General features: G+C 42.4%; 10 protein-coding genes and 1 non-coding gene across 17 annotated transcripts in view; 5 read left to right on the top strand and 6 right to left on the bottom strand.

Moving 5' to 3' along the window:
* Window positions 1-9,454: 9,454 nt before the first annotated feature.
* On the top strand, window positions 9,455-18,593 carry LOC139388631 (serine/arginine repetitive matrix protein 1-like). Of its 4 annotated transcripts, none has more exons than XM_071135406.1 (10): window positions 9,521-9,749; window positions 10,600-10,661; window positions 10,839-11,576; window positions 11,907-12,545; window positions 14,837-14,967; window positions 15,118-15,223; window positions 15,439-15,502; window positions 15,711-15,870; window positions 15,919-15,956; window positions 16,147-18,593. In XM_071135406.1, exons 2-10 carry the CDS (start codon window positions 10,621-10,623, stop codon window positions 16,282-16,284), a joined length of 2,055 nt encoding a protein of 684 aa, XP_070991507.1. In that variant the 5' UTR covers window positions 9,521-9,749; window positions 10,600-10,620; the 3' UTR covers window positions 16,285-18,593. The 4 variants fall into 4 exon arrangements, with proteins under 4 accessions (XP_070991505.1, XP_070991507.1, XP_070991503.1 ...); XM_071135405.1 differs by having other exon boundaries at window positions 9,692-9,926; XM_071135404.1 differs by having other exon boundaries at window positions 9,455-9,749; window positions 15,711-15,956.
* Window positions 17,964-21,611, top strand: LOC139388634 (SH3 domain-containing kinase-binding protein 1-like). Of its 2 annotated transcripts, XM_071135412.1 has the most exons (6): window positions 19,132-19,368; window positions 19,742-19,764; window positions 19,808-19,891; window positions 20,061-20,326; window positions 20,594-20,657; window positions 21,264-21,451. In XM_071135412.1, the coding sequence occupies exons 4-6, from the start codon at window positions 20,100-20,102 to the stop codon at window positions 21,300-21,302; spliced, it is 330 nt and encodes a 109-aa protein (XP_070991513.1). In that variant the 5' UTR covers window positions 19,132-19,368; window positions 19,742-19,764; window positions 19,808-19,891; window positions 20,061-20,099; the 3' UTR covers window positions 21,303-21,451. The 2 variants fall into 2 exon arrangements, with proteins under 2 accessions (XP_070991514.1, XP_070991513.1); XM_071135413.1 differs by lacking the exon at window positions 19,742-19,764 and having other exon boundaries at window positions 17,964-19,380; window positions 19,805-19,891; window positions 21,264-21,611.
* Window positions 21,552-47,827, bottom strand: LOC139388633 (lipase member H-like). 3 transcript variants are annotated; one of them, XM_071135409.1, is made up of 12 exons: window positions 47,812-47,827; window positions 38,030-38,107; window positions 36,127-36,190; window positions 35,529-35,899; window positions 35,309-35,417; window positions 35,063-35,164; window positions 34,874-34,963; window positions 34,559-34,726; window positions 32,647-32,736; window positions 32,229-32,337; window positions 31,942-32,115; window positions 22,574-22,869 (listed from the first exon to the last, which is right to left on the bottom strand). In XM_071135409.1, exons 3-12 carry the CDS (start codon window positions 36,182-36,184, stop codon window positions 22,785-22,787), a joined length of 1,356 nt encoding a protein of 451 aa, XP_070991510.1. In that variant the 5' UTR covers window positions 36,185-36,190; window positions 38,030-38,107; window positions 47,812-47,827; the 3' UTR covers window positions 22,574-22,784. The 3 variants fall into 3 exon arrangements, with proteins under 3 accessions (XP_070991512.1, XP_070991510.1, XP_070991511.1); XM_071135410.1 differs by lacking the exon at window positions 47,812-47,827 and adding an exon at window positions 45,457-45,474; XM_071135411.1 differs by lacking the exon at window positions 47,812-47,827 and having other exon boundaries at window positions 21,552-22,869; window positions 38,030-38,127.
* Window positions 47,225-54,228, top strand: LOC139388632 (protein O-glucosyltransferase 3-like). The gene is made up of 8 exons (XM_071135407.1): window positions 47,225-47,784; window positions 49,026-49,223; window positions 49,602-49,885; window positions 50,092-50,308; window positions 50,406-50,602; window positions 50,771-50,965; window positions 52,781-52,885; window positions 53,012-54,228. Exons 1-8 carry the CDS (start codon window positions 47,550-47,552, stop codon window positions 53,153-53,155), a joined length of 1,575 nt encoding a protein of 524 aa, XP_070991508.1. The 5' UTR covers window positions 47,225-47,549; the 3' UTR covers window positions 53,156-54,228.
* Window positions 54,229-54,273: 45 nt separating this feature from the next.
* trnac-gca (transfer RNA cysteine (anticodon GCA)) lies at window positions 54,274-54,345 on the bottom strand. The gene has a single exon. It is a non-coding gene; the product is annotated as a tRNA-Cys (tRNA).
* A 2,123-nt stretch (window positions 54,346-56,468) lies between these two features.
* On the bottom strand, window positions 56,469-59,854 carry LOC139388794 (coiled-coil domain-containing protein 82-like). Its single transcript, XM_071135715.1, has 7 exons — window positions 58,997-59,854; window positions 58,607-58,829; window positions 58,420-58,512; window positions 58,194-58,318; window positions 57,861-58,031; window positions 57,414-57,602; window positions 56,469-57,143 (listed from the first exon to the last, which is right to left on the bottom strand). Exons 1-7 carry the CDS (start codon window positions 59,516-59,518, stop codon window positions 57,078-57,080), a joined length of 1,389 nt encoding a protein of 462 aa, XP_070991816.1. The 5' UTR covers window positions 59,519-59,854; the 3' UTR covers window positions 56,469-57,077.
* A 359-nt stretch (window positions 59,855-60,213) lies between these two features.
* On the bottom strand, window positions 60,214-62,112 carry LOC139388642 (sperm-associated antigen 16 protein). Its single transcript, XM_071135424.1, has one exon. It carries the CDS (start codon window positions 62,110-62,112, stop codon window positions 60,214-60,216), a length of 1,899 nt encoding a protein of 632 aa, XP_070991525.1.
* A 3,471-nt stretch (window positions 62,113-65,583) lies between these two features.
* Window positions 65,584-74,906, top strand: LOC139388793 (aristaless-related homeobox protein-like). Its single transcript, XM_071135714.1, has 5 exons — window positions 65,584-66,236; window positions 66,789-67,323; window positions 68,313-68,358; window positions 69,094-69,398; window positions 69,557-74,906. Exons 1-5 carry the CDS (start codon window positions 66,056-66,058, stop codon window positions 69,789-69,791), a joined length of 1,302 nt encoding a protein of 433 aa, XP_070991815.1. The 5' UTR covers window positions 65,584-66,055; the 3' UTR covers window positions 69,792-74,906.
* Window positions 74,907-95,687: 20,781 nt separating this feature from the next.
* Window positions 95,688-99,691, top strand: LOC139388205 (choline-phosphate cytidylyltransferase B-like). Its single transcript, XM_071134763.1, has 8 exons — window positions 95,688-95,792; window positions 96,572-96,671; window positions 97,129-97,245; window positions 97,365-97,516; window positions 98,470-98,548; window positions 98,698-98,840; window positions 99,019-99,207; window positions 99,443-99,691. Exons 1-8 carry the CDS (start codon window positions 95,688-95,690, stop codon window positions 99,689-99,691), a joined length of 1,134 nt encoding a protein of 377 aa, XP_070990864.1.
* Window positions 99,692-105,540: 5,849 nt separating this feature from the next.
* LOC139388204 (pyruvate dehydrogenase (acetyl-transferring) kinase isozyme 3, mitochondrial-like) lies at window positions 105,541-111,597 on the bottom strand. Its single transcript, XM_071134762.1, has 5 exons — window positions 111,520-111,597; window positions 111,295-111,450; window positions 111,117-111,183; window positions 110,622-110,711; window positions 105,541-105,581 (listed from the first exon to the last, which is right to left on the bottom strand). Exons 1-5 carry the CDS (start codon window positions 111,595-111,597, stop codon window positions 105,541-105,543), a joined length of 432 nt encoding a protein of 143 aa, XP_070990863.1.
* A 4,376-nt stretch (window positions 111,598-115,973) lies between these two features.
* The window catches only part of LOC139388598 (organic solute transporter subunit alpha-like), a 4,791-nt gene continuing 2,524 nt past the window's right edge, over window positions 115,974-118,240 (bottom strand). The window contains exons 4-8 of the mRNA XM_071135353.1: window positions 117,423-117,581; window positions 116,932-117,043; window positions 116,632-116,778; window positions 116,312-116,417; window positions 115,974-116,140 (exon numbers count right to left, since the gene is read on the bottom strand). Coding sequence (XP_070991454.1) covers window positions 115,974-116,140; window positions 116,312-116,417; window positions 116,632-116,778; window positions 116,932-117,043; window positions 117,423-117,581 — 691 coding nt within the window. The remainder of the gene's footprint in view (window positions 116,141-116,311; window positions 116,418-116,631; window positions 116,779-116,931; window positions 117,044-117,422; window positions 117,582-118,240) is intronic.

Here is a 118,240-nt window from a genome sequence, read left to right as displayed (position 1 = left end):
ACCATTTGAAAGGAAACACTGGCGTTTGTGGAAATGTGAAATTAATGTAGGAGAATATAACACATTGGATCTGGTAAAATAAAATACAAAGAAAAATATCAATTGTTTCTTTGTATTTTTTTTATACCATCTTTGAAATGCAAGATAAAGGCCTTAATGTATTATTCCAGCCCTGGCGCAATTTAGATTTTGGCCACTAGATGGCAGCAGTGTAGCTGAAACATTTTAGACTGATCCAATGAACCATTGTATTTCTGTTAAAATTTTTGTTTCAATTTTCATGTGAAATAGGCTGGCAATTCAGGGTACAACGGTGGTTAATAACAACAACATTGGACACATTATCCTTTGCATACAATGGCCATCATAGGATTGTACTGCGACAAGAGAAATTAACCCAAAATACATACAAATGTGGTTTGTATTGTTATTGGTTATTATTGGTTATTGGTTTATGAATAACTTTTCAAGTTCATAACTGTGCACTGTCCTCAAACAATAGCACAGTATTATTTCCCTGTAATAGTTACTGTAAATTGGACAGTGCAGTTAGATTAACAAGAATGTAAGCTTTCTGCCAATGTCAGATATGTCTATGTCCTGGGAAATGTTCTTGTTACTTACAACCTCATGCTAATCGCATTAGCCTATGTTAGCTCAACCATCCTGTGGGGGACCCACCAATCCTGAAGAAGTTTAAAGCTTTTGAGCCAATCAGTTGTGTTGTGACAAGGTAGGGGTAGTATACAGAAGATAGCCCTATTTGGTAAAAGACCAAGTCCATATTATGGAAAGAACAGCTCAAATAAGGAAAGAGAAACGACAGTCCATCATTACTTTAAGACATGAAGGTCAGTGAATACGGAAAATTTCAAGAACTTTGAAAGTTTCTTCAAGTGTAGTCGTAAAAAACATCAAGCGCAATGATGAAACTGTCTCTCATGAGGACCACCACAGGAATGGAAGACTCAGAGTTGCCTCTGCTGCAGAGGATAAGTTAGAGTTACCAGCCTCAGAAATTGCAGCCCAAATAAATGCTTCACAGAGTTCAAGTAACAGACACATCTCAACATCAACTGTTCAGAGGAGACTGTGTTAATCAGGCCTTCGTGATTGACTTGCTGCAAAGAAACCACTACTAAAAGGACATCAATAAGAAGAAGAGACTTGCTTGGGCCAAGAAACACGAGCAACGGACATTAGACCGGTGGAAATTTGTCCTTTGGTCTGGAGTCCAAATTGGACATTTTTGGTTCTGTTACTGTAATTTAATTATGCCAATGTGTTTTCATTAATTGATTAATTAATTAATTAATTCTTGTTTGCATAAAATAGACAGACACCAGCCATTTCAATAATAGGTAACATAATTTATTCTCGGAGCGCGCTGCCACGTTACCACGAGCAACAGGACATTGACCCAGCACAACTTCAGGCTATTTGACCAAGAAGGAGAGTGATGGAGTGCTGCATCAAATGACCTGGCCTGCACAATCACCTGACATCAACCAAATCGAGATGGTTTAGGATGAGTTGGACAACAGAGTGAAGGAAAAGCAGCCAACAAGTGCTCAGCATATGTGGGAACTCCTTCAAGACTGTTGAAAAGCATTCCAGTTGAAGCTGGTTAAGAGAATGCCAAGAGTGCGCAAAGCTCTCATTGAGGCAAAGGGTGACTATTTGAAGAATCTCAAATATAACATATATTTTAATTTGTTTAACACTTTTTTGGTTACTACATGATTCCATATGTGTTATTTCATAGTTTTGATGTCTCAATATGATTATACAATGTAGAACATAGTACAAATAAAGAAAACCCCTTGAACAAGTAGGTGTTCTAAAACGTTTGACTGGTAGTGTATATATATATATTTTAATTAATTATCACATTTACATAAGTATTCAAACCATTTACTCAGTACTCTGTTGAAGCACCTTTGTCAGAGATTACAGCCTTGAGTCTTCTTAGGTATTATCTCAGGTAACTGAGCTAAACAACTACCGCCCCGTAGCACTCACTTCCGTCATCATGAAGTGCTTTGAGAGACTAGTCAAGGACCATATCACCTCCACCCTACCTGACACCCAAGACCCACTCCAATTTGCTTACCGCCCCAATAGGTCCACAGACGACGCAATCGCAACTGCACACTGCCCTAACCCATCTGGACAAGAGGAATACCTATGTGAGAATGCTGATCATCGACTACAGCTCAGCATTTAACACCATAGTACCCTCCAAACTCATCATCAAGACCCTGGGTCTCGACCCCGCCCTGTGCAACTGGGTACTGGACTTCCTGACTGGCTGCCCCCAGGTGGTGAGGGTAGGTAACAACATATCCACCCCGCTGATCCTCAACACTGGGGCCCCACAAGGGTGCATTCTGAACCCTCTCCTGTACTCCCTGTTCACCCACGACTGCGTGGCCATGCACGCCTCCAACTCAATCATCAAGTTGGCGGACGACACTACAGTGGTAGGCTTGATTACCAACAACGGCGAGACGGCCTACAGGGAGGAGGTGAGGGCCCTCAGAGTGTGGTGTCAGGAAAATAACCTCACACTCAACGTCAACAAAACAAAGGAGATGATTGTGGACTTCAGGAAACAGCAGAGGGAGCACCCCCCCTATCCACATCGACGGGACAGTAGTGGAGAGGGTAGTAAGTTTTAAGTTCCTCGGCGTACACATCACGGACAAACTGAATTGGTCCACCCACAGACAGCGTTGTGAAGAAGGTGCAGCGCGGCCTCTTCAACCTCAGGAGGCTGAAGAAATTCGGCTTGTCACCAAAAGCACTCACAAACTTCTACAGATGCACAATCGAGAGCATCCTGTCGGGCTGTATCACCGCCTGGTACGGCAACTGCTCCACCCACAACCGTAAGGATCTCCAGAGGGTAGTGAGGTCTGCACAACGCATCACCGGGGGCAAACTACCTGCCCTCCAGGAAACCTACACCACCCGATGTCACAGGAAGGCCATAAAGATCATCAAGGACAACAACCACCCGAGCCACTGCCTGTTCACCCCGCTATCATCCAGAAGGCGCGGTCAGTACAGGTGCATCAAAGCAGGGACCGAGAGACTGAAAAACAGCTTCTATCTCAAGGCCATCAGATTGTTAAACAGCCACCACTAACATTGAGTGGCTGCTGCCAACATACTGACTCAACTCCAGCCACTTTAATAATGGAAATTGATGGAAAAAATGTTTCACTAGTCACTTTAAACAATGCCACTTAATATAATGTTTACATACCCTACATTACTCATCTCATATGTACGTATATGTATATACTGTACTCTATATCATCTACTGTATCTTTATGTAATACATGTATTACTAGCCACTTTAAACTATGCCACTTTGTTTACATACCCTACATTACTCATCTCATATGTATATATTGTACTCGATACCATCTACTGCATCTTGCCTATGCCGTTCTGTACCATCACTCATTCATATATCTTTATGTACATATTCTTTATCCCTTTACACTTGTGTAAAAGCATTTAGAAATAAGCATTTCGCTACACTTGCATTAACATCTGCTAACCATGTGTATGTGACAAATAACATTTGATTTGTATGACGCTACAAGCTTGGCACCCCTGTATTTGGGGAGTTTCTCCCATTCTTCTCTGCAGATCCTCTCAAGCTCTGTCAGGTTGGATGAGGAGCGTTGCTGCACAGCTATTTTCAGGCCTCTCCAGAGATGTTTGATCGGGTTCAAGTTTAGCTCTGGCTGGACCACCCAACTAAATTCTGAGACCAGTCCAGAAGCCACTCCTGCGTTGTCTTGGCTGTGTGCTTAAGGTCGTTGTCCTGTTGGAAGGTGAACCTTTGCCACAGTCTAAGGTCCTGAGCACTCTGCAGCAGGTTTTCATTAAGGATCTCTCTGTACTTTGCTCCGTTCATCTTTTCCCTCAATCCTGACTAGTCTCCCAGTCCTGCCTCTGAAAAACATCCACACAGCATGATGCTGCCACCAACATGCTTCACCGTAGGGATGGTGCCAGATTTCCTCCAGACGTGACACTTGGCATTCAGTCTAAAGAGTTCAATCTTGGTTTCATCAGATCAGAGCATCTTGTTTCTCATGGTCTGAGGGTCCTTTAGGTGCCTTTTGGCAAACTCCAAGCGGGCTGTCATGTGTCTTCTACTGAGGTGTGGCTTCCATCTGGCCACTACCAGAAAGGCCTGATTGGTGGAAGTGCTGCAGAGACGGTTGTAGTTCTGGAAGTGTTAAGGGATTTTTATGAATAATGACTAAATTATGTATGCATTTAAATCAGATCTATAACTAAACAGAATACTACTATGTTACTGTAGGGATGTATAAATCTTATTATAATCATAATACTGAATGTAATGTGTGTAGTTTTCATCAAAAATTAGAACAAGGACTTTCTGTTCCTTGTTAGAAACGAATGGAGCTATCGTCAGACCGGCTGGAATACTGTGTTCCTTACAGGACATTCTGTCTCTACCCAGGGAGGGGAGAGACCTTGGGCTAGTAGTAGATTATTTAACAGGTGGCAGACAATGTGGGAAGGCTTGTGAACTATATTGCCATTGTATCTGAGAGGAGGAGAGACGAAATGTGAGGCATATAAACCAATGTACATTGTATTATGAAGAGAGCTCTCGAAAATAAACGCTACTGATTAATTATGAGACTGGTCTCTGTCCATTTTATGCAAATAAGTATCTTACAAATTCTTAGAAACGGACAGTGTTTTAATTGAACATATAGGAAATAAATTCCTCTAACAGGAAGGTTATCTCATCCCCACAGAGGAACTCTGGAGCTCTGTCAGAGTGAACATTGGGTTCTTTGTCATCTCCCTGACCAAGGCCCTTCTCCCCCTGATTGCTCAGTTTGGCCGGGCAGCCAACTCTTGTCTTGGTGGTTCAAAACATCTTCCATTTAAGAATGATGGAGGCCACTGTATTCTTGGGGACCTTTAATGCTGCAGAAATGTTTTGGTACCCTTCCCCAGATCTGTGCCTCGACAAAATCCTGTCTCAAAGCTCTATGGACAATTCCTTCAATCTCATGGCTTGGTTTTTGCTCTGACATGTACTGTCAAATGTGGGAGCTTATATAGACAGGTATGTGCTTTTCCAAATCATGTCCAATCAATTGAATTTACCGAAAGGTAGACTCCAATCAAGTTGTAGAAACATCATAATGATGATCAATGGAAACAGGATGCAACTGAGCTCAATTTCAAGTCTCAGCAGTCTGAACACTTAAAGTTGAAGTCGGAAGTTTACCTACACTTAGGTTGGAGTCATTAAAACAAATTTTTCAACCACTCCACTAATTTCTTGTTAACAAACTATAGTTTGGGCAAGTCAGTTAGGATATTTACTTTGTGCATGACACAAGAGGGTCAAAAGTTTACATACACTAAGTTGACTGTGCCTTTAAACAGCTTGGAAAATTCCAGAAAATTATGTCATGGCATTAGAAGCTTCTGATAGGCTAATTGACATAATTTGTGTCAATTGGAGGTTTACCTGTGGATGTATTTCAAGGCCTACCTTCAAACTCAGTGCCACTTTGCTTGACATCATGGGAAAATCAAAAGAAAAAATCAAAGAAATCAGCCAAGACCTCAGAAAAGAAATTGTCGACCTCCACAAGTCTGGTTCATCCTTGGGAGCAATTTCCAAATGCCTGAAGGTACCAAGTTCATCTGTACAAACAATAAGTATAAACACCATGGGACCACGCAGCCATCATACTGCTCAGGAAGGAGATGCTTTCTGTCTCCTAGAGATGAACATATTTTGGTGCGAAAAGTGAAAATCAATCCCAGAACAACAGCAAAGGCCCTTGTGAAGATGCTGGAGGAAACAGGTACAAAGTATCTATATCCACAGTAAAACAAGCCGTATATCGACATAACCTGAAAGGCCGCTCAGCAAGGAAGAAGCCACTGCTCCAAAACCGCCATAAAAAAGCCAGACTACGGTTTGCAACTGCACATGGGGACAAAGATTGTACTTTTTGGAGAAATGCCCTGTATGGTGGATGGTATAAGAAAACCCACTTTGTCTATATTATTGTTTTTTGCTGAGTCTCTCCCTTCTCATGTAAAGCTATGCTTTTGTGCACAAGCCCCTCCAGTGTTATAAACTGAAATTATTTGGGCATGTATCAAGTGTATGCAGACGGGAATAATATTGTATGCCAGCTGAGGTTACATGTTGCAACTGTGGTGGTGAACGTGAGCCTGAGTCCCCGGACTTCCCTGTTAGGGTGAAGGAGACAGAGGTGGCGAGAATAAGGGCTGTCCAGCATGTCTCCTATCTGGAGGCAGTGAGAAGAGTGGAAGGAGCGAGTGGAGTTGAAGACTCAATGGTAATTGGAACTGCACCAGTAAATGTTTCTCGGCAACCAAGGGATCCTGATATATTACATGAAAAGGGTGGACTTTGTAGAATTTATTGCAATGGTCATAAACTGCATAGCACAAACAATGAAGAAATCAGAGAAAATTGTAATTATTGTGAGTGCAGCAGATAACTTTTTGGGGCTCAGCGAGTTTAGAGTTGAGGCATTGCAAAAATTGTGAAATAATCTTCGCTCCTCACAAATAATCCTGATAGGTATCAGTCTGGTATTTTCTGTAATGACCTTAGTGGTCACTATTTTACAGCCTGTGTTCGTAATGCTTGTTCAGTGAAACGACCTGTCCTGATTTGTAATAGTGCTTGCTAAAAAACTTTCATGAGCAATCCTTCCTTCATGACCTGACCTCCTTTTAATTGGTATAGAATCAGCTTGATCCCCTCTGTCGAAGACGCTTAGGACCTTATTTTTTAATATTTTCAGTGGTATTGTTAAACGCCCCACATAAAGAAAATGAGAATTAATAACAGGTTCAGCCCCTGATTCGACCGTGATCTGGAGTTACTTAACCTCAAGAATTACATTTGGTGAAAAGCTCGGCACACGCATACTCAGGCTGACTGGCTCTCGTTAAGGCAAATAAGATATAAGTGCACTCATGCTATCTGGAAGGCCAAAGTTAGTTACTTTAAGGAGAAGTTCTGCCCATGTCCCTTAATGTTGATGATGTGGTTGTTACTGACAAGGAGCACATGACTGAGCTGTAATCACCACTTCATTAAGCCAGGATTCCTATTTGACTCAGCCATGCCTCCTTGCCCGTCCAACATTTCCTCATATCCTACCTTTCTAATGCGACTAGCCCAGATGCTCCTCCCTCTTTTTCCCCTGCCCCACTACAAAGTTTCTCCCTGCAGGTGGTCACTGAGTCCGAGGTGCTAAAGGAGCTCCTTAAACTTGACCCCAAAAAAACATCTGGGTCAGATGGTTTAGACCCTTTATTCTTTATAGTTGCTTCCCCTATCATCACCAAGCCTATATCTGACCTTTTTAACCCGTCTCTCCTCTCTGGAGAGGTTCCCATTGCTTGGAAGGCAGCCACGGCGCGTCCTTTATTTAAAGGGGGAGATCAAGCTGATACTAACTGTTATTGGCCAATTTTTATTTTACCCTGTTTATCAAAAGTGTTAGAAAAACTTGTCAATAATCAACTGACTGGCTTTCTTATTGTCTATAGTATTCTCTCTGGTATGAAATCAAGTTTCCTCTTAGGTTATGGATGTGTCACTGCAACCTTAAAAGGTCCTAAATTATGTCACCATTGCACTTGATTCTAAGCAATGGTGTGCTGCCATTTTTATTGACTTGGACAAAGCTTTTGATACTGTAGACCATTCCATTCATGTGGGCCTGCTAAGGAGTTTTGGTATCTCTGAGGGGTCTTTGGCCTGGTTTGCTAACTACCTCTCTCAAAGAGTGCAGTGTATAAAGTCCGAACATCTGCTGTCTCAGCCACTGCCTGTCACCAAGGGAGTACGCCAAGGCTAAATCCTAGGCCCCATGCTCTTCTCAATTTACATCAACAACATAGCTCAGGCAGTAGGAAGCTCTCTCATCCATTTATATGCAGATGATGCAGTCTTATACTCAGCTGGCCCCTCCCCAGATGTTGTGTTAAACACTATACAACAAAGCTTTCTTAGTGTCCAACCAGCTTTCTCTTCCCTTAACCTTCCCTTAACCTTCAAAACAAGGGCCATGTGGTTTGGTAAGAAGAATGCCCCTCTCCCCACCTGTGTGATTACGACCTCTGAGGGTTTAGAGCAAGTACTTGGGAGTATGGCTAGACTGTCCTTCTCTCAGCACATATCATAGCTGCAGGCTATGGTTAAATCTACACTTCCTCTATCGTAATCGCTCCTCTTTCACTCCAGCTGCCAAACTAACCCTGATTCAGATGACCATCCTACCCATGCTAGATTTTGGAGACGTAATTTATAGATCGGCAGGTAAGGGTGCTCTCGAGCGGCTAGATGTTCTTTACCATTTGGCCATCAGATCTGTCACCACTGCTCCTTTTAGGACACATCACTACACTCTATACTCCTCTGCAAACATCTCTGTATACCTGTTGCAAGACCCACTGAATGATGCTTATTTATAAAACCCTCTTAGGCCTCACTACTCTGTATCTGAGAAACCTACTGCAGCCATCATCCTCCACATACAACACCCATTCTGCCAGTCACATTCTGTTAAAGGTCCCCAAAGCACAAACATCCTTGGGTCGCTCCTCTTTACAGTTCGCTGCAGCTAGCAACTGGAATGAGCTGCAAAAAACACTCAAACTGGACAGTTTTATTTCCATCTCTTTGTTCAAAGACTCAATCATGGACACTCTTACTCACAGTTGTGGCTGCTTCATGTGATGTATTGTTGTCTCTACCTTCTTGTGGCTGTTGTCTGTGCCAAATAATGTTTATACCATGTTGTGGTGCTGCCATGTTGTGTTGCTACCATGTTGTTGTCATATTGTGTTGCTATCATGCTGTCTTGTCATGTGTTGCTGTCATGCTATGTTGTTATCATAGGTCTCTCTTTATGTACTGTTGTGGTGTCTCTTTTGTCGTGATGTGTGTTTTGTCCTATCTTTTTTTAAATTTATCCCACCCCCTGCAGGAGGCCTTTTGGTAGGCCATCATAAATAAGAATTTGCTCTGAACTGACTTGCCTAGGTAAATAAAGGTTAACTAAAATAAAATAAAAGTGACTTGAAGGTGACAGAAGGTATGGAATGGATTTTTTTTAATGTGTGTATTTTGTATGATGTCAGCTTTTCCACTTTTTTACTACAATGGATATTTTTTCTATAGGACCGCCATAACACCATAGAAGAAGAAAGTTTCTGAGTGACCGTTTACGCAAAGATGTTAATAACTAAACCAAGATAAACCACAACCCATCGTTTCAAATGGGAACAAGTGAGTAAGAGTGGGCGGAACAAGCAAGGAGGTTGGCAGTGCTAATCACAATTTAGCGAGATTCTATTGGAGTATTTCCGTTAGGGGACGCCTACTCTGAAGTGCGCGTGTGCAATAACTCAATTCGCCTATGCACTCCTATACAACGCAATTCGTTTTTTTCCTTTGGCAAAGGGTACATTTGACAAAAATTAGTCCACTCTGTTTTGGGAACTGAAAACTGTATTGAGATCAGATGTTTAATCGATGAGATGATTAGCAGGACGTCGGCCAAAATTAATCTCGTTCCATCTTCTGTAGTGAGTGTAAACGCCAAGCGGATTGCTTCACATCTGGTGAAATATGTGTCATTGTTCCAACTGTGCCTCAAGCGTTTGCAGCACTGAGGGTTAGTTATACAAATATTTGACTGGGTATAATAAGATTTGCAGCGGCACACCCTCCACCATATCTTTTTTTGTTGTTGCACATTTCTATGTCATTTAACTTTAGTACAGTATTTTCGTTTCGACGGATCTGACTGTAGAAGAACGAAGGCGTTTAGTGTCGGTTACAAAATTGAAAGGTAAATTACTATTAAAATGTCCCATTACAAACAACTAGTTTTACGTGGTGGTATGCAAATCAACTTTATAGAGACGTCGCTAGCTGGTAGCTAGTTAACGTTAGCCAACACAGGCTTTGGAAGTTTAGCTAGCGAGAACGTACAGTGTAACACTGGCCTCTTAAATTATATTCAATAACAGATGGTTATTTAATCATGTAAACCGCAACGTTTGTTTATTAACGCGAGCCAACTAATGTTAGTTGACTTAGTTAGCTAGGTGGACTTGTTTTGCGAGACGATATCAAAATATAACGTTACTGATATAACATGGCCTACTATAGTCGAAGTTGTTTAGTCATAACATCATCCCACATTTCCCTCCACTCGTAGATCTCAATTTTTATCAGATGACGAACTACTTTTTATAGCAACTGTTACAGCTGTAACTAGCTAATTAGATACATTCGCACAGTTCTGACAACCCGGGGTAGCTAACGTTAGCTAGCTAACAAGCTACCGGCTAACATGTGCCCTTTTAAAATGGCCGCAAGGGTCGTTAAGGTTCAGCTAGGTACTTATCACGTCAGTAGCTAACTAGCTATAGTTTCGCAAAATCGTCTTGCTAGTTAGGCATATTTTTACCACTAACTGGCACCTCTGTCAATGCAAAAACGTTATTTCTTGTCTGCAGATTATTCAGTGTATCCCAAAGATGGTCAGACCTTACTCCGGACCTCCTCGGTTCAAACCCAGGTATGTGCAGAGTTACAACAAAAGGGGCAGTGTATACTAATTAATAATTGGTGATGTCAATTAATTTGGATTTTAGTCTATTTTACTTGTGTAGACTATATATGAATAATGATATAAATAACATGAATTGTGTGGGTGTTTCAAGTTTCTTCAAGACTTTGTTTTGTTATTCAACAGGCCCTACTCTGATGGCTACAACATGCCATATGAAGAGAATTACAGCCCCCACCCCAGGAGTCAGAGAGGATTCCGGGGCCACTCAGGAAAGGTCCCTCCAAGCTGGAGAGATTCCAGAGGCAGAGGACGTGCTCACTTTGCTAAAAGGCCCCCACTGATGGGAGAACGGAGGCCCCCACTGATGGGAGAACGGAGGCCCCCACTGATGGGAGAACGGAGGGAGCGACCTTTCAATCAGTGGAGGTCCCAAAACCAGGATTCCTTCAACACATACCCCTCCCAAACGGAGCCCCATCATGGCCACAGGAGGCCTTCCCCTTCCGGGCCAAACCGTCCCCCCCCAGCTCAGCATAGGTCCTCCCCGCATACTCCTGGACAAGGGCCCCAGGGCCAGAGGGGTGCACTTATCCATGGAAACCACTCAGGTTACAGATCCCCCTCACCACGCCATTATCATAACCAACCTCCTGACAGGAGGCCACAACCCTCACAGTCCCCCCACAGTTCCTTCAGGAGCCCTCACAAGCGCCCAAGTCCGTCTCACGAAGAGGACAGGAGCTGGGGTGTCCGGCCGCCTTATAGTCCCAGGGAGAGGCAGTTTGAGCGCCCAGGTCGCGGGGGGATGCGCTGGAATGGGCCAGGGCCCATTCCCCGACCACACAATGGTGAACGTGGGCCCTCTGGCTCCCCCCAGAGAAAGCCACGGGATTTTCATGGCAGAGGTCCTTATCCAGAGAGGTACAGGAGTGAAGATACAGTATGGGCTGGGTAATATAAATGGAGGGGGAAAAGTGTAAACTCACGTAGTCCTCTGCGTCAGAGGTCAAAATTATCGTTCAGTATTACAATGCTGATAAACAGTAAAATGCAGTGATCTGATGTTATTACACTACTAGTCACCTGCCACTGGAAAGTATATGCTCTCTGAAGGTTTTACTCTCCTACCTGTATCATGGCATAATGGTGAAGGGGCAGCATAAAGGAAAGCTAAACCTCCGTTTCCCACTTCACACGATAATGGATCTTCCAATGTAATCATTTTTTGTATTGTTTGTGATGGATGTGCAGGTGGTCTGCTGAGCGAGATCCCAGGCAGCAGCATGGAGTGGTGGGAAGGGAGCGGGAGGGCAGCGGACGCCGCAGCGCTGAGTGGGCACAGGAAGGCAGCCCTCCCCACAGATCCCCCACATGGAAAGGAGGTTGGTCGTCGTCCTCTTTCCACGAGAACAGCCCTCAGGCAAGGCCAAGTGGACCACCACACAAGAGGAAGTTCCAGGAGCGCGGGATCCCTCCTGCAGGCCCTGATGTGGAGCATGGTCACCCAAAGCGCCCTCGCAGAGAGATTCCACATTACTTCAACACCCCTAGGGGATTTGGCGGCCGTCCCTTGTCATTCAGGGGCAAGAGTCGTTTGCTGAAGGGGCGTAAAATGAGAGCGGAGTCGGTGATGAGGCTCAAAGTACCTCCACTTCAGCCCCAAGGAGCAGAGATCCATGAAGAGGAAGGGCCTCAAACGTCCAGGGGAAATGCGCCATCCAAGTTTGCTCTTCGGAGGGAGCGTTTCCAAGCAAACGCTGGCCCACTGAGGAAGAGGCCGATGCCCCATCAATCACCCCCCAACCCAGAAGCCAATTCAACCAAGTCTTCCAGGGACTCAGAGTCACAGAAGGAACAAGTGGACTCTCAGCGAGCCTTGAGCACACACAGGTACGGTATCTTCCTTCTCACTCTGGGAGCAGGGGCGTGATGATGTTTAGAAGGTCAATCTTCAAAGATATCTGAATATGAAGGGAATGCCAACTTACAGCCATTTTCCTGTGATGGAGGAAATGGAGTTACAGTGATGTCCTGTATCAGTTAAGTTTTGAAATCAAATATCCAAAGACCTCTGGGGTTGCACTTTCAAGTGTGCTGGCAGTGTCCAAAATAATTCACAAGGGATTGTTCTGGGCGCCAGTCATTCAAAGTTGAATTAATATCTGCCTATTCGATACAATGTCAATGAAAGATACTAGAAAATCTCTGTGTTTTGCGAGGCCTGTCCCTCTGTGGTGCTATTGGGGTCTGAAGCTAGAGGTGCTCTGAGGAGCTTCTAGAGGTGCTCTTCTCTGACCAAGTGGAAAAGTTGAAGAAACATTCTCACGATGCCAGACACAACATAACCCCCTGACATAACAGAAGTTCAAAAGAGCAGTTCATACATGAAGAGGACTGCTAATAAGAGAACTGAGGACATTCCCTTTAAATCAGCTGAAATGCCACAGTCATTGCACACCAACATGCATGACTCATAGGAAAGGAGGAGATTGATGTTGATCACCATCTAGAAGGCTCTGAAACTGGAAGCGGTCATACTGGTTCAGGTTACACAATCTGTCAGTTTGAGCAATAACATTCAAATGGCAGATGAATATGCACCAGCTTCCATGAAGATGATGTCTTGAGGAACTTTGGGGAAAATGCATGATACTACCACTGGCAACAACGGGACAAGCGGCAAGAGGAGAGGACGATGCCATTAATTATTTATTTTTTAAACAACAAAAAAACATTTGAATAATTTGGCAGACCCCTATCCAGTGATTTACAGTAGTGAGTGCATCAATTCTCATACTTTTTCATACTGGTCCCCCATGGGAACTAAACCCACAACCCTGGCCAAGTGCCACACGCTACCAACTGAGACAATTGGGACCTTACGCTGTGATAATACATAGATCATACAATACTACTTTTAATTCTTAGACACAGAATGCAGACGTGCAGTTGACTCTATCTAAAAAAATATATGAATTACTCCCCAAATGAACAATTTGACCTTCAAGAAGCAAACTGACGACTGAAGAGATAATGGACCACACCTCTGTACATTAACAGCACACTGAACTTCATCTGGCTAGGCCAGTGAACAGTGGACTTTTTCTGCATGCAAGAATACATGAAATCTGTGTCTATACAGAACATATGCAGTGGACTACAGTTCTCTACACTACACAGTGGATCTAATCTATACACAGCAAGTTTTGCAGAGGATGGCAGCCTTACAAGTACAACAATTGGAATGTTTACAAGCAAACAATGAATTCCATTCATACAAAGTGCAAGCTGCTTTACAACAATTGCTCTGTATGGCTTGTTTATTCAAGCGTACTAAGTTTTGACTGAAGATGTACAAGTGGAACACTGACCGTACACTGACCACCTCGAGCTGAATTCCTCACACTACTTTCACCAGACAGGATGCAAGATTACAAGATAATCCCCCTTTGAAATTGAATGCCCAGGGTTTGAAGAGGAGTTTAGATTTGGAAGCTGAGACTGACCTTAACGAAGACTAGTAAGGATGAACTAAAGATCAACAGGGAAATCATGGATAGATGGACCATTTGGCTGAACAGATTAGACGCTCATCTCCCTTTTTCATCATTATTTCAATAGTAAGTGGAGAGAATTGACAGCCTTTCGAGTCCAGCTTCAAGTGAAAATCTGGACAGCAAGAGACCAGTTCCTCAGAGCTTTCGGCAACACTTTTCCATTCATGCGTGTGAATTTTCATTCTGAATTTGTGAGCAGCGCTACTGGGATGTCAGGTGGATTCGGGGTTCAGTGACAATACAGCGTTACGAGAACATGGACATTACGTGCTCTTTGTAAGTACCTGAGTGATGATCATTTTTTTTATTCCACATGTAGACCAATGGTCTTTCCTGAGTAATTATGTGAATGTAGCTTTTCCAACAGAACTCTCTCCTTTCTCTTTGTCTTTCCATGTCGGTCCATTTTTTGAGATGACATGTTTTTGTTCTACGGAATAAAATAATTTACATTTTCCAGGGCATTATTTAGACTGATGGAATTTTCACTTACAGGGCAACATCTAAAGATGATGCTAGTAGTAGTAATGTTCTGCTCCGCTGCTTACCTAACCTGGCCTCACAGGCTCCACTGATGGGATGCTCATCACTTGTAATTCTCTGTCTTGGCTGGTCCCGCTCCAGCCCTTCCTCTATAGACAAACGGCTGGCTCGTGACCTAGTCGTTGTGTCCCAGTGGCAGGCACCTGGGACTAACTCAAGCTCAAAGGACAGCCCCCCAAGGGATAGAAGTAGGACACCAAAAAACAAAACTGGCAAGTGGCCCCTGATTTGGTTTGGTCTCATTTTGTCTGTTGGCTAACAGTTTGTTTGATGCTCCTCAATGGGAATGCAATGTCTCTTGGTGAATTTAATATTATTCATTATGAGAATACCTCTTACTCACTCAACTCCTGACTTTTCAGAGCGCTATTACAATTCAGATGAACAACTTACGCTGAATGAACGCTTCTCTAAAATTCATGACTCCAGTCCTTCCCCTTCACCAAGAGACCGGAGATATGCGGAAAGGTAATCCACCAATATGAGAATCAATATAAAATATTTGATGTGAAGTGACTTATGATTGTATTGCATGGAATATAACCATTTGATTTGTTTAAATCTTGGTGCCTAGTGGTTATGGGTATTTGGTAATGATGTGTCACACGATGGGTGTGGCATCACACCAATAACTAGTTTCATTCAAGGTTATTTAGTCAGATAATTCACTTTTTACTTGTTAGGCCAACGAATGTGCCACAGGAGAACCACAGACCTGAAAGACCCTTCAGGAAACCAGGACCACAGGTGAGAACTTCCTGGGTTCTTTGAAAGCTGAGTGTTCATAGCTTTAGTCTTGGGAGTGGGAACGTGTTTACTGTAATGAGTAGGCCGCCCAGGGATACAATATGTCAAATGTTGCCTCCCATACATTTTGGCAACCCCTGCGCAATTATATTTCTCGATAAACTCCATTCCACCATGTATGCACATCCTTTACTCGTTTGTGCCACAGAGATCGAGCTTCCGTCCCACTAGCCCAAATCGCAAACCAGGTCCTCCCCCTCAGAGAAGACCAGGTCCTCCTCCTCAGAGAAGACCAGGTCCTCCTCCTCAGAGAAGACCAGGTCCTCCTCCGCAGAGAAGACCAGGTCCTCCTCCGCAGAGAAGACCAGGTCCTCCTCCGCAGAGAAGACCAGGCCCCCCTCCGCAGAGAAGACCAGGCCCTGAACCGCCTGGTCCCTTTAGGAAGCCACTCATGGTATGTTGCATTTGTGAGCAGCTCCTATTATAACTTGTGGCCAGTAGGACTTGTCTTAGCCCACTGACTGCATTCATGTGCCTCTTGGCCTTTTGAAAATGGAGGTAGTAATATCACGGGGATGAAGCTGTAGGTCACTGAAGCTGCATTTCTGACCGTTTTTTGTTGAATTTCTTTCCCCCCTCTGTAGGGAGGCTTTGTGCCACGTCCTTTCTCTCAAAGGCCAGTGTTCAGGAAGAGCCAGAGCATCCTGTCCAAATACCGTAACATGCCGACAATGCGTCAACATGTACCCCCCAACAGAGGGTCTAATTATCGCCGCTGGTGATCAAACTAGAGGGACCAAGGGCACAGTTCAGGGTTACACACCCTTTCCCCCTTGGCCTTGGGTTGCGTCTTTGTCCTGGAGATGGTCCCCCAATGGAACTCTCCCTGTCGTCAGGAGTACGTCAGAAAATGACAGTTGCACTGTTTATTTTTTGACTCTGTTTGCATAAGATGTGTTTAAATATACAGAATAGGCTATCAGTTTCTAGTCTTCCAGACTGGTTATTATGGACATTGTTTTTTTGATTTCACAACTGTTACACTTCTCGTATCGTGTAAATGAAATTATGAAGATTTTACCTTTTTATAGTTCCCAGTACCAATTTTTTGTTTTTCCCCAGTGCTTAGAGAAACACTTTTTGCTGTAAAGTAGAAGCAGTCTTCAAGACGATTCCCCAAGGGCTGTTGAATATGATGCTCAGTCTAATTCTCAACCTGTAAAAACTACTGATGCCATCTTCAAGTCCTGTTCATTTCAACCTATGTACATTGTTTTGTTTAAGATATTGCAAATAAATGGCTCAACATGCCTTTTGTGAAATTGTCTGTTGTGCCGTAGGATACACAATAGAATTGGATCTATTGGATGTGTTTTCATAAGGACTGGGGAGATCTATTTTGCATTTCACATTGCGTGTCACCAATTTCATCATGTCAAGGTTAATGTAAAATAGATGCTTTATTACTGGTCTCCCTTTACTCCAATAGAAGCTTAATGGAAAAAGCAGTGCTCAGAATATAGCTGGGAAATTCAATAGACTGATTCTCATTTATGAATACAATGATGTAGATGCTTTATGTAAATCAAGTCTTCACATCAGATCTCTTTCAGAGCCTAGTGGTTAGAGCGTTGGGCCAGTAACCGAAAGGTTGCTGGATCGAGTCCCCGAGCTGACAAGGTCAAAATCTGTCGTTCTGCACCTGAACAAGGCAGTTAACCTACTGTTCCCCGGTATGCTGTTATTGTAAATAAGAATTTGTTCTTAACTGACTTGCCTAGTAAAATTAAAATCGGGCTGCCTGTCTAAATGCAGGTAAGGCAAAACCTTGACATATGTTAAAGACAAAAATTTACAGAGAAAGAATCAAATAGAAAAACGTGTGATAGAAGGAAATGCGCTGAAGTGAGAGGTGTGGAGACAACTGTTCTCGGGTGTGCCGTAAATGCATTCCTTGGGGATCACCAGTCTGACGAGCCGTTGGCGCTGTAGTGTAGGCTAGCCGTGTCCTTTCTTGTGATTGGTTGTACAATGTCACCATAAAAGGAGAGGACTGCAGGGGACCATTTGTTTTTATGGACAGAAAAGAGCAGAAGCTCAGCTATCCGATCAGGCCCATTGTCTATGTTGGACCGGTTGCATCCCAGAAGTGTCAAAGGTTTGACAGCAGAAGGAAGCTTGTGGGAATAACGGGTATAGAAAGTAAGAATTGAAATAAAGGAGACAAAGGTACAAATACACTTCTTTACAGGTTTGCTACAAAGGTAACATTAGGTAGCAGGAGGGTTACCAGACCACCATCCACTTTTACTCTACGAAAAAAGACTGCTTTCAGAGTGCAGTATAACTGCAGAATGCTGAAAATACGGTGTCCAAAATATATATATATTTTTTTACTGCAGCTATTTTGTAGTGTAACTGCAACTGTTACAGTGCAGTATTACTGTGCCACATTTGACTGCAGTGACTACTTTTACTGCTGTTTAAAAAATCATTTTTTTTGGTAAGGGTGGAGTTAGTTCCACTTGGAGTGAGAATGGTATAACAAAGGACAGGTTATGGTTAAATATCATTAATTAAAATCCGACTCATGTTGGTAGACTGAGAGTCACATATCTCATCTCTGCATAATATACAAAAACGAATGATAAACTGGTTGCGCTTCATATTCCAATTCAACATCCAATCCAGCTTCCTCTTGACTTTTTCCATTCAAACTCAAATTATGGAACTGACTTTGTGTTTTCATGGCACGCTGTATAGATCTCAGCACCCTGCTCTCCCCTCGGAGGATATTGGATAAATGTGTGTGTTCGATGCCCTGTAGTCTGTCCCTTTAAGTACTCCCAAGTCTGTGTCCCTGCAAACTAGTTGTATCAGGGACTGCCCCAGTGGTATTGGTGGTAAGCATGTCTGTGTGCTAAACTTAGCCCAAGACCACCTCTCATCACACTAGCACAATTCATGTTGGGTTACAATGGAACCAGGAGTGAATGGTGTAGAGTTACCATCAATGGAGCTGTATTGCGATAGAAACACTGGCCAAACAAGGTGTGTACAGCAGAACTCCTAACAACACCAGCTAAGATTGCTGTTTTGTCAATCAGTCGCTGTCTATTTTCTTGGCTGTAACAAATGGTAACTGCTGACGCTTGGCATTTCTTCTACTGTGCACAGCACTCTGGTTATAGTGTATGCAATCATGTTATATTTCAAACAACAGTTGAACCTAGTTTATTTTCTTGATAAAGAATGATTCATTAATTATCCTCTTGGCTGTTGATATCTGATACGTTTGACGCTTTTCAAAATAGGCTTGAACACGTGCATGTCTATGTTCTGATTGACTAATGTGCTTAGTTGGAGAAATCCCAAAGACGATCTACTGACTTAACTCACTCCACTCTGTCATCATTTTTTGATAAAAATTCTAAGCTTCTCGAGCTCTTTTCTCACTTTCATTTTGTCGCTCGACATATCACGTTGGCGTTCTTCTGTGTCACCATGGGCAACTATAGCTCTGGCCTTACCGTGGGTAAGCCATGTCATCATTCTCAAATCCTTTCTTATGTTCCTTTGAACTCACCTATGACGCTTTAGATTCTCCAAACTGTCATCAATGGCAAAACAATGTAATACTGCATGACACTCTGTTTTTGACAGCCTGTTGTTTTGCTTCAATGACCCCACCATTAATTATGCCTTCAAATCAAGTCAACAATTTATCTAATGCGTCATGTTGGTTTGTTTTATTTCTCCAAGACATTGAAGATTTTGAGTCACACAGTGTTTCAGTCACAGAGACCCTGAACCAATTGGCACCACGTGTGGCGGATGAAAGATTTCAGTCACAGATTTTTTCACTGGTATGTATATTTGTACACTGATGTCAGTGGCTATCTGGTTGTTATTGTGGAGTAGTGAAGCATGCGAGAGGGGTTGTTTATTGTCTCTGAGGAAACTTTTCAACTACTCACTGTGTTCTGTTTGTGTCCCATTTGTCCTTGAGTTAAATTTACCTAATTTGAGCTGGCAAGATGGCAGACAACAGAAACGTACATTTGGCGTGTGTTAAATTGAAGTATTCCATATACTATAGTCATTAAGGACTACAGATCAAACGACCACAATATTACCATAACTACATGTACATGTAACAGGATATATGTCAATCAAAATAACAAAATCCTTCTTTCAATCCTCATGTTTCTCTGTCTGTGTTTGCTTGTGTCCTCTCAGGCTCCTCAGTCTAACCTTGACATACAGGAAGACGTACAGGTAGCCCCTACACAGGTGGGTGAGACGCAAGAGAATGAGAAAGAGGACCTCTCCTCTGTCATATCACTCATCAGCAGCCTGGCAGCACCTACAAATACCCCAGTGTTACCTGTAATTCAATTTTCACCTTACTATGCATGCTGCCCAATGTCAATGTGGTCTATAGAGTTGCTTATTCAATCAATATTGTTCCATCAAAACATTTACACCCAAAAGGATCTTCTGCATGCCTCTTGAATTTGTTTGACCAGTTGTGCTGTTGTGATGTGTCGTTGGACAGGTGGTTGAAAAGAAGCTTCACCGGCCTTCAAGGCCCACAATGCTCTCCTCCTCATTATCCACTGGTACCAGTGCGCCACACCCCTTCTCCACACTCATCCCTGGGGCTCTCTCAGCTATCCTGCGTGCTACCCTGCCCCCTCACCTTACCTCTGACCCCAAGCCCAGGAGAGAGCCAGGTGCCCAGTGCCAACTGACCCTCGAGCAGCTGCGGACAGAGCTCCGGGACCTAAGGGATGAGGTCGAACTGATGAAGAGCCAGCACAAGTAAGTCTTTTGTTATCTCAGTGTGTGCAACTACAGTAATGTCTTCTATTGTTAAAGTATCTCTATGTATGCAACTACAGTAATGTCTTCTATTGTTAAAGTATCTCTGTGTATGCAACTACAGTAATGTCTTCTATTGTTAAAGTATCTCTGTTTGTGCAACTATTGTTTTGTATTGTTATTTCTGTGTGTGCAACTACAGTAATGTATTGTATTGCGTTTTCTAAGTGTGCCACTGATTTGAGATTTCTCTACTCTTTGTGTTAGCAAAGAGATTCAACTGCTGATGAATGAGCTGGATGAGGAGAAAAGGATTCGCTTGTCATTACAGGTACTGCAGGTTTGTCGGTAGACGTCTGCATATGATCCACTCTATCAAATATGTACCTAACAGAGATTAGGGGTGTACCTCCACATTGTATTAGTGATCAATTTTATGACATGAACTTTTCCTGACTTACAGGCCCAATGCAGTTGTTTTTATATCAATATGAAATCATTTCTGGGTAACAATTAAGTACCTTACTATAATAGTTTTCCATTACATTTACAAAAATAGCAATAATTTAGCTAGGAATGTATGGGAGTGGTCTGAGTGGGGAGGGGGGAATCTGAACTCTCATTGTTATTAGTTTATTAATCAATTTACCACCTGGTGATGTCACCAGGTAAGTTGAAACTCCCGCCCATGCAAACCTGCTGATTAGAAGGTCCTCTGTAGATTGTATTTTCAACCAGCAACTATCAGGGAATAACACTAATCACCTGTTGTGCAATATGATACAAAACTGAATTTTGACTGTACTGGGCCTTTAAGACAAATGTCAGTTTATTACAAGTCAGATTGATTTCTTATCATGGTGCAGTGCTAGCTTGCTCTTGTGTCTACTTGATGTTACCTCTGGGTCTCATGTCTGTGTGTTGTCTTGTGTCCCAGATGGACGTGGCACAGATGAAGAAGCACAAGTCTAAATGAGCAGGCAGGCTCAAACAGCATGGCATCACCAACAATGCCAGAACAAGTGGTAATCTGTCTCTTAGAATGTTCTCTCAAAATTAAGTATCAATGAAATCCAGACAGGAATTTGCTGTATAGTAGCAATCATTTATGAAACAACAGAAAAACTATAGTGAATATTTTTTAAATATAATGAACAATCTTTGTTGTCTATTTGAGAAAAGTTGATGTAACGTATGTAACGAAATAAAACTAATGAGCATCTTCTACAAAAACATTTTATATCAGCTTATTATGTGACATTTTTTATAAAATAAAAACAAAAAACAAGCATGTTCTTTAAGTCAAGTGGTTTAAAGTGTTCAATTGTATTGGGGTCATTCAACCAATTTGATGTAACTTGCTCCAAAAAACTTTTGATTTCACCTAACTTTAAGTGCCAAATTAAGTAACAGGGTTGGCCATAACAGGGTTGACCGTAACAGGGTTGACCATAACAGGGTTGGGGCTTTACAATGAGGGTGGAAACTTGGAGAAATGTTGGGGTCAAGTCAGTTAAAATCTTCCTGGAAGTCACAGAGGAGGCACAGAGGGACACAGAGGTGCATGGAAGGATACAGAGGAGGCACAGAGGGACACAGAGGTGCATGGAGGGACACAGAGGAGGCACAGAGGGACACAGAGGTGCATGGAGGGACACAGAGGAGGGACATGTCAAAATGCTTAATATTGGCACTTTAGCAAGTCTTTATTCATATAAAGAAATCTGTATTGAATTCTCCACGTGATGTTTAAAAAATATATGTACTATATATATATATATACAATAAACCCCCCAAAAAATAATCTAAAGGAAGTTAGTTCTTAAGTGTCTGTCGTATATCTGAGAGATATAAGAAAGAGCAGGGAACGTATTTAACCCTTCATTTTGGCACTAAACAGTCTCCATATATACTTCCAATCTTTTTTTAAAATGGGTACCGTGGGACTTTCAGACAAGTCTTGTGAGGTCCTAGAGCAAAACAACTGATATTTACTGACAGACGAGTCCCAAGACACTTGTGGGGGTCGTAGAGAAAAACGGAGAACACAATCGTGTTTGAGAGAGTCTCATCTTTCCATAGAGGGGTTAATTAAGATATAAAAGGGATACAAAATGCACTCTTTTCGTGTAATGACCCATTGACGTGGCTCTCGTTAATAAAATATGTATTTAGTAGTGGTTTCCCACAGATATTATACCACACAGTGGTCTCAGTGATACAGACACAATCATCATAGTACTTTTTAAGAATTAATAAATGAATACAATATATCATTCATTAAAATCATCACACTTGCACGCATTTACAATGCTCTGTACTTAAGCCACTGAATACACGGACCAGAGGGTGAGTAGCATGTAGGCTACCTGGGTCAACTGCCTCACTCCATTTACCCAGAGAGGCATCAAATGGCCACTGCTGACTCTCTACATCATACTGTGTATCTGTTATTGTCTCAGAAGTTGGACTCCTCACAGGGGATGGATCTGAAGGTCACCTCTCTGTTGTCCTCCAGGAGAATGTCATAGCGGCAGAGAGGCCTGTGTGTGAGAGAGGGTGACATGGATGATTTAGTAAAAGGGTACAAGAAGTGAGATGAGAGGTGAAAATGTTATGCAAAATGCACAGAGGAAACAGTGACTTCACATATTGTTAAAGCTACTATATCTCTCCTCTCGCGAATCGGTCTCAACCCGGACCTGCCTATCTCACAGCAGTCAGTTATTCCTTGTCCCTGATCCCAAGCGGCCCGTAAAAGGCTTCTTTGCCTTGACAACAGACTGGTCACAGCTTGGGTCTGGACTAAGCCTCGGTGCCAAGGGCCTTATCGAATAGCGAGCGATCCTCAGAGTCTAATACCCATGCTACCCTCTTGTGAGCAGGGCTTCTACCGTAAACATTAAGTACCAACCTCTCCTTGCCTGGCTAGGACTAGATTGAGATACTATACAGACTCCTACTAATGCCTTACTTTTGACAGCTGGGTGTGGAACCATTTCTAGAAACCAGGACTCTTAATGCCTCCGGCCAGAACTGTCAATAGGCTAACTGAAATGTTTTGTTTTGTTGTTTTAAGAGGGTCTTTGAGATTCTTGCTGTAATTAAAAGCGCTATACAAATTAAATCTTATTATTTATTATTATTATAAAATCCTCAATCAACTAACTAGAACAAAAGTCCTGAGTAAAATACATGCACTTGTCTGACTCTTTAATTTAATGGAAACAGGTTTGGAAATAATAAAACAAGTTTATTAAAAGTTTCACAACAGGTTTAAGAAGTCCATGTGGTTACATTTAAATCACATGTACATGACAAATGCAATATTTATTTCACAATACATAATGCTTTTGGCGCCTTTAACTACATCCATTTAAGCATTGTTTTATTGTATTGACTGTGTTTCTGAATGTGTAATACACCACATGACCAGAAGTATGTGGACACTTGCTCGTCGAACATCTCATTCCAAAATCATGGGCATTAATATGGAGTTGTATTTATTATGGATCCCCTGCCAAAGCAGCAGCTACTCTTCCTGGTGTCCAGCAAAATTAAGTCAGTTCATACTATTTAAAAACATAACAATACATTCACAGATTTCACAACACACTGTGGGCCCTCAGGGCCTTACTCCACCACTTCCACATATCTACAGTACAAAATCCATGTGTATAGTGTGTGTGTGCCTATGTTTGTGTTGCTTCATAGTCCCTGCTGTTCCATAATGTGTATTTTAATCTGTTTTATTTAATCTAATTTTACTGCTTGCATCAGTTACTTGATGCGGAATGGAGTTCCATGCCTCTATGTAGTACTGTGTGCCTCCCATAGTCTGTTCCTGACTTGGGGACTGTGAAGAGACCTCTTGTGGCATGTCTTGTGGTGTATGCATGGGTGTCCAAGATGTGCACGAGCAGTTCAAACAGCTCGGTGCATTCAACCTCTCATAAAAACAAGTAGTGATGAAGTCAATCTCTCTGTACATCCAAGGGCCAGCCATGCTGCCCTGTTTTGAGCCAATTTCAACTTTCCTGTCCTTTTTTGTGGTACCTGACCACACGACTGAACAGTAGTCCAGGTGCGACAAAACCAGGGCCTGTAGGACCTGCGTTGTTGATAGTGCTGTTACGAAGGTAGAGCAGAGATTTACTTCTCCCCATCTTAGCTACTGTTGTATGAATATGTTTTGACCTTTTGCTGCTATAACAGCCTCCACTCTTCTGGGAAGGCTTTCGACTAGATGTTGGAACAGTGTTGCAGGGACTTTTTCGATTCAGCCACAATAGCATTAGTGAGGTCGGGCACTGATGTTGTGCGATTAGGCCTGGCTCGCAGTCGGCATTCCAATTCCTCCCAAAGGTGTATGATGGGGTTGAGGTCAGGGCCCTTTCCAGGCCAGTCAAGTTCTTCCACACCGATCTGGATAAACCATTTCTGTATGGAGGTCGCTTTGTGCACAGGGGCATTGTCACACTGAAACAGGAAAGGGCCTTCCCCAAACTGTTGCCACAATGTTGGAAGCACAGAATTGTCTAGAATGGCATTGTATGCTAAAGCGTTAAAGAGCCTAGCCCGAACCATTAAAAAAAGCCCCAGACTAGTATTCCTCCACCACCAAACTTTACAGTTAGCACTATGCATTCAGGCAGGTAGTGTTCTCCTGGCATCCGCCAAATCCAGATTCGTCCGTCGGATTTCCAGATGGTGGTGTCCACATACTTTTGTGTGTGTGTATATATATATATATATATATATATATATATATATATATATATACAGTGCATTTTCCTAGAATCATTACGGACCATAGCCCTTTGACCTTTATGTTTATGCTCAAATGCAAAAACATAGCGATTTAACAAAATGTTACTCAACACAGAAAGATGTTTTTGGAAAAACATTTATACAATGAAGTATGCCCAACTATTGTCTGGGAATCTGTTAAAGCAAGAGGGTGTATCATGTCTAACTCTTAACATGAGAAAAATAAGACCCCATATAGAATAATTGAACAGAAAATCCACGACTTAGAAAGAAAACACAATTTGGATAGAAATGTTGAAACCCTTCAACAGTTGGAACACTTTGAAGCTTGAATATAACACAATAAGCACCCGATCTGCAGAGATTGCTGCCATCAAATCCAATTAGAGAGAGAAAGAAGGAAGAGGAACATCCCATCTACTGTATAACATTCAAACCAAAGATGGTAGTATGACAATGGATCCTTCTAAAATGAACTCGGTCTTAAAAACATTCTATCACAAACTGTATCAATCTGAAAAACAAAAGCTCAAAGGAGGATATAGACAATTTCCTTAAGGCTGTTTTACCAATTATAAGTGCACCAGAGAAAATGTATATGGATAGAAACATTACCCCATATGAACAATTGGAGGCCATCAATAATCTACAAATTGGGAAATCTCCTGGTAATGATGAATTCCCAGTGGAATGTTATAGACATTTTTGTCCCAAATGATTAAAGCCAATGTTACTTACGCTCACAGTAGCACTAGAAAAAAATACACTTCCCAAGTCACTATGTTTGGCTACAATCCCGCTACTTAAAAATAAAGTAATGCAGAGCCTTCCACCCAGTATCAATTTGTCCGGTTTATATTTAGTGGATTGAACTATTGTACAAATTTGTACAAGTGTCTTTACAAACAAATGGACAGATCTCTGAATCATTTAAGTTATCAAGAGGGACAAAACAGGGAAGACCTTTGTCAAGTTATTTATTTTCTCTAGCCACAGAACCCCTAGCATCAATAATTAGAAATCATGGCTCAATCTGGGGCGTAGAGATTGGTGGAGATCAACATGTGATATCATTGTATGCAGATTACAGCTGACATTTTACTTGATTTATCTGTTAGACACCTATGGTGCTGTATCAGGATTCAAAGTGAACTGGGAGAAAACTGAAATAATATATATTTCTGCTTAGAAAGTACATTTAAGTGGAAATAGACAAACACACATATGCAATACCTGGGTGTACTTATACCATGCAATCTGGAGGAGGCATATAAAATCAATTACTCTCCTTTAATAGGTTTGAATCTGATGTTCAGCGATGGAGATCTCTCCCTATTTCTATGTTAGGTAGGGTCAACGTAATCTAAATGAATATATTACCAAGATCAATGTATTTTTTCCAGGCCTTGTCAGTTTCAATTGCATCCAACTTTTAAATAGAATAAATGATCTGCTCTCCAACTTTTAAATAGAATAAATGATCTGCTCTCCAACTTTTAAATAGAATAAATGATCTGCTCTCCAACTTTTAAATAGAATAAATGATCTGCTCTCCAACTTTTAAATAGAATAAATGATCTGCTCTCCAACTTTTAAATAGAATAAATGATCTGCTCTCCAACTTTTAAATAGAATAAATGATCTGCTCTCCAACTTTTAAATAGAATAAATGATCTGCTCTCCAACTTTTAAATAGAATAAATGATCTGCTCTCCAACTTTTAAATAGAATAAATGATCTGCTCTCCAACTTTTAAATAGAATAAATGATCTGCTCTCCAACTTTTAAATAGAATAAATGATCTGCTCTCCAACTTTATTTGGAATGGAAAACCTCAAGAGTCAAGTTGACAGTTTTAAACTTACCCTATACAGCTGAAGGTCTGTAAATAATACCTCATATGAAGATGTATTACTGCGTTCAAAGGACAGCAGACTATCATTGTGTGTGGAGGAGTATCGAAGCCACAAATGTAATACTGTATGATCTAAAATATACTTACTACTTCGGGTCCATGGCGTTGATGAAAACAACAGACAATCCAACAATCAATAAGACTCTTGAACAATTAATAAAATGGCCATCCAGACTATTTATATTGACCCCTTCCCCACATTTGTTTTGACACTGTTACTACTCTTTGTTTATTATCTACAGTTGAAGTTGGAAGTTTACATACACTTAGGTTTCAGTCATTGAAACTCGTTTTTCAATCACTCCACAAATTTCTTGTTAACAAACTATAGTTTTGGCAAGTCGGTTAGGACATCTACTTTGTGCATGACACAAGTAATCTTTCCAACAATTGTTTACAGATAAATTATTTCACTTATAATTCACTGTATCACAATTCCAGTGGGTCAGAAGTTTACATACACTCAGTTGACTGTGCCTTTAAACAGCTTGGAAAATTCCAGAAAACGATGTCATGGCTTTAGAAGCTGCTGATAGGCTAATTGGCATCATTTAAGTCAATTGGAGGTGTACCTGTGGATGTATTTCAAGGCCCACCTTCAAACTAAGTGCCTCTTTGCTTGACATCATGGGAAAATCCAAAGAAATCAGCCTCAGAATTTTTTTTGTAGATCTCCACAAGTCTGGTTCATCCTTGGGAGCAATTTCCAAATTCCTGAAGCTACCACATTCATCTGTACAAACAATAGTACGCAAGTATAAACACCATGGGACCACGCAGTCGTCATACCGCTTAGGAAAGAGACGCGTTCTGTCTCCTAGAGATGAATGTACTTTGGTGCGAAAGTGAAAATCAATCCCAGAACTACAGCAAAGGACCTGGAGGAAACAGGTACAAAAGTATCTATATCCACAGTAAAACGAATCCTATATTGACATAGCCTGAAAGGCTGCTCAGCAAGGAAGAAGCCACTGCTCCAAAACCGCAATAAAAAAGACTACGGTTTGCAACTGCACATGGGGACAAAGATCGTACTTTTTGGAGAAATGTCCTCTGGTTTGATGAAACAAAAATAGAACTCTTTGGCCATAATGACCATCGTTTCAATCACTCCACAAATTTATTGTTAACAAACTATAGTTTTGGCAAGTCGGTTAGGACATCTACTTTGTGCATGACACAAGTAATCTTTCCAACAATTGTTTACAGATAAATTATTTCACTTATAATTCACTGTGTTTGGAGGAAAAAGGGGGAGGCTTGCAAGCAGAAGAAAACCATCCCAACAGTGAAGCACGGGGGTGGCAACATCATGTTGTGGGGGTGTTTTGCTGCAGGAGGGACTGGTGCACTTCCAATATAGCCAGGCACCTCTATTTGGAATAACCCCGCCTTACATCCAGTGTTTAATGACAACACCTTTAAGTTCTGGTTCCAAAGTGGCATCGTGATTTAAAAAAAATCTCTACTGCCATTCAATCAATAAAAGAGTTGTATTATCCAAGGCCAATTTCTTTAAGTTCTTACAACTCTGAAATCTTATTTAATCGCTTCAACAGAATCTGGATACACCTTAGGCCTCTGGCACAGAAAAAATACTGAAAGAACCTGCTACAACAAAGAAGTTGATTGAAGTTATATTAAGGGTTGATTAAAACTCTACCTGATGGTTCAGAACATATAAGGGAAAAATGGGAAACAGATCGAAAGAAAGAAATTGAGGAGAACAATTGGTCACAGAGATGTGAAAATGTTCATACCTGCCCTACAACATAAAATAATGCAATTTAAGATCATCTATAGGACTTACCTCACTCCTGCCAGAATGCATGTAATGCACCACGAAATGTCACATCTCTGTTAGAGATTCAAAAAGCACAAAGGAAACCTATTACATATATTGTGACAAACTGACACCATTTTGGGATAATGTATGTCAGGGATCATAAACTAGATTCAGCCACAGGGGCGGCAGGGTAGCCTAACTGACTTGCCTAGTTAAATAAAGGTAAAAAATAAAATTAAAACAGGCCAATTTCTTTTCTTGAACAGATGGTCTGGGGGCTGGAACATAATTACAAATAATTTGTAGACTACAAATTGACTGCAAGAAGCTCAAACAGTTATAATATAATTTGACGTAAACAATAATTTCAAACCTTGGTACATTTGTATACGATCATGTGCCTTTCTATTATGCCTCGGAATACTTGGGAACAGATGAACAAAATTAAAATAAATTGGAGCTGATTTCCTGGTGTTTTTACAGTCTTTTATGTCCAACAATGAAAATATATATATTTATTTATACAGTATATACAGTACCAGTCAAAAGTTTGGACACACCTACTCATTCCAGATTTTTCTTTATTTTGACTATTTTCTATATTGTAGAATAATCCTGAAGACATCAAAACTATGAAATAACGCATGGAGTCATGTAACCAAAAAGTGCTAAACAAATCAAAATATATTTTATATCTGAGATTCTTCAAAGTACCCACCCTTTGCCTTGATGACAGCTTTGCACACTCTAGGCCATGAGAAACAAGATTATCTGATCTGATGAAATCAAGATTGAACTCTTTGGCCTAAATGCCAAGCATCACTTCTGGAGGAAACCTGGCACCATCCCTACAGTGAAGCATGGTGGTGGCAGCATCATGCTGTGGGGATGTTTTTTCAGTGGCAGGGACTAGTCAGGATCGAGGCAAAGATGAACAGAGCAAAATACAGAGAGATCCTTAATGAAAACTTGCTCCAGAGCACTCAAGACCTCAGCCTGGGGTGAAGGTTCACCTTCCAACCGGACATCAACCCTAAGCACACAGCCAAGACAACGCAGGAGTGGCTTCGGGACTAGTCTCTGAACGTCTTTGAGTGGCCCAGCCAGAGCCCGGACTTGAACCTGATCGAACATCTCTGGAGAGACCTGAAAATAGCCGTGCAGCAATGTTCCCAATCCAACCTGACAGAGCTTGAGAGGATCTACAGAGAAGAATGGGAGAAACTCCCCATATACAGGTGTGCCAAGCTTGTAGCGTCATACCCAAGAAGGCTCAATGCTGTAATCGCTGCCAAAGGTGCTTCAACAAAGTACTGAGTCTGTTACTTTTTGCTAATAAATTAACAAACATTTCTAAAAACCTGTTTTTGATTTGTCAGTACGTGGTATTGTGTGTAGATTGATGAGGGGGAAAAAACCATTTAATACATTTTATAATAAGGCTGTAACATAACAAAATGTGGAAAAAGTCAAGGGGTCTGAATACTTTCCGAAGGCACTGTGTGGAGACTGTTTAGTTAGATATTTTTTTTTTTACATGTATTTTTCTTATCTCTCAGATATAGGATAGACACTTCAGAACAAACTTCTTGAACATTTTTGGGGTGGGACTATCTGTTGTTCCATGTAGTGAATCTGTTATTCGATGCATTTGTATGGGCTAACAGGGCTTAGACTGTTTAGTGACAAATAAGGAGTTATATACATGAACATAAAAAAACATGTTTCCTGATCTTTCTTGTATCGCTCAGATATAGGACAGACGAGGCTTCTCTTAAAACTTCTTTGGGATAGGGGGCAGCATTTTCACTTTTGGATGAATAGCGTGCCCAGAGTGAACTGCCTCCTACTCAGTCCCAGATGGTAATATATGCATATTATTATTAGTATCAGAAACACTCTGAAGTTTCTAAAACTGTTTGAATGATGTCTGTGAGTATAACAGAACTCATATGGCAGGCAAAAACCTGAGAAAAAATCCAAACAGGAAGTGGGAAATCTGAGGTCGTTTTTGAACTCACCTCTATACAGTGGGATATGGGTTATTTTGCACTTCCTAAGGCTTCCACTAGATGTCATCCGTCTTTAGAACTTTGTTTCAGGCTTCTCATGTGAAGGGGGGCCAATGGGAGCTGTTTGACTAAGGGGTCTGCCTGCAGCCTCGTCACGCGCTTTCACATGAGAGCGACCTGCTCTGGCTTTTCTACAGACAACGGAATTCTCCGGTTGGAACATTATTGAACTTTTATGAGAAAAACATCCTAAAGATTGATTCTATACTTAGTTTGACAAGTTTCTTCGAACTGTAATATAACTTTTTGAACGTTTCGTCCGACTGGACCAGATTGCGCTTTTGTTTACCAAACGCCCTAACAAAAGAAGCTATTGGACTTAAATGGACATAAATTATGGACATTGCCGAACATAACAAGCATTTATTGTGGAACTGTGATTCCTGGGAGTGCATTCTGATGAAGATTCATCCGCTAGCGGAACCCCAGTCCTAGACAGGTTAACCCTAACATCTAGGGCTAGCTAATGTTAGCGTTAGCCCCCTAACCACTTCGCGAACATTAGCCACAACAAATTAGAATTCGTAACATGTCATACGTTTAGCAAATTTGTAACATATTGTACACTGTGCAAATTTGTAGCTTATCATACCAAATGGATTAACACATACCATAAGTACAGCACCATTTTCAGAAATCCTCAACAGCACAGAACTCTAAATGGACCAATTTTGGATGGGTGCACTTACTGTATACAATGATTTATGTGTGTCTCTAAGTGTGCATATGCTATCTCTCTGGGTATAAAACCTTGCTCCTTTTTCAACATACGCTGCTTTTCAAATGGAACCTATAACATTTCTACAGTATATCTCAAACTGCAGATACACAGGATGTCTAAGTATACTTTCCTGTTGCAACAACAGACTTTTACTCTTCACTCAACCCCAAAAGATCCCTTGCATCGGCAGTATTCACATTTTACTTCACACAAGGTTTATTTAACATTTCCAATTTTAATCAAATTATAATTGCTATCAACCTTTTTCCAACAACATGAAAGGGAAAAGTAAAAGAAAAGGTGCCACGTGATAGAATCTTTAGAGGAAAGAGGATGTGACGGAACACTGACCTGTCTTTGCGCTCCAGGTGTGTGAGACGGATGCGGAGCACCCGTAGTTTGTACTTAGGTTTAAATGCATTCACCCTGGAGAATTTGATTGAGATCTTGTGGACTTTCTGAAGGTCTTTTTCAAACTGGGCCAGTAATCGGGTCTCTGAGTACTTCTTAAAACTGGATGCTTTACTGAAGAAGGAGAGCATATGAGATGTTAATGAGATTCCCCAGAGTGTCTATCTATACTGTATGTACAGTATGTGTTGTTTTGGTAATGATACAGTGAGTAAATAGTTACTTACTGGTTTATTGTTGCCTCTGTCACCTCACTACCATTGTGTAGTTTTATGGTGATGTAGCCCCAGCGAGTATCACGGTTCCATGTTACAATGTCCACCCAATAGCTTGTCTCTGAGAGAGAGAGAGGTAAAAAAAGTACATACATTAATTTGATTTCCTCTGACCAATGACCTAGTTACAGACTCTGTATGTTTCCATTCATTGAATAGGCGTAGTAACATATTTTAACAACTTTGACAGAGCTCTTGTTAGTGTTGCTATACTGTACGTTTGCCTGATCATTTAAAATAAGCCAGGCACGCAAAGCTAGACCAGGAAGACCGTCACAGAAAAATGACTGGCCATTATGTACAACAGTATTCCCGGCAAGTCTCTCTTTAGAGGTCAAACGTGTGTGCAAGCTGATGATTATCCTCTTACTGCAGTATGGTGTCTGTTTATTGGTGGTGAAGAAAGCCTTGGTTTGCTGCAGAGGAACCAGAGACTCCTTCCACTCTATGATGTCATAACCTGAAACAACAGATAAAACAGCCATGTTATGAAGGGACACTGCCTTCCAAAACAGATTGCGTTTCACATTGAAGAACTATGGTTGCGATTGGACAGGCATCTCTGAAAAATATCTGATGTGAAAAGATCTGATGTGATTGGTCCAAATAGCAACTAGTGTGAAAAAAATATATCAGAATTGGGCTGCATGTGTAAGTGCAGCCTATGTGCGATTCAGTAACGTACAGTGCCTTGCGAAAGTATTAGGCCCCCTTGAACTTTGCGACCTTTTGCCACATTTCAGGCTTCAAACATAAAGATATAAAACTGTATTTTTTTGTGAAGAATCAACAACAAGTGGGACACAATCATGAAGTGGAACGACATTTATTGGATATTTCAAACTTTTTTAACAAATCAAAAACTGAAAAATTGGGCGTGCAAAATTATTCAGCCCCCTTAAGTTAATACTTTGTAGCGCCACCTTTTGCTGCGATTACAGCTGGAAGTCGCTTGGGGTATGTCTCTATCAGTTTCGCACATTTATTCTTTATTAGACAGCCGGCCCGCCTGGTTGTTGTGCGGGATTATTTCATTGTAAACCTTCGGCTCTGTGGTATAGGCACGTTGTGTCCCATTTGTACATTTTGATTCCCTGTGTTTTGGGAACGTAACGTTTTTGTGAGCACCCTGTGGTGCATTGGTGCGATTAAAGGACGCGCAGCATTGAACTCTCTGTCTCCTGCATTTGACTCCACACCCACGACACCCGGAGCATTACAACCATGTTTGACAATGGGGATGGTGTGTTCAGAGTGATGAGCTGTGTTGCTTTTACGCCAAACATAACGTTTTGCATTGTTACCAAAAAGTTCAATTTTGGTTTCATCTGACCAGAGCACCTTCTTCCACATGTTTGGTGTGTCTCCCAGGTGGCTTGTGGCAAACTTTAAACAACACTTTTTATGGATATCTTTAAGAAATGGCTTTCTTCTTGCCACTCTTCCATAAAGGCCAGATTTGTGCAAAGTGTCCTATGGACAGAGTCTCCCACCTCAGCTGTAGATCTCTGCAGTTCATCCAGAGTGATCATGGGCCTCTTGGCTGCATCTCTGATCAGTCTTCTCCTTGTATGAGCTGAAAGTTTAGAGGGACGGCCAGGTCTTGGTAGATTTGCAGTGGTCTGATACTCCTTCCATTTCAATATTATCGCTTGCACAGTGCTCCTTGGGATGTTTAAAGCTTGGGAAATATTTTTGTATCCAAATCCGGCTTTAAACTTCTTCACAACAGTATCTCGGACCTGCCTGGTGTGTTCCTTGTTCTTCATGATGCTCTATGCGCTTTTAACGGACCTCTGAGACTATCACAGTGCAGGTGCATTTATACGGAGACTTGATTACACACAGGTGGATTGTATTTATCATCATTAGTCATTTAGGTCAACATTGGATCATTCAGAGATCCTCACTGAACTTCTGGAGAGAGTTTGCTGCACTGAAAGCAAAGGGGCTGAATAATTTTGCACGCCCAATTTTTCAGTTTTTGATTTGTTAAAAAAGTTTGAAATATCCAATAAATGTCGTTCCACTTCATGATTGTGTCCCACTTGTTGTTGATTCTTCACAAAAAAATACAGTTTTATATCTTTATGTTTGAAGCCTGAAATGTGGCAAAAGGTCGCAAAGTTCAAGGGGGCCGAATACTTTCGCAAGGCACTGTACATTAGCTTAATTAAGGCCTTGATTTTGGCGAGTAGGTAAACTATCACATCTTTATGTGATTAAAAAAAAGCTTTTAATGAGATGAAACTCATGAATCTAAGGGGAGTTAGAGGGCCCACCAAATACAGGGCATCCGGCAGGTTTGAATTGATCACAATCCATGCAAAGTCCGTCCAGGAAGTCAGTGTAGGAGGTGCAGGGGAAAGCTCTGATGTTACAGGTCCGGTTCAGGGAACCCAGATAGAGGAGCACTGATCTCTGGTGGTCACACTTAAAATATCCAGACCCTGGGAGAGTAAGAAGGGGAGAACTGAGGATGGATTTAGAGGACATCAGTGATGTATTTACCATTACAGGAATAAACTATGTGATACACATGTTGAATTCATATCTAATGTATCATTCGAAGGACGGTCTCTTACTAAGCGACTTACCTGATAAGATGGTCAGTGGACAGCCAGGCTGGTCGGCTCCACCGTTAGCATAGAAATCAATGTGGCCCAAAGGCTTCCTGAAACCAAATGCTGGTAATGCACAATGAACACGTGACAGAACAGGAAACACATCACATGACTACATGATTCCCATTGTATTAAACCAAACAGGCAAGAAGAGGCACATACCGTCCATGTCTGTGTGCACAACGTCTACAAACTGTGCATCTGTAGGGTCCAGACGATCCTCAGGGGGTTTCCCGTTGAACTGAGGCCCCGCTGGATCTACAGCTGATCAGGTCAATATCAGATCAGTACAGATGTAGGATCTTAATTTTATCACTCTTTGCAAACTTATAGTGTATTCAAGGTTTTAAAAGACTTCTAAAGTTTGTATCCATAATAAAAACAACAAAGAAGAAAATCTATTCTAACCTGTGATCCTCCCAATTTTGCCATTGAACTTGGCTCCAACAAAACCTGTGATGTGAGCTCCTAGACTGAGCCCAATCATATGGATGGAACTAAGAGAGGCACCATTCTCCTGACACAGACAAAACAGGAAAAATAGATACTACACTGTTAGTACAAAGTAATACATTTGGCCCTCATCAAATATGTTAGGTATTCAGACTAAGCTCTCATTCTTAATAACCTGCATGTTTCGGATGAAGGCAGTGAGGTTGTCCGCTGTATCTCGTGAGTAGGTCACAACTTTCAGGTAGTTGATATTGGCAGCTCCGCGGTTCCAGTCCACCACCAGGACATTCATGTCTCCGCGGGCCAACAGCTGCTCTATGATGTTATTCAACCAGTTGGGCGGAGCGCCCGTAGGACGGTAGCCATGAACGACAAAAGTGGTGGGCTTGGTGAGGTTGAACTGGGGCTGGGCTGACAGGTTATGGTGGGACAGCTCCTGACCACAGGTCAGATTAGCTCTGGTGTACAGCAACAGCTTCACATACAGACTGGTTCCAATGATAGCGTGATAAAGGTCCAGATAAGTGAACACATCACATTCATGGGCTAGGGACAGGGTTAGTCAAGGGGAAAGAGAGAGAGAGTCAGAAAGAAGAAATCACTGTCATTGCTGATTGGGAAGTAACATAAGCAGCCTTTCCTTGAAGTGACTGCTTACACAGCCTATTTATGTGATGATTTAAAGTTTCCAAATGGTCTGCCAATAGCTGGGGGGGGGGGGGGGGGGGGGGGGGGTGCATGCGTGAGCGTGTGTGTGTGTTAGGTCACCATACCTCTATATATATCAACAGGTCCCAGCAGCAGCGCCAGGAACCACCAAAACATCATCATTCAGGTCTGCAATGGTTTACAAAATGTCATAAAACAGGGTGAATCTTTTTCTCCAACTATTGTAAAGTAACACTATTTGATTGTACATTAACATGATGAGACCAGTTGACTGAGCTGGATATCGCTGTCCCTCTCGCTTACATTGTGTGATTATGGTGAATTTGTGTACTACTGGGCATGCCGTGGTGCTGCATTTGCTTCACCGCATCAATAAGGGCGTGTGTGAACTTGTAGAGCAGGCAAAAGAGAGAAGATTTCGAAAAGTGTAAGTTCTCTAAAGCTAGTGAGCTATTTTTGATTGTAATTGAGAAGTATCCCTCAATTGTCACTCGAGAGTCACTCTGTCATCAGAACAGCTCATGGACATAGGTTGATACTGAAGCAGCACTCTGGTCATGTAAATGTAATGACAGATCAGCACTAGGTAATTTACTAGGTAGTTTTCTAATCCTGATTCTGCAGTGTGTGATCCCATGTGTGTGGCTTTCGTGGTTGTTACAATACAATTAATGAGGAGATAGGAAGACATTCTTCCTGACTGATCCTGCATTCAACTCGAACAGTGATAGGCATTACTGATGGGCACTGATATGGCAAGTATCAGCTGCATTTTTTTCTAACCAATGTCGATATCACATTGGTTTGAATGACATTGTGTGGACTGTGTGGGCTTCACTTCAAAGGCTTGTGAAATTCAGACAACTGCTTGCTGATTGCCCATTGGGTCAAGTATGAATGTTCTGGGGTCCTAACCTTCCCAGTCAGTTTGAATACAATGGGAAGCCATCAGCAGGCAGTTAAGTATGCTAAACTGAGAGCCTGTGAGAGGGTTTGTGACAGCCGTGCCGGAACAGTCATGTATGCTCTTTTACATAAAAGTGTAGGTTAACAGCAAGGATAAAACAATATCTTGATATGCCTTGCTCAAACAATAATGATATCATATTGCGTTAGTGATATTGGTGCTCACCACTAAGACAGCACAGACACATTCCTAATTAGTAGCACAGATATAAGCACATTATCATTGCATTCTTTGGAACTCAAGGGACAGTAACTTCCAAAGTTGCCTCACCCTCCCGCCTACAGTTTCACTTCCTGTTTGTACGAGAAAGGGATCCAATCTTTGTCTTAGTACAGTTTTTAATAAAAATGTATTCCTAGGAAAAATGTGTAAGCCTATAGCATGCATAAAAGTAAGTGTGTGTATGTGTGAGAGAGAGAGAATGAGATAGAGAGATAATAAAATAGATAAAAAGGAATTTGGTAAAAGGAAAACATTTGTTTCTGACCACCAAAACCTAATGCAGTAATAACACCGTTGATCTACCCTGTGACAACGACACTGCTTGGCTGTCAATGTGAAACCTTGTGGTTAATCCTTGTAGTTGTGTTCAAAACTTCTTGGATGTGGTCATGTACTGAGCTGGATTGTCGTCAAAACACAAAGCTAATAATCCACACAACCGGGAGCCGGTTAGATGACTGAATGCAATGTGAATGTTGAATGGCTTCACCGCAGGTAGATTGTATGTTTTAATATTCAGTAATTAGAAGGGGAAAAAGGTTCAAAGTAATCCACACAATCAGAAGAACAATGCCTGTACATGTTGCTCACAGACAATGTGTTTTATTTACATTATTAGACCTCACGTTTACAGTAATAAAAACCCTGCCGTAATGCCATTCTCCATAGTGTACTTGCTGTTGTCTGCTCTGCCAACAATCTACTCTATTATAGAATAATAATACTGCTGAAGAAGCTTTAAAACCTTATTCAGGGAGAAATATAGGGAGTATGAGAGCGATAAGCAGAAAGGAATTGAGACATTGTGGAAGTCTTACCTTGTTGTTAGCTTGGGAGCACTGGTTCCCTGCGCTCAGTGTGTCAAGTTCCAGAGCCCTCTATTCATGTCTGCGTGTCTGTGTTCAATAGAGAAAGTAAAAGAGGTGAGACCACAGAGCGATATAAACTCTCACTGTTCTAGCCTGGCCACACCCCCCTGCCCAAGGACATCATTTGGCACATTCCTACTCAGGTTGCTGAGATAGCTTTCTAGTATCTATCAAATCAAATCAAAACTTGTCACATTCACTGAATACAGTGTAGACCTTACAGTGAAATGCTTACTTACAAGCCCTTAACCAAAAATGCAGTTTTAAGAAAAATACCTAAAAAAAAGAATTAATATAAGTAACAAATAATTAAAGAATAACAATAATCACCTCTGCAACCTGCTGGTAGAACAATCAGAAGAGACCTTGACAATTTCACTTGCCATAAAAACACAAAAAGTTGTATATTTTATTAAGAGCATTAGAGACAAATCAAAAATCAAATCAAATCAAATTTATTTGTATAGCCCTTCGTACATCAGCTGATATCTCAAAGTGCTGTACAGAAACCCAGCCTAAAACCCCAAACAGCAAGCAATGCAGGTGTTGAAGCATGTTGGCTAGGAAAACTCCCTAGAAAGGCCAAAACCTAGAAAGAAACCTAGAGAGGAACCAGGCTATGGCCAGTCCTCTTCTGGCTGTGCCGGGTGGAGATTATAACAGAACATGGCCAAGATGTTCAAATGTTCATAAATGACCAGCATGGTCAAATAATAGGTCTGGGACAGGTTGCACGTCCGGTGAACAGGTCAGGATTCCATAGCCGCAGGCAGAACAGTTGAAACTGGAGCAGCAGCATGGCCAGGTGGACTGGGGACAGCAAGGAGTCATCATGCCAGGTAGTCCTGAGGCATGGTCCTAGGGCTCAGGTCCTCCGAGAGAGAGAGAGAAAGAAAGAGAGGTACAGTTGTGGCCAAAAGTTTTGAGAATGACACAAATATACGTTTTCACATAGTCTGCTGCCTCAGTTTGTATGATGGCAATTTGCATATACTCCAGAATGTTATGAAGAGTGATCAGATGAATTGCAATTAATTGCAAAGTCCTTCTTTGCCCTGCAAATTAACTGAATCCCCCAAAAACATTTTGACTGCATTTCAGCCCTGCCACAAAAGGACCAGTTGACATCATGTCAGTGATTCTCTCGTTAACACGGGTGTGAGTGTTGACGAGGACAAGGCTGGAGATCACTCTGTCATGCTGATTGAGTTTGAATAACAGACTGGACGCTTCAAAAGGAGGGTGGTACTTGGAATCATTTTTCTTCCTCTGTCAATCATGGTTATCTGCAAGGAAACACGTGCCGTCATCATTGCTTTGCACAGAAAGGGCTTCACAGGCAAGGATATTGCTGCCAGTAAGAATGCACCTAAATGAACCATTTATCGGATCATCAAGACCTTCAAAGAGAGAGGTTCAATTGTTGTAAAGAAGGCTTCAGTGCGCCCAAGAAAGTCCAGCAAACGCCAGGATCGTCTCCTAAAGTTGATTCAGCTGCGGGATCTGGGCACCACCAGTACAGAGCTTGCTCAGGAATGACAGCAGGCAGGTGAGTGCATCTGCTCGCACAGTGAGGCAAAGACATTTGGAGGATGGCCTGGTGTCAAGAAGGGCAGCAAAGAATCCACCTTTCTCCAGGAAAAACATCAGGGACAGACTGATACTCTGCAAAAGGTACAGGGATTGGACTGCTGAGGACTGGGGTAAAGTCATTTTCTCTGATGAATCCCCTTTCTGATTGTTTGGTGCATCTGGAAAAAAGCGTGCCTGGAGAAGACAAGGTGAACGCTACCGTCAGTCCTGTGTCATGCCAACAGTAAAGCATCCTGAGACCATTCGTGTGTGGGGTTGCTTCTCAGCCAAGGGAGTGGGCTCACTCACAATTTTGCCTAAGAACACAGCCATGAATAAAGAATGGTACCAACACATCCTCCGAGAGCAACTTCTTCCAACCCTCCAGGAACAGTTTGGTGACGAACAATGCCTTTTCCAGCATGATGGAGCACCTTGCCATAAGGCAATAGTGATAACTAAGTGACTCGGGGAACAAAACATCGATATTTTGGGTCCATGGCCAGGAAACTCCCCAGACCTTAATCCCATTGAGAACTTGTGGTCAATCCTCAAGAGGCAGGTAGACAAACAAAACCCCACAAATTCTGACAAACTCCAAGCATTGATTATGCAAGAATGGGCTGCCATCAGTCAGGATGTGGCCCAGAAGTTATTTAACAGCATGCCAGAATGGATTGCAGAGGTCTTGAAAAAGAAGGGTCAACACTGAAAATATTGACTCTTTGCATCAACTTCATGTAATTATACTTTAGTATTCCATAATAACATCTGACAAAAATATCTAAACACACTGAAGCAGCAAACTTTGTGAAAATTAATATTTGTATCATGCTCAAAACTTTTGGCCACGACTGTACATCTGGAGTTGTAATTTTTCTACAGTAATCATATTAAAAACATTTACTTTTGATCAATACAATTTAATCCAATAACTGCATATGGTAGTCTAATCTAGTGTCTTTGATAGCCGTAGGACAAACATTTGGGCTCTGATGAATTTTCACTCCTAAAATGAGCAGCATAGGGGCTTTCAAAAAAACAACACTTTTTGTGTTAAACGCTCTGCAACACAGCTTTCTTAGTGTCCAACAAGCTTTCTCTGCCCTTGACCTTGTTCTGAACACCTCCAAAACAAAGGTCATGTGGTTTGGTAAGACGAATGCCCCTCTCCCCACTGGTGTAATTACTACCTCTGAGGGTTTAGAGCTTGAGGTAGTCGACTCATACAAGTCCTTGGGATTATGGCTAGACGGTACACTGTTCTTCTCTCAGCACATATCAAAGCTGCAGGCTAAAGTTAAATCTAGACATGGTTTCCTCTATCATAATTGCTCTTTCACCCCAGCTGCCAAACTAACCCTGATTCAGATGACCATCCTACCCATGCTAGATTATGGAGAAATTTATAAATCGTCAGGTAAGGGTGCTCTCGAGCGGCTAGATGTTCTTTACCATTCGGCCATCAGATTTGCCACCAATGCTCCTTATAGGACACATCACTGCACTTTATACTCCTCTATAAACTGGTCATCTCTGTATACCTGTCGCAAGAACCACTGGTTGATGCTTATTTATAAAAACCCTCTTAGGCCTCACTCCTCCGTATCTGAGATACCTACTGTACTGCAGCTCTCATCCTCCACATACAACACCCGTTCTGCCAGTCACGTTCTGTTAAAAGTCCCCAAAGCTCACACATCCCTGGGTCGCTCCTCTTTTCAGTTTGCTGCAGCTAGCGACTGGAACGAGCTGCAAAAAAACACTCAAACTGGACAGTTTTATCTCCATCTCTTCATTCAAAGACTCAATCATGGACACTCTTACTCACAGTTCTGGCTGCTTCGCGTGATGTATTGTTGTCTCTACTAGAGGTCAACCGATTAATCAGCATGGACGATTAATTAAGTCCGATTTCAAGTTTTCATAACAATCGGAAATCTGCCTTTTTGGATGCCGATTACATTGCAATCCACGAGGAGACTGCGTGGCAGGCTGACCACCTGTTACGCGAGTGCAGCATCAAAATTACGGAGGCTGCACGGACCTTGTGGCAGCAAGGAGCCAAAGTAAGTTGCTAGCTAGCAGTAAACTTATCTTGTAAAACAACTATCAATCTTCACATAATCACTAGTTAACTACATATGGTTGATGATATTACTAGGTTAACTAGCTTGTTCTGCGTTGTATATAATCAATGAGGTGCCTGTTAATTTATCATCGAACCACAGCCTACTTCAGCTTCGCCAAACAGGTGATGATTTAACAAAAGCGCATTCGCAAAAAAAGCACAATCGTTGCAATAATGTACCTAACCATAAACATCAATGCCTTTTGTCATATATGCACATATTCATATACATAGCTCATATATCAAGCACATATATTAAGCCGCCTGACTCAAGTCATTGCACGCACCCCTGTCCAAACAGGAAGCACCCTAGCCCCAGCCATAAACTGCCAGTTTCAGTTCCCCTTATCTCACGACTCCTGGACACACACACACATCACTCCCCCCTCTACTGGTCGGGTGCCAAGAGCAGAGGACTCTGCTGTGCACCAATGGGGCTCCTGCTCTGGCTGGAGCAGGCCCGCCTCCAACTCTTCGGGACCAGTCAGAAGACCACCACGACAAGACTCCACCTACATTATTCCATGTATATAATCTGCTACAACCTTTGTCTAGGTCCCTTTTCAGCTGACTCCTTACTGAGTTATATGAATAGGTCCGTGCACGTTAAACTGCAGGACAAGATATCGTTTGACTCAATAAACTGCCTTTTTGTTACAACTGAAATCCACTCTGTCCAGCGTCCATGATTTGGTCTCACTCTCCTGTAGTTAATCATCAACACTTTCTTAAAATTAATACACAAGTATATATTTTTAAACCTGCATAGGTAGTTGAAAGAAATTCATGTTAGTTCATGTCAATAATAATTAGGGAAATTGTGTCACGTCACTTGCGTTCAGTGCAAGCAGAGTCAGGGTATATGCAACAGTTTGGGCCACCTGGCTCATTGCGAACTGTTGAAAGGCCATTTATTCCTAACAAAGACTGTAATTAATTTGCCAGAATTTTACATAATTATGACATAACATTGAAGGTTGTGCAATGTAACAGTAATATTTAGACTTAAGGTTGCCACCGTTCGATAAAATACAGAACGGTTCCGTATTTCACTGAAAGAATAAACGTTTTTTGTTTTCAAAATTATAGTTTCCGGATTTGACCATATTAATGACCAAAGGCTTGTATTTCTGTGTGTTTATTATATTATAATTAAGTATATGATTTGATAGAGCAGTCTGACTGAGCGGTGGTAGGCAGCAGCAGGCTCGTAAGCATTCAATCAAACCTCAGCTCTTAGCAATACTTGAGGAACAGCGCTGTTTATGACTTCAAGCCTATCAACTCCCGAGATTAGGCTGGCAATACTAAAGTGCCTATAAGAACATCCAATCGTCAAAGGTATATGAAATACAAATGATATAGAGAGAAATAGTCCTATAATTCCTATAATAATTACAACCTAAAACTTCTTAACTGGGAATATTAAAGACTCATGTTTAAAAGGAACCACCAGCTTTCATATGTTCTCATGTTCTGAGCAATTTTTTCTTTATTCTTTCAACTTTATTTAACCAGGTAGGCTAGTTGAGAACAAGTTCTCATTTGCAACTGCCACCGAGCAAGGAACTTAAACGTTAGCTTTTTTTACATGGCACATGCTGCACTTTTACTTGCTTCTCCAACACTGTGTTTTTACATTATTTAAACCAAATTGAACATGTTTGATTATTTGAGACTAAATTAATTTTATTTATGCATTATATGAAGTTAAAATAGTGTGTTCATTCAGTATTGTTGTAAGTGTAATTTATTACACACATATATATATATATATATATATATATATAAATCTGTTGATTAATCGGTATCGGCTTTTTTTGGTCCTACAATAATCGGTATTGGCGTTGAATAATCATAATCGGTTGACCTCTAGTCTCTACCTTCTTGTCCTTTGTGCTGTTGTCTGTGTCCAATAAAGTTTGCACCATGTTTTGTGTTGCTACCATGCTGTGTTGCTACCTTGCTGTGTTGTCATGTGTTGCTGCCATGCTATGTTGTTGTCTTAGGTCTCTCTTTATGTAGTGTTGTTGTGTCTCTCTTGTCGTGATGTGTGTTTTGTCCTATATTTGTTTGTTTTTAATCCCAGCCCCTGACCCCGCAGGAGGCCTTTTGCCTTTTGTAAATACGAATTTGTTCTTAACTGACTTGCCTAGTTAAATATAAAATGAATATTATTTCTCTTCCTGGAGCCATTAACGCTTTACATGGCTGAACTCACATTCTTTCATGTCCTTATTTACAATTGTCTAGACTAGTGTTTGGATTGTATTGTATGTTTGCACCAGAAAGAAGGTAATGTCTGAAAATAGACATGACTTGCATACATAACTCTCTCTCTATGATTTACAGGTGATTGAACCTGCTGCCTTCTCGGAGGGTATAACAGGGAAGAGGTTCACAGATCCACTGGAAACAGGTGGAAAGCAGGCAAACTCCACAGTTGTTTAATGGCTCCAGTCCTCCCCTGGTTCTTCACTAAATGACAGATAGTGACCATTATGATCCCCACATCAGCTACAGTGGCTTCCAGTTGGTTGGGTAGTGACACATACACTAAAACAAACAGTTCACTTGACCATTCTGTAATCCATGTACATACAACTGGAGCAATATAAGTTCAGCTGTGATTTTTTTTCTGTAATCTTTGGTCTGATATATACATACTTAATCAGGAAATAAGATTAGATATCTCTCAAAGAGGCTGGCTTCCTAGCAAATACATACAGATGTGCCAAAAGTGAATGCCAATCTTGTTCTCTTCCATGGCCATAGGTCAGGCTCACTGCAGCACCACTTAGAGAGAGGACCAAGACAATTCTAGAGTAACTGGACCAGCATCAGAACCAGTCAGTCAGCCTCCAGTGAAGCATGAGGATTGTACATCTATCCAATGGAGAGAACACATCCAACCATCAGCTGAATTGAAAACATCTATTCCCTCTAACAGCCCAACTCTGAACATATGTAGCAGCCCCATCAGAGAAGTCCGCTTCAGAAGATCTCTGGTTGCGCCATAACACCAGCTTGCCATTTGTCCTTGATCAGGCCACTGTGTGGAGTCGCCAGGAATGTTCTCCTTGCTAAGACCAAGCAGCTCCACCACACTGCCCACCATGTAGAGACCCAGGCTCAAGCCACAGGCCTGCCCTCCAACCTTCCCTCCTCTGATCACATAGAGAGTCAAGTCACCATGAGACAGCACATTTCAAGTAGTCATCCCACCTTGTTCCCTGCCTCTGACCTACAGCGTGCTCCACCCCAGAGCCTCAGCAGAACCATGCTTCATACCACACGGTCTCATTACCCTCCTGAATATAGGACCATATTAAGCTCATCTTTGATATTTAACTCTCTGTCCATGTATAAGAACACCTCAGCTACAGCAACTGAGAGTCCAAAACACTCTAACAGGGCCAAGTCACTTGATAGACATTTAACCGCTGGTGACAATAACTCCCTCTACTCGCCACCCAGTAAAACAAGATGGTTGTCATCTTCTGAGAGAATCAACATGTTGGCGAAGCAGCATAACTTAGCAGCCCAAGTTGGTTTATCAAAAGCCATCAGCCCACAGAGGAATCTGCAGACAAATGCTTCTGTTCAATCCAATAACCAAATAATGTTCAAACACCATGCATATTTTACAGGTGTATAGGACACAGGTCCCAACCTGGCAATTACGACTCATTCTCTCTCCAGCCTTAGCTCCAGGTCCTCCCACCGGACTCAGACACCTCTTCACAGCTCCCCAGTTTCACTAGATCATAGAAAGAATAAAAGCAATTGGTTCAGAAATTAATGATAGTGAAATACATCATATCAGTCAGCTTAAACAGCAGACTTCAAAAAAGGATTTGTTTGCATTTCGTAATAGAAAGAATAGCTTGGATCTGCCTACCCAGGGTGCAACTCCTATCTCTGAGAGAGCTGAAAAAGAGCCCATTGGATATAGAAGCAACCGCAAAGTAGATCAGATACTGAATCACCTCAGGATAACATTCAGTAGCAAACGTATAGAGGAGAAGAGTGTGTCGCTTGGTAGAAAGGGAAAAATGGTTCCCTCAACACTTGAGGGACCTTGTGACATCCGTGAGAATAGAGGGACAGGGAAGAGCAGTGGTCCAAAGGTCGAATAAGTGCTAAAACTAAGACTACAGAACAGAGGCAGGAATGGGCAGACAATGCCTACCATTAAAATAGCATCCATGAATTCCCAGTTAGATTTTCAAGACAAAGAAAGGAACACAATATCAATATCAAATGCAAACCCATCACTATCAAAGGACGAATTAAGTAGAACACATTATCCACATTCACCCTATTTTAGTAGTCAATCTGTTGTAAAATAATCCCAGATTGAATCTACAAATTCTAGCCTCAACACGGAGAATGAAGATGCCTTCTTTAGCTCATTAGGTAAGGACAGTAGATCAGATAGGAGTACCACTGGCTGTTTTAAACTCACACAGCACTCATACCCAAATAGCACTCCAACCACTACAGATTTGGGCCTGAAACATGGCCGCTCCATCTCTGTCACCAACATTTACTCAAACCGAACATCAGAAAACAGGCGCATCTCCACAGGAACTGATATGGCCTCCATAAGGGACCTAAGGAGTCTTTAGGATATCAGAGGGCCAGGGGACATTGGTCACTCACACAGGACCCTTTCCAGAGCTTGTTCTTGCATACTGATCCAGATAACCTATGTTAGCCAGAATAGAACAGAAAGCTCTAAGATCCTGACATTGACCCGGCCTCTACGGTTCAATGAGTCATCAATTTTGCCCACAGAGATTTAAAATTCACTTATCATTGATCAGACGTCACAGGTCCAGTTTGTCAGACTTTGAGGAGTATGACTCAGATACCACTACAGATGGAGAGTACTACTTGAGCAGTGGTGATTGGGAGAAGAGTTAATACTCTAGCAAAGGGGGATGTTTTGAGTAACATTGTGCTATATTTTTATTTAGCAATTCACGTTTTAGTGAAAATAATTTCTTACAGGCCTCTTCTGTATTGTTGAAAAACATGACTAAAACGGGACTAAATATGTGCATTAATTGAATCCATATTGTAGCCAATTTAATGACATCTCTACTGTTGCAGGGCTCTATGCTTTTTTACAAGTTGAAAAATGTTTGCGAACACAAATAAATTGAAGAGCACAATGAAACATATTTGAGGTAATAAAACTAGAATCTTAAATTTTTCTAGTTTCACTGGTGCTCCTAAATAAAAATTCCAGGTCGCACAGCTAGATGTTTAGGCGTATATGCGAGTAAAATGCTCGCACCGTAGAGCCCTGCGTTGCACATATAAGCACAGTTAATATTTTTGTTTAAATAATTGAATCGTTGAAAAAAAAATGTTAAGCCTATGTACTGTTGCTTTGCGTAAGCGGAACTAAAGTATGGATCCCAGTGGACTACACCGAGGATATTTTCATGGTACATTCACAGTCTGGAAAAAAGTTCGTGACATTAAACGAATCTTGTTTAATTAAAAGCGTGTAATATACGGTATTCTTCTGTAATATCCAATCGATAATTGGTCTGTGTAAACAAATGCTTTTTCCTGTGCGTATTTCATCAAAATTCCTCAATACCCATGAGTCCATACATCGTCCAATCACACTACGCCAAATCAAAACTTCACCCCCCGATCTCCACCCTTTTCTGAAGACGAGATGCTGCCTGCATAATTGGTACCATAAAAATAAATATTAGTTTGCTAGTCTACTTTTAGAAATTAACTATGACGCGTAAAGGTAACCTACTCAGCCCTATACGGAGTTTGTTTCCGTTAGTTTGTATAGTTTTAATATTATCCACATGTTGTAGTGACTTTCCGTGTTGTCAAGCTAGTGAAGTCGGTCCTGAAAAATGTCTTGTTTGGGGTCCAGGGCTCGACCCAAAAGTCGTTTTGCCCGTCCGATACTTCATCATCCAGGCTGTCAACTCAGCTGGGAAAAACTTCACCCTCTCTCCAGGTACGTGTTGATAAACAGCAGAATTACCTAAAACCAATGGGCGCAACCGACTGAAGACGAAAGTTGAGTGACGTCGGGGGGAGGTGCATCTGCGACAGCCGAAAGTAATGTGGTTTTCCAAAGCAAGGCTCAGAACAATATTTTATTTAACTAGGCAAGTCAGTTAAGAACAAATTCTTATTTTTAAGACAGATGTTTACCTTGGGCTTCGATCTAGCAACCTTTTGGTCACTGGCCCAACGCTCCAACCTCTAGGCTACCTGCCGCCCCAAGAAATGCAGTGTTGTCATTGTTTATAAAATGTTTCCTTTATGTCGAAAAAAACATTTATCCAACACCAATATCACACACTCGCAACCTGAAATCACATGTATGCAATCAATTAGTGAGGGAGAGCCTCATTCACTGTAGGCTACACATGAATTGCAGCAAATTGGTTTCTGTTTCTTTCGCGTGGGTCAAGTACAAACACCCCAATGATTGCTTGACAATAGCGCCTCCCACAATGCAGGTGATGGCTGCAGGATGAAATTGGTGAAGAGCAACTGCAGACATTTGAAGTCAACTTCATGACCTTTGATCTCATGATTTTGTAAGGTTCATGCAGTCCATAGTCACTTTAACTCAACCTACATGTACATATTACCTCAACTAACTGGTGCCCCCTGTATATAGCCTCTCTACTGTTATTTTACTGCTGCTCTTTAATTATTTGTTAAAACATTTTTTTTACTTATCTATTTTTTACTGAACACTTATTTTTCTTTAAACTGCATTGTTGGTTAATGGCTTGTAAGTAAGCAGTGAATGCAGAATGCAACACACTTTGAAAGGCGGTGACCAACAATAGTCACTGACTTGACAAAAGTGATCCGGTCAAACGCACTCAATTATTTAATATCTGTTGGATGTCTATCCCTTATCAAAGTTCTCTTTTGGGAAACTTTTTAGCAATCCATCCTTTTCAAGGCATTTTATCCCAATATCAATTGAGATCTCATATACAATGGTGAGTTTGTCATCTACCAAATACATGTTTTTGTTGCTCTAGCCAATGTTTTATTGCTGCACAAAATCAAACTCTTAAACCGTGTCCATGATTGGGAACCCTTTTATTCCCCTAGTTAGCTTAGTCTTTGCAGACTGAAAATTACTCCATCTCTAATTGACCCTATGGTTACATTATTGTTTCCGTTACAGAGGTGATCCATCTAACTAATTTTAATTATCTTTACATGTAGGTAAAGACTCATTCAGAGTGAAGATTGTCTCACTCTCACAGAAGGAGCATGTCCGCATCCACGTCCCCCTCCCCCTGGACAGAGGAGATGGTTCTTTTCTGATGAGGTACCGTCTGTATGGCAGTATCCTCAAGGGACTAAAGGTCGAAGTACTCTACAGAGACAGTCACGTTGCCAAGTCACCTTATACCCTACAAGGTACCTATATCAGTCAATGGCTCACAGATTATTTCAATGAAAGCAGATTAGTGTGATCATTTGACAGAAATTACAAGTGAACTCCTCATCAGAGTATGCCTGTATGAATAATATAGGCTAGATCAGTGTATCCTCCAATACCCCCAACAGCACACATTTTTATTGTAGCCCCAGACAAAAACACCTAATTGAACTTGTCATGGGCTTGATGATTAGTTGACAAGTAGAATCAGGTGTGCTTGTCCAGGGCCATAACAAAAATATGTACTGTTGGTGGGACTGGAGCTGGGAAACACTTGACTAGATGGCAGTATGTTGTAAATTTGATCTATTCTTACTGCTTCCACATGATGCATCCCTTTGGTTGTATATACTCAGGCCCAGTCTATCATGAGTACTGCGACTGCCCAGAGCATGATGTTCCCACCTGGCAGAGCATTATGCAGTGTCCTGCTGAGGAACCCCAGATCCAGAGGGACTTCAATGCCTTCCCCTCCATTGATCTGCAGCGCCTCCTACAGGAAGTTCCCCAGCGGTTCTCCAACAGAGGAGGTCTCATTCACTATGCTGTCATCAACAACCAGGTGTACCGTCGCTCGCTGGGAAAATACACTGACTTCAAGATGTTCTCTGATGAGATGTTACTATCCCTAGCCAGGAAGGTAAAGAGTTGCTTTGTGGGGGGGTTTGTGTGCAGGTCTCTGTCCTTTCATCAAGAAGTATGATCATGTTCCTTTCTGAACTGTTTTGTGATACTTTGTCCGTTGCCTGAAACTCTCCTAATACTGTATTTTCAATAGAATTGTTTAGTTCATTGTTCTGCATAAACTGAGCTCCCCTGTCTTTGTCTCTGAATTTGAATTTAAAGGTGAGGCTGCCTGATGTGGAATTTTACATCAACGTGGGAGACTGGCCAATGGAAACAAGGAAAGCAGATGACGATCCTGGGCCTGTTCCAATCATCTCCTGGTGTGGCTCAACAGACACCCGAGACATCATTCTGCCCACTTACGACATCACTCACTCAACCCTGGAGACCATGAGAGGCGTTTCCAATGACCTACTGTCAGTCCAAGGCAACACAGGTAAGACATATAACCTCATACACTATCCCTTAACCTCATTCTGCTTACTTACACATCATTACTCACAATAACCTTATTCTGTTTCCTTGGTGTCTAGGTCCCCCTTGGGCCAACAAAACGGAACAGGCCTTCTTCCGTGGCCGGGACAGTCGTGAAGAGCGCCTACACCTAGTCACTCTGTCCAAGAAAAACCCAGAGCTGCTAGATGCTGGGATCACTGGCTGGTTCTTTTTCAGGGAAAGGGAGAAGGATCTGGGGAAAGCAAATCTTGTTGGATTCTTTGACTTCTTCAAGGTGAGGGAACATTCTGAACACTCCAATCACCCAAAGCCAGCAGTTTCCCATTTGAAAACTGATTTTACATGTGTGAGAAGTGAGAAGATAAAGAAATGTTAGCCATTGTTGATTTTTTATTTATTTATTCAGAACCGTGACACCTTGAGTTCCCTCTCCCATTTATAGTATAAGTATCAGGTGAATGTGGATGGCACAGTGGCAGCTTACAGGTTCCCTTACCTGATGCTGGGGAACAGTTTGGTGCTGAAGCAGATCTCACCATATTATGAGCATTTCTACACCCATCTGAAGCCAGGCACCCACTACATCCATGTGAAGAGGAGTCTCTCTGACCTCATACAAAAGATTGAGTGGGCTAAGGTAAGGGAGAGAGTCAAATCCCCCCCAAAATGGTCACTTGTTACGTAAACAACATGGGGAAAACTAATAGTGAAATGTTTACTTACGGGCCCTTCCCAACAATGCAGAGAGAAAAAATAATAGAAAGATAAGATGAGGAATAAATACACAATGAGTAACGATAACCTGGCAATATACAGTGCATTCGGAAAGTATTCAGCCCCTTCACTTTTTCCACATTTTGTTACGTTACAGCCTTATTCTAAAATTGATTAAATTAATGTTTTCCCTCATCAATCTACACACAATACCCCATAATGACAAAGCAAAAAAGTTTAGACATTTTTGCAAATGTATTGAAAATAAAAAACATACCGTATTCAGACCGTTTGCTATGAGCCTTGAAATTGAGCTCAGTTGCATTCTGTTTCCATTGATCATCCTTGAGATTTTCTACAACTTGATTGGAGTCCACCTGTGGTAAATTCAATTGATTGGACATGATTTGGAAAGGCACCTGTCTATATAAGGTGCCACAGTTGACACTGCACGTCAGAGCAAAATCAAAGCCATGAGGTTGATGGAATTGTCCGTAGAGCTCTTGAGACAGGATTGTGCCGAGGCACAGATCTGGGGAAGGGTACCAAAAAATGTCTGGTCACTCTGAACAGAAACCAATGGCCACTCTGACAGAGTTCTAGAGTTCCTCTGTGGAGATGGGAGAACCTTCCAGAAGGACAACTATCTCTGCAGCACTCCATCAATCAGGTCTTTATGGTAGAGTAGCCAGACGGAAGCCACTCCTGAGTAAAAGGCACATGACAGCCTGCTTGGAGTTTGCCAAAAGGCACCTAAAGGACTCTCAGACCATGAGAAACAAGATTCTCTGGTCTGATGAAACCAAGATTGAACTATTTGGCCTGAATGCTAAGCATAACGTCTGGAGGAAGCCAGGCACCATCCCTACGGTGAAGCATGGTGGTGGTGGCAGCATCATGCTGTGTGGATGTTTTTCAGTGGCAGGGACTTGGAGACTAGTCAGGATCGAGGGAAAGATGAACAGAGAGATCCTTGATAAAAACCTGCTCCACTGTGCTCAGGACTTCAGACTGGGGCGAAGGTTCAGTTTCCAGCAGGACAATGACCCTAAGCACACAGCCAAGACAACGAAGGAGTGGCTTCGGGACAATTCTCTGAATGTCCATTTAAGAATAAGGCTGTAACTTAACAAAATGTGGAAAATGTCAAGGGGTATGAATACTTTCCGAATGCACTGTAGGTAGGGGTAAAGTGACTAGGCAACAGGATAAATAATAAGCAGCAGTAGCAGCGTATGTGATGAGTCAAAAGAGTTAGTGCAAAGGGGGTCATGCAGATAGTCTGGGTAGCTATTTGGTTAACTATTTAGCGGTCTTATGGCTTGGGGTGAGTAGAGGCTGTTCAGGGCCCTGTTGGTTTCAAATTTGGTGCATCAGTACTGCTTGGCATGCAGTAGCAGCGAGAATAGTATGACTTGGGTGGCTGGAGTCTTTGACAATTTTTAGGGCCTTCCTCTGACACTGCCTGATATAGAGGTCCTGGATGGCAGGGAGCTCGGCCCCAGTGATGTACTGGGCCGTACACACTACCCTCTAACGCCTTGCGTCGTATGCCAAGCAGTAAGTGCATGTTAAGGAAGGACATGCCAAGGAATGTATGTCAATGTGTGTCAATATGCATTGCTACCATTTGTATGTTTGTCTGCTTGCAATGCGAATGCATTTTTTTACCATTAGGATTTAGCTGTTTTTTTGTGCATATTTGATTAAGATAGTAATGTCTTTATTTTCCCTGCAGGAGAATGATGCTGAAGCACAGGCAATCGCTAAAGCAGGCCAGGCAATTGTAAGAGAGCTGGTACAACCGAACAGACTGTACTGTTACTATTTTAGTGTGCTACAGGTAATTGCCTCCTGGTATTGTTTTTATGCTATGCTTGCCAATGCTAAATCGGCTCATATATTAAGATAGCATTCTTATCATTGATATAAGAAACCCGGCTGAGGAAGTTCTTTCCTGTCATAACAGATGTACTCTGAGCGTCAGACAAGCCGGCCGACACAACATCCAGATATGGAGCTGGTGCCCCAGCCTTCAGACCAGAGTGCCCTTTGTAGCTGTCAGCGAGAGCCTCAAATAGATGATCCCAGCCGGAATAAGGATGAACTCTGATCAAAACACTTTGAAAGGAAAGAGGAGAGACCCTAGCTATTTCAATACAGAAAGTGCTTATTAAAGGAAGAATTACCTCTGAGATCAGGACTGCTAGCTAAGTGGATGTACCAACATTCATATAGAGAAATATTCAATTTGGTTTGAGCCAGAGGGACCATGTCACAGCTCACTTTGCCTGGAATATGACTGCTTTATTGACAAGACCATTAGGCAAACATCAATTTCCACTGTTTTCACTGTCCTGTGTGATATTTTGTACTGCATTTTGTAATTGTATGATGGTCATCATGATTGCATTTTTATAAAAATTGATATTTTTAAAATTTTCTTAGATTGCCTTTGATGTTGTTAACCTCCTGTTTGACCAAGATCATGTCATTTGCCTTGGTTATTTATTTGTATTTAATTTAAGCTTTATTTTTCTTGGCAAGTCGGTTATAAACACATTCTTATTTACAATGATGGCCTACCAAAAGGATGCCTGCTACAGGGATGGGGGCAGGGATTAAAAATCAAATAAATGAAATATAAATATAGGACAAATCACATCACGACATAAAGAGAGACCTAAGATGACGACATAGCATGGCAGCAACACGTGACAACACAGCATGATAACATGGCAGAAGCAAAGGGTACAAACATTGGGCACAGACAAAAGCACGAAGGTACAGACAAAAGCAAGAAGGTAGAGACAGCAATACATCACGCAAAGCAGCCAGAACTGTTCTAAGAGTGTCCATTACTATAGATATTCCTTGGATGGGGACAATATGAAGCAATTTGTTGGCATTGCTTTTTTTCGGCATAAATATTGGTCTGGAAGAGGCTCTGCAGAGTGGTCACTAGCTGGCACAGCCACAAAGTCATCAAATCTGCTAACTGCTAACCATAGTGCCTAACCCTAACCTTAAATTAAGACCAAAAAGCGAAATGTTGTTTTCATGAATTTGTACAATACTGCGGTTCAACCATCTAGCGGAAATCGCTCAATTCTGCCTTCAGAGCAAGACTCGTGACAATAACCTATGATTGTGCAATTAATAAACGACATATTTGCTGCACAGTTACTGTTGATCCATTATTTTTAACTAAGGCTAAAAATCACAAAAATGAGGGGGCACCCGGATTTGAACCGGGGACCTCTTGATCTGCAGTCAAATGCTCTACCACTGAGCTATACCCCCAGTGCGTGTATTTTAAGGAACGTTTTCAAATATATAGCTACTTATTGAACAGCACAAAGGTGGTTATACATGTATTGTTAAATTTACGTAGGGTATGTTTTAGTACTAATCGTTCAACAGCACCGAGATGGCTATGCTTAGATTGTAAAACTTACGTAGAGTAGTATCACATTGACTTCACTTTGGACTGCCTGTGGTTTTATTTCCTAGATAATTTAAATGTTTTGACTAAAGTCTATCGCTACAGTTTTGATACAAAACAAGTATTTTGTAATGAAACAGCAGGGAGCAGGTCTCGAACCGTCGACTTTCGAGTCCGAGGTCTGGCGGGCTATCGACTGTGCCGCAAAAGCGTACTCTTGTGGCAGAATCAATTTCCGCGGATATAAACCCAGGGTCGTTACGATATATATATATATATATATATATATATATATATATATATATATATATATATATATATATATATATATATATATATATATATATATATATATATATATATATATATATATATATATATATATATATATATATATATATATATATATATATATATATATATATATATATATATATATATACTATATATATAGATATATATATATATATATATATATATATATATATATATATATATATATCTAGTAGTAGCTCGACGCCAGCTAGTTGTGGTGATGTGTGTTTTGTCCTACATTTTTATTTAATTTATTTTAATTTTTAATCCCAGCCCTCGTCCCCGCAGGAGGCCTTTTTCCTTTTGGTAGGCCATCATTGTAAATAAGAATTAGTTCTTAATTGACTTGCCCAGTTAAATAAAATAAATATAAAGTTTCAGTGCCTACACCGGAAGTAGGCAGTGAGTATTTGTTCAATTGAATGACAAGACTGCAGCCATAGTGAGCATTTTGAGTAGTTTGCTAGCCAGCTTTGTAACAATTTCTTGTAACCCAGTATCATATAGCATATTACTCTAGAAAAGCTTTTCATACTGATCCCATTTCGAGAGGTCAAAAACAATGACCCTCTTGACCTGAATTCCAAGCCGATCCTTTTTCCTTTAATTCCTATCATTGTGATTGAATACCGACTTGTATTCAAACTCCTTACAAATGATTTGACTCTTTACCAACAAAGTCTAGTTAATATCTTACAATCACCTTCATCCTAACTAGCTAGCTGACGTTAGCTAACCATGTAGCGGTATAGTAACCAGCTAGCTTTGTTTGGTCCATCCATACCAATGATCCATACTAGCTAGTTAGCCAACTACAACAAGTTCTCTAGGAATTTGCTAGCTAGCTAGTTACCTTGCTACGTGTACTAAACTAATAAAATGATTGTACATGTAATTGCTATCTAGTTAGTTTCCAGTGTCTGATTGTGTACTACACATGCATCTATCTTTCCCACACTTTATTACACTGTCATCTTATCCTAGGAGACACGGCGCTTGACTTCCTACAAAGGGTGTGTTCGTAAATTCACTCTGGTTATCAACTCCAATTTCAGTGCACTCTCGTCTGAGTGCCAGATTGCAGAATAAGTTAGGAATTCCTACAACGTTTCAACCTTTCCCTAGACACACTCAGTGGGAGTGATGAGAGCATGTGGTTTGAGGATGTTCTTAATGGTGAGTATTTGAATACTATAAAAAAAAGTTGCACACACTAATCAATTATGCCCCTGATCAGTTAATGGGTGTAGCAACCAACGTTTTGGCACACAGTGGCTTCTTCAATCCTGAAGAAAGCCCAACACTGCGTGTCGAAACGTTGGTTGCTATATCCATTAAATGTTTTGGAGCATAATTAGTATGCAACTTTATTTGTATAGTTTCCTGTTTACTAGAGTATTTGAAAACTGCCATCATTCATCTGTTTTACAAAGAAGTGTGACTAATGTGGTGGTCATATTTATATTTTCTTGCAGATCCAGCTCAATGTGAATTGATGGGAGAGCTACATCTCAGGATGGAGAACACGTTGGGACTGATGTAAGAGTCTCCCAACTAGTGTTTGTTACATTTGTCTGTGGGTTTATTTCTGAGTTTTTAATTGTTTTTCTTACATGCCAGATAAAATTGCAGTGTGAAATATGAATGTATGAGGATGGACAACATGTTGTTTAATGTAGTTTTTATTATTGGTTTGTGTTATGAAGCAGCACACAGGCGTTTTTAATAGAAAATAAGCAACTCACAAGAGTCGTACCTTCCTATACTGCAGTCCACAGAACATTACTCATGTTTATATAGTCAATTCATTTCAGATCATCTGTTGTAGCAAACTCCATTTGACATGATCTTAACTATTAGAAGGACAACACTGCTTCAACTTAGTAGGGAAGGTAAGGACAGTGTAAAGAAAACACTCAGTGGTAGCATTAATTTGATTTACAGCAGTACCAGAGTATTCTGCTTCATCTTTGCACATACAGTATATAACATATGTCTGCACTAAATGTTTTGGTTGCTTATGAGCATTTACTGATATAAAATGGTTGATAAAATACAGGTACAATAGATGTCTTTGTATAGGGTAACGACTAAAGGAGGAAAATAGTTATTAAAAAGCTTTCAGTACAATCTTAAATGTTTACATTGAATGAAAGTCAAATGTCTATAGGAATAAAACACTTCTTTCCTAACAATGTGCAGAATAAACAGTAAAACTTAAATGGATGCCGATATGATGTAGATATGGATCCATGATCCTGTCTGTTGTAAACCTTCAGTCTAGCTTCTCCTCCTGGAAGTAGTCTGCCTCATTGAGATGGTCCTGGAACTTCTCATATTCCTAAGAGAGAGACATGAGAGTGAAACAGCGAGTGATGGTCAGTAAAGAAAATCAGAGAGCATGGCTTTCTATTCTACACATGTGGAGTTTGGGGGAACAAGTAAAGAGGAAACAGGCATTAGATAACCAACAGTTCAAGAAGAGTTAAGAGCTTGTAAGTAGGCATTTCACGGTAAGGTCTACACTTGTATTCGGCGCATGTGACAATGTTTGATTTGATGATTCAATGAGGAGTACTGTCATTTTATGGAGAGTAAGTGGGGTATATACCTCTGAGATCCAGCCACTCTCCTCTAGTTTTGTGAACACCCTTTTCACAGTTTCCTTCACCGGCTCCTCCTCGCCATTCTTCTCCTCCTCCATCACTGTCCGGCAGTGTTGAAACAAGTGGTACTTGAAGTGTTTCAGAGCATGATACACCTCTGTTCGGCTGGCACAAACAGAGCACACACTGAAAGCCTGTAATTTAGAAAAGACATGCAAGGTAGGTGACCTGTTGTGGAAAACCCTCTAAGACAAACTGCAAACCTGACATTTCACAAAAGGTTAAATTGGTGCAAGGATAAGGATACAAAATTATTCGATCTGATGTTGATCTGTTGTGATGTACTTTTTGTTAGGGTGGATTTTATGGAATGCCACTATATACTATATGCGTTCATCTGGGGACAGCGATGGATAAAACAAAGACGGTTGGTTTCTTCTCAGATGTAGTACCTGTGTGTCACTGGGCATGAATTGGTCCTCTTGAAGGCTGTTGAGGTCATACAGTTGCCCCGAGAGATTCACACTGAAACTGCACTGTCGCTGGCGCTTGCATGCCTCACAAACACTCCCATGCAATCCTAACTTCATCAGCTGGACCTTGGGGTAACACTCCACCCGCTCCTGTACATGGACACAAAAAAACATACCTCAGTTTGCATATATTGTTTTTTCACATGATGTAAAGAATGGAAGTCTTAGCCAAAGTACAAGCATAGATGTATACAGATCGGTGAATACGCAGCCAATGTTGAATGACTTAAGTTCTCTGAAATGTTTCTTCACCTTGTACCGGTCAGTCCAGCGGCTCCTCTGTTTTAGGTTCTCCAGGCGAGGGAGGATCATCCGCTCATCAAAGTGGAACAGCGACGCCATCATCTCCTGAGCATATCGCTTTGTCCGATCACCGCCTGCTCACAGTGATCAACCAATTAGATTCCCTACACTTGGATGATACAGTCAATTGGGGATGGTGTTAAAGACCCATTATTGTTTAAAAAAAAACACTTACCATAAAGAGACTTGAGAAAGGTTTCATCCAGGACGTTGTTCATAAGGGCTTTGACGACCACTTGAAAGTGATTGAGCTGAGACCCAGTGATGACTAGCAAAAACAGGAAAATGAATCATAACACATATAGTAGTGGTGATTTCAGGTGTAAACATTGACCCATGATATAGGGTCAGCTAAGACTCACATTGGCGTGGAAGAGAAACAGCCTTTTCATCTGACGACTCCTTGTCCCCTGTCTTTTTCATATCCTCAACTATGAAGTCCTTCTGACTGTCGCTGTCATCTGCCGCCTCTTCTTCACTACTGCCCACCAATACTTCAGGGGCATCATCATTGTGGTCATCATCCTCATCACCACTAGCATCTTTTGCTTCTTTACCTTTCTTTTCTTCACCCGAATCCTGAATCTTTACAAGCGAACAAAACATTGGTTGTAAAACAATGTTAAACATTTCCTCAGTACCTTATGGACGTTTTGTGGGTATATGCGACATTATTTTGCACAATGGATCAACACTTAAAGATACTGCATGTTATGTTATGCTCGTTTACATTATATATGGTGATAAGCTACCTCCAAAGTGCTCCTGCGTTTCGGGACGCGGGACTTCATCTTCTTGGATAATGCCAGGAGTTGAGACTGGCGTTGCTTTCGTTTAGCTGCGGTCTCTTTGGCTTCAGCAAATTGTTTGGCATTTTGTGCAGCACTCTGGTCCTCCGAATCAGAATCTTGACTTTGTTGTTTAATGCGTTTTTTGGGAACGACTTTCCGTTTGGGTTTGGTTCCTACGTCGCTGTCAGAGTCACTGGAGCTGTCAGCGAGGACGCGCTTCCGACGAGGACGGGATCTACCTTCGCTGGAGCTACTACCTTCACTCTGTTCTCCACTGGCAGGTGTACTTTCGCTCCCGCTGTCTGAATTCTGATACTCACTCTCTGAGTCTGAGGCGCTGATGCTGGTCGTGCTCGCGCATGACTCCTCGTCACTGTCATCAAGGATAGACGACGGCAGACCGATTATAGCCCTTTTCTTCTTTGCTTCAGCTTTATTTTTTCGCATCGTCGCGAACACTTGACGCTTGTACAGGCTTTCCATAGTTGCTTACACAGTGCTGCTAAGTTAACAGATCAAATAAAAGTTAAATAACGTTACCAACCCTGGCTGGCTGGCTGGCTAACGTTAGCAATTAGCTAGCTAATGTGAGATGCAGAACATGCTCATTTGTGTAAAATGTCGCCTATAAAACATTATCTATGCGAGCAACCATATGTAAACAACGTTACTCTTAAATTGATACCAAGCTTTAATCTCGGTGAACCTTAAAAAATTGAAACTTCCAATTGTATCTCGTGTGCACGTTTTGTTTTGTTTTTATAGATGTTGTGTCTGTGCTTCTTCCCACTTCCGCTCTCCACTCAAAAAAGGGCTACTAAAATCATAGCGCCGCACCTGGGCATTCTAGAGAGAAACGACTAGGTTTTTCCTTACTGGTAGACTACTTGTGTCAATTAAATTAGTGATTTGTATTAATCATAGGCATAGCTAATGCGAATCATGTAAATAAGGTCATTAAAACCTTTTTCATGCTTCAATTCAGAAATAAATTAGTAAATTATAAAACATCTTTAAATATCTTATTTTATTCAGGAAAAGTGGTAAATGTTCTTCAAAAATAAGATAATTGGAGAACAGAATTATGTGCAAAAATCAAACAATGTAACACGTCAGCAATTAGAAGTCCATTTTACGTTTAATAATCAGCTAAAAATCATTTTAAGCATTTATTAATTTCATGACCAGATGAGAATGGCACCATCTGACCCAGCTGATAATAAGTACTCCCCCTTGTGATCAAAGACTACACTCTGGACAGCATCATCATGGCCCAATAAACTGGACACCTGAGTAGATGCCAGCTCCACCAGCTTAACTGAGCCATCATTACTGGCGATAGCCAGTGTTCGGCCTGACGGGCTAAAGGCCATTTGGTTGCTGGGATGTGGCCCAGTGTCCATGGTTATCAAGGCTGCTACTTTCCTCACATCCCATAGTTTGACCACTCCATATGAATCACATGAGGCAACAGTGTTGCCCAGTGCATTAAAGGTGGCATGGTTGCAGGAGTGCTGGTGGCCATAGAAGGTCTGTGCACACAGGCCAATCCTGGCATCCCACAAAGACACGGTTTTATCAGCTGAACAAGTAAGAAGAGTGTTGGAAAAGGGCAGGAAAGTAACACTGTTGACCGAGTCAACGTGGCCACGCAGTGTGCTACGACAGCGCTCGCTCTGCAGGTCCCACACCTTTGTTGTGTTGTCCATTGAGCAGGAGGCCACAAAGTCCCCACATGAGTGGAAGGAGCAGCCCCAAGTGGCATGGGTGTGGCCATCCAGAGTCAGGATGCAGCGGCCTTGGAAGAAATCCCAGATCCTTACTGTTGTGTCTCCACTGGTGGTGGCCAGGCTACCACCATTTGGGTGAAAGCTACAGCCAGAGAGCCAATCACTATGACCCTCTCCAGTCATGATCATGTCCCCCATGGGCATACCCCACAACCTCCAGAGCTGATCGTCACTGGAGGAGGCTACAATAAACTTCCGGGGGTGCAGGGCGAGACAGCTTATTGGCAGGGTATGAGCCTTCAGTGAGTTGGTGAAGCGGAATCCAGATGCTTTGGGGCAGTGTGAGGCCAGGGCTTTAATTTGGCCTAAATAGGGGTTCACACGGCTGCTGACAGGAAACTCTGAGTCTTTTGGGTGTTTCTGAGCTGTGTTTTTGGTTGGGTCTTTGTCTTGGTCATAGAGGGCAATTCCATCATTCTGTAGCTGGATTCCTTTCCCAGACTTACTCTGATATTTCTCCTGTTGTGGGGGCAGACCTGTGTCTCTGTTGGCTGAGCGGATTGTAGATGAGGAATGTACATTACACAGGGTGGCTTCCAGGCTGTTGGCCTGGCCACATGCTCTGTCCCTCTCTAAACTGATGAGCATCTTCTGTTTCAGCGCCACTTGGTACTTATCACTCAACTGCTTCAGTGCAGGCTCATATGACCCATAGTGCTTCTTCAGTCGTTTGATGTCTTCAACAAGCCTGTTCTTTTCTTGGACAACACGCTTATGCTGCAGACGATGGAAATCCCTCTCTTTCTGAAGTTTGACCAGTGTTTCGCTAGCTTTGGAAGCTGCCTGCCTGTAGCTGTCCCGCTCTCTCTGTACATTCTTCAGCTCGTTGTCTAGAAGTTGGTTGTGTGTATACGCGTCAGGCACAAACTCCACTAGCTCGGTTTTCAACAACCCCCTCTGCTCCATTTCGTACCACTCTGCTTGGAAACAATCCAAAGTTCTGCTCATGCCCATTTTGACAAGGAAGTTGCGGAGAAAGTCGTCCACCACTTCTGGAATGTGTGAGACGGGTTGCTTAGCTGAGCTGAGCCTCTGTAACACTGACCCCGTTCCATCTGAAGCATCGCGCAATGCTCTTACCGCGGCCTCCAAATCCTCATCATCCCCCTCTGCCAAGCTCCTTTCTTCATCGGCAAGAACCTCCTCATATTGATAATCGTCGTCTGAGTCATCTGGTATCAACACCTTTTCGAGGTAATATGGCCCATCGACAGATTCTTGCGCTGTTTCATTTTTCGCAGCCATTCTACCAACAACCGCTTTCTGTGTTTGTTTATCCGTCTCCATGGTCACACATTCTCGAACGCTGAGAGATTAAACATCCTGTTTGCCAAGTGTCTATGGAAATTGATAAGCCAATCAACCCTACAGGCCAGAGAAATGTGGGTGATTTTCAATCTAAATAAAAAATACTTCTCTTTTTTTCCCCCAATCCTTTATTCCTCAACTACAACAATTACGCAGGAGTGTGTAAAATAGACAGAAACACACAACACACAATATCTAATGATATCCAATGTCACACAATATCTAATGCCATTGCCATTGATTTGAATGCATTCACTGTGATTAAAAAAAATGTAATTATATAGCTAGGCCTACCTGTGTACGTCATGCCAAATTGCCAATAAAGAAAGCGAGAAAAAGCGAGAAAAGAGCAGGTTTAACCTCTCTACTGTTAGAAAGCCGGATCAACTCAGAATACCTAAGAGTGAATTAAATTATTTTGAAAAAGCAATTAAGGGAATAAACTGGAATGATCTCTTGTCCTATACAGACGTGGAAGCTGATAGTCAGGTTTTTCTATCCACAATCCAGACTACAATAAATGGCTTCCTAAAGAAAATCAAATCCAAACCTGGCCAAAAGAGCACTCTTCCTTGGCTAAATGGAGAAATCTGGAAATTGATGAAAGAACGAGATTATGCTCTAAAAATAGCCCTAAAATCTAAATTAGAGCATGACAGACGTAGGTTTACCATGTTGAGAAATAAGGTGATGAAAGAAATTAGACAGGCCAAGGCAAACTTCTTTATTAACATAATTGGTGAAGCAAAGGGAAATTCTAAATTGATATGGGAGAATCTAAAAAAGTTAACAGGGAAAGACCATAGTAACACTGCAAAAAGACTAGAAATCATGGTGAATAACAATCTAACACAGGATGCAGTCAAAATAGCAATAGCCTTCAATTCCTACTTTATTGACTCTGTCAGGGCACTGACACAGAACCCCTCCACTTGTTTCCTGGGCCCAGTGCTAGTGAATGACACTCAACCTGTCTTCATCATAAGGGAGGTTTCTGAGTCAAAGGTGAACAAGGTGATTAGCTCACTAAAGAACTCTAAAGCCAAAGATGTGTTTGGGATGGACTCTACCTTTCTTAAAAACTACAAAGAGTCACTCATTGGCCCCATTACTAAGGTCACCAACACATCTATTGGTCTCGGTGTGTTTCCAAGGGTATGGAAGTCGGCCATAATAACGGCCATCTTTAAATCAGGCGACCCTGCTGACGTGAGTAACTACAGGCCCATTAGTATACTACCGGTGGTGTCAAAGGTTGTTGAAAAGTGTGTAGCAGAACAACTGATTGCCCACCTCAACAACAGCCCCTTCACATTACACTCCATGCAGTTTGGCTTCAGAGCGAAACACTCCACAGAAACGGCCAACTGCTTTCTTCTGGAAAATGTGAAGTCCAAGATGGACAAAGGGGGTGTTGTGGGGGCTGTGTTTCTGGACCTAAGGAAGGCTTTTGATACTGTTAACCATGAGATTCTCATCACAAAATTGTCCAAGTTCAACTTTTCCCCTGATGCCTTGAGATGGATGAAATCATACCTTGAAGGCAGAACTCAGTGTGTCAGAGTGAGCAATGAGCTGTCGCCCACTCGTAGCTATGATGTGGGCGTGCCCCAAGGGTCAATACTAGGGCCCCTCCTGTTCAGCCTGTACATTAATGATCTGCCTTCTGTCTGTACTGGGTCTGAAGTTCAAATGTATGCAGATGATACAGTGATATATGTGCATGCAAAGAGCAAACAACAAGCTGCACAAGAACTCACTACTGTAATGGTCCAGGTTACAAAGTGGCTCAGTGACTCGTGTTTGCATCTCAATGTGAAAAAAACTGTTTGTATGTTCTTCACAAAGAGGGCAACAGATGCTACTGAGCCAGATGTCTATGTGTCAGGGGAGAAGCTCCAGGTGGTATCCGATTTTAAGTACCTTGGCATCATACTTGATTCCAACCTCTCTTTTAAAAAGCATGTGAAAAAAGTAATTCAAATAACCAAATTCTACCTAGCTAATTTCCGATTTATACGAAATTGTTTGACTACAGAGGTAGCAAAACTGTACTTCGAAACTATGATACTCCCCCACTTAACATACTGCTTGACTAGTTGGGCCCAAGCTTGCTGTACAACATTAAAACCTATTCAGTCTGTCTACAAACAGGCTCTCAAAGTGCTTGATAGGAAGCCCAATAGCCATCATCATTGTCACATTCTTAGAAAGCATGAGCTCTTGAGTTGGGAAAATCTTGTGCAATACACCGACGCATGTCTTGTATTCAAGATCCTTAATGGCCTGGCTCCCCCTCCACTCATTATTTTTGTTAAACAGAAAACCCAGACATATGGCAGCAGATCCACAAGGTCTGCCATGAGAGGTGACTGTATAGTTCCCCTAAGGAAAAGCACCTTTAGTAAATCTGCATTCTCTGTGAGAGCTTCCCATGTCTGGAATACACTGCCATCAGACACACATAACTGCACCACATATCACACTTTCACAAAATGCTTGAAGACATGGCTAAAGGTCAATCAGATTTGTGAACATGGTCCCTAGCTGTGTGTTGCCACTTTCCATGTTGTCTGTTGTCTGTAGCTTGTGAGGTGTGGAAACACTTTGTTGCTTTTATGAATTTTGTCTTGCTGCTTTTTGTTTTATGTTGCTCTGTCTTCTGTCTATATGCTACGTCTTGCTTGTCCTATGTTGCTCTGTATGCTATGTCTTGCTTGTCCTATGTTGCTCTGTATGCTATGTCTTGCTTGTCCTATGTTGCTATGTCTTGCTTGTTCTATGCTGCTATTGTCTATATTGTAATTTTTTTTAATAACCTGCCCAGGGACTGCGGTTGAAAATTAGCCGGCTGGCTAAAACCGGCACTTTTACTGAAACGTTGATTAATGTGCACTGTCCCTGTAAAAATAAAATTAAACTCAAACTCAAATAGAACGGGAGCGAGCGAGAGAGAAAACGAAAACTGCGTTCGTTTCCTAACCTGCAATGGCAAAACAATTACAGCAGGTGGCATATTCAATTCACGGTTGACGTTATAGCACAACCACTCAATGACAAACACACACACGCCTTAGCACTGATCGCTGCACATTAAAACGTCAGTCCCCCTATATCACCTGTCCTATAATAACCTATATCTTACCTATAGGTTATTGTTCTTCCTCACCTAGGTCTATAACACAATTTTCTCCATATGTCAAAGTATCTGATCTCAACGTGCGTAAGAATTTAAATTATAAGGGTTTTAATAGTGTAATGAAACAGCAGGGAGCAGGTCTCGAACCCTCGAGACCGAGGTCCGGCGAGCTATCGATGGTGCCGCAAAAGCATGCTCGTGCGGCAGGTTCGATTTCCGCGCTTATAAACCCAGGGTCGTTACACTACTCCCTCCTTTCAAAGAGCGCGTCCTCGCGCTAGCTACGTCTTACAGGAACGCGCTTACCGGCCAAGCACACGCACTGTCGTGGATGCGAGGTCCGATCACTTCTGACACCAATGTAATGAAACGAGTAGGTCTCGGACACTTCGAGCCCGAGGTCCGGCGCGCTATCGACTGTGCCGCAAAAGCATGCTCGTGCGGCAGGGTCGAATTCCGCGCTTATAAACCCAGGGTCGTTACACTAGCCTGACATCGAAACGTATGGCAACAGCTCTTTAAAAAAGTAAGTTGTGATCTGTCTGGTTCTTGAAATTGAACTTGACTGACAATCGGGGGCTATTATGCTTATTTTTTCAGCTGGCAACCAATAGGAAGCCAAGAACACGTGGATGCGACAGATTTGGGACTGTGACAAGTAAAGTAGCCCTCAGATGTCAGTGTCGACGGGGGATGAGAGAGGGGAGGCAGCGTGGTTGAAGAACATACTTTTACGCAGTCAAGCTCAGTCCAGACAAGAGACTCACCTGTGCGGCGAAAAAAATGAGCCATCCAAATGAGAAAGATGCCTCTGACACAACCGAGAGTAAACCTAAATCCCCCATGCTCTCGTACTGCATCGAAAGCATACTCGGCCGGAGAAGTCCTCTCAAAGTCAGACTCACAGGAATGCAAAGTTTACCAATGCTGGCTGGAAGAGTGGAGCATAATGCGTCTTTGGAAGGTAATATGTTGTTGGTTGACTTTCTCTTTAACACCTAGCACCCTACTTTGGGCGCAATATGCAATTAAATAATACATGTCCAAATGTAAACATGTCCAAATGTATATTGCATTTGCAGCTAATGGTTAAGATATAGCCAGTGCTTGACTTGGACTGAAATAGGTTCCGGTACTCATTTTGGGTGCCGGTAATGTTTATACATATTTAGGTGCAGGAGCTCCACGATACGTTTGAGCTAATAGTCTATAAGAGGAACAGGAGCTCAAGCAGTAAAACCGGAGGTGCCGGTAGGCCTACTCAGCTCCCGCCCAAGTCAAGCACTGGATATAGCGTTCAAAACGCATACGAACGAAACAACATGAGAAACAAAACAAGTTGGTTAAATTTGTGCAGCCTGCCCTTTGCATTTAACTTACATTTCATTAGGCGCGTCTATGGGTTTTTAGAGAAGACTAGCATATACAGGGCTATATACTAGTCTTATTAAACATATTGCTTATTGCGCTGTTGATTATTTACAAGTTCCTTAAAATAAACGGTCTGTCTTCACAGCCTCTCAGAAAAATGCCGACATACACCTGCCCACCAAGTTGCGGCGTCTATATGGCCCAGCGGGGAAGTTCATGGACTCCAGTCGCGGAATTCGCGATCATGAGAAGCAAGAAGACAGGGAGCGTCCTCTAGACAAAGCCCATGAAATTCTGAAAATCACTCAGGCGCCACAAGTTAACATCAGCCGCAGTAAATCATACAGGGAGAACGCGTCCCACAGTCCGAGAGAGGAAGAACGGAACCTCGGACGAGGGAAAGAGGGACAGGGTGAACTTGGCGCCCCAAAGTTCGAGGACACTTGCAAGGAGCGCATCTGCGAAGAAGTAGAAACGTCCCCAAAGAACGGGGAGAGTTTGCACATCGATGGAGATGTAAAAGATAGCGAGGACAACGTGTGCCTTTCAGCTGGCAGTGACTCAGAGGAGGGGATGCTAAAGCGAAAACAGAGGAGATACAGGACTACGTTTACAAGTTATCAACTTGAGGAGCTGGAGAGAGCTTTCCAGAAGACGCACTACCCGGACGTGTTCACGAGGTAGAATTCTCGTGTGCCAGCACTTTTAAAAATCTGTTATTTTAACACTATTAAAATGTTAATCTGTTGCATATATGGCTAGGCCCATGGTTATGAAAATAAAATAAAAATGTAGCTTTTAGTTTGTGATAATCCAAATTAGGAGTCTAGATATGATTCGAAAGTTAGCCTTTTTTATGGTAAATCCTTGCATTGAGGTGATCAACATATAAATGAACATTGTTTGCCTAAGAAATGTAAGAATATCAAACATTTATTATCATTAATAGTAATATCAGAACAGTAATATCATTTATTCAATTGTTATGAATGATTATATAACAGCCATATTACGCATCATTAGCCTACTTTGTTATTAATAATACTACTACTAATAATAATACGTGTTGTACACTATAATTCACACATAACAAAAGGACATATAAAAAGCTGTGTGTGTGCAGGGAATAGAATATATAGAAATATTATAGAGTAGGCTATTATATTGGTTTAAATATTACATTTCTTTAAACCCATTGTAATGATAATCTGACAGTGACACACTCATTTTCATTATTATTAATTATAATTGTGAAATATTGTGTTTTTTTACTCATGATAATTGTGGTTGCAAAAAAATATATATTCCAAAAATATTGTTCGAAAGTGTTTACATTATTGAGAGGTCAATTGAAGTTGGCTGCTACAGATAGAAAGGTTTGTTATTAAATGATGGAGCTATTTGTTTGCGTAATTGCAACATATTTGTGAGACAGGATATCTATTGATTCAAACAGCAGAATTTTGAAGATTGATAGCTATGAATTGTCATTGTTTATTTTCATTAAAAGAAGCCTACACAGAAAGTAAGCTAATCCAACAATATTTCATATTTTATATAATGTCATTTCTATTGTATCTTTAGGCTTGTATTATTCTCATCGTTGGATTTGAATGTTTAAAGCGATGATACTGAATATTATTTGCCATTTTTTCTTCTTTCAATTTAGGGAGGAGTTAGCGATGCAGTTGAATCTCACCGAGGCGCGTGTGCAAGTGAGTCTAAATTATTATTACTTCATAATTGACATCATTATGACCATATTTAATTTCGATAAACATGCAAGCACATTATATGATATCCTATAACAATGTGCATCATAATACAAGTGTAAAGTCTATGATAGACCTAATTGCATATTATTGCTATTATTATTATTACATTAAGTAATACAGTTCACTTATGACAGTGAGAAGGAAAATGATCTAAAAAACACACTAGAAAACGGAAATCTATCTTTTGTAATAGTCCTGCATTGATATGTTGATATCTTGCATTTCAAGTGAGATAGACGCGGTTATAGGTGCTCGCTACCCTATCCTCATTTTAGGATATTGCTTACATTTTGAAACTCGAGTCTCAACCTTAGATACCAGACTAAGCATTCAACCCCCCAGATGTCACTCGCTTCAGCTGTAGATTAGCAAATCATATTTTGGAGAGGTTATAAAACCGCGTAAATTCCATATATTTAGTTTTATAACCAGTGTCAAGTCTGTATGGGAGGGGAATCCTCGTTCTCTGTTCTCTTCACTGTCGCCAATAATTGGATTACTTTCAATTTGAACAAAACATGCTTTATTATCATGTCCAAATGACAATTTCAACAAGTAACACATACTAAATAGATAATACTACGTATGTACCCAACATGAAATACTAACCATAACCACATAACTCTAACCCCAACGCTAGGCCTAATGTTCTTTCTCTTCCTCCCTCTATCTAAGGTGTGGTTCCAGAACCGTAGAGCTAAGTGGCGGAAACGAGAGAAATCTGGGGTTCAGACTCACCCCCAGGGCCACACCATCTCTGGACCCCTGGGTGCAGCACACCACCTAAGCCACTACCTGGAGGGAAGTCCCTTTTCGCCCCACTCTCACCCCTCCCTGGACGGTGCCTGGACAGCTGCTACCACCTCATTCCAGGGTCTAACCCACCCCCTCTCCAGCTCTTCCTCTCCCCTGGGATTTGGCCCCTTCCTGGGAGCAGCCATGTTTAGACACCCCACCTTTATTAGCCCCTCCTTTGGAAGGTGAGAACCATCAACACCTCTATTAGTAAGGCTTCATCTGATTGAAGTGGTTACTTTGGACTATATGTATAATTCATTATGTCTCACTTCTCTCATTCCCTGACATCTTCTGTATCTATCTCTTCCACCCTTCTCTATCGCTCTTCTTCCATTGACAGACTCTTCTCCAGCATGGGTCCCCTGACACTCTTACGTCAGCCCATACCTGCAGTAGAGGCCCCAGTCCAGCCCCCAATGGCCTTGTCAGAGGCCTCCCCCTCCTCCCCCTCCTCGCCTGTAGACCGCCGGGCCTCCAGTATCGCAGCACTGCGCCTCAAAGCCAAAGAGCACTCAGCTCAGCTGACACAACTCAACATCCTACCTTCCAGCACCACTGGAAAGGAGGTGTGTTAGGAGACATTAAACCCCCTCCAATTCCTTCTACATGGAGCAGGAGTCATGACCAAAGGAATAGCAGCTTTGAAGTGGTAGGCTATAACACAACAAGGCCTCATCTTTCCCAGTTAGTTGTCCCAATGTTCTGTTACTCCAGACTGTCCACAACATGCTTTCCTCATGAACTGAGGAAGAGAGAAGAAATACAAATAGTGAACTCCCTGCCCTTTGACCCTCAGGAATGACCCATTAGCAGCCTTGCACAGGGTACTACAGGCCACCAAAGGAACAGCTCTAGGCCCTGGAAAGGTTTAAAAGGAGAGTAATGCTGTTGATCATATAAGCCCAATGTATGTTTAGTGTATTGATGATATGGTGTTTGTTGATAGATAGATTTTCGCAGTCTTATTAAATTACTTGGGTATTCAAGTTATTATTTATGATCAATCATATATGAGCCAGAAGGAAGTTTTCAGGAGGAACATTTTACATATATATATATAAAATTAAGTTTTCTTTCCTGGTTTCAGATGAATCAGTTGACAAAAAACTGTCAAATGCAAAACTTTGCACCTTTGCTTGCTTTTAACTGTGTTGCAATGAAAGAAAAATGCTAAATGAAATCATTCTGAGGACAGAATTGAGAGGTGTACTCAACAGCATGAAACAGTATTAACAAGCTTGCAAAAGAGAAACAGATGTGTCTCCAAAAATACACTTGCCCAGTATGGATTGATGGAGCCTAGTTGATAGTCCAACTGATGGATCTCAAGAGCTGGATTCAACTCTTAAACAGGGACAAAGGTGTGGATTAAGGGATTTATATGGTCATATTTATTCTGCAACAAAACGTAGACCGGCATTAAAAGACATAACAAAATACAGATTTTTTTCATATGTGCTGCCGTCGCCTCACGTCTTAATTCGGGAGCCCTACCATTGGCTATTAACTTGATAGCAGTTACCGCTATTTTTTAAACCTTTATTTAACTATTCTGCTCAATTTGACCCCGTCCATGCTGCTGAACCAAATCGCGTGAAATTACCTCTCGGATTAATATCCCTTTTTATTGAAAATCCTTCGCGTCTTTTACTTACTAATCTCGTCTAATTTAAACGACACAATAAAGCGACTTTTAGATAAAAGGGTCAGTAGAAGTAGATTTATTTCAGTTTCACCAGCTGGATTCCCTTTAGTATAGGGGCATTGTTACAAGGGCTAACTATTTCCCAACTATCTTTCCAAGTGTTTTCCAAGCGTTTACATCTATGTGTATATGTGCGCGCATTTTTAGCCATTCCTTTCCCCTTTTCAAATAGCATGGCGTAATAATTAACCCAAATAAACTGTCCAAATAAATATTTTACAATGTAACATTGTTTTCATGATAACGCATTTCGTCAGCATCTCAAGAAAGCATCTTTAAAAATGGACAATAACCCGATTAGTGAAGCCTGTTCCAGGATGAAGAAACCTTAAAAATCGACTGGAGATAACGTTGAATGACCGAATGACCGATTTTGAAAAGCAAAGAATGACTGAAGTATGGCACTCATTGTGTGACTTGCGTTAATTATCTTGCAGCTCATTCTCCTTCATCCAATTAGAATACTTTATTTATTAAGCGGTTTGTCATCTCATAGCTTTCCATTCAGAGCAACAAGGAAATCACTTTGTTAAAAGGCTGGGGGTTCCATTATTTCCCTGAGGCAGGCTACTTACATATTCGACAATGTCATGAATAATGGCGAGAGAATAAAAGTCCAGGATAGGCCTACACCAATCTCCCTTCAAAGGACTATCAGCAACACAGTAAATTGAATTTCATTGAGTAGCCTAATCCAAGGAAACTCAGAGGCAAGAAGAAAATAAGGAACAGCCAAACACCTGTCATATTGTGATGGGTGGTTGGGAGGCTTTGGCATATAGCCCCAAAGAGGGAAACAGGCCATGCTGAAACACTCTTCTGAATGCCAAGATGTATTTGAACACATTTGACCACACACAAGATGTTTAATCAGACTAAAGAACAACAGCACATGCAGGCAATGAAACAATAAAGGCCAACAAGTTATAATTTGGATAAACAGAGGCAAAAAAATGAGTAAGTGCATTAGGCATCATTAGCCACCAATTTTAAGTTGTCACTGTGCAACTTACGTCTCAAATGCCAGGCATTTTGTTGGATCACAAATTAGTCCATCAATAAGATAAAAGAGAGAGAGAGAGAGAGAGAGTGAGTGAACCCACTCTGTAGATGGCATATTGACTTTTCCCACCAGGTTGGAGAAAAGGGGACTATTTACTCCACCTCACAGCTGTGGGGGAGTTACAACCAAACTTTCACTTACTGCCATGTGGACAGAGGAGGAGGAGAGAGGGAGAGAAAGGAAGAGGAAGGTGGGCATTGGGGAGTTGACTCAGATATAGAGAGAGGTGTACAAAATATCAAAACAAATTATATTCTATTATTGAAAAAACATTTTCATTTTCAATAAACTTTCAAATGGAAAACGTTATACCTTTCCTTGCTTTTAACTGTGTTGCAATGAAATGAATAATGCAATCATTCTGAGGACAGAATTGAGAGGTGTATTCAACAGCATGAACAGTACAGAGTGCACGTGAGAGAGAGAAAAAGTTGACCCACTCTGTTGATGGGTTATTGGCTTATAAAAATATCAGAACAAATTAGAACTCTATTATTGAATAAACATTTTCCTAAATGTGTATTTAGAAATAATTTCAAACCTTCCCATTTACGTATTCTGAAGGTACACGTTTGATGATATCAACAAACAGAGGGGGAAATGAGGTGAATCTAAGGAAAGAGGAAAATATGTAAAGAGAAAAATACATTTGGAAAGAGGGAAGAATAAGTGACATTTAAAACATAATAATCCGTTTAGCAATTAGTTTATATTCAAAATATATACTTTTTAAAAAATCCTTTCAAACGCCTTATAACGCAGCCATCACACAGCCAGGCCTCATTCCAAGCATTGGACAAATACTGCTCAACTGGCACAGATTGAGAGTCATGGGTGAAACTCTGAGAGATGAGCACATGATGATCACACAAAACAACCCAATACAAGAGAAAGTAAAGAGAAAACAGGGAAGATAGAGAGGAGGATTAAAGGTAATCAAAACAAAAGCAATCATGCCATCAATTCTTCAAGATTAGATTTTTTATCTTTCCGATTTGAACAATCTGAGGAGTGGAGAGGTAGATAGATCATTCTAAAGCGATGGAGACTGCATGAGGCATCTTCTTCCCTTGAACACATTCACCTGAAAGCACCGCTGGGGCACAGCAGGAGCCATATCCCAAGTCAAATGGCATGACTTACAGCATGAATAAGAAAGATGGAGAGGAGAGAGAAAGGCTGAGGAAAGAGAGTACATTATTTTGAAAATGAGAGCTAAAATGACAGCCAAGAAAGGAGAGTAGAAAATATCAAAACAGAAAGATAGAGAGAGAGATGAGGAAAGAGAGTGATAGAGAGAGAGAGAGAGAGAGAGAGAGAGAGAGATGACGAAAGAGAGCGAGAGAGAGAGAGAGAGAGAGAGAGAGAGAGAGAGAGAGAGAGAGAGATGCTGTGATAATCTCTTCTACAAGCTGTACAGCCAGTCACAAAGTGTGTCAGCTTCAGTGAGTGTATCAGCTTCAGTGAGTGTATCAGCTTCAGTGAGTGCTAACAAGGTGTAAATACAATAACAAGCATGTAATTAAGTGAGCATGATGAAGTTACTGGAGATAACACACATTCCATTTGAGCTGCTTATGAATATTCTATTAGATGTTATTAGGCAGCTGGAATAGCTGTTAATTTAATCATCACTCCGAGCAGAGAAAAGTTCTTTGTGCGATTGTAATTGCAGAGAATTAATAATTGGTTTGACAATTGTACCAGTGGATTCACAATGGTGCAGGGCTCAGGGGGTGGTAGGTGGGCTGAGTGAGTCCCAGCAAGACATGGAGCCCGAGAGAAAATGAGCAGAGCAGATTAAAGACCATTTTAGGTTATCAATGTGGTAAATGACATGTAAATATGCATGTAATCGCACAGACCACATTATAGGACATGAGTATGAGGAGTTACAGATACAGGGCATGAGAGAACGCAGTAGCCGGAGGGGGGATGAAAAGTTGTTCACAAGAGAATACAATCAAAGTCAACAGAGAATCTGTTGATATTGGATATTCAATCGTCTGCATTTTTTACGTTTCACCGAATAGCTCACACTGTGTTTTAAATTGCCTCCACATTTAACTTGGTAGACACCAATCAGGCAGAGAGGATTGTGGTCTACATGTAGATTAGCTGTGAGCGCCATCCCCCCTGAATCTCCACCCTCTCCTCCTTCTGACATTTCTCTCTTCATCCCTCTATTCATCCCTCTCTCTTTGCTGTTGCCCATCCTATTCAGAAATCAGAGCTTATTCCTGAGCTATTGAGTTTAAAGAGGAAAAGGGAACAAATGTGCCTGAATGATTAAGGGGGAAATGGGTTTAAAAGGTTGTCATGCATTGCGTGTGAGAGAACACATTTGTGTGGTATCTATGCTTTTGCAGGTCTGTTCTCAGATGACCAGCAGCCAAATCTGTCTGGAACTAAATGACAGAGGTCTGATCAGTGAACCACAGAACAGAGGACAATCATTAGGTTCTCTGGTCTCATCTCAACAGCATTGGCAGAAATATTCGTAGGGAAGAATAAATCAAATGCCCAATTGGGTCGCCTTTCATGTTGGAACAAGTTGTGCATTCCATTTTGAGTGTAGGAACGCACATGTAGTTATCATTACTTTTAGCCTAGCTGTTTAAAGCGTTGGGTGCTACATGACTAGAAGGTATTGCAATAAGGTATTGCATACTTTCAGCTATGTGGAAATGCATGAGTGAATCAGTACAACGTCTAATTGAAGGGTGGGAAACGCCATGGAGTTTAACATGCAAATGCATTTTCTAAATCAGTGGAGGTGTGTGTTTATTCATCTTGATGTGTGTATGTCTGTGTGTGTGTGTTTTTTCAGAATTATACGTGTGAACTGTTGCGTGCTGCTGAACAGTGGCCCTTGAATCAGGGGGAATACAAATAAATTGATGAATAAATATATACAGCAAACCTTGAATGCCTAAGTGGTGTCTGAAGAACAGAGGACGAAGAAAGAATCATGTTAGCCTCTACCCTGTAATCCGGCCTAGAGAGATGAGCGTTCATCTATTGATTACACATCTAACCAGCCTCCCTGCCTTTCGCTACAAACTCCCAAAGTGTTCACTAACATTTAAACGAATCCATTCTAAGAGGGTCCCCTTTTTCAATCAAGTGACATTCATCATGGCAACGTGTGATGATAACGATCCCTTAGGCCTCTCAGTGCTCCGGCCCCAGATGAAAATACCAGGCATGAAGCTTGTCTTGAGCGCTCCAAACAAGGCCTAGCTGGCCAGCTCAAACACATGCTCCATGTCCCATTATTTATGAAGGGCTATCCTTTTGCCCTCTCGTCAATTACTCTCCCTATCATTTCCCGGAGTCTGAAGACTGTTTTCAATCAACACCGGCCATCCAGGCAGTGTGATGGCGCCCTCTTTCCCGCTGTCTCCTTATCCTGCTCCTAGGACAGTGATTGGTCCAATTTGCATTGTGGATGCGTCCTGATTGCGACCACTGTAAAGTAAGTGCTGTCAAAATGTCCTTACCCGAGAGGAATATATAGGCACATCATTTATTCTCCTCCCCAAAATGACCACCACTTGAGAAAACATTTCAACTGGCTGCATTGGACAAAATGGACAGTATGAGGAGTCAGGAATTGTAAGAATGGATTCTACAGAAATGACTGGATGAATCGCTGAGCTGCTGTCAGAGCTATCCTCAACCTATATAAGTGTTCCATCATCAAAATGGTTTAAGTCCCTTTGTGTGTGTTTTTTTTACAAGGGGATAGGCTTAGCATATTCCAGCCATCAACAATCGAGCTGGACCTGATCATGATAAATATTGTTATGAAGGAGCAGAGAGATGGATCCTGTGATGTTCCCTATGAGAGGAGGGGAGACCTGTGATGTTCCCTATGAGAGGAGGGGAGACCTGTGATGTTCCCTATGAGAGGAGGGGAGACCTGTGAAAACCTTTTGTTTTGTTTGTAAATCCCTCAGTAACTGCCCTAACTCAACTCAACACCTGCCACTGTTGTTCCAGTCATACACATGAGTGATGGAGAAGAGCAGAGAAATGACCTCCTTCATAATAGTTTGTTTTGATAAGATATTGTGTGAGAAGCTGATGAGCAGTGGCTGTCAATTTGATTCGCCATTATTCTTCCTGCTAATTGTCATTATTGGGCCTGAACCGCTGTGTCCCCATAGTAGTCATACAATTCTTGCATGAATAACACTTTAGGGGGAATTAGGAAGAGTTGTGAATGGTTTTAATACTCTTGTTTGGCTTGGCAACTGTTACCCACGAACTGTAGCCTGTCAGTTCAGCAAAGCACTATTAATGAACCCTTCCCCTCCTTCTCCAACACACATTATGACATTCCATGACTCCTATTTGCTGATCTGTTGTAAGCCTAAAAAAAGCAATTTTCACAGCAAAGTTGCAGATTTTTCAGTTTGAGCAACGCTGGATTTAACCATCTGTGAAATGACTTCTTTATCAGAGCAATCCAATGTTCCCCCTCCTTTGGCTGCAAGCCCCTAAAAGTGCCGATTACATTCCAGGAACTTTCAATAAATTCCCTGATTTTCCAGAAATCCAGGGTTGGATTTCCTGATTATTCCCTTCTCATTCTGGGAATGCCAACCGGGATTTTGGGACTACCAAACAGGATTTTGGGACTACCAAACAGGATTTTGGGACTACCAAACAGGATTTCGGGACTACCAAACAGGATTTCGGGACTACCAAACAGGATTTCGGGACAACCAGGGAATTTATTGAACCCTACACACCCACATGGATGCATTCCCATTACACCATCACATCCATGTTGTAAACTGTTTACCAACACAATGGCCAAGAGCGAAAACAAACCTTAAAACGTCTGTCCAATACCTAGCATTATTCAGTCCACATTGGTATGCAGTCTAATAGTTCGAAGAGAATGCTTTGCATCCTAAAATCAATTGATGACTAGAGGTCAAGCAGCGTGATTCTGGCCCCACAACTTCCATTGTAATCACATCAACAGTTATGTCTGCAGCTGCCGTAGAGAAACAAAAATCCGAAACAGGTTTGTTGAAGCTTAACAAAAATAAACAATTTAAGTTAATTTAATGGGCAAAAATTAGAGTGGAAAGTAATCCACAAAGCAGGTCGCCCCCTGAGTCAATATACTGTATGTACATCTTTATAAGGAAAATAAGGAAAAGCAGGGAATTGGGAAACAAAGCCATTTAACTGAAGCACCAGTTGTCTCCACTTTTTGTTGCGCGTAATTTGTTCTCATTGAAAAGGTATAATTGTCAGCAATTTGAAGATATTCATGCTAAATTTTAGAAATTAATTTCAATTGGAAAATGTAGAAATGTCAGCTCTCGTGAAAGGGATTTGATTTCTATTATCCATCCTCAAAAGACTATGATTCCCAAATACACTTAAGCAAAATCATTTGTGTTCCAGAAATTCAGTGCTTAAAGAGCGATTAGGCCATAAATGGATGCTCTTTGAAATGGAGTGAATGTGCTGGGCTCCATCTGAATGGAGTGAATGTGCTGGGCTCCATCTGAAAGGCACTCAATTATCCCTGATTGCTCCCCTCTATAAAGTATCACAGAGAGATACCTGCTATTGCTGTAATTTGTGGGAGAATTAACATGCTGCAATTTGAACTGGAGAAAATAGGAAACTGTGATGCAGATCAATACAACTGAGGAAGAAAAGGGAAAAGTGAGGGGGAAATGAAATAGGGGGAGATATAGGCGGGAGAACAATAAAAAGATGAGGGGGACAGTTACTGTCCACAAAACCCCAGTCCTCTTGGACAAACATGCAGCTCAACAACCCCATAACAAGTCCCCAAATCAGTCTCTCTCTCTCGCACGCTCTCTCGCGCTCTCTCTCCCCACATTCTCTCCTCCCCCCCCCCCCTCTCACTCTGTTGCTCTCAACTGTCTATCTCAAATCAGTATCCATTGTAACAGCTTGAATAGTATCATTATAAACCAGAGGTTTCTTTCAAAATCAGTAGAAACCATTGAATCAATCCCGTCTACTTGGAGCAATTTTAGTCCATCAGGATAGTGGGCAGGGCAAGGGGGAGTGGGGCTGTTCGTCCTGTGATGGGGGTTTCATAATACACTTTACAATAGAAGTGCATGTATAGAAGAACCTTTACTCAGATCTAATTGGCACCTGCCTTTCCCCTGGCAAAATGAGCTAAAGTCACACTGGTATGACACTCCCACTCACTACCACAACTAATGAATTCCTAGCCAGGTATGGCTGTAGCAGCATTCACCTTTCATGGTTAACCAGCGGAACAAACACAAATTGATCTGGGCAATATTTGTCCTTTTTAAAATATTTATTGAGGCAAATTACTCAACAGAGGAGAAGTCAGTGCCATGTGAATGAAATGAAACGAGGAATGAATCTCTCAATCGTATTTAATGAGGATCCCCTCAACTCTCGTACAATGTGGCAGGTTTCTCTCCCATTCATTTGACCTGGGTCATCTCCTACAATGTCTGATATCTGAACACTAGCTTACAATCCCACTGCCTTCAATAACGGACTCACACGTCCCTTATGCTAGAAAATGGTAACTAAACTCAACTCTAAGTCCAGGCTGTGGGTATATAGACATTTGATATAGTTGTTTTTCTTGGGAAGGCTTAATGACTACTATACAGGCAACACTTAAATGGAAAGATGCCATATGATGGCACTGCAGCCTATACAGTATAATTTAGTCAGTTATTATGGTTGGAAATGAGGATGTCAGAGAAGTGGGGAAGGGAAATAAATCAATTCCACCAGCTGACAGCTTATTTCGAGGATAAAGCTCTACCAATTACATAATTATACCAGTCAATTTCTAATCCAATGAACACAGACACCTCTGCAATGAATTCCAGGTAATTTAACAAAACAGAGCAAGGCTACAAGGGCTCAGCATTCAAAGCAGCCAACCTGTCTCTCTTTGTTGCTCATCTCTCTATATACTGTATCTCTCTGTCCCTTGGTATTCCTTTGGTCAGCCTTCTCCCACCCTGGCCCTAACCGATGAAGAGTAAGCCTAAAGAATAAGCCCTCTCCCACCCTGGCCCTAACCGATGAAGAGTAAGCCTAAAGAATAAGCCCTCTCCCACCCTGGCCCTAACCGATGAAGAGTAAGCCTAAAGAATAAGCCCTCTCCCACCCTGGCCCTAACCGATGAAGAGTAAGCCTAAAGAATAAGCCCTCTCCCACCCTGGCCCTAACCGATGAAGAGTAAGCCTAAAGAATGAGCCCTCTCCCACCCTGGCCCTAACCGATGAAGAGTAAGCCTAAAGAATAAGCCCTCTCCCACCCTGGCCCTAACCGATGAAGAGTAAGCCTAAAGAATGAGCCCTCTCCCACCCTGGCCCTAACCGATGAAGAGTAAGCCTAAAGAATAAGCCCTCTCCCACCCTGGCCCTAACCGATGAAGAGTAAGCCTAAAGAATAAGCCCTCTTTTACGTTTTCTGGTTAATCAAGGGCTTTATATTCAGCAATTCAACCTATTATTTATCAAAGATTATCACTTTCCCTCCTCTCCAGTCAACCCCCCCATCCTACCCTTCCACCAGCCGGTTACCATGGGTGACCCGCATGGTGAGCATAATTACAATGATTTGTGAAACGCCATGGCAACCTCCATTAAAGCAGGGTAAATACCAGGTCTTTGTGCAACACTGTTATTTCTGCTAGTGACGCTGGGCCAGACTGGGGAGTGAATGTGTAAATGTATATTTGCCTTTGCCCCCTGAGAATGTAAGCCTGCTAATGAGGACAGTAGTGAGGTGTCCAGGACTCTCCACCTCTCAATTCATTAATGCCTCTGTTTGGACAGGACTCTAAACAAACAATGGCCATTTCTTATCTGTAGCCATGTTAGCCTCAACTCCCCATCTTTACTTTCCTCCATCTATAAAACATAAACAGACCCCTGTATTTGTCCAGTCTTCTATTGCTAAGAGGACGTCTTTATTACAAGACAGGTGGCCCTGGGTTATTGGCTTGGGAGGGGTTAGGACAAGTCAGGCCTAGGTTAGGAGGTGTATAAGGTGTTTTGTTCTGTTTTCCACAATGTATTTGTTCAAACTAGACTCTCATTAAGGGTGCTTTACCATATTGGGCTAAACATGAATCATTTATATTCTCAAGGGGGTGCCGTGAGCAGATCTGTAATGTGTGATCTTGTTATTGTGAACAAAGTAATAATGGATGTATCAATAGAATCACGTTTCAAGTAAGACCCAAATGCAGACTGTCGAAGTAACAATGTTTATTACAGCAACAGGGGCAGGCAAACGACAGGTCAAAGCAGGCAAAGGTCGATAATCCAGAGTCGTGGGGCGAAGGTACAGGACAGCAGACAGGCTCAGGGTCAGGTCAGGCAGAGGTTGGTAATCCAGAGTAGTGGGGCAAAGGTACAGGACGGCAGGCTCAGGGTCAGGGCGGGCAGAAAGATCAAAAACGGGAAAACTAGAAAGCAGGCACAAACAAGAGACAGGAGCAGAGGTAAAACCGCTGGTATGCTTGACGAAACAAAACAAACTGGCAACAGACAAACAGAGAACACAGGTATAAATACACAGGGGATAATGGGGAAGATGGGCGACACCTGGAGGGGGGTGGAGACAAGCACAAAGACAGGTGAAACAGATCAGGGCGTGACAAATAGACATTGGATTATGCAGCAAGTTTACATTTGATAAAACTGTGTAGTCTCGTAAACCCAACCCTAGGCAAAAGCAGTGACTAGGGTACGGTTTCAATGATGGACTCTTTTGGCATAGAGGAACTATGCCACTACCTACGTCGATAAAGTGAAGACAATAAATCCCGGGACTCTCCTAACAAATCACGAGGCATTTATGCCAGAACGTCACATTTCGAAACCAAAGTTTACAGGAAAAAACCTTTGTAGTGATTTTATTGAAGGTAGTTGATGCAACCTAGCCACTCATTACAAACAACCTCCATAATCTACATCTTGCTAAAGTAGATACTGTTTAGTATTTTAGAGTAGTGACGTAGGCCGTGAGATGCCTAAAGAGTCTGTCATTGAAATTCGACCCTAGTCACTGTGTTGCCAAGGGTCAGGTTTTAGAGACTTCTGAAAGGTTGTCGCTCTTCCAGCGTTGAAGGTTGTTGATCTTCCAGCAGGACAACAACCCCAAACACACATCAAATGCACCCTGGAATGGTTCAAGAATAAACACGGGACTTTACTGGAGTAGCCAATGAAGAGTTCAGATCTGAATAGCGTCCGTAACCTATGGCAAGAGCAGAAAACAGCAGTTGGTGGAGGGCACCGTTCAAAAAGGGTTTGTCTGCAGTTATCTTGGCCAAAGGCTGTGTAACCAAGTACTAGCTCCAGGTGCCAATCATTTTGGCCAAGCCATTTGTCTTTATTTTTTAAATAAAAATTGTAAACATAAGTTTACAGAAATAAAATTGGTTCTGCAATGTTAAAAGTATTTTTCAAATTCAACTTATTTTTGTAAATGTTTTACATGTACTGTAAAGGGAGATGAGGATAGTGGGAAAGCTCAGATATTTGACGAGAGCTTCATTAGTCTTCCTTGCAGACTCCTCGATATGGGTTAGGAGTTTATCCTGATCAGATCACATGGGTCAGATCACATGATAAGGTCACATGATCAGATCACATGGGTTAGGTCACAAGATCAGGTCGTATGGGTCAAGACAAACTTCTGTCCCTGAACATGATTTGTCTGTGGTTTATGAGTGTCCTGTAATACTGTAGATCTGTGCAGTGTGACGTGTTCTGCTGTGTACCAGGCCACGTTCAGTGGGCTACAGCGTTTATCTCCCAGATGTCTCTAATTCTCAGTCTAATTACTGGACATTTAGAGCTGTCTCCATTATTAGTGCTGTAAATGCAGAGGAAACCCAATCCACTGGTTTGCAAACGGCTCTCTTAATTGGATGGAGGAATTCCAAAATGTTTACACATCACTCTGTATGAACGGGTAATGGGCCTGTGATAAAGTGGGGGTTTAACAGATGGTGCCATTTGGGTTGTGTGTCGCAGGGGTTAAAACAACTGCATTTTAGTTAAGTTGTCCATGAGGGATCTGAACAACACATAGGCACAGCGTAACACAATCATGCATGCACGCACATACACACACAGTTAACTTCCCAACTTCTCTGTATCTGCTTGAAACTAGGAAATGGTGTGCACTGTGATGAACTCTAACAGCTGCTAAGAGAGACTTGCTGCCAGAATTCCTGACAACCTCAGGAAAAAAACACATTTAATTAGAACTTTTATTCAGTAATTCATCACTGCATCAGAGTAAGCCACTATGATTTCCTTTAAATGGAGGATAATTCAGTGAGAGGGTTATAAACAGCATTTAAATGGGACTTGAGATCCACACACAGGCGGAGTCATAATAACCACTAATGACTGCTAATCAGGAAACGCTTGTGTGGCAGACAGGGCCCCCTCTCTACCCCCTCTCTGCCCTAACAGCTGCAATAAGTGAGAGAGACACACAAACAGATATGAGGAATAGAGAGAGGAGAGAGAGTAAGAGAGGTAGAGAAGGGGAGAGAGAGAAAGGAGAGAGAGAGAGAAGGGAGAGAGAGAGAGAGAGAGAGAGAGAGAGAGAGAGAGAGAGAGAGAGAGAGAGAGAGAGAGAGAGAGAGGCTTATGATGATGGGAACTCCAACTGTGTGGTAAATTCACATAATTTTGTACTGGTTAATTTTTACCACAGCAACTTGTGGGCAGCAGAGAACTATGCAGTTGTATCCGAGGGTTATTGGTTACAATCATAGAATGGGCCGCAACCTTCACTCTTAGAAAAAAGGGTTCCAAAAAGGTTATTCTGCTGTCTCCATAGGATAACACTTTTTGGTTCCAGGTAGAACAATTTTTGGTTCCAGGTAGAACTCTTTTGGGTTCCAGGTAGAACCCTCTGTGGAAAGGGGTCTACATGGAACCCAAAAGGGTTCTACCTGGAACCAAAAAGGGTTCTTCAAAGGGTTCTCCAACGGGGACAGCTGAAGAACCCTTTTAGGTTCTAGCACCTTTTTTTTCTAAGAGCATAAGACAAATAAGACAACGGACTGGGCAGCTCATATTCAGCTGTATGACACGTGTGATGACACATAGTACAGTATGTCTGTGGTAGGGCAGGTAGAGAAGTGTATGTGTATGTAACGTGATGTGGAACTCTTGGTGTACAGTACATGATAAGCATGTGTGTAATTTGAATGTATTTACATACAGCATGTGTATTATGTGTGTGTGTGTGTGTATGTGATTAGCATGTGTCATGGTGTGTGTGTGTATGTGATTAGCATGTGTCATGGTGTGTGTGTGTGTGTATGTGATCAGCATGTGACATGGTGTGTGTGTGTATGTGATTAGCATGTGTCATGGTGTGTGTGTGTATGTGATTAGCATGTGTCATGGTGTGTGTGTGTGTATATGATTAGCATGTGTCATGGTGTGTGTGTGTGTATATGATTAGCATGTGTCATGGTGTGTGTGTGTGTGTGTATGTGATTAGCATGTGTCATGGTGTGTGTGTGTGTGTGTATGTGGGGGTGACCTCTGCAGCAGAGGGATGTGGACAGGTGGGTGACATGGTCCTGTGGTTCAGAAATAAGGGCGCTAATCTGGGGCATGCAAACGGAGATGCTGTAGCTCTGCGTCCTGTCAACAGCAAGCCCAACCCCAAACTCACCCCTCGTCCCCAGCTCCACCTGAGACAAGGACACAGTGCGGCTATTTCTGTGTGAAGCTCGACTCCACAGAACGGCTTATGGGTCCCCTTTTATAAGCTGAGGGAGGGAGAAGAGGCCTTATCTAATGCCAGAACAGCCCTATCGCTCTGCTTGTCATTCCTCCTCGCAAGGTCAGCTTGGATTCTGAGGTTAGGTGATTGGATATGAATGGTCATAATGGCAGGGGTCATGAGACTCAGCTTAAAGAGATCAGAGGGGAAACAACTGCAAAAATACAATCTCCATAAATAAAGAGGCAGATTCCAATCTAAATTCATCATGATCAACCTAGAGTTAATCAACAGTCTGCATGGGGATCTGGTGGAGCTCTACTCAACTTGTGATAAGTGGCTGTGGTCTGGGGTCATGAAAAGAACTGAATGATCTGTGTGACTGTTGCTGTTCCAACAGGTGGGTTGACTTAGCACCTTTATTATCACCTCAGAGCACAGTCACTGAACACTGTCCTAGAAGACTTCTCCGGTGGTGGGAGACCACTGAAGCAGAGCTGTGAGTAATTATTCTGATTACTCCTGATTGTTCTGCCTGTCTACAGGAACAGTTTGGCATTACTCCTGATTGTTCTGCCTGTCTACAGGAACAGTTTGTCATTACTCCTGATTGTTCTGCCTGTCTACAGGAACAGTTTGGCATTACTCCTGATTGTTCTGCCTGTCTACAGGAGCAGTTTGGCATCACTCCTAATTGTTTTGCCTGTCTACAGGAGCAGTTTGGCATTACTCCTGATTGTTCTGCCTGTCTACAGGAGCAGTTTGGCATTACTCCTGATTATTCTGCCTGTCTACAGGAGCAGTTTGGCATTACTCCTGATTGTTCTGCCTGTCTACAGGAGCAGTTTGGCATTACTCCTGATTGTTCTGCCTGTCTACAGGAGCAGTTTGGCATTACTCCTGATTGTTCTGCCTGTCTACAGGAGCAGTTTGGCATTACTCCTGATTATTCTGCCTGTCTACAGGAACAGTTTGGCATCACTCCTGATTGTTCTGCCTGTCTACAGGAACAGTTTGGCATCACTCCTGATTGTTCTGCCTGTCTACAGGAGCAGTTTGGCATTACTCCTGATTGTTCTGCCTTTCTACAGGAGCAGTTTGTCATTACTCCTGATTGTTCTGCCTGTCTACAGGAACAGTGTGTCATTACTCCTGATTGTTCTGCCTGTCTACAGGAACAGTTTGGCATTACTCCTGATTGTTCTGCCTGTCTACAGGAGCAGTTTGGCATTACTCCTGATTATTCTGCCTGTCTACAGGAACAGTTTGTCATTACTCCTGATTGTTCTGCCTGTCTACAGGAACAGTTTGTCATTACTCCTGATTGTTCTGCCTGTCTACAGGAGCAGTTTTTCATTACTCCTGATTGTTCTGCTTGTCTACAGGAACAGCTTAGCTACATACTCCACACAGCTCTCTCATTCATGGTTTACTGACTGTGGTCTCCACACCTTCTTAGGATGGCCACATGGTGCTGGGCAGAGGTGATATTTAGAGACCAAGAAGAAAGAGAATGAGAGAGAGACAGAATGAATGAGAGAAAAAGATGGATAGACAAACAGAGGGAGAGAGAAACTTTTGTGAGTGTAATGTTTACTGTTAATTTTTGATAGTTTTTTTCACTTTTGTTGATTGTTTGTCATATGCTTTGGCGATGTAAACATGTGTTTCCCATGCCAATAAAGGCCCTTGAATTGAATTGAGAGAGAGCGAGAGTGAGAAAGAGAGAAGGAGAGGAAACAGAGAGATTACTAAAGACATCTCTATCCCCTAATGAATAAGCAGTGATGAGAGAGCAGTGATGACTACAAGGCTACAGTTCCACTTGTCTTATTAAGGTCTCTATTTAATTAGATCTGCTTTAGCTGACATCCGCATAGCAGTTGTTTTGGCGGTGTCTGGGGTGGAACTGCGTTAGAGCTGTCAAATCCACAAGAGGTTCCTGGCATTATAGCTACAGCGGACATTGCCATTGGCTTCATAGAGTCACATTAACAGAAATCCAATGCAGCCTTGTTTACTTGAGCATAATTATTTCTAGATTACACAGTTTTTCGTTCTGAACTTCTAACACGGCTATGGCTTCCTGACAATGATCTCAAGAGCAGCTGCTCACCGATTTGACGGCTGTAAAACAGTTCCACCTCCAACACTGCCAAAACATCCGCTATGCGGGTGTCTGCTATCGCCTGTTAACACCTGATCTGATTGAATCTAGGCCTAGATTTCTGAGTGCTGTTCTCTGTGTTGAGTTTGTCACAGAGCTCATTAACCTTTGACCCCGGGGCCAAAGGGTGAGACAGTGTTTTGACAGGACTGACAGCTGAGGGACTGGGGTGGCGGTGTCAGTGAAAGACAAGTAGTTTGACCATGGCCTAGGAATGCTCCCCAGGGTGGAGGTTGGAGGGGCTCGACTTTAAACGCAAGCCAACGGACACATTTCAAGCCAATCAAAACATAGGACGCTATGAGGTTAGCTTCTACACGTGTCACATAACCCTTGCAACGTCACCTCTGTGTACTACTGTGCACCTCCCATAGTCTGTTCTTGACTTGTGGACTGTGAAGAGACCTCTGGTGGCAGGTATTGTGGGGTACGCAGGTGTCTCTGATAGTGGTGTAAAGTACTTAAGTAAAAATACTTGCAAGTACTACTTAAGTACTTTTTGGGGTATCTGTACTTTATTTTACTATTTACTATTTTACTATTTTTACTATTTATATTTTATATATAACTCTTACTTTACTACATTCCGAAAGAAAATAATGTACTTTTTACTCCATGCATTTTCCCTGACACCCAAAAGTAGTCGTTACATTTTGAATGCTTAGTAGTACATCCCTGGTCATCTGATCTGGGGCACTCACTAAATACACATGATTGTTTGTAAATTATGAGTGTTGGAGTGTACCTCTGGCTATCCGTAAATTTAAAAAACAAGAAAATATTGCCATCTGGTTTGCCTAATATAAGGAATTTGCAATAATTTATACTTTCACTTTTATGTTTGATACTTAAGTATATTTTATACTTTTATGTTTGACGTATATTTTACCAATTACATTTACTTTTGATACATAAGTATATTTAAAACCAAATACTTTTAGACTTTTACTCAAGTAGTATTTTACTTGGTGTCTCATTTTTACTTGAGTCATTTTCTATTTACTCAGGTATGAGAGTTGAGTACTTTTTCCACCACTTGTCTCTGAGCTGTGTGCTAATAGTTTAAACAGACAGCTTGGTGCATTCGATATGTCAATACTTCTCACAAATACAAGTAGTGATGAAGTCAATCTCTGTTCAGACCACTCAAGGAGCACACACAGATATACTAAACACTCACAAAAATCCAATGGAGAAACTGAATGCCATTGTCTTCAAAGCATGGGATATTCATAGACACTTACATACTGTAGGCCAGGGTTCCCCAACTGGCTGCCCGTGGACCGAATATGCCCTGCGGGTGACTCAATTTGCCCCCCCTTCCCCCAAGTTTTCTGAGCAAACATATTTAAACATTTTACACCTGGAAGCAAGTTTTGAAATGGTTATGTTTTCATCAAATATTATTTCTGTTTGGGGTTCTTTGCAGTCTACAATGATTTGTAATTATGTTCCGGCCCCCTGACCAGCCGCTCAAGAAAAAAATTGTCCCGCGCCTGAATCGACAGTAGTTGATGATCCCTGCTGTATGCTGTGGTCATCAAACTATATACATTGTGTTGTTCCTAAATATTTATAAACTATACCAAAATTCATACTTTGACTAAATTGCTACGGTCAGCTTTTCTCTCCTTGCTTTTCTCTATGTCAGTTGTAATAATTGGTTTATTTCAAATCAGTGATATCCTTAAACGTTTTCCCTGAACATGATGTCTAATTCTCTATCCCTCGGTCTCCCCCTCGCTCTCTTCCCCTCCCCTCTCTATCCCCCCCTCTCTTCTCTCCTCCCTCTCTCTCTTCTCTCCCCCCTCTCTATCCCACTCTCTCGCTCTCTTCCTGTCTAATTTACAGCTCAGCCTCTGTGACCATGTCATTCTGATGTCACTTGAAGGTCAGTAACCAGGCCTGGAGGCCGGGAAGGGCATCATAGTGTTGGGATCATAGAACTGAGACTCACCCTGTTCTGCACCCTTAAGTCCCCAGAAATACCACCTCTTATTTAATACAACCGCCTGAAATCACTTCAGCAGGCAGCGAGGCCAGCATTCTGGACATGAAACCTTTCATCCATTCTGGACATCATCCCAAACATACCCTTCCCCTGGCCGGGCCTGTCATCTGCGCAACAAACATCTTGACAATGAGGGTACTGCCTGGTGCATACCCCAACACATTAGAAACACACACAGACATCACTCCACCTCCTAACAATGTGGTATAACCTATACATCCACCTCATACCATACAACCACCAGCACTATCCAATAACCATCATTTAATTTAGTCCCATTAAGCCACAGCCCAATCCTTAATGAGTCTGACCCCATTCCTGTGTAGCCATGCCATATCAAATACATACTGGCAACGTGATTTTCCAGTATCCCTCCGTCACAATGCATGCACCTCTCCCATTATGTCTTGTTCCTGAAATATCAAACGACACGTTTTGTGGTTCTGACAACAGAGAGTACATAATTTGGGAATGCAGACGAACATGTGCTTGGGAAAATTTTTACTCAGATCATATCTCTCCTCCACACACCTCCACCCCTGCCTCCCCCCTGTCCCAGCCCTGGGTGAGTTATTGCCATAGGCATGCTCCACATTTTCAAACAGAGGCAGGTCCACGGACAGATAATGGGTCTAATTTAACTCTGTGGCTGGTGGCCAGTGGCCAAGAGGTCAGAAGTCAGACTTCTCACAGTGTTCCACAGTCCAGTGGCACAGAGCCATTAGTCATAAACTTAACTTCATTAAACCTCACTACACTGCCCTCTTTGGGGAGAAATAACTGACCCACATTACCCTGGAGGGATTGCATTTACATTTTAGTCCAGAGGGACTCACAGGAGTAATTTGGGTTATGTGCCTTGCTCAATGGCACATCAACAGATTTTTCACCTAGTCAGCTCAGGGATTCAAACCAGCAACCTTTTGGTTACTGGTCTAACGCTCTTACACTCAACCAGGGTCCTAGACCTAGGTTACCACCAGATGAAGCCCAATTCTGGATCACTGGAGACATCAGGGTACATACAGCCTGTGGTGGTGAGGAAGTAGACACAGGTGGTGTGATGGTCTTGCTTGGCTGTATGTTTTTGGCTTTGTGCTGCAGCACAGTGTTAGCTCCTGGATGGCTCTTGTATCTAATCCGGCAGTCGGCTAGTTCAACATCTTTGTGTTGCTGGGTCAGAGAGGGTTGATTAAGCCTGGCCCGAGGTGCTAATTGTGTCACACTGAACGTTTTCTAAGTAGAAATACGAGCAGGGTCATAATGCCTCAATAATCATTGCTGTTGTGTGTTGTATTCTGGGCCTTACTAAACAAACCTTTGGCCTTCTGAAGTAGGTCATCTCATTGGGGAACATTTCAGTGCCAAGAGGCCATTCAATTCACTCAGATGGCAGGTTACTATTTAACCTGTTTCCAAGAAGCAAGTGGAACCACCATTAATAAAAGTAGGGACCCATGTTGGTTTAAACACTGTGGAAAGATCTGGTTCACCATCAACAATAGAATGTAATTGTGATATCTGCTGCCCTGCATGCCAACATCATTGGCATGCTTAAGAGCAGCTGGTCTCCAACAGGTGGATCGCCAGCTACCAGTAGCTTTGAGCCCACATATGATTAGCTCGCCAAAAAATGCTAAAAGTACAAGCAATTTTTCATGTTTTCCACCGCAGACTAACATAAACAAATCTCCCAAAGATCAGACAACCACAAGCTCCCAGCTACTAACTAATCAACACAAAATTGACACTCTCCCACCCTTGGTTAGCCACTTTTGGCTTAAAAAGCCAAACTTAACACAATATCTTCCAATTAATGTCCAGAAATATTGCCCCTGTCTGTCTGTGTGGCACACATTTATTTATCACTCTGTGTGTAGCCAGCGAGTTGATGTGATAACAGTCTTGTGGGTTGACAGAAATGTGTAGCCAGTTGATGTGATAACAGTCTTGTGGGTTGACAGAAATGTGTAGCCAGTTGATGTGATAACAGTCTTGTGGGTTGACAGAAATACTTTTACCAAAACCTTCTAAATTAAATGTTAAATTAAGTAGGCTTACCTGGCAGAAGTATATCATGAGTAAGTATATCATTTGTATATATTATTTGTTATTAGCTTACTTTGCCATGACATGAGCAGCAGCAGTACAGAACCATCACTAAACCTGCACATTGGGGCGGCAGGGTAGCCTAGTAAGCGTTGGACTAGTAACCGGAAGGTTTCAAGTTCATATCCCCGAGCTGACAAGGTACAAATCTGTCGTTCTGCCCCTGAACAGGCAGTTAACCCACTGTTCCTAGGCCGTCATTGAAAATAAGAATGTGTTCTTAACTGACTTGCCTGGTTAAATAAAGGTTAAAAAACAAACATTAGATGGACATTCCTCACTTGCTAGATGTGGTGCAAATAAAGGTCCAGATGCGCAATTTGTTATTTTTCTTCCATATGTAAAGAAAATGGTCTTCTGATGTGATTTAATCATTGACATAGACTCAGAACATCCAATTTCCATTTTTCTCTATGAACAATTGTAATTTTGAGAGTGAAAAACTAGCACAAATCCAAAAACAGAAAAAATAAAACTGAGAAAACATCATTTGGGTAAATATATATAATTCACAGATTTTATAGCCCCCCCTTTACAGTTGTTTATGAACCATTATTTTACCAGGTATATTGACAGAAAACATAGTGCACTACTTTTTCTTGTACACTAAGGACCGGGGGAGGGGTTGAAGGGGAGAGGAAAAGAGGAGAATTTGTATATTTGAAAGCTAGAAATAAAAATGGTACTTTGCAAAAACAAAAAATCAAATGTAGCTCTCATGCTAGACAAGGTTGGAGACCCCTGCTTTAGAGCCACAGGGACATGGCAGCCTGCCACCTCAACTCAAAAACTCCACAAGGGTTTGGGGGAGGGGGCGCCAGGCCTTAGAAGAAAACCACTGCCTGAACAGAAGCTAGACATGCTAGAGCCGACCCTATTCTCTCAATTTTAAAACAAACACTGAGAGAATGTTGCTTTAAAAATGATATTTTACTACTGCAATGTAATGGAACTAATGCTCTTTCTCTGAGATATGGGTGCCTTGTGGCTGTCAAATAGTATATGTACACTACCGGTCAAAAGTTTTAGAACACCTACTCATTCAAGGGTTTTTCTTTATTTGTAATATTTTCAACGTTGTAGAATAATGGTCAAAACTATGAAATAACACATATGGAATCATGTCGTCACCAAAACAGTTTTGCCAAAAAGTCAGTGTCTGAATATTTTACGAATGCACTGTATTTGATAAGATTCAACCAAATTTGCTCCAGCAATTACCGCGAGCCCGTCCTCCCCAATTAAGGCGCCACCAGCCTCCTGTGCTACAAACATACAGGTTCACTACTTCCACACTACCCACACAATCACTTATGCCTGCATGCATTTAGGACAGAAAATGTGGCTACCTATGCACTGCCACAATCTTATGCAAAGGTAACTGAACTAAATGGCTATCCCCCTGTAGCACTCACTTCTGTCATCATGAAGGGCTTTGAGAGACTTGTCAAGGATCATATCACCTTCACCTTACCTGTCACCCTAGACCCACTTAAACTTGCTTACCGCCCCAATAGGTCCACAGACGATTGAATCGCCAACACACTGCAAACTGCCCTATCCCATCTGGACAAGACGAACACCTATGTAAGAATGCTGTTCATTGACTATAGCTCAGCATTCAACACCATAGCACCCTACAAGCTCATCATCAATGTGAGGTCCTGGGTCTCAACCCCACCCTGTGCAACTTGCTCCTAGACTTCCTGATGGGTCGCCCCCAGGTGGGGAAGGTAGGAAACAACATCTCCACTTCGCTGATACTCAACACTGGGGGCCCACAAGGGTGCGTGCTCAGCCCTCTCCTGTACTCCCTGTTCACACATGACTGCGTGGCCATGCACACCTCCAACTCAGTCATCAAGTTTGCAGACAACACAACAGTAGTGGGCTTGATTACCAACAACGACGAGACAGCCTATAGGGAGGAGGTGAGGGCTCTCCTAGTGTGGTGTCAGGAAAATAACCTCTCACTCAACATCAACAAAACAAAAGAGATGATCGTGGACTTCAGGAAACAGCAGAGGGAGCACCCCCCTGTCCACATCGAAGGAACAGCAGTGGAGAGGTGGAAAGTTTTAAGTTCCTAGGCATACACATCAAGGACAAAATGGAATGGTCCACCCACACAGACAGTGTGGTGAAGAAGGCGCAACAGCGCCTCTTCAACCTCAGGAAGCTGAATAAATTTGCCTTGTCACCTAAAACCCTCACAAACTTTTACAGATGCACAATTGTGAGCATCCTGTCGGGTTGTATCACAGCCTGGTATGGCAACTGCACCGCCCACAACCGCAGGGCTCTCCAGAGGGTGGTGCGATCTGCACAACGCATCAACGGGCAAACTACCTGCCCTCCAGGACACCTACAGCACCTGATGTCACAGGTAGGCCTTAAAGATCATCAAGGACAACAACCACCCGAGCCACTGCCTGTTCACCCTGCTACCATCCAGAAGGCGAGGTCAGTACAGGTGCATTAAAGCTGGGACGGAGAGACTGAAAAACAGCTTCAAGCTCAAGGCCATCAGGCTGTTAAACAGCCATCACTAGCACAGAGAGGCTGCTGGCTACATACAGGCTTGACATAATTTGCCACTTTAACAAACGGAACACTAGACACTTTAATAATGTTTGCATATCTTGCATTACTCATCTCATATGTATATACTGTATTCTATACTATCTATTGCATCTTAGCCTATGCCGCTCTGTTATTGCTCATCCATAGATTTATATTTATATATTCTTATTCCATTACTTAGATTTGTGTGTATTAGGCATTTATTGTGGAATTTCGCTACACTCACAATAACATCTGCTAACCACGTGTATGTGACCAATAACATTTGACTTGATATGATTTGATATGGATGCATGTAGCCACAAAATCACATACAAACCCTCCCTTCTACTCATCGTTCCTTCAACACATGGAAATCCCTCTATACCCTACCATACAATAAAAATGATTAGTGTGGTTAATGGTTGGAAGTGGATTACCCATACTACCATCTTCAGAAGTACAGACCTAATGCTACTCTGACAGCCTGTCAAATGGCAAACAGGCTACAGTCTGTCTGAAGCCTAGCATCTCCTTCAACAACATCTCCCTCTCTACAATCACACATTGGTCCTGAGGGACAGATCCCCTTGCCCAGGAGCCATTAAGCCATACCGTGAACAAGGCTGGCCGAAATATGAGTACCATTGTTGAGAGCTGGGCGCTGTCTAGTTTCACATTTCTCAAGAAAGGTCCTGTCGTCACTGCCTCTCCCTGACTATGGCATAGAGGGAGGGTTATGGAGGGCCATGGAGGGGTATGGAGGGGACTCTGGGGAGGATAGGGCCAATAGGATCATCTCATTGTTCATTTCATAACCTTGAACAGTTGTGTTTAATTGGATAAGCTAGTAGAACATTTATAATCTAGCTAAACGGCCCGGCTGTTAAGTTAACCATCATTTGTTGATTTGAGCGCTAAGCTGTTAATTGAGAAAGCTGGAAAAGATGGACAGTGTTCAGTTATCTAATCTGTTTTGATCTGATAACACCACCAAACGCTTTACTGAGGACACTGAACTAACACAGGGCGATCAGTCAGATAATGAGGACCAGAGCACTTGTCCCATTTGATCCAGGCTCAGCAGCCCCAGTACTGTCTGTCCCCCATAAGCCATCTATTAATCAAGGAGAGACACGCAGCTGTTTGACACCCCCCATTCTTCCCTCTCAGGGCCTCCCAACCCAATAGAGCAGATAAAAGGATCCCACCCCACATCCCCTCCCTACAGAACAGGTGTCCACTGGGGTGATGTCACTCCCACAGACCAGACCCACCAAGACTAACTGACAACCTGGTCATGTCAGCAGCAGCAGCAGGGACCAGCATCAATGGTCAGGACCTACTAGATGCTTGGTTTCATTATCCATGTCTTTATCCATGTCTTTTCTGAGGTCTCAAGATTTCAGTTAATGTTAAACCAGTCTACATTCAACCAGTCTACATTCAACCAGTCTACATTCAACCAGTCTTGTATCTTTGTGTTTCCAATTGCCAGCTGGCGCCATACTTTCCAAAGGCATTGCTTCTTACACAGCTGTAGACTAGTACTCTACTGCCCTCCACTGGTCTGAAACTTCAATGGAGGGAGACAATATTTACACTTGGAACTGGCACATTTAATTCAAACAATGTGAAGCGAATGGTGTGCTTAACTAATAACACATACATATGGCCTGAACTTTGCAGAAATAGTTATTTTATTGTCCATCACATAAATACTGAATTTCAAGCCCTCAAGGAAAAGGGTATGCAATCATGGTCTGTATTACAGTATGCTGGAGCTGGAACTCAGGCCCACAGATAGTTCTGCCTCCATGACATCCCCTACTGATTCTACATACCCATCCATCCTAGACAGAGTTCTAAACTTCTGAGAGGCCTTACTGATAAGTAACATGCTTCAACCTCAACAACATCACTGTTGTGGAGAGGTCAAAACAGAGGTGGTTCAATGAGCCATGCTTACTTGATGACTGATGATAATCCCGTGTGGCTCAGTTGGTAGAGCGTGGCACTTGTGACGCCATGGTTGTGGGTTTGATTCCCATGGTGGACCAGTATGGAGAAGAAAAAATAAAGTATGAACTGTATTTACATTTTAGCAGAATCTCTTGTCCAGAGCAACTTACAGTAGTGAGTGCATCTACTGGTCCGGCATTGGGAATCAAACCCATAACCCTGGCGAAAGCACCATGCTCTACCAACTGAGCCACACTGTATGAACTCATTACTGTAAGTCGCTCTAGGTAAGAACATCTGCTAATTGACTAAAATGTAAAAATGTCATGATTAACCTTGCCTGAAGACTTGTTAGCTCCTTGTGCTATGGCCTGTAGCTCAGTGGGCTAATAAAACCTGTTTTCTCCATGTGCTGCTGATTCAGGCATAAGGGCATAGTGCATAGTGCCCTTATGCTTGAGGTGAATTGGGAATCTTGATAAAGTGGATTTACGATCAAAGGTGTGTCGCATGGCCAGTTAATGACGTTGTTTGAGTGAATGAGGTTTCACTAAACATTGCATAATCAGTGGAGTTGATAGATAGGCACCTTGAGGCTGCCTCATGAACAACTTGTCCCACTATTATGTTTGGGTCAAGAGGTTGCCTCAGTCAGATCATATTTAAGAGCAATTTCTATGAATGAAACTAGGAAATATCATGTTAAAAAGAAAATTACATTATTCCATGAGACAAAGTTAAACATCTATTTCAAACGGATGAACCAAGAATGAGGCAGATAACAGAATGAGGACATTAACATATAAGCTAGGCCTACGTCAAAAAATAAGAGGACAGTCCGATTGTAAAGGTCTGTTTAGACCTACACGGGGAACTCCTGATCCACCCTGTGTCTTCTACAGGGCTGATGAAAGAGGCCTGAAGTGCCCTAATACTCTTACCAACTTGGCTTGAACTTTGCACGTTAGATTTGTGTCACCGGGGTCAGACCAGCCAGCAACATGCAAACTTTAAAACTCCCTCACAGATTGCAGAAGTGTAACACTGACAGGGTTGGAGGACGACCAGGTTGACGAGGTACCAGTCGACAGGTAAACAGGGCAACAGATCATCCAGCATGGTGGGAAGGAGACGCGGCTCCAGAGCCACCAGGGGGTCACAGAAGCCCCAACAGCAAAGCACGGGGGGATCCCGCAAGGAGGGTCAGTCAGACTACCGAGAGGTGGCATATAAAATAGTTGAAAATACAAATGTAGCCCATAATGTACTTGTATAACATAGGCGGCTACAAATTATTCCTCAATAAATGTTATGATATTTTCACTGTAAATGTTAAAGCATTATGGGAATGGTCTAGCTCTTTGAATGGTAAATTGATCTCTACAGTCAATGAAAGAATTCTTAATACTTAACATAGATTTTTTTTAAACCCTTTGTTAGTCTTTTCTCAAATCATGGGCATATTTCAAACAGTTCAGGGTTCAAAGTGTACTGACAACTCTACAGATAATTCCTAATAACCATATACACTCCCACCCACTAGCTCTCACATGCAGAGGAAAACACGCATGAAGCCAGAAATTCCTTGTATATTCAAACGCTTATTAAAGCCCTGATGATTTCCAGAACTGTGAATATACACGCCTTTACTTATGTACAGACATCCCTTTCCACGAGGTCAGTTACAGACGTAGGATCTTAATTTGAGACAGTTTGCTACAACAGGAAAATAACCCTGCAGCAACATGAAATGTGAATTATTATGTGGATTATAATTAATGGAATATTTTTTGTATAGGTTGATCCATTTTTCGTTAGGACAAAGTCGGACATTCTAAAGTGGAAATGACAAAATTTAGAAGCCTTTTTAACCTCGAATACACTACCAGTTTGCATTTCCTGCTGTGTTAGGCCCTATCCACAGGGGTACTAAAATTCTCAGCAACAAAAGAGTGATCAAATTAAGATCCTACATCTGTAACGCTTTCTGTTCCATCTCAGAGGCTGAGAGAGCCAGCATTATTTGCCAAGGAAGCAGGATATGAGTCGGAGGTCCCTCATGAAAAGCTGACCATCGCCCAAGCCAAGAGAGGCACACCAGGTCAGTCATCTACTCTGTGGTCTTACCAGGTCAGACCAGTCACAGGTGAGTCAGACTAATCAGAGGTCAGTGTGACCACCAGTTTGATCACTCCTGCTAGGATTAGTGAGGAATGACAAGCGAAAGAGGAGACCTACTCAGTTGCACAACTGAACGTTGCATTTAACCCAAATCCTCTGAATCAGAGAGGTGAGGGGGGCTGCCTTAATCGATGTCATTGGCACCCAGGTGTTATTGGGTGTTAACCGCCCCAAGGGCAGAATGGCAGATTTTTACACCTACACCGGCTCAGGGATTCAAACCAGCAACCTTTTGGTTACTGGCCCAATGCTCTTAACCGCTAGGCTACCTGGGAAAAAGGATAAGCAGAGGTAAGAGGCAGTCAACAGAGGGAGGGATGGAGACTGGGAGAACGTGGAGAGCGACAGATCAAATTAGCATTTTTCATTTGTTATAGCAATCCGTCCGGTCCGAGTCTATGCTGATGGGATCTTTGACCTCTTCCACTCTGGACATGCTCGCGCTCTGATGCAAGCCAAGAACCTGTTCCCCAACACACATCTCATAGTGGGAGGTAAATAGTGCCTTTAAAATAGATCACAGACAGCGATTGGATCATATTGATCAGATCACGAAACTCACATTTTAGCGGCACAAGGTGTAAATTAGGTTTTTGTGTGTCTGTCCTCGAAGTCTGCAGTGATGAACTCACACACCGGTATAAGGGCTACACGGTGATGACAGAGTCTGAGCGCTACGAAGCCCTGATACACTGTCGCTATGTGGATGAGGTGGTACGGGACGCTCCCTGGACCCTCAGCCCTGACTTCCTGAAGAAACATAAGGTCAGCACTTCTGGACAAGGGTCACATATACTGTACATCAGTGTTTCTCAACCAGGGGTACTAGGCCCTATCCACAGGGGGCACTAGGCCCTATCCACAGGGGGTACTAGGCCCTATCCACAGGGGGTACTAGGACCTATCCACAGGGGGTACCAGGACCTATCCACAGGGGGTACCAGGACCTATCCACAGGGGGTACTAGGCCCTATCCACAGGGGGTACCAGGACCTATCCACAGGGGTACCAAGACCTATCCACAGGGGTACCAGGACCTATCCACAGGGGGTACTAGGACCTATCCACAGGAGTACCAGGACCTATCCACAGGGGGTACTAGGCCCTATCCACAGGGGGTACTAGGCCCTATCCACAGGGGGTACTAGGCCCTATCCACAGGGGGTACTAGGCCCTATCCACAGGGGGTACTAGGCCCTATCCACAGGGGGTACTAGGCCCTATCCACAGCGGGTACTAGGCCCTATCCACAGGGGGTACTAGGCCCTATCCACAGGGTTACTAGGCCCTATCCACGGGGGTACTAGGACCTATCCACAGGGGGTACTAGGACCTATCCACAGGGGGTACTAGGACCTATCCACAGGGGGTACTAGGCCCTATCCACAGGGTTACTAGGACCTATCCACAGGGGTACTAGGACTTATCCACAGGGGGTACTAGGACCTATCCACAGCGGGTACTAGGACCTACCCACAGGGGGTACTTGAGAAGACTCATGAGACCATAAGCTTACTGGTAAAATGTAAATGAGGGGGTACTTCAAGGGTTCTCTGGGCAGAGCAAAATGTACTTGGTGGTACAGTAACTGAAAAGGGTTGGAGACCATTGCTGTACATTACTCAATATTACTAACAATCAGCCTTAAAATCTGATATAGAGCATGTCCCTTTTTTCTGTTATAAAATCACCTTAATGCTATCCTGTGATTTCCCCAGATTGACTTTGTAGCGCATGATGATATCCCATACACGTCTGCTGGATCAGAGGATGTCTACAAACACATCAAGGAAGCAGGTAACTGACTGATCTGCTCTGAAACAGATATTAACCTGTAGCCAATGGAGATTGTATCTGTGTGTGTTTGCTGAGTTACAGCCTACTATTTGTCACTACCTGTGTCATCTTGACTGTGTTTGAGCACTGTTCTCTCTGTTGGGTTTCAGGGATGTTCGTGGCCACACAGAGGACAGACGGCATCTCTACATCTGACCTCATCACCAGGATAGTGAGAGACTACGACCTCTATGTCCGACGCAACCTGCAGAGAGGCTACACAGCCAGTGACCTCAACGTTAGCTTCATCAGGGTAAGAATGACATCATAATTACCATAGAACAATGAATGAAGTTGGAATAAACATCTGTTACATTAGCTTGCATTTGAGGAAGATGAATGGTTGTTTCAGTATTGGTGGTTGTGGTTGATAAACACTAGACCATCTTTAGCTGATTCCCTACAGCCAACCGCATGTCTAACTTGTGCAGGAGAAGAAAATCCGTCTTCAAAACCAGGTGGATCGTATGAAGGAGACGGTAAAGACAGTAGAGGAGAAGTCCAAGCACTTTGTGCACTCGGTGGAAGAGAAGAGCCAAGACCTCATCCACAAGTGGGAGGAGAAGTCCCGGGAGTTCATTAGTAATTTCCTGGAGTCGTTTGGTCCAGGTGGAGCGTGGGTAAGTTTATCTTTAGCCCACAATAGATAGATACTATGTTAGGAAGCATGAAAGGTCAATAGGGGAAGATGGTTAGTAATGATCCCATTCCTCAAAGTAAGTGACTAGACAATATGAACAAGTAGTTTAGGAAAAAAAACGCTCAGTTGACAAACAATAACAAAACATATCATGCTGTCTCTCCCCCTGTCTTTCCCTCTCTTCCTCTCTCTCCCCCTCTCTCCCTCGCTGTGAGCAGCATGTGATCCAGGAGAAAAGTGGACGCATGCTCCAGGCTCTGTCACCCTACGCATCGCCCGTCGCCTCGCCCCGTGGCTCCCCCAGCAGCAGCCCCACCAGAGGGCGCTCCCCATCGCCTCCCTCCTCTCCCTCCTCTCAATCCCCTCGTTCTCCTCGTTCCTCCGCCACCTACCCCAAGGGTGCCTCTGCCCATCCCTCAACTTCCCTCAGCAGCATGAGTGAGGGGGATGACGACGAGAAATAGAGACAGCACTGTCCCTCAAACACTCAGTGTACAGGTAACTGCCGAAATAAAGGAAACACTTGAAGAAACACTTGACTAAATGAGAGATACAGGACAAGGGAAGATTGGTCTTTACATCCTCAAAGACATGCTTCTGTCAGCTGTAACTATTTTGAATGTGTCAATAATCATGTGTATTTCAAACATAGACAAAGATAGATTCAGATTTTTGACTTTGTAGATGTAACTGCCAAAATAAAGGAAACATTTGAGTAAATGAGGGATACAAAGTATATTGAAAGCAGGTGCTTCCACACAGGTGTGGTTCCTGTGTATATTAAACAATTAGCATCCCATCATTCTTAGGGTCATGTATAAAAATTCCCAGTTGCCCATTATGTTGGCTAACATGGCTAGAAGAAAATATTTCAGTGACTTTGAAAGAGGAGACTCAAAGTAGCATAGAGGGTTTAAATGGTGTGTGGGTGTGTCTCAGTCATCTGATCTCAAACCAATTGAACACTTATGGGAGATTCTGGAGCGGCGCCTGAGACAGTTTTCCACCACCATCAACAAAACACCAAATGATGGAATTTCTCATGGAGGAATGGTGTCACATCCCTCCGATAGAGTTCCAGACACTTGTAGAATCTATGCCAAGGTGCATTGAAGCTGTTCTGGTGGCTCGTGGTGGCCCAACGCCAGAGTAAAAGACTATGTTGGTGTTTCCTTTATTTTGTCAGTTACCTGTACATGGTTACTTTGTGCACTGTGTGTGTGTAAAATGTCGCCCACAGTCTACCATATTTTTGTTATTTTATTGTGTAGGTCGTAAGGTAACTGAATGCACTGTTGAAACTACATTCTCACTTCTGATTCCTGAACCACACAAATACATACAACTAATACCACTATTTCACTGTCTAAACCTGGCTTTATTTTAGCAACATGCTTAAATGTGTGTTCAGTTGTCTATGATACAGTGCATTCGGAAAGTGTTCAAACCCCTTGACTTTTACCACATTTGGTTACGTTACAGCCATATTCTAAAATGGCTTGAATCCAGTTTTTTGTTGTTGACGTTTTTGCAAATGTATAAACAATTTAAAACTAAAATATCACATTTACATAAGTATTCAGATACTTTACTCAGTAATTTGTTGAAGCACCTTTGGCAGCGATCACAGCGAGTCTTCTTGTGTATGACGCTACAAGCTTGGCACACCTATATTTGGGGAGTTTCTCCCATTCTTTCTGCAGATCCTCTCAAGCTGTCAAGTTGGATGGGGAGTGTTGCTTCACAGCTATTTTCAGGTCTCTGCAGAGATGTTCGATCAGGTTCAAGTTCGGGCTTTGGCTGGGCCACTCAAGGACATTCAGAGACTTGTCCTGAAGCCACTCCTACGTTGTCTTGGCTGTGTGCTTGGGGTCATTGTCCTGTTGGAAGGTGAACTTTTGCCCCAGTCTAAGGTCATGAGCGCTCTGGAGCAGGTTTTCATCAACGATCTCTCTGTACTTTGATCCGTTCATCTTTCCCTCGATCCTGACTAGTTTTCTAGTCCCTGCTGCTGAAAAACATCCCCACAGCATGATGCTGCCACCACCATGCTTCACTGTAAGAATGGTGCCAGGTTTCCTCCAGATGTGACACTTGGCATTCAGGCCAAAGAGTTCAATCTTGGTTTCATCAGACCAGAGAATCTTGTTTCTCATGGTCTGAAAGTCATTTGGGTGCCTTTTGGCAAACTCCAAGCGGGCTGTCATGTGCCTTTTACTGAGGAGTGGCTTCCGTCTGGCCACTCTACCATAAAGGCCTGATTGTTGAAGTGCTGCAGATATGGTTGTCCCTCTGGAAGTTTCTCCTATCTCCATAGAGGAACTCTGGAGCTCTGTCAGAGTGACTATCGGGTCACCTCCCTGACCAAGGCCCTTCTCCCCTGATAGCTCAGTTTGGCCAGGCGGCCAGCTCTAGGAAGAGTCTGGGTGTTTCCAATCTTCTTCCATTTAAAAACCTCTTAGGGCTGCAATCCCGTTAACGGGATAGATATGACAACAGCCAGTGAAAGTGCAGGGCGCCAAATTCAAAACAACAGAAATCTCATAATTAAAATTCCTCAAACATACATGTATCTTATACCGTTTTAAAGGTAAACTTGTTGTTAATCCCACCACAGTGTCCGATTTCAAATAGGCTTTACAGCGAAAGCACCACAAACGATTATGTTAGGTCACCACCAACTCACAGAAAAATTCAGCCATTTTTCCAGCCAAAGAGAGGAGTCACAAAAAGCACAAATAGATATAAAATGAATCACTAACCTTTGATGATCTTCATCAGATGACACTCATAGGACTTCATGTTGCACAATACATGTATGTTTTGTTTGATAAAGTTCATATTTATATAAAACAATTTCAGTATACATTGGCGCGTTACGTTCACTAGTTCCAAAAACATCCGGTGATATTGCAGAGAGCCACATCATTTTACAGAAATACTAATTATAAATGTCGATAAATACAATTGTTAGACATGGAAATATAGATATATCTCTCCTTAATGCAACCGCTGCGTCAGATTTCAAAAAAACTTTACGGAAAAAGCAAACCATGCAATAATCTGAGACGGCACTCAGAAAAAAAAGACAATTATCCGTCATGTTAGAGTCAACAGAAATAACATTATAAATAATCCCTTACCTTTGACAATCTTCATCAGAATGCACTCCCAGGAATCCTAGTTCTACAATAAATGCTTGATTTGTTCGATAATGTCCGTTATTTATGTCCAAGTAGCTACTTTTGTTAGCGCTTTTAGTACACAAATCCAAACGCTCGTGCAGGTCCAGCCGAACGTCGGACGGAAACTTCAAAAAGTTATATTACAGGTCGAAGAAACTTGTCAAACTAAGCATAGAATCAATCTTTAGGATGTTGTTATCATAAATCTTCAATAACGTTTCAGCCGGAGAATTCCTATGTCTGTAGAGAAGCAATGGAACGCAGGTCGCTCTCATGTGAAATGCGTGTGACCAGGACCTGGCTCTCTGCCAGACCACTGACTCAAAGAGCTCCCATCCGGCTCCACAACACAGTAGAAGCGTAATTCAAGTTTCTAAAGACGGTTGACATCTAGTGGAAGCCTTAGGACGTGCAACATAGCCAATATCCCACTGTGTATTCAATAGGGGCTGGGTTGAAAATCGACTAACTTCAGATTTCCCACTTCCTGTTTGGATTTCTTCTCAGGTTTTTGCCTGCCATATGAGTTATGTTATACTCACAGACATCATTCAAACAGTTTTAGAAACTTTAGAGTGTTTTCTATCCAATACTAATAATAATATGCATATATTAGCAACTGGGACTGAGGAGCAGGCCGTTTACTCTGGGCACCTCTGGGCACCTTTCATCCAAGCTACACAATACTGCCCCAATGATGGAGGCCACTGTGTTCTTAGGGACATTCAGTGCTGCAGAAATGTTTTGGTACCCTTCCCCAGATCTGTGCCTCGACACAATCCTGTCTCGGAGCTCTACGAACAGTTCCTTTGACCTCATGGCTTGGTTTTTACTCTGACATGCACTGTCAACTGTGGGACCTTAAATCGGCAGGTGTGTGCCTTTCCAGATCAGGTTCAATCAATTGAATTTACCACAGGTGGACTCTAATCATGTTGTAGAAACATCTCAAGGATGATCAATGAAAACAGGATGCACTTGAGCTCAATTTTGAGTCTCATAGAAAAGGGTCTGAATGCTTATGTAAATAAGGTATTTCTGTTTTTATATTTTACAAATTTGCAAACATTTCTAAAAACCTGTTTTCGCTTTGTCATTATGGGGTATTGTGTGTAGATTGATGAGGAAAAAAATGGATTTAGTCAATTTTAGAATAAAGTTGTGGAATAATTAAAGGTGTCTGAATACTTTCCGAATGCACTGTATACAGTAAAAAAAACTATTTTATGACATAAGTAGTTTCTATTAAATATTAAATACAAAACAATCCTTTCTGAGAGTATTTGACCTACTCAAATTTCCTAAATCAATTTAATTTGAGGACTTTGGTACAAATGTTTTTAAAGCAATCGAAAGTAGGATATGTCTCAAAGTATTCTGATACTGCCCTATGCATTTCTTAAGCATCCAATGTGATTATAATCTCTTATAAACTTACAGTACCATATTGCAATATCAAGCTTTCAATTACTGACCTACTAGCATCCTGAGTAACAGTCACACACACATACATACTAACTGGATCATCCCTTTATCTACTGAAATCCATTGCATACTGCCATAACATGACAAACCAACCTTCTAGTTTTACACAGTATATTGTCACTGTAGGACAGGTTGCTCCAGTCATCTGGCTCAGGGCCGGTCTAGTAGTGTCTCCACGCTGACTTGTTGAAGACCGGGAGATGCTCAAAGGACTCACTGGACAGGGCCTGGAGGTCAGAGACAAACACATGGGATGCTGGAGCATGTTGACTCCAATGCTTACCACAGTTGTGTCAAGTTGGCTGGATGTCCTTTGGGTGGTGGACCATTTCTGATACACACGGCAAACTGTTGAGCATGAGAAACCCAGCAACGTTGCAGTTCTTGACACACTCAAGCCAGTGCGCCTGGCACCTACTACCATACACTGTTCAAAGGCACTTAAATCTTTTGTCTTGTCCATTCACCTTCTGAATGGCACACATACATGATCCATGTCTCAATTGCCTCAAGGCTTAAGAATCCTTCTTTAACCTGTCTCCTCCCCTTCATCTACACTGATTGAAGTGGATTTAACAAGTGACATCAATAAGGGATCATAGCTTTCATCTGCAGTCATCTGGTCAGTCTATGTCATGGAAAGAGCAGGTGTTGCTAATATTTTGTAAACTCAGTGTAAATACAACATGATACAGGCAATAAGGAAGGACTTCACACATACACTACTGTTACGATCGTTTGTTGAATGAGGAGACCAAGGTGCAGCGTGGTAGGTGAACATCTTACTTTTATTAAAATGACCACCGAAAAACAGCTAAATTCAAAACAAATGTAAAGTTCTGCAGGCTACACAGCAACTATACAAACTCAAGATCCCACAAACTAAGGTGGGGAAAAGGCTGCCTAAGTAGACAGCTGCCTCTGATTGGGAACCATACCAGGCCAAACAAAGAAATAGGAAAAATAGATTGTCCACCCTAGTCACACCCTGACCTAACCAAAATAGAGAATAAAAAGGATCTCTAAGGTCAGGGCGTGACAACTACAGTTCAAATTACGACCAGTTAATCGATAGCCTACAGAAACTTTCTTTTGGTACAACATAAATACCACTCACCTTGAAGAGCTCAACCTGCATATGGAACAGGTGAGATAGCACATAAACCACCTGGATAGCCTTGGAAGGATCTTTGGCTGAGAAAAGAGGGACATGTATGTTTATGGGAAATATAGCCAATCAATATTTATCAATGATCCTCTATTCATATATCATTACAGTAGTCATGTTTCATGCAATATCACATGGAATAGATATTAATTGGCTCTGCTGCATCTCCTGACATTTGCCGTCTCAGACAGAAGCCAATGGGAAACTCTAAGATGAGTTGAAAAGAATAGGGAGGCCTGGTCGACCTGATGAAGATCCGGTTCAGATCGAAGAGTTGTCTATAAAGCAGTTAATTGGGAGCATAAACAGTGTTCGGGCCTTCCTGTTCTTTTCAGGTATTCTTTATTAGCCCAGCACCTACAGTATGTTTTTAAGGATGTGCTTACGAACACAAACTTTTCTAGAAACTCTAAGATGAGGCTAACTTTCCATTCCAGATTACTTTTCCATTCCAGCTAATAAACCTGCCACATCCTTACCAAGAGCATAGCGTATACTCAGACGTCTCATAGGCATCTGCAGAACATTGGGGAAATAGTCATGACACTTACATATGACATTTTAGCCATTTAGCAGATGCTCTTATCTAGAGTGTCTTACAGGAGAAATTAACGTTAAGTGCCTTGCTCAAGGGCACGTCGACAGATGTTCACCTTGTAGGCTCGGGGATTTGAACAAAAAAATACAAGATCACCTGTACTCCACACACAGAGACGCGTACAAAGCTCTCCCTCCATTTGGTAAATCCGACCATTCCTGATTCCTGCTTACAAGCAAAAATTAAAGCAGGAAGCACCAGTGACTCGGTCTATAAAAAAATGGTCAGATGAAGCAGATGCTAAACTACAGGACTGCTTTGCTATCACAGACTGGAACATGTTCCAGGATTCTTCCGATGACATTGAGGAGTACACCACATCAGTCACTGGCTTTATCAATTAGTGCATTGAGGACGTCGTCCCCACAGTGACTGTACATACATACCCCAACCAGAAGCCATGGATTACAGGCAACATTTACACTGAGCTAAAGGGTAGAGCTGCCGTTTTCAAGTTGCGGGACTCTAACCCGGAAGCTTACAAGAAATCCCGCTATGCCCTGCGACGAACCATCAAACAGGCAAAGCGTCAATACAGGGCTAAGATTGAGTCATACTACACCGGCTCTGACACTCGTCGGATGTGGCAGGGCTTACAAACTATTACAGACAACAAAGGGAAGCACAGCCGCGAGCTGCCCAGTGACACGAGCCTACCAGACTAGCAAAATCACTTCTATGCTCGCTTCAAGGCAAGCAACACTGAGGCATGCATGAGAGCATCAGCTGTTCCGGACGACTGTGTGATCACGCTCTCCGTAGCCAGACGGATTACCAGGACGTGTGCTCCGGTCATGTGCTGACCAACGGGCATTTTCAACATGTCCCTGATTGAGTCTGTAATACCAACATGCTTCAAGCAGACCACTATAGTCCCTGTGCCCAAGAACACAAAGGCAACCTGCCTAAATGACCACAGACCCGTAGCACTCACGTCCGTAGCCATGAAGTGCTTTGAAAGGCTGGTAATGGCTCATATCAACAGCATTATCCCAGAAACCCTAGACCCACTCCAATTTGCATACCGCCCAAACAGATCCATATATGATGCAATCTCTATTGCACTCCACACTGCCCTTTCCCACCTGGACAAAAGGAACACCTATGTGAGAATGCTGTTCATTGACTACAGCTCAGCGTCAACACCATAGTACCCTCAAAGCTCATCACCAAGCTAAGGAACCTGGGACTAAACACCTCCCTCTGCAACTGGATCCTGGACTTCCTGACAGGCCGCCCCCAGGTGGTGAGGGTAGGTAGCAACACATCTGCCACGCTAATCCTCAACACTGGAGCTCCCCAGGGGTGCGTGCTCAGTCCCCTCCTGTACTCCCTGTTCACCCACGACTGCATGGCCAGGCAGAACTCCAACACCATCATTAAGTTTGCTGACGACACAACAGTGGTAGGCCTGATCACCGACAACGACGAGACAGCCTATAGAGAGGAGGTCACAGACCTGGCCGGGTGGTGCCAGAATAACAACCTATCCCTCAACGTAACCAAGACTAAGGAGATGATTGTGGACTACAGGAAAAGGAGCACCGAGCACATCCCCATTCTCATCAACGAGGCTGTAGTGGAGCAGGTTGAGAGCTTCAAATTCCTTGGTGTCCACATCAACAACAAACTAGATTGGTCCAAACACACCAAGACAGTCGTGAAGAGGGCATGACGAAGCCTATTCCCCCTCAGGAAACTAAAAAGATTTGGCATGGGTCCTGAGATCGTCAAAAGGTTCTACAGCTGCAACATCGAGAGCATCCTGACCGGTTGCATCACTGCCTGGTACGGGAATTGCTCGGCCTCCAACCGCAAGGCACTTCAGAGGGTAGTGCGTACGGCCCAGTACATCACTGGGGCAAAGCTGCCTGCCATCCAGGACCTCTACAACAGGCGGTGTCAGAGGAAGGCCCTAAAAATGGTCAAAGACCCCAGCCACCCTAGTCATAAACAGTTCTCTCTACTACCACATGGCAAGCGGTACCTGAGTGCCAAGTCTAGGACAAAAATGCTTCTCAACAGTTTTTACCCCCAAGCCATAAGACTCCTGAACAGGTAAACATATGGTTACCCGGACTATCTGCATTGTGTGCCCCCCCAACCCCTCTTTTACGCTGCTGCTACTCTCTGTTTATCTTATATGCATAGTCACTTTAACTATACATTCATGTACAGACTACCTAAATTGGCCCGACCAACCAGTGCTCCCGCACATTGGTTAACCGGGCTATCCGCATTGTGTCCCATCACCCGCCAACCCCTCTTTTTACGTTTCTGCTACTCTCTGTTCATCATATATGCATAGTCACTTTAACGATACCTACATGTACATACTACCTCAATAAGCCTGACTAAAAGGTGTCTATATATAGCCTTGCTACTCTTTTCTCAAATGTATTTTTACTGTCTTTACTTACCTACACACACACACACCTTTTTTTTCACACCATTGGTTAGAGCCTGTAAGTAAGCATTTCACTGTAAGTTCTACACCTGTTGTATTCGGCGCACGTGGCATATAAACTTTGATTTGATTTGAGATAGTCATGAAGCAGCAGGACATTGGGTAAATAGTCATGAAGCAGCAGGACATTGGGTAAATAGTCATGAAGCAGCAGGACATTGGGTAAATAGTCATGAAGCAGCAGGACATTGGGTACATACTCATGAAGCAGCAGGACATTGGGTACATAGTCATGAAGCAGCAGGACATTGGGTAAATAGTCATGAAGCAGCAGGACATTGGGTACATACTCATGAAGCAGCAGGACATTGGGTACATAGTCATGAAGCAGCAGGACATTGGGTAAATAGTCATGAAGCAGCAGGACATTGGGTACATGCTCATGAAGCAGCAGGACATTGGGTAAATAGTCATGAAGCAGCAGGACATTGGGTACATAGTCATGAAGCAGCAGGACATTGGGTACATACTCATGAAGCAGCAGGACATTGGGTACATAGTCATGAAGCAGCAGGACATTGGGTACATACTCATGAAGCAGCAGGACATTGGGTAAATAGTCATGAAGCAGCAGGACATTGGGTACATACTCATGAAGCAGCAGGACATTGGGTAAATAGTCATGAAGCAGCAGGACATTGGGTAAATAGTCATGAAGCAGCAGGACATTGGGTAAATAGTCATGAAGCAGCAGGACATTGGGTAAATAGTCATGAAGCAGCAGGACATTGGGTACATAGTCATGAAGCAGCAGGACATTGGGTAAATAGTCATGAAGCAGCAGGACATTGGGTAAATAGTCATGAAGCAGCAGGACATTGGGTAAATAGTCATGAAGCAGCAGGACATTGGGTAAATAGTCATGAAGCAGCAGGACATTGGGTAAATAGTCACGAAGCAGCAGGACATTGGGTACATACTCATGAAGCAGCAGGACATTGGGTACATGCTCATGAAGCAGCAGGACATTGGGTAAATAGTCATGAAGCAGCAGGACATTGGGTAAATAGTCATGAAGCAGCAGGACATTGGGTACATACTCATGAAGCAGCAGGACATTGGGTACATACTCATGAAGCAGCAGGACATTGGGTACATACTCATGAAGCAGCAGGACATTGGGTAAATAGTCATGAAGCAGCAGGACATTGGGTACATACTCATGAAGCAGCAGGACATTGGGTACATAGTCATGAAGCAGCAGGACATTGGGTACATACTCATGAAGCAGCAGGACATTGGGTAAATAGTCATGAAGCAGCAGGACATTGGGTACATAGTCATGAAGCAGCAGGACATTGGGTACATAGTCATGAAGCAGCAGGACATTGGGTACATACTCATGAAGCAGCAGGACATTGGGTAAATAGTCATGAAGCAGCAGGACATTGGGTACATAGTCATGAAGCAGCAGGACATTGGGTAAATAGTCATGAAGCAGCAGGACATTGGGTACATAGTCATGAAGCAGCAGGACATTGGGTACATAGTCATGAAGCAGCAGGACATTGGGTAAAAAGTCATGAAGCAGCAGGACATTGGGTACATGCTCATGAAGCAGCAGGACATTGGGTACATGCTCATGAAGCAGCAGGACATTGGGTAAATAGTCATGAAGCAGCAGGACATTGGGTAAATAGTCATGAAGCAGCAGGACATTGGGTAAATAGTCATGAAGCAGCAGGACATTGGGTACATAGTCATGAAGCAGCAGGACATTGGGTACATAGTCATGAAGCAGCAGGACATTGGGTAAATAGTCATGAAGCAGCAGGACATTGGGTACATAGTCATGAAGCAGCAGGACATTGGGTACATAGTCATGAAGCAGCAGGACATTGGGTACATGCTCATGAAGCAGCAGGACATTGGGTAAATAGTCATGAAGCAGCAGGACATTGGGTACATAGTCATGAAGCAGCAGGACATTGGGTACATAGTCATGAAGCAGCAGGACATTGGGTAAATAGTCATGAAGCAGCAGGACATTGGGTACATGCTCATGAAGCAGCAGGACATTGGGTACATGCTCATGAAGCAGCAGGACATTGGGTAAATAGTCATGAAGCAGCAGGACATTGGGTAAATAGTCATGAAGCAGCAGGACATTGGGTAAATAGTCATGAAGCAGCAGGACATTGGGTACATAGTCATGAAGCAGCAGGACATTGGGTACATAGTCATGAAGCAGCAGGACATTGGGTACATAGTCATGAAGCAGCAGGACATTGGGTAAATAGTCATGAAGCAGCAGGACATTGGGTACATAGTCATGAAGCAGCAGGACATTGGGTACATGCTCATGAAGCAGCAGGACAGACACAGAAGACTTACAGTGTGTGGCATTGTGTTCAACATTGACCAACCTGAGGGTGTGCACAACATAGACCCTTCATTGAATACTACTTCAATAAGTTGTTTTCCAGATGCAGTCTGACTCAAAGTTACCATTTGACAAGGATTAGGATCAATTTAATTTAATTCTGCTCACCTTTCACCACCTCAGGGACGGTGCAGGTAGGATCAATACTTCCAATGTGCTTGGGATGGGAGGTGGTTCTGTCATCACCGAAAATGAGTGCTGTAACACAAAGTATCATCTTATCAAGATCTTCATCAACATCCACTATAAGTCATAACATCCACTATAAGTCATAACATCCACTATAAGTCATAACATCCACTATAAGTCATAACATCCACTATAAGTCATAACATCCACTATAAGTCAGAACATCCACTATAAGTCATAACATCCACTATAAGTCATAACATACACTATAAGTCATAACATCCACTATAAGTCATAACATCCACTATAAGTCATAACATCCACTGTAAGTCATAACATCCACTGTAAGTCATAACATCCACTATAAGTCAGAACATCCACTATAAGTGAATGATTTTAGACTGAACTTCTGACACGCACATATAAAAAGCCCACAGTACTGTACATGCTTATTGGCTGGTGATGTGTACTTACAGTGCTGGTTGATGAGCATGCGGAAGGATATCCTCATGGTGTAGAAGCGATCCAGAAAGTATTCAATTAATCAATCAAATGTATTTATAAAGCCCTTTTTACATCAGCAGATGTCACAAAGTGTTATACAGAAACCCAGCCTAAAACCCCAAACAGCAAGCTATGCAGATGTAGAAGCGTTGCTGCTGATGAAAAGGTCAAAGCCAAACTTCTGCTTGTACTCTATGACACACTGAGCCATGGTGGGGACCACGTCATTGTGCCCGTTATGGATTTTGACCAGGATGTCTAGAAAGCTGTTACAGAGAAATATGGTGTGAGGACCCTCAGAAGTCTTTGTGCTGGTGAAGATGTGGTGGGTGCCTGGTGTCACTGTGTACATGTCAACTCACTCGCTGGACACCTTGTGCTCATAGTCCAGCAGCTCCCCAAAGCTCTTGATGTACCTGATATTTTGCTTATTTATACAACTGTGCTTCATCTAATATCAGAACCGAATGTACACGGTGCAAGTAATCAATGCCGTTTGAGATTCTGCGCAGATTATTACAGCAATTGTGAAGATCTCCACAAACCTGCCATGACCTATGCATGCTATCTTGAACATGCACACTTTATATGATTACACAAGAAGAAATGTATAGTTACAGTAACCTCAAAATGTGGCCATGGATATGTTACTCATTTTAAGATTGAATAAATACTGTTACATTAGTTTGTAAGATGACCTTAACTTTAGGCTATTTACTGTATTGAAAATGTTATATTGAATTGTGTTTGGTTGAAACCGCCAACCAAATATGAACATTTAAAGGAGCTGTATATACTGCTTGGACAGTTCCATCTGAGCCACTGGCTTAATCCCATTCTTTAACTTAGATTTTTGGTTGGAGATGTGAATCCAACATACAGTATAATTTATTAATTTGTCGACAAGTTAATAGGCTATATTGTATTTCAAAAGTGATATTGAGTGGTGTTTGGTTGTCAACGCAACCAAATATCAACATTTGAAAGAGATGTATCTTCTGTTTGGGTAATTCTACCTGTGCCACTGACTTAGTCTGACTTTAATTCTAGTTTATTTAAATATAATACCTACATGTTTCAAGCAGACCACAATAGTCCCTGTGCCCAAGAACGTCAAGGTAACATGTCTAAATTACTATGGTCCCGTAGCACTCGCATCTGTAGCCATGAAATGCTTTGTTCAACACCATCATCCCAGACACCCTGGACCCACTCCAATTTGCATACCACCCCAGCAGATCCACAAATTACACAATCTCTATTGCATCTCCACACTGCCCTCTCCCACCTGGACAAAATATACATCTACGTGAGAATGCTGTTCATTGACTACAGCTCAGCATTCAACACCATAGTGCCATCCAAGCTCATCCCTAAGCTAAGGACCCTGGGACTGAACATCTCCCTCTGCAACTGTATCTTGGACTTCCTGATGGGATGGCCTCATGTGGTAAGAGTAGGTAACAACACATCGCCACGCTAACCCTCAACATGGGGGCCCCTCAGGGGTCCGTGCTTAGTCTTCCTTCTGTACTCCTTGTTCACCCACAACTGTGTGGCAGCGCATGACTCCAACATAATAATTAAGTTTGCAGACCACACAAAGGTGGTAGGCCTGATCACCGGCGATGATTAGACAGCCTATAGGGAGGTCAGAGACCTGGCAGTGTGGTGCCAGGACAACAACTTCTCCCTCAACATCAGCAAGACAAAGGAGCTGATCATGCACCGCATTAAATGGAGAGCCGAGCACGCCCAATTCACATCGATGGGGATGTAGTGGAGTGGGTTGATAGCTTCATGTTCCTCTGTGTCTACATCACTAAGGATCTATCATGGTCCAAACACACCAACACAGTTGTGAAGAGGGCACGACAATGCCTCTTCTACCCTCAGGAAGCTGAAAAGATTTTGGCATGTGCCCTCAGATCCTCAAAAAGTTCTACAGCTACACTATTGAGAGCATCTTGATTGGCTGCATCACTGCTTGACAAGGCAACTGCTTGGGAGATTATGAATGGCATTCTACCAAACTTTCTATCAATACTGTTCCTCAAGTAAATGTGTTTTAGAGACATTTTCAGTGGCAATTGTTAAAAATATAATTTTTTTAAAGTGAAAGGGTCTCAGCATCACTCTATTACCGTGGAACTGTCGTAGAGTAAAAGCCACCCGTCTTATTTTCAACACAGTGGCAACCCTATACCATATCTGTGTCCATGATATTCAAACTCTTGCAGAACTTCTTTCTATACTCACCGAAGTCCAGAAATGGCTTTATAGACATTGACAAGGAAGAAAAATATAATATTATTTGAGGTTTCGATGTAACCCAAGAAAGGAACGGTAACTGAACTAAATATCTATCGCCATGTAGCACTCACTTCTGTCTTCATTAAGTGCTTTCAGAGGCTAGTTAAGGATCATATCACTTCTACCTTACCTGACACCCTGTTACATCTGCCCCTGCCTCGCCCTCTACTTCTCATCCTGTGTCTCCCTAACCTGCCACTCCCCCAGTGCTCTCTCCTTCTCTCTGTGTGGGTGTATCTGATTATGTGAGTGGAGACAGGTGTACTGGAGTCAGAGCAGATCCCCACCAGCTGCAACCTGTTCCAAAATCAAGACTTCTACAAACACTCAGAACTGCCACTTCCACGCTGCCAGATCGTAGCCTCTGCTCTGTCAGTCGGCATTTCAAGCCGTTTGTTACTGCATAGATCTTATTATCCTGTAGTGCCTGTTTTCCCTAGCCTGACGCTGCTTGTATGTCTGCTACAGTTCCGTCCGCTCTGACTCTGGTCATCAGTCCCTCGTCTTGTCAGTCCTGCTCCCCTGCCCAGGACCCCCGCTCTACTGCTTCCTAGGATTCCGCTTCGGATCTGCTTACCCTGCCCCTACTCCCCTTGCCCCAGCCGCAACCTCAGTTCCTGGTTCCCTAGTACCCACCCAAGCTCCCCCTGGTCTCACCCCATCTCCCCCCTGCTTTTCAATAAATACCATGGTTACCTTATCCCTGTCTCCTCGTCTGAGTTGTGGGATACAACACCTCCACTTCTCTGATTCTCAACACAGGGGCTCCACAAGCGTGCATGCTCAGCCCCCTCCTGTACTCCCTGTTCACCCATGACCGTGTGGGCACACACGCCTCCAACTCAATCATCAAGTTTGCATATGACACAACAGTAGTAGGCCTGATTACCAACAATGACAAGACAGCCTAGAGGGAGGAGGTGAGGACCCTGGGAGAGTGGTGCCAGGAAAATAACCTCTCATCAACGTCAACAAAACACAGGAGCTGATCGTTGACTTCAGGTAACAGCAGAGGGAACACGGCCCTATCCACATCGACAGGAACGCAGTGGAGAAGGTGGAAAGCTTCAAGTTCCTCACCGTACACATTATTGACGATCTGAAATGGTCCACCCACACAGACAGTGTGGTGAAAAAAGCCTAACAGGTCCACTTCAACCTCAGGAGGCTGAAGAAATTTGGCTTATCATCTAAAACCCTCACAAACTTTTACAGATGCACAATTGAGAGCATCCTGTCAGGTTGTATCGCCGCTTGGTACTGCAACTGCACCATTCCGCAACCGCATGGCTCTCCAGAGGGTGGTGCAGTCTGCCCAACGCATTTTTGGGGGCAAACTGCCTGCCCTCCAGGACACCTACAGCACCCGATATCACAGGAAGGCCAAAAAGATCATGGACACCAAGAAACCAAGAAACGGCGATGGACATTAGACTGGTGGCAATCTGTCCTTTGGTCTGATGAGTCCAAATTTGAGATTTTTGGTTCCAACCGCCGTGTCTTTGTGAGACGCAGAGTAGATGAAAAGATGATCTCTGCATGTGTGGTTCCCACCGTGAAGCATGGAGGAGGAGTTGAGACTTATTTAAAATTCAAGGCACACTTAACCAGCATGACTCCCACAGCATTCTGCAGCGATACGCCTTCCCATCTGGTTTGCCCTTAGTGGGACTATAATTAGTTTTTCAACAGGACAATGACCCAAAACACACCTCCAGGCTGTGTAGGGGCTATTTGACCAAGGAGAGTGATCACCCAACCTCAACCCAATTGAGATAGTTTGGGATGATTTGGACCGCACAGTGAAGGAAAAGCAGCCAACACAATTCAAGTGCTCAGCATATGTGAAGCTGGTTGAGAGAATGCCAAGAGTGTGCAAAGCTGTCACCAAGGCAAAGGATGGCTACTTTAAAGAATCTAAAATCTTAAATATATTTTGATTTGTTTAACACTTTTTTGGTTACTAAATGATTCCATATGTATTATTTTATAGTTTTCATGTCTTCTCTATTATTCTACAATGTAGGAAATAGTAAAAACTACAGAAAAACCCTTGAATGAGTAGATGTGTCCAAACTTTTGACTAAGACTAGTTGTAATTCACTATATTTATTGATATGAATACAAAATACATATTTCACACCGCCATTAACCCACTTTTGTTTATAAACTCCATCTCTTTCCAACACCCTCACACACCAAACTCCACATAGCCGTGTTGAGAGCTGAGGCAACTTGAGGAAATATGGATGGGACAGACATGTTGTTTGAGGTATATGTTCTAATATTATATTCAGCATAATGCAGGTAAACTTTTAATATACAGTAAGTTTCATCGCATACAAGACTAACCAACAACAGTATCACACCATCAAAACAAAATTATATTACAAGTAAAACAATAGTGTAAATGTTTGGTAGAGAGTCCCTCTCTCTTTCTTTAACGCACACACGCACACTCACGCAAACACACACACACACACACCCCTCTCCCTCTCACTCCACCCCAATCTCTCAGACAGTGTGCTCCCCCTCTGGGGCCTGCAGGCTGATCTTGCTGTTCTGGTCGTTGTCGGTCTCGTCGGGGTCGGTGGGAAGAGAGTCATAGGTACGGCGGTACAACGCCCGGGTCACCAGGGTAATGATGAACATTTCCAAGATCATTAGCTGCTGACTCAACACTGCAGACAGACACATAGACACACAGACAGACCAGACAGAAAGACAAACCAGACAGAAAGACAAACCAGACAGACAGACAGAGACAGACAGACAGGGTTGGTGGACATGGACTTCATATTGATCAAGTAATGGCTCTCGTTTGGCTGGTTTGGAGCTATTCTGTCACTTACTGGTACCACGGGCACTAGAGGAGAATGGCGGGGAGCAGGCGATGGTTCCATCCAAGGCCAGGATGTTAATGATGGCCGTCTGCAGCTGACTGAGCACCAGCACCAACTATGGACACATAACCAGCGACATCATGGAGATGCATAGAATATTGGGATGCAGAAATGGATACGGCCATACTGAATCAGACACTACACAACATTCCTAAAAACTCAAGTCTAGGACTAAGGAAAGGACAGAAGCTGATGTAATTTCACCAACGGCATTGAGCAGGAAGTTCCTGGACTATCTGGTTTGTGCAGTAGGACATGGACAGACTCACCTGGTACATGGCATATTTAGGTATGATCTTGATGCTGCGCAGTGTGTTGCATATGTTCATGAACATGATGGCGACAGGCCAGAGGGAGATGATGGTGAGAACACCTATAAATGGGTTGATCCAAATAGCCGTGCCTGTGATCTCCAGCTAAACATCGAGACATGGAGAAAGGTTAAAGAGGGTAGGCATTGAATAGTGGAATCATTGGAATGACACCAAGCTCAGTTTGAAGCTTAAGATGTAAAGGGGATGTTTGTTGTGGCTCAGAAGATTTTCACAGAAAGGAGGACAGTTACTTACATCAGAAAGATCAAAGTTGCCGTTGGTCCACAGTATTATGGACACAATTGAGAGGACTGTCTTTAAGATAGCATACTGAAGAGCCCCCAGTTTCAGCAAGAATAACATGCACCTGGATGAAAACAGACCAGCGTTATTAACATGTTCTAACCACTTGTGTTCAACATTACCAACACAAAGAATCTTCTGGCCCAAGTGTGACCTGAGTATGAATCATCATCCCACTGGTCACAGATGTCATCTAGTTTTGATTTACATTTGGATTACTTGTCAACTAAAGATTAATTCAATGTGAAATCGACTAAAAAGGTCACAATGTCATTAGATTTAAGCTAAAAGTTGGGTGAAAAAAAATACAAAATACTCTTACATTGATGATTTTTTGCAAATTCACTCAGTTTTCCATGTCATCACATTGATATTTTTGGGATGAAATGACATGGAAACAAGTTGATTCAACCAGTTTTTTCCCAGTGGGTTGTTCCGGTTACCGTGTGACTGGAACGCGTGGCAAGCAGGGACAGCAGCAGCAGCAGGGCCCTACACTGATATTGAAGGTTTTCTGGGCATTGCTCTTCAGAAAGGCCTCACTACCCCCACTCTCCTCTATCATCAGAACCAAGATCTTATACACCACCACTGCAAAGTACCTATAGAGAAAAGGAGAGGTTATACTTGTAAATTGTTAGATACATTGTACACACATAACAAGTGTGTGTCACCAGCCTTCAAAACCAGTTAGTCTGCCCACTCAACTTTTGTTTGTGTCCCAAAAACGTTTGTTTGTGCTTGTTTGTATCGTTTCCTGAATTTTTCCCTTCCAGCTCTCTGGGGATGTGGAATGATCTCTGATCTGCTGCATAGCACGATTTACATTTAAAGGCAATGTTCCCGCATTTGCGGAGATTGCGTTTACGGTAAACGCTAAATTACAATTGTGCTATACCACTCAATTTAAATCGTGCTATAGTACGGATCTTCTGCGATAGGGATTGAATCGAGCCCTTATGCCAACCAGATGCATAGGAGTATTGTTTTGCCGGATGTCTAGCCTGCATTTTCTGTACTTGATGCACAGGCTTTGCTTTTCAACTAGCTAAAAATGTAATTACCTTCATTTTTTCTTCCTAGGCGCCCAACTCTCTGGGGATGATCTCTAACACAGTGTAATGATTAAGAGAGTGGTTAAACTGTGGTTACATAGTTGAGTGCATTCATAAAAACCCTCCTCCCGTTTATGTCAGTACACCTTACTATGGCTTCCTGTCAGCCCATTACTACAGGTGAAAGAGCACTGCATCTACTTAGT

Source organism: Oncorhynchus clarkii, chromosome 29, assembly GCF_045791955.1.
Source record: "Oncorhynchus clarkii lewisi isolate Uvic-CL-2024 chromosome 29, UVic_Ocla_1.0, whole genome shotgun sequence".
Classification (NCBI taxonomy): domain Eukaryota; kingdom Metazoa; phylum Chordata; class Actinopteri; order Salmoniformes; family Salmonidae; genus Oncorhynchus; species Oncorhynchus clarkii.
Note: the sequence above shows the minus strand (reverse complement) of the source record. Positions and strands in the feature narration are given on the sequence as shown.

Bases quoted from the DNA above. Each gene is read 5' to 3' on its own strand.
- LOC139388631 (XM_071135404.1), top strand. From the start codon at position 10,621: ATGGTCAGACCTTACTCCGGACCTCCTCGGTTCAAACCCAG. The intron at 11,577-11,906 runs GTACAGGAGTGA...ATGGATGTGCAG, and splicing joins AGAGGTCCTTATCCAGAGAG to GTGGTCTGCTGAGCGAGATC. The intron at 15,957-16,146 runs GTATGTTGCATT...CCCCCTCTGTAG, and splicing joins CCTTTAGGAAGCCACTCATG to GGAGGCTTTGTGCCACGTCC.
- LOC139388634 (XM_071135413.1), top strand. From the start codon at position 19,045: ATGTCATCATTCTCAAATCCTTTCTTATGTTCCTTTGAACTCACCTAT. The intron at 19,381-19,804 runs GTACACTGATGT...CAGGTGGGTGAG, and splicing joins TTTCACTGGTATGTATATTT to ACGCAAGAGAATGAGAAAGA. The intron at 19,892-20,060 runs GTAATTCAATTT...GTCGTTGGACAG, and splicing joins CAAATACCCCAGTGTTACCT to GTGGTTGAAAAGAAGCTTCA.
- LOC139388633 (XM_071135409.1), bottom strand. From the start codon at position 36,184: ATGATGATGTTTTGGTGGTTCCTGGCGCTGCTGCTGGGACCTGTTGAT. The intron at 35,900-36,126 runs GTATGGTGACCT...CCCTGTCCCTAG, and splicing joins ACCTGTTGATATATATAGAG to CCCATGAATGTGATGTGTTC. The intron at 32,116-32,228 runs GTAAGTAACTAT...CTCCTTCTTCAG, and splicing joins ACAGAGGCAACAATAAACCA to TAAAGCATCCAGTTTTAAGA.
- LOC139388632 (XM_071135407.1), top strand. From the start codon at position 47,550: ATGACGCGTAAAGGTAACCTACTCAGCCCTATACGGAGTTTGTTTCCG. The intron at 49,886-50,091 runs GTAAAGAGTTGC...TTGAATTTAAAG, and splicing joins TACTATCCCTAGCCAGGAAG to GTGAGGCTGCCTGATGTGGA. The intron at 50,309-50,405 runs GTAAGACATATA...CTTGGTGTCTAG, and splicing joins GTCAGTCCAAGGCAACACAG to GTCCCCCTTGGGCCAACAAA.
- LOC139388794 (XM_071135715.1), bottom strand. From the start codon at position 59,518: ATGGAAAGCCTGTACAAGCGTCAAGTGTTCGCGACGATGCGAAAAAAT. The intron at 58,513-58,606 runs GTGAGTCTTAGC...TGTTTTTGCTAG, and splicing joins TGTTTCTCTTCCACGCCAAT to TCATCACTGGGTCTCAGCTC. The intron at 57,144-57,413 runs GTATATACCCCA...TCTCTCTCTTAG, and splicing joins AGAGTGGCTGGATCTCAGAG to GAATATGAGAAGTTCCAGGA.
- LOC139388642 (XM_071135424.1), bottom strand. From the start codon at position 62,112: ATGGAGACGGATAAACAAACACAGAAAGCGGTTGTTGGTAGAATGGCT.
- LOC139388793 (XM_071135714.1), top strand. From the start codon at position 66,056: ATGAGCCATCCAAATGAGAAAGATGCCTCTGACACAACCGAGAGTAAA. The intron at 68,359-69,093 runs GTGAGTCTAAAT...CCTCTATCTAAG, and splicing joins TCACCGAGGCGCGTGTGCAA to GTGTGGTTCCAGAACCGTAG. The intron at 69,399-69,556 runs GTGAGAACCATC...TTCCATTGACAG, and splicing joins ATTAGCCCCTCCTTTGGAAG to ACTCTTCTCCAGCATGGGTC.
- LOC139388205 (XM_071134763.1), top strand. From the start codon at position 95,688: ATGGTGGGAAGGAGACGCGGCTCCAGAGCCACCAGGGGGTCACAGAAG. The intron at 97,517-98,469 runs GTCAGCACTTCT...TGATTTCCCCAG, and splicing joins ACTTCCTGAAGAAACATAAG to ATTGACTTTGTAGCGCATGA. The intron at 98,841-99,018 runs GTAAGAATGACA...TAACTTGTGCAG, and splicing joins TCAACGTTAGCTTCATCAGG to GAGAAGAAAATCCGTCTTCA.
- LOC139388204 (XM_071134762.1), bottom strand. From the start codon at position 111,597: ATGAAGCACAGTTGTATAAATAAGCAAAATATCAGGTACATCAAGAGC. The intron at 111,451-111,519 runs GTGTCCAGCGAG...ACCAGCACAAAG, and splicing joins TGCTGGACTATGAGCACAAG to ACTTCTGAGGGTCCTCACAC. The intron at 110,712-111,116 runs GTAAGTACACAT...TTTGTGTTACAG, and splicing joins CATGCTCATCAACCAGCACT to CACTCATTTTCGGTGATGAC.